General features: G+C 44.2%; 7 protein-coding genes and 1 non-coding gene across 14 annotated transcripts; 4 read left to right on the top strand and 4 right to left on the bottom strand.

The window, feature by feature from the left end:
- Positions 1-9383: 9383 nt before the first annotated feature.
- Positions 9384-17139, bottom strand: LOC136942438 (ubiquitin-conjugating enzyme E2 H-like). The gene is made up of 7 exons (XM_067235344.1): positions 16893-17139; positions 13846-13922; positions 13692-13766; positions 13515-13554; positions 13331-13383; positions 12280-12408; positions 9384-11954 (listed from the first exon to the last, which is right to left on the bottom strand). The coding sequence occupies exons 1-7, from the start codon at positions 16943-16945 to the stop codon at positions 11836-11838; spliced, it is 546 nt and encodes a 181-aa protein (XP_067091445.1). The 5' UTR covers positions 16946-17139; the 3' UTR covers positions 9384-11835.
- A 983-nt stretch (positions 17140-18122) lies between these two features.
- Positions 18123-24580, top strand: LOC136941812 (kelch domain-containing protein 10-like). Of its 2 annotated transcripts, XM_067234423.1 has the most exons (10): positions 18123-18272; positions 18867-18959; positions 20731-20952; positions 21039-21193; positions 21480-21628; positions 21803-21887; positions 22146-22212; positions 22299-22346; positions 22448-22587; positions 22726-24580. In XM_067234423.1, exons 1-10 carry the CDS (start codon positions 18179-18181, stop codon positions 22933-22935), a joined length of 1263 nt encoding a protein of 420 aa, XP_067090524.1. In that variant the 5' UTR covers positions 18123-18178; the 3' UTR covers positions 22936-24580. The 2 variants fall into 2 exon arrangements, with proteins under 2 accessions (XP_067090524.1, XP_067090525.1); XM_067234424.1 differs by lacking the exon at positions 18867-18959.
- LOC136941811 (uncharacterized) lies at positions 24578-32166 on the bottom strand. 6 transcript variants are annotated; one of them, XM_067234418.1, is made up of 20 exons: positions 31974-32166; positions 31131-31277; positions 30915-31021; positions 30692-30800; positions 30398-30514; positions 30160-30221; positions 29418-29567; positions 28720-28911; positions 28550-28649; positions 28331-28472; positions 28036-28219; positions 27729-27828; positions 27434-27552; positions 27202-27239; positions 27001-27113; positions 26717-26865; positions 26485-26579; positions 25601-25679; positions 25291-25399; positions 24578-25019 (listed from the first exon to the last, which is right to left on the bottom strand). In XM_067234418.1, the coding sequence occupies exons 1-20, from the start codon at positions 32050-32052 to the stop codon at positions 24946-24948; spliced, it is 2265 nt and encodes a 754-aa protein (XP_067090519.1). In that variant the 5' UTR covers positions 32053-32166; the 3' UTR covers positions 24578-24945. The 6 variants fall into 6 exon arrangements, with proteins under 6 accessions (XP_067090519.1, XP_067090517.1, XP_067090521.1 ...); XM_067234416.1 differs by having other exon boundaries at positions 26717-27113; XM_067234420.1 differs by lacking the exon at positions 25601-25679 and having other exon boundaries at positions 26717-27113.
- Positions 32167-34135: 1969 nt separating this feature from the next.
- tesmin (testis expressed metallothionein like protein) lies at positions 34136-39630 on the top strand. Its single transcript, XM_067234125.1, has 9 exons — positions 34136-34180; positions 34971-35136; positions 35469-35653; positions 35880-35959; positions 36109-36180; positions 36496-36598; positions 37971-38108; positions 38813-38946; positions 39156-39630. Exons 1-9 carry the CDS (start codon positions 34136-34138, stop codon positions 39337-39339), a joined length of 1107 nt encoding a protein of 368 aa, XP_067090226.1. The 3' UTR covers positions 39340-39630.
- A 2357-nt stretch (positions 39631-41987) lies between these two features.
- cox8b (cytochrome c oxidase subunit 8B) lies at positions 41988-43087 on the top strand. The gene is made up of 2 exons (XM_067234896.1): positions 41988-42233; positions 42853-43087. The coding sequence occupies exons 1-2, from the start codon at positions 42123-42125 to the stop codon at positions 42943-42945; spliced, it is 204 nt and encodes a 67-aa protein (XP_067090997.1). The 5' UTR covers positions 41988-42122; the 3' UTR covers positions 42946-43087.
- Positions 43088-45100: 2013 nt separating this feature from the next.
- Positions 45101-58281, bottom strand: ric8a (RIC8 guanine nucleotide exchange factor A). The gene is made up of 10 exons (XM_067233879.1): positions 58198-58281; positions 54525-54572; positions 50500-51144; positions 49994-50088; positions 47771-47921; positions 46964-47059; positions 46417-46561; positions 46059-46203; positions 45469-45588; positions 45101-45321 (listed from the first exon to the last, which is right to left on the bottom strand). The coding sequence occupies exons 1-10, from the start codon at positions 58279-58281 to the stop codon at positions 45183-45185; spliced, it is 1668 nt and encodes a 555-aa protein (XP_067089980.1). The 3' UTR covers positions 45101-45182.
- A 1327-nt stretch (positions 58282-59608) lies between these two features.
- On the top strand, positions 59609-73634 carry LOC136942395 (two pore channel protein 2-like). Its single transcript, XM_067235284.1, has 23 exons — positions 59609-59620; positions 59890-59966; positions 60213-60396; positions 60575-60691; positions 60783-60889; positions 61523-61595; positions 61796-61895; positions 62349-62414; positions 62601-62665; positions 62865-62974; positions 63907-63988; positions 65229-65315; positions 66935-66994; positions 67353-67481; positions 67750-67799; positions 68634-68733; positions 69056-69127; positions 70133-70206; positions 70295-70400; positions 70524-70606; positions 72051-72132; positions 72279-72370; positions 73556-73634. The coding sequence occupies exons 1-23, from the start codon at positions 59609-59611 to the stop codon at positions 73632-73634; spliced, it is 2007 nt and encodes a 668-aa protein (XP_067091385.1).
- trnap-agg (transfer RNA proline (anticodon AGG)) lies at positions 68035-68106 on the bottom strand. Its single transcript has one exon. It is a non-coding gene; the product is annotated as a tRNA-Pro (tRNA).
- Positions 73635-130712: the final 57078 nt, after the last annotated feature.

Raw genomic sequence — 130712 nt, 5'->3', positions numbered from 1 at the left:
TTGTGACCATCAGTCTACAATGGACCTGCAACATACTTTCTAATAAAACAGGAAGCAACCAAGAAGTAGCCTTTCAGTTCCAATCACTACTGCAGTCGGCAAGGCAATTTTCAAGGGAGAATATTCTGCTTTTATGTACAATGTATATATGTGTGGCGTGTGTGGATCAAGACATCTTCTAAACCATACCCCCTGAGGAGTGGTCAAATAGAGGCAGGTGACCTGATGAAGACTCTGGAATTATCCAGAAAATCTGTGTTTATTTATATTGTAAACATTTTTAATGCCATGTTTGGTATCTCATTTTATGTGGCACATTTAGGGAATGTATGATCTCTGTCTAACAGTTTTTACTGAGTTCTGCATGTAGCAGAGCAATGTTCCTTTGTCCTCCAAAGGCTTCACATTTGGTCTTCTTTCACCACTGAGACTTCCTCTTTATTGTGGATATTTCTCTCACAGTAGTGTCCCACAATTTGGTAAGATCTGTGGGTTGTATCAATATAAGACAGGGCCACAGTAACCTCTTGAGATTTTAATGTAGATTTAGGAGATTCTGCTTCCTTAAGACTCCCATGCACGTCACAGTAGATAAAGTTGTGTTTTATATCGATTTGTGTTTCATTATTGTTACAAATTGGTTATTATACTATTTAGATAATAAATTGATCTTCTTGCATTTAAAGTTACTGGTTCTCTTCATAGATAGCTTTCACACCCTAAGATAATAATACACTTGCAGTGTACCGGGTTAGGGTTACAGAGTTGGGTTAGGCTTGGTGAGATCAATATAAAGTGTTCATAAAGAATGAAATATGGAAAAAGTGACGCCACTAAGTAGTTATGGCTTTCACTTTTGGCATATCACATATGGTGGTCAGTTTTGTATATTTTCATAGTGCTTAAACTCCACTGTCTGCATATTGGTTGAACAGCTGATTAGTGAACACGTTTGCATTGAGATTGGAGTCCTGCTCAAGGATGGAAACAATTCTCACCTATGTCAGAGATACATCATTGACTCAAGGATAAAGGTAATGATCTGTGCACATTTGTAAGTTGGAGTCAGATTTATTTCAAGTTCATTCCCTGTTATCATATCAAACACCTCCGGTCAGGGAGGAGCAGATCCAAGTGTCCCAGCCATACAGGGCCAGCTGCCTGTCTGTCAGCATGCTGGGTGTGCTCAATGTGAGGGTGTGTGTGTGTACAAAAATGGTTGTGCTTGTCCTTGGGCCTATTCTAAAGCTGATTAAAAGGTATTAGCACAGTGTTGTAAAAAGTGGACAGGGCACCTCCTCTAACTGTCATCTACCTGGTCATACCACCCCTCCTCCCTCCCTCTAACCTGTTCCTATCCTGCATTGCAGTCCCTTCTTCAGCTTATCGGTAAATGTGTCTGGTGCTGATCTTTCCAACCCTTCCTCCCTCTATCTATCCTGTCGTGACAGAGAGAGATCTGGTTGCATTATAAGTTGTGCTGCTTGTTGATAAAACCAAGGGCCTTCTGCAGACACACACTACAGAATAGACATACTGGGACAGACATACAACTGCACACTCGATGGGATGGAGCAGAAGAGAGAGAAAAGAAAAAGGTAGAAGCAAAAGCCATGGGTTAGGGTTAGCCATGGGTGATCGCAAGTGTTCCAAGGAAGGTGGGCACCATCGTCACAGCTGTGCTTCCCTCAGGAGCCACCCTCCAGGCAGGGGTCCATCGTCACAGCTGTGCTGCCCTCAGGAGCCACCCTCCAGGCAGGGGTCCATCGTCACAGCTGTGCTGCCCTCAGGAGCCATCCTCCAGGCAGGGCAGAACTTGAGTTTTTGTGTCAAAAAGTGCCTTTTGTCAACAAAGGGTACTCAGTGCTAGCCTACGTCACAACGTCAGCACACGTTAGCAACGACGCATGGATACAACGTGCATAGATGTGCTGTTGCACAGCGAGTATCGTGCCGTGGTGTACTAGCAACATCATACATGTACATTTAAGCAAATCAAGACTTGCATGTACAGTAAATAATGTAACATTAAATAATGTATTTAAACTCAAGCTTGTGTGGTGCGTCGCTGGCTTCAGTGCCACAGCCTAAACTTTATGTCAAAAGAAATGTTCTCATTTCCGGCGCTTTCAGACAATCCCCTCACTCAGTGAAGTTTGGCTAGCCACCGCAACTAGCTTGCTCGTAGCGAACCTCTTTTGAATTAGCCAATTCTCCCTAAATAGATGTCAAACTTATTTACGTTTTTGGGGGCATATTTTCAGTTGGCAGATGGTACCGTTTGAATCGCGATTCCATCTGAAATACTGCCGGTGACAATGTTGTTACAGTAGATTGTTTCAAAGGGGATTCTTAATGAATTACGCAATATGAGTAGGCTAAATGGTTGAAAAATGTCACTATAAGAGAAAAACTTAAGGGGACGGACCCACCTGCATCCGACGCAAGCAAGCACACCCTACAATTTCCCCAGAAATTGTACCCTCTATAGTTTATTAAAGAATACTAATATTTAACATAACCAATGATGAAGTATGTAAGTCAGTAGGTCAGTGTTATACATGTGTGTGAGTGACTCATGATGGTGAGCAGTGTTGAAGGGTGTATTAACAGAAGTCAAAAGTTTTCCACAACTTAAAATAAAAGCGTGCTGCGGACAAGAGAAGAGTCCTCTCTCTCTCCCGACGTCCTCCCCAAGGAGCCACCCTCCAGGCAGGGCCCCATCGTCACAGCTGTGCTGCCCTCAGGAGCCACCCTCCAGGCAGGGCCCCATCGTCACAGCTGTGCTGCCCTCAGGAGCCACCCTCCAGGCAGTGTCACAGCTGTGCTGCCCTCAGGAGCCACCCTCCAGGCAGGGCCCCATCGTCACAGCTGTGCTGCCCTCAGGAGCCACCCTCCAGGCAGGGCCCCATCGTCACAGCTGTGCTGCCCTCAGGAGCCACCCTCCAGGCAGGGCCCCATTGTCACAGTTCCACAGTGTTCTGAGACTGCAGAAGTACAAGGGAGGAAATTTCACCCCCTCTCTGTTTCTCCTGTAGTCACTTACACAATTGCTACCCCCCCCTCCCATATTTCACAAATCCCTCAACCAACGCACCCTGTAGACACAATCACCCAAGCCTGCTCGCACAGTGATGTAGAAGTGCTCAGTCAGTTGTTGGCAAGTCTAGAACCACCGGATCCATGGAGCCCACCAGTGTGAGTTCTACCATTGCCAAATACTGTGAAGAGCCAGGATCCAAGAGGACAGGAGGCCAGCCATGGCCAAACCCCTGCTGGGCTTTATCTGTATCTATGTCTTTGGGTGAGGGTTATGTATGTGCAAGGGCCTTGTATGTATCTATGCCTTTCAGTGTCTGAATGTGTGTTGGTATCTATATCTGTGTCTGTCAGTCTCTCTCTATATCTATGTCTGTGTCTGTCAGCCTCTCTCTATATCTGTGTCTGTCAGTCTCTCTCTATATCTGTCTGTGTCTCCAAGTGTGTCTGTGTCTGTCTTTTCTGTGTCTGGTGCTTAGGTTACCAGTAACAGAGTGTCACAGCTAGAATATAGACCTCCATGGCAACCACTGATATCGGAGAACACCAGCATAATCAATCTGATCTATACATTCGTAAAACAGTCATGCTCCCTTTCTGCAACTTTCTTTGTTCTCTACTTTTCATTTGGACACACACAAGATACAGGCAGAGTAAGCAAGTTAAAAATATATAATTTTTCTTTATCATACCTAGAACACTTTCTATCAAACCTCCACTCACGTTAGGAAACCAAGCTGCGTAGGTTATCTGTCTTCGCCTATATTGGCACCACACATGATTGCTCAAACACACAAGGACAGAAGCAAAAATGTGCTAGTGCCAAAATGGGCAAAGAAGATAGGACCAGAAGGCTAAGTTAGTCCTGAGTAGTTTAACAATTGTAGTGGAGACAGCTTGCACTGGATTTTGTGGTTAATTCTCTACTCTGTTTATGGCCCTATGGTAATCCACTGATGTGAGCCGTGACAGTGAATTCTACCAGTGCCATACACAGAACATGAGGAGTAGTCCCGCTCAGTGTCGTCTTGAGAGTTAACCATCAATAAATACGCTTTATTCTTCCTGTCCTGAATATCCCTTTCCGACCCCCATGTCGTCCATAAAACAGGATTATCCTGCAATACCATCTGCTGCCTAGCAGTCCAACCTGACTAGCCTGCCGCTTTCGCCCCACCAGCCCGTCCCCGGGTGTAGGACATCCCGGGCCAGCATCCCGTCCCCGGGTGTAGGACATCCCGGGCCAGCAGCCAGTCCCCGGGTGTAGGACGTCCCAGGACAGCAGGAGAGGCTCAGAGAGCACGGATTGATTCCGGCAATGGAATGATGCGCTAAGTGATTTTTGAGACGCTCCAAATGGGTCCCAAAGCTAGGCTCGTCTTCCCGTTTCCGGGAAAGATCGATAACTCTAAAAAGCAAAGTTGATTCCGAGACGAGAGAAAGTAGGCTTTATGTTGAGTGCAGCCCAACTGACAAGCTGACAATGTTGATGACATCTTTATTTTATAGACTACCTACTACGCTACGATTTTTTGTTGTTGTTGTTTTTTGTTTTTAGAATTTAAACTCGGACGCACCTGTTGTAGAATAAATATTTGGTTAGACTGCGCAAGTTGCGTGTCATGATATGGTTGGAACTGTCACACCTGTTCTTACTCCAGATCCTGAATAGATAATCGCATTTGTCTGTGATGACAGACGTTTGAGGCCTACCCGCCTCAAACTTCAGATATTTAAGGAATGGGTTGGAAATACAAACATAAGAGGGAAGGACAGTCAATTAATTTACGCCTCCAATGTATTTAAATGTGCGCTGTTTAGCATATTGAAACCCTGCGTTTACCATAAGTGCATGTGCTCAATAATCATTTGCATCCAATTCATAATTGTGTTGAAACGAAAAAATATAGAACAAGGCCAAATGGATAAACCTCAAGCTTTTTAAACACACAATATGACTTCTCCAAATTTTCTAGAGCGAAAACAACAAGCTGGCCTACAATAAAATAATTACGCTATTCAAATTCAAAACTACCATAAAAAATTATAGTATGCTTACCTTAGCATCATTCGGCCAACATTCAAAGCAAAACAGGAAGAAAGTGTGTCAAAGGTAAACTTAAAGTCCGGAGTTAAATAAATAGGCTACTCTCAATGACATAGCAACAGAGACAACACCACTGCAGTGACCTAGCCCCTCTCCTTTGCATTATCTCCCTTTTCTTTCATTCTCTCTGTTTGTATCTTTCTGAAGTGTGGCTAGAGGACAAACGTAGCCAGATTCAACGTGACTCAGTTCTCTATTCCCGGCTTTAACAGCCCTCATCCTCCCCCTCCTTCTTCTCTTCCGTTTAGTCTGTGTGATAGGGGGATTTTCCGATGAAAAGGTAATTAGTTGGTAAGCATCTTAACCCACTGGCGCGAGTAATCCACGCACCCTCCTCCTCTTTCTCTGGAAGGCCGCGCTACTGAGTCCCGCGCAACGTGCAGTGTAAAACAGCGCTGGTGCCTTTTAACTTAATCATATTTTCCCATGTGAACAAGATGTGTTTAGAGTTTAATGCAACCCATAAAAGCTGTGCGTCTCCAAATAACGAAAAAACATTTCCCCATACTATCCATTTGTATGCCTTGACAGCATTGTCACTTTCAACACCACGCTTCTCCCAGAACGATGAAGATGACCACACAGTAACCCCCAAAACAACGTTACAGATCGGTAAATAGAACTTCTTTCGTCTCAAATCTCACCTCTGCATATCTCTAGTCTAAACTGCATGCAAAAGTTCCTACATCACCGCACGGCCTCACCTGTGTACACATCGAACGTGCAGCCACCTATACTCAGGGCCTGCAACAGTCCGCCCGCACTGATGACCAACCAGACCACCAAAATCGTGTTCTGCCTGCGCCTCAAACACATTTTCCATATATGTAGCATATGTATGCCCCCGCGCCACTCACGACGCCCCGGTTACCTGCTGCCTATGTGACAGATGCTGAGGCTCCAGTGGAAAACGGGCATATCCTTTCAGCTGATTTCAGGCTGAGGAGTTCGTTTCGGATTACATTTAATTCAGACGGAGGTTAAACCGTGCTGAAATCCATCCACATGCCTATTGTCCCGTCCATGCATTATGAAGGATGCACAGCCGGCGCGCTCATGTAGCCGCCCTCCCCGCTCGACACATGACAGCCAAATTAAAGTCAATGAAAAGTTGGAACTCGAAACGTAAATCCTCGGATGGACTTCGGATAGAATATACAGAATGCTTATTAATATTTCACACCTAATTGTGGGTCTTCATAACGGAGTTGTTCAGGTTCTATAGTTGTTCTGTAGGGCAAGAAAGCGAGCTGAAGAGCGGAATGGGATAAGGCACCTCCAGGGCCACACTGCACGCCTACACCTTACCTAATTGTTCTGTAAGGTGAGGGCATAAAATAAATCCAACCAAAAATAAATGACGTCGCGACTCTACAACGTTTGTAGGGCTGGAATGATCTCATCAGCTAATTTATCCATGAAAGATGCCTTCTTGACAATATGAATACATTTGAATTAAGACACACAGTTGGGTGTCCATGACAAACTAAACAGGGAGAGAAAAATATTTAAAAGCACGGCAGCAGTGTGATAGGCTGGCGGGGGAGGCCCGTCACTCTGCTGATAAAAGTGAGCGTCTAATCTAACACTGAAACTGTTATGTAGCCTATTGATGTTTGTCCCGTCTGGTTACATGTAACGCCCCTTACGAGCGGATGTGGAATCTGTTGCAGTTTGTTTAATAAAAAAGCAAGACACGTTGGTTTTAACTCCCATCTCCTGTTTAGTTTCCTTTTTGTTGTACAAGTTACACTACACAACAGAAACCTCGATGACAGCCCCGGTATTGAGGTAGAGGGAAATGAGAGATCGTTCATATAGCGGGGGGAGTGTGTTGCAGGGGCAATTCTAGTATCAGACCTTTAGGGGTGCTCAGCCCCCAATGAGAATGTGACAATGTCACAAAATGTATTACATTTTAGGGTTAAATGCATGAATCTGGTGCACTTTGAGAGCAAAATTAAGAGGCTAGATATATGTAGATCTAGGTAGATGTAGATTCTATGTAGAATCTACATCTACCAAGTTGAACAATGGATTTTGATGTTTCAAAACCCATTGACACTACCCTGCTGTATGACTATGTTAAGCCTGTGTTCTGCTCCTCTCTTTCACCAACCGTCTCTGGAGGGGATCCCTCACTGAATTGCTCCTCCCAAGGTTTCTTCAATTTTTTCTCCTGCAGTGAGTTTTTCGGGAGTTTTTCCTTGTCTTCCTTGAGGGTTTAGGTTGGTTGAGGGGCAGTTCTATGGGCGTATGTGAAGCCCTCTGTGACATGCTTGCGTGTAAAAAGGGCTATACAAATACATTTTGATTTGATTTGTAAAAAATGTCATGTTCTTTTAACCACAGACATTTTTTGTATAGCATACATCATAAAAAACAATTAAACAAACAGGATTACCTGTGTTGAACTACGTGCTTCCCAACTTTACAACTGGCTCTGGAACCAATCGTCACTCCTAATGCCTAAACCTCACAGCCAATCAGAGGCAGAGTGGGGAGAGGTTTGTTGACCCATCTTACATCATCTAGTAGAACAATTTGAATACATTATGAAAAATGGGGGTCAGATGGCAGAGCGGTTAAGGAAATCAGGCAACCAATCAGAAGATTGCTGGTTCAATTCCCAGCCGTGCCAACACGACGTTGTGTCCCTGGGCAAGGCACTTCACCCTACTTGCCTCGGGGGGAATGTCCCTATACTTACTGTAAGTCGCTCTGGATAAAAGCGTCTGCTAAATGACTAAATGTAAATGTGATGAACCTAAAACTCATTTTCAGTTCTGCTTTACAGCATCTTTAACCCTACACTCAGATTGTGCGGCTTCTCACTTTTTTCATCGACCAATAATAACAGCCCACACAGATAGATTTCTACAGTTTCCAGATTTTTGTTAGAGACTGACAAAGATGTCACATTACATTATCCATAGGCAACAAATATGACAGACAAATTATTTATCTGTTCACATTAACGACTAGCAAGCAAGTAGATAATCATCAAACATCATAATGCAAATACATTGTTAACTAGCTAGCCTAGCTAATGTTACTGCTCAAATCCGTTGATAGCTAGCTAGTGAAAGCTCACTAGCTACTTTTACTTTGAGAGTTAGATAAACCTTACCTTCGTAGTTGTCGATGTAGCTCTAAATGTAGGCTACAATTTGAACCCCTTTTCCCTCTTGCTTGAAGGGCAGCAACATAGAATACTATGTACATCTTTGATTGTCATTTTGGGAAAATCTCCTAAACTCCTCGTAAAAACAGCATTTTGTGTGAGAGAACTACCATAACCATACTTACCATGCTAGCTACCGGAAGTTGTTGCCCTGGCTTATGCAATATGCGGAAGTGATGCGTGGGGAGTGAGCGTCATCATGGCTCAAACCTAGCCACCTATGCAATTGTTAGCTAGCTAGCTCTGATTAAAGCACCAGCTACAGTTTACACTTACCTACAGTTAGACATTTAATGTTAACTATTATCATATATATATGAATAACCCTATCATAATATCATAATATATATATAACCCTACAGAACTATAACAGTCAACTTGTTTTATTCCCTATTATTCAATAAATGTAATCTTACTTCCTGCTACTGTACTCTAAATTCTGACTGTCTTTGGTGAACCGCTGATGAGTCACGTTAAAATAAGATGACAGAGGCGAGAGATTTTTTGCGATACTGGGAATTATAATACAAGAATTACAGTGACCGCGAGGGTGCGCTTGCAGAAAATGACAACCCAATTTTTGGGCTAGAAATGTTGCTCAATGCAATCTTCATAAATAATAAGGATGCATACCTATTTGAAATGTACAGAAATATCAGATGTAAAATTTCAAATGTAAAAGTTCACTCTTGAAAATTCTCTGAATGTTTGATAGTTTAAACAATAGGTTTGGAGGTGATATAGTAAAAAAAAAAAAAAAAAAATGGCCCATTGCAACCGACACAAGCACACCACACAAATTCCCTTTACCCTTTCTGGTGACGATTGTAATTTGAATCAGGTGGTGATCGAGAACCCAAATCAGTGAGTGATGCATCTCATAACTTCTGAACTATATTTTTTTCCACCTCTGACAATACTCCAGTTTGCTGCCACCTGCTGGAATTAAGGAAATAAGCAGCCTTGCACACTGGAAAAAAACCCAGACATAAACTGAGCAGGTCCAAACACAAGCGTTCTTCCTGTGAGCCGTAATACAAAATCTAGAATTAGTTTATTTTAAAATCGTGTTTATTTAAAGTTACATGGGAAGCACATTTAGTTATTCATTTATTTTTCCTTAAAATTTGTTGGGGCTTCTGGACATTTTACATAAAGATTAAAAATATGACAAATGGGGGGGATCATAAAGATATTGTCCAGATGCAGAAAACCCATATAGCTGCACACTATGCTCTTAGACATGGTAACAACCGGCCCAGTCTATCATGAGGGCAAAGCCTGCATGCTTACCCAGCCTGGTCACATTGCTAAAACTACATCCACTACACAGTACACTATATGGATGTTCATGATATATCCACCTTCCCCAATGACTCAAGTTCCTAATAATTAGTAGAGAGAGGGAGGAGAGGGTGAGAATATGGAGGATGAAAAGAGGGTAAGGGTGAGAGACAAGTCAAGGGGAGAGAGAGGTTTAAGTAAGAGTAAGTTAGAAGAGAGGGGTGAGGAACTGAGAAACAGAAGGCCTTTAGATTTAATCTCATCCCCTCTCCTATGTTAAACCAACAGGAGAAAGCGGCATCATCAACCACAGTCCCACTCTGACATCATCGCAGGCCAATATCATTGCATGTTAGTACTAAATATTCAACTAAAGGATAACAATGTCTCCTCATTAGAACTGTGGGGTGATGGATGTGGGAGAATAGTTGCAGGCATGTTTCTGGGGCAGCCGCGTTTCCATCTTCACACAACTGCCCAGCCCAGCCTTGTGTATCTCATTTTTTGATTGACCTTGATATTACATGTTGAAAATTAAAACAGTGGTTTTGTTGTCACAAAGCATTCAAATTAAATTTTACAAATGCAAAAAACCTGATGTAAGTGAACCTGGCTTGGAGACTGGCATTGTCACAACTCCTGATGGAGACATGCCCCTGACGGGACACTGTGCACACAGTCATTGGAGACTCAAATCTTAACTAGGCTTCCGGATCTCAGAGCAGGCATAGTCCACATACTTCCTTTTAATAAAAGATTCTGGGAGGCCGAGTCGTGCCAGGTAGACGGGCTAGCACCATCAGATGATCATGCTTGCTGTCTGTATTTGGTCTTCTTCCACAGAATAGACACCATGGAGACTCTACATCACACACTGGTAGTCTATTACAATGAAGAGTTACATTGCATACGAGTAAAGTAAGGGGAGGGCAGCATGTCTTGGAGGGGGGGCGGGTGGGTCTTCAATCAAGGTGTATTATAAAAATCCTCTTCAGCCTCACAGGCCAATAAGCCTCCTAACTGGCTGGTTCCAAGGGTAAGAACGATATATTATGACAACCTAGCTAGCCTCACGCAAGTCAAACACCTAGTAGAACACAAGCAATGGGCAAAGTTAATAAGTTCAACAATTCAACAAGGATCTTGTTAGCCACCCCTCCTGAGCCCTCGGTGAGTCAGAGGGCCCCCAGGAGCTCTGCATCTTCTTCGACAGCATAAGTAACCTGCATCATCATGCCACAATGTACAAAAGGATTCTCAGGTAATACCACTTTCCTAAAACGGAGAGGAAGAGGAGGAGGGGAGTGGAAGGTCAGAGGAGCGTCTGATACCATTCCATCTTGTCACAGGACCCTCCTTCTCTGATCCTGATTGTTTCTGTTCTTCTGGACATCAGCAGAAAGTGATGATTATGGTGTGTGTGTGAATGTGCGGGTGCACGCGTTGTGGCTGTATGTGGTGAGTACAAGGGTGTGCTGCTGTTCGTATCTAGGGGGTGTTTACAGGGCATGTTCAAACAAGGTTGGATATGGAAGGGGGAGGGGCCAGCTTTGCATACTGGGGGGCCTTGGGACCATGAGAGAAGGACAGTTAGTAGATCTGGTCCAGTGTCTTTCTTCTGTTGCCGTCCTGATCCTGTGATCATCATGGCAGCTTACCATGCTGTCACATGGGAAGGAGGAAGTAAGTGAAGATGTGACATGGCGTCATAGATCCTAGAAATGGGTCTAACCCTAACCCTAGAAATGGGTCTCCGCAGTGAAAGCGGTTTGTTTAGAGGGCTTAGGTTGGGGTTGAGCGAGAGTGGATTGTTTCTTTCTCTGTCTGGCGAGTTCCAATCCTGTCTACCCACAATGCACTTCTCTCACGAGGGACCCACAAAGTGTCTTCTGTGGTGTGTAGAGCATGGAGAGAGCACAAAGGGTCCTGGGGGCGAGGACATAAATAACATCCTAGAGGGGATGCTCTATAGATGGACACTTCTGTCAGGACCAGAGGGGTGCTGGTGGAGGAGGTTGGTGGTGGGGGATAACTAAACACTAACTCCCCCTAGCAGGGCGACATTGTCAGGCGTAACGCTTCTCACAGCGCTAAAAATCCTTGTCCCCCCCCCCCCCCCCCATCATAAAAAATCGGCTTGTTTAAATATGATTATAATAGTCTGCTTCTGCTTGTCAGGAAACAATAACAGTCTGTAACGGAAGGAGGAACTCCCCCTTCACTACAACTCCATATCCTGGGCCTCGTCCTCAGAGAAGTCCGACATAGAGCTCTCGGACGAGGAGTGCCCTTCCTCCTGCTCCTTTAGAGCCTCCTCTGTGGCGTACTTCTGGATGTACTCTGGAACCAAGGAGGATGAGAGAGGGAAGATTGATTGAGAGGGAGATAAAGAGGAAGAAAGATAAATTGAGAGACGGAGGACGATAAATAAATAAAGTGAGAAGACAGAGAGGAGAGAGAGACACATTGAATTTGCCCCTCAGACAACCTATCCACATAACATTCCACCATGCATATTACATTCCACCTTGCTATCCTATCTCAAGGGTTCATACATAGTATAACTCTGGAAGGTAGTGTTCCAAAATCTCTTCATTAGCCTCAGTTTGGAAATACAAACTTTTTCAAAAGGTGGAATTTATAGTTTTTTAGGTTAAAGGTCCACCTTTGATCTTGTGTTTGTAGTCCTCTGGCCGGTGCAAGTACATGGCAGCTGCATCTCCGTTGAGTGGGTCGATGGGGTTGGGGTACGCCAGGAGCTGGGGCAAGAACGACTCAAAGATGTTGGTGAGATCTGGGGGGTGGGTGGGAGAGAAGCGATGAGTGAATTAGCTATCCACACCTCAGAGCCCACCTAACAGGCAGGTGTAGTACCACCATCCGCCTCCAGAGGTGTCCAATCTACCACAATATCTGCTGGTTTAATTCAATACAATAAAACAAAACTGAAAAGCCATCTCTTCCATTTACAATCAACTATGAACCAGGGATTTCTGTGCCAAACAAGATGAGCTAGCCCCTGGAGCTAAGGTCAAGATGAGCTAGCCCCTGGAGCTAAGGTCAAGATGAGCTAGCCCCTGGAGCTAAGGTCAAGCCTTTTTTTCTGGTGAGGACAGCACAGGCACTGGGGATTTGTATTCATGGGATCTACCCGAGTGTGGCGGGTTAGGGTGTGTGCACTGCTTAGTGACCCGAGTGTGGCGGGTTAGGGTGTGTGCACTGCTTAGTGACCCGAGTGTGGCGGGTTAGGGTGTGTGCACTGCTTAGTGACCTGAGTGTGGCGGTGTGCACTGCTTAGTGACCCGAGTGTGGCGGGTTAGGGTGTGTGCACTGCTTAGTGACCTGAGTGTGGCGGTGTGCACTGCTTAGTGACCCGAGTGTGGCGGTGTGCACTGCTTAGTGACCTGAGTGTGGCGGTGTGCACTGCTTAGTGACCTGAGTGTGGCGGTGTGCACTGCTTAGTGACCCGAGTGTGGCGGTGTGCACTGCTTAGTGACCTTGTAGCCCAGGGTCATCAAGACTTTAAGTGTACAGTTGTCTCTGGAGTGTAAGAGGATTAGAGTGCTTTGCCTTCAGAGTCAAATATAGTTTAGTAGAGTACATGGGCAGTCTGCCTTAATACATATATATATATTTAACTATACAGGAGTACAGTAGAGTATCTTACAGCAAAATGACTAACCTTGCCTCGCTAACTCAGTACCTTTCACACTCACCGTAGAGGGCCGTCCATGTCTGGTTGATGACGTCTAGACACACTGTCCCAGACCTGGGAGACAGAGGAGGTCTAGTTACAATAGTTAGCATGGTTAGCATGGCCAGTACCCAGATAACGTAGATTAGGCTCTGACAAGTTCTGATGCAACTGAACTATAGGTGAAGTAATCTGGAAACACTTACGCTTCATCTATGTTGGGATGGAATATTTTATTCATGAATCCTGGGAAGAGAAACATCAGAAGATTAGAGCGAGACTGAGTGGGATAGACTGTAGACAATGAGACAGGAAACAACCACAGTGTTGTAACTTTGACTTCCTGTGTGTTCATGTACTGCGTGGTGTGGCTGTGGCCCTACCTATAGACGGTGATTTGAAGGGATATTTGTCTGGCAGGTCCACCCGCACCTTCCACACTCCGCCCTCGTACGCAGCTGAAAGATAAACTCAGGATTAGAAACACACACATCCAAGGCATGACACACACTAATGCAAAACACCAAAAATACTTACTCCCTTGGGGTCCATGGAACTTGACAACAAACTCATTGAGTCCACTAAGGATGGTGACCTCATGCTTGCTCTCAATGCTGGGAGAGAGGAGGGGGGTTAAGGAGCAGTGCGAGAAAAAATACTAACATACATACGTCCACTTTTTTTGGTTAGGGTTAAGGTTAGCTAACCCAGTTCCCAGCAGAATGACAGTGTGAGCAGGGGTCAGCACCAGTCTGGATTAATAATGCAGAGCAGGATCAGCCAGCGCAGCCCTGTTCACTTTACGATCTTCACAGGACACGTCAGGGAAGAGTGGGTTCTACAGAGAGGAGTGAGTTTTATAGAGAAGAGCAGGTTTTATAGAGTGTGTTCTACAGAGAGAAGCGGATTCCCTGCTGTGCCATCAAACACACAGTTGACACCAGGGTCGGACTGTCCGTCAGGAGATTTCCCGAACGGCCGGTCAAACGGCCGCGGCATAATGCAAAAAAATAAAATAATAATAATAATACACAGTCGTGGACCGGTCTGCGTTTCAAAGTCCTGGGCCGTTTTTAAGTCCCAGTCCAGACCTGCTTGTCACACTCTTCTCTGTTCCTCTACCAGGAATTAAGCTCACAGTTCAACTGTCCGTTTTGCACACACACAACCTTAACAAAAGCATTTGGCTTGGATGAAAGGGTTCTATGAAGCAAACCGATGAGCCACTCCCCCCACACACTAATTATGTTCAGATAACACACCCCTAACACCAACCAACCACTTTGGCCTGATGCTACCATGTTTTGGCAGAGAAACACACTGACAGTAACAAACATGACTTTTCTTGGTCTCCAAGTGTGTTCTGTGCAGTGCCTTACAAAGCTGCACTGTAACCACTGTAGAGCAAACCTTCGCTTGTTCAATTTACTAGGGTAAGATTCACATGCATCTTGCATACTCCCTCAACAAACTAAAATGGGGGTTCCCGGAGGTTGAAAAACGATTCTGGGTGAGGGGCAGTAGGGATGTACGGCAGTTATGTCTGTAGGCTCTCCGCCTGACACAAACACATGCTTTTCACCTTTTCAGAGGTGAACACCCACCATGAGTCCCTCATATACTTTCACTATGCACAGTTACAGTGCATTTCACTATGCACAGTTACAGTGCATTTCACTATGCACAGTTACAGTGCATTTCACTATGCACAGTTACAGTGCATTTCACTATGCACAGTTACAGTGCATTTCACTATGCACAGTTACAGTGCATTTCACTATGCACAGTTACAGTGCATTTCTAATAATATTGTATAATATTTACATTTACATTTAGCAGACGCTCTTATCCAGAGAGACTTACTGTAAGTACAGGGACATTCCCCCCGAGGCAAGTAGGGTGAAGTGCCTTGCCCAAGGACACAATGTCATTTGGCACGTTGGGGAATTGAACTGGCAACCTTCGGATTACTAGACCAATTCCCTAACCGCTCAGCCACCTGACTCCCTATAATATATATTCCCATAATATATAGTTGTAATATTGTAACCCTACTATAATATGTCAACGACAACATGTCATTTTAACATTTAGTATACATGTATTATTTACCATCATTTCTTAACCCTAACTCTTAATTTGTCTCTTTGACACAAATAAAAGAACATCAGAAAAAAAAAAAATGAAACTAAATAAGAAATAGTCGTTGTACGTAGACCGGAAAGAGAAAATAGTATAATTAAACAGGTCATATCTGTTATTTCGTTTCGTCTGACAGGTGGGTCCCAGTTTATGACTGGACGGGTCTGACTATCGCAAGTGATGGCCTATGTTCCCTGCCCCCCGCCCGCCTGTAATGCACGTTTTCTTGTTACCCGATCAGCTGTTTCTGAAGTCCCGCCCTCTACCAGTTTCCGGATGGTAACAGGCTAACCAATCAAAACACGAGCTGTGGCTGCAAAGAACAAAAACAAAACAACTCAGGGAGCTTCAGCCTTGCATGTAAACTTCAATAGAACGCTGACAAGTCATTCGATTGAATCATAGATGCTGGTAACTACCGCATTTGAGCATGTCTTTAAAGCTGGTAAAATGTAGAAACCCTTGGTTAATTATTCTGACGCGTAGTCAAATAAAACTATTTGTTCAGTGGCATAAATCGATTAAATCTGAGTAGAAAACACGTTATATATAAATTACAGGCTATTGCAGATTTTACAACAATGAGAAGCAGGGTGTCAGTTCTAGCAAGACATTGTTATCTAACATCATCGACATTAAGTCGACTCCACCAGACATGTTTCATAATAGAACGCTCTGTTCCTAATAAATCAGTGTTGGAAGGAAAGACGAGTCTAAAACCCAACATGTATAACTGGTTGAAAACAAACGGGAGTGGAACATTTTAATGACTAGTAAACAAAATGTTGCCACATCGATCTAACTCGCCAACTGTTAGGACATTGCCGTGATTGGCTAATTTAACTAGCAACATGTGAAGTACTGCGTTACGAACCGTTTGCCCAAATAAAGCGATAAGTGTGCCCAATAATGGAATTAGCGTTGTTTGAATACACTTTCACCTTGATATAAATATTCGCTAATCAACATGGTGATAGTCGACGTAGCCTACAATTCCTACTGCTGAGCAAGCTAGAACGAAGGCTTCTAGGCTACCCATCTTTTGGTAGCTTACAAGGCGCATCACTTACAATATTGATCTTGCACTATAACCAACTAAAACTAACATAAGATAGCCGCATTGTGCAATTGCCTTGTTATAGTCGTGCTACCTTGCTAGCATAATTTGTTGTTACACAAACATAGAGCTGGCGGAAACTGGTTTAGCCAGCACCAATCGACAACGAATAGAAATCGTGGTGTCCATCATCAAAACATTTCCCACTTTTGTTGTCAGAAAGGCCAACATACCATATGTGGGTGATTGCTTTTACAACGAAGTCGGTTAGTTAACTAGATAACCCCAACAAATAATACATTGAATTACAACAAATGCAATGAAGCTGTCAAGAGAAATATTGCCTTCTTTTCTCTGTTGTTTATAAATGTTCTGAAAAGGATACAGTTTCACCACGTCGGTATCCATTCGCCTCTTGCCCGGACTTGGAGACGACATTTTTGTATCCTTTTACGAAGTGACAATTTGAAAAATGTCTTCACTGTGACCCCGATACTTTACTTAAACGATACCAGCTACTAGCAATGTTTTACTCGCCTTTTTAGTTTGTCCATCGAACGAAATCTCGTAGCTAATTGTCTCCCACTTTCTCTCAACAAACGTCCGTCTCAGAACCCCTGTCCTGAAGCTATCCCTCCGCCAATGACATCAATCCCAAGCGACATCGAGTGGTGAGAAGAGGGGTTGGAACATAGATTGTAATGAACTAGAACATGTAGTAGATCTACTAAACGCAGTTTTTACATTCCTATTGGTTTCAGAAAATATTGGCCTATGGATTATTAAATTAAGTACATTCTAGCTGTCCTAGTTCTATTTTAGAAGCGCAAAAACAAGTACACGCCAAAGAGACTCCTGTAAATCCTCATGCGTTGTTGCTCTGATCTAAACCGATTCTAATTATATTTTATCTGGATACTAGAATACATTTTTTTAACTAGTGACATTAATCTCTCTCTCTCTCTCTCTCTTTCTCTCTCTGTCTCTCTCTCAAACACACACACATAAAATCACGAACTCATTTTTCACAGTCATACGTTGTTGATAGTTTTTTGTAATTTGGATTTCACTTCAGCCTGTCAAGACAACTCAGTCCAATTCAGACGATTGATCTGCTTGTTTTTCATCATGTGTCTATCCTGCCAACTTCACCCAAATTTCCAGATTAGTATATCAGCAGGTTTCACTGAGCAACAAAATGAATCTGGAGTAAAGGTTGACTATGATCATGCAGCGCCACGAGGGATTTTAAAACTACTTATTTCGTTTTAATGCTATATGGGGCATTGGTCTCGTTATTAGGAATGGCTTGAATCAAGTCATGTTATGCGATCTTTGGTGTTCTTTCAAGAATCACGAATGCACATAGCCTTCTTATAGCAATATGATTACATGTCTGTTCAAAATGAGCAGAGGAAAAGTTTAGTTTTAAAATAATTTGTTTGAACTATTGTCATGGTCAGCTATGCTCAACTCCATTTCTAAACCGTTTCAGATACACGTGACTCTTGAACGCACCCTCAAATCCTCTGATTGGTTTAGCAGCCCAGCTCAGCTGGTTTCCTCTTGCATGTGTGCTGGTGTTTTGTTATTTTGGTCCTTGCGGGCTTCGTTTACCAATACATTTCAAATACACTTTTAGTAGACTCCCCCTACCATTTCAATAACAAAATGTCCCCTGCGGAAGATGCAGAAAATAATTGCGGCTTGAATCAGCTCATTAAATTTGAGAAGCTTTCGGGGAGGCCTTGTATCAGAGATTCAGGTTTGTAGATAAAACGAGTCAACTGAATTTAACTGACCCACTTGGTTAGAAACAGGAGTGCTTAAAAAATGTAAAATAGGACGATTTTCAATTGTAGCTGATACATTTACGTTCTAAGTAGGATGATGGGTTTTAGGGAGGTATTCAAACTTAATAGGCCTGCTAGCGACTTGCTACGGAAGCCAGTTTATTTCGTCGCATTGCCTGTAGTATTGGGTTCTTATTGTATGCTATTAATTAAAGTTTGGGCAATCATGCCAAATTCAAATATGTTCACTTTTAAGTGACAGTTCGATAGCTTGTAACGTCTGAATTGAAATCTTAATTAAGTTTGTTTTGTTTGTCTGCACTCAGCTCGGTAGCTACGTAAGTGCACATTTTATATTTGAATCTTGAACGCTGCTCTTGTGGTGATGCTCATGGTCGTGTTGAAAGATATGGGTCTGACCTGTAGTGCATGTCAGGTCCATCAACACACAGATTAGTTTGCACGTTGGTTTTGAGGCAAGTACTACGTTTTATTGTAGACAAAATGGGTTATGTTTGGTGTGCCTGTGTTGGTGTCTGACTCGTCATGAATTGGCTGCCTGACAGGCACAAAGAAGAGAGTGCGATGGCTTCAGGCCCGGAGGATCTTCTCCCATTCCTGTCCCAACCTCCGCATCCCCAACAGGTTTCTGAGAGAAGGTGGGTATGGAGGAGCCCCCAGGCCGTTCCCCCACAGACCACTGCACTCTCCTCCACTCAACCCAGAGCCCTTCTCCCTCCTTCTCTCAACCTCATGGACTTCTCCAGCCATCCTTATCTCAAGTATTAGACGTCTCTCTTCTACTTTTTTCTGTTCATGACTTGAGGATGTCTCCTCCTCCTTCTCCTTCTTCCTACCTTTGCTCTCTGAGACTCTTTGGGTTTTTTTGCTCCCCTTTTCCTCTTCTCCACTACAGGATATCCACCACGTCTTTTTTCTCTCATCCTTTAAACTGGTTTCTACTCTTTCTTTTCTTCTGCCTCCTTTCAGGGTGTGTGATGTTCCCCCTTCCTGCATGTCTGTTTGGGGTTTCTATGGGTCTGTCTGTGATCTTTGCTGTTAACTGTAGGAGCCTGACCCTTGTTCTATTTGTGGTAACTATTCACTCATAAATTGTTCATATTGCTGTATATGTGAGGATTGTGTTTCATGTTCATTTGCCATATATCTTGGCTTGTGTTAATTTAACTGTTTCAAAGCTCCCTTGATGTTTTGTGTGCGAGGTCAGTGTATGTTATGACTATTTAGGAAAGATCCAATAGCCCCTTTTACACTGACTGTTAAAGCCGTGAATGCAGCGCTTTTATGCTGCCTCACAGTTCTGTGTTAAAGGTAGACACGGATTTGGGAGGGTCATTGTTCTGCCAGCAGCGGAGGTATTGGGAGGGTCATTGTTCTGCCAGCAGCGGAGGTATTGGGAGGGTCATTGTTCTGCCAGCAGCGGAGGTATTGGGAGGGTCATTGTTCTGCCAGCAGCGGAGGTCATAGAACCGAATCTCATCTGTGTAAAAGGGACATCCGGCATGGTGGGACTGCACATGCTAGCAACTACGCTGACGTCACATCTCCAATTCCTGAATGTCGGCATGCTATCGTAAAGCACGCATGGGGCGGCATTATGCTGGCATAAAGGTCTTCTTAACGGCGACATTGCAGGATCTCTGTGTAAAAAGACCCATGGTTCCTGACCTAGGGCAGTCATGGTTCCTAACTAGGATTAGGGGTAGGGCAGGAACCTGAACACGACCACAGAAAGAAGGTTCTGGGTCGCTGTTTGGTGCTCAGCTGTGAAAGTGTCTTTTCGTGTTCTATCTGTAAACTTCTCAAAAAGAAGCAACGTTTCCCAAGGGAAATAACCATGTTGGTTAGGGCACAGTCCTGGTCTCTTAACCCTCGTGCTGCCTTCGGGTCACATGACCCAAAGATTCATAACGAACCATCGTTGTGTTTACCCAATTTTACCCAATAAAAAAACAAATAAAAATAATTTTCTTTTAACCATTCCAATGTGGGGGGTCTGAGACAGCCCGACAGTTAAAAGAAAATGCTTCACTTTGTTTTTGTATGAGGTAAATTTGTCGCAATACGAAGGTGGGTCACAATGACTGATAGGTCAGAATGACCCGAAGATAACACAAGGGTTAATATGAAGAACAGATTAGGTTTTACATTGATGGATTGTCCATTTCAAGTACCTGCCTTATGACTTCAGTGCACTTGGTCATCCATCCTTCAGTTTGACAGTGATCAGGTTAGAAGAGCAGGAATATTCCAAAAGCAAGAAACGCCTTGATGTTTCTCTAGGCCTGAGCTAATACACAAACACACAGTCATTGATCAATACACTTGACAAATAACCTGCTGCTAGATATCTGATTTGTGATCTGCAACCCCTAAACCAGCTTGTTCCCCAACCACCCCTCCCCCCAGGTCATGCAGCCCCGCCAGCCCGTAGTGGACACCGCTGTGTAGCCGACAGCGCCAACCTCTATGTATTCGGTGGCTACAACCCAGACTTCGACGAGGCCGGGGGGTCGGAGAATGAAGACTACCCGCTGTTCAGGGAGCTGTGGCGCTTCCACTTTGCCACTGCGACCTGGCAGCAGGTCCGCACAGAAGGCTACACGCCCACAGAGCTGGCATCCATGTCAGGTGAGGTGTGCTAACCTGGAGAGGACTTGGTGTATCCAAAGGTCTCAGACTCTGACCAGAAGGCCATCGTGTGTCTTCACCTCTAGCTGTGCTGCATGGCAACAACCTGCTGGTGTTTGGCGGCACAGGTATCCCGTTTGGTGAGAACAATGGCAACGACGTCCATGTGTGCAACGTCCAGTACAAGCGCTGGAACCTGCTCAACTGCAGGGGCAAGAAGCCCAACAGAATCTATGGCCAGGTAAAGGACCACCCCCCAAACCAGATTCTATAGTGCTCACTTGGACTCTATAGACAGTGCCCTCTAATGTTTGGGACAAAGATGTAATTTCTCATGTTGAAATCAACATTTATGAAAATTCCCTTTACTAAAACCTGAGTGTGCTTTAACTACTTGTCAGTTGTATGATTACAAATGTAAAACTGAAGAGTAGAGATTTAAAAACATGTCTCCATTATTATGGAGAGCACTGTATGCACAGCAATGTAAACATTTTCCTATCCCTACCATCTTCCCCTGTTGACAGGCTATGGTCATCATCAACGGCTACCTGTATGTGTTCGGAGGTACCACAGGATACGTGTACAGCACTGACCTGCACAGGCTGGACCTCACCACCAGGGAATGGACCCACCTCCATCCCGACAACGCCCCCACAGACCTGCCTGAGGAGAGGTCAGCCCAGCCCCCACCACCCAGCTCCTCCTCCTGACCTCCCCAGCCCAGCGCCCACCACCCAGCACCTCCTCCTGCCCTCCCCAGCCCAGCCCCCACCACCCAGCTCCTTCTCCTGCCCTCCCCAGGGCGCGAGAGACCCAGATGCATGTAACCCTGTGTCTGCCTTTCCAGGTACCGACATGAGCTGGCTCATGACAGCCAGAGGATCTACATCCTGGGGGGAGGAACTTCCTGGACGTCCTATAGACTAGACAAGGTGGGGCCTTGGTCTTCCTGTTCATCCTTTTTGGTTTCACATTTTTTACAAGTACAGTTACATTGGAACTCTTGGTCCTGATTCTTCTGTTTCCTAGCGGTCTATAAGCCCTATATAACCCAAACCCTATATGGATCCTAATCTTAATTTTGACATAAAAGGGTGATATGTGATCTAATGTAGCTCTCTGAGCAGACTTCTCCTATGGTAGTCTGCTGAAACCCCTTACGCACCTGTGGCTCCACTATTCCTCTGTAGATTCATGCCTACAACCTGGAGACCAACTACTGGGAGGAGATTGTCACCAAGCCTCACAAAACAATAGGTGTGTCCTTATGTTTCAAAGTCTGAGCCATGGAGAGAGCGTTGGGTGTAGAGGCTGTGTTGACATGTGGTGGTTGTTGTTGCCAGGTTACCCTGCAGCCCGACGCTGTCACAGCTGTGTACAGGTGAAGGATGGTAAGATCTACACACACACACCTCACCTCCTGTAAACACCCCACCTCCTCTAAAACACCTTTCCTGCTGTACACACACCTCTCTCTCTCCCCTCCCCCCAGAGGTGTTTATATGTGGAGGTTACAATGGGGAGCTGATTCTGGCTGACCTGTGGAAGATCAGCCTGCTCACCTTCCAGTGGACTAGACTGCCTGCTGTGATGCCTGAACCAGCATACTTCCACTGCGCTGCTGTCACTCCGGTCAGTGCACACACACACACAAATATACCATAAAGTTAATGCGCACGCATGTATATACCTTGAATTGCCCATGTCATCTCAGACAAAAGAGAGCTGGTACAACTTCTCATACTCCAACTTGTCTTTCACCCCCACCAGGCGGGCTGCATGTATGTCCATGGAGGGGTGGTAAACAAGGTGGACAACCGAAGGACTGGCTCTCTGTATAAGGTGTGGCTGGTGGTGCCCAGTCTGCTGGAACTGACCTGGGAGAGGCTGCTGAAGACCTGGCCCCGCCTGGCCCACCTCTCCTCTCCGCAGCTGCTCAGCCTGGGCTTTACACACTCACTTATCCAGCGCCTCAAATAAAGCCCCCGCTTGGGGTCAGACAAGGACCAGAGGTCAGGGGTGGGACGGACCAGCGAACCCCATCAGTGGTTCACCAATAGATACACAGACCACGTTGCCAACAAACTAATAGAAGCCTGTGCTGTTGGGAGGTCCAAGAGTGGACTGAGGAAGTGGACATGGACTAATGGGCTGGTCTTCCTCCAAACTCTTTTAAAGCTTTTAGAAAATATTGTGTACTTTTTTATTCAATTTTTGAGTGTCTTTTGGCGGGTGCTGCCCCCTCCTTAATATTTGGAATAGTCACCCAATGCTGTCTATTTTGTGTATAGTTTTTAGTTTTTCTAAAGGCATTTCCTCTCCACACTTTACTCAGTGCTGTTTTAAATCCTGTTAGTGTACACACACACACACACACACGAAAACAGGCAAAAGTTTGATAACTGGGGTTCGATATTTATTTGATATCTTGGATGGTCTTTAAGGACTGGGGTTGCAGTCTCTCTGGACTAGGACATGTTATTATATTATTATAGTATATTATTGTTCTCCTCCTTGCATAACATTGGTCGAGCCTGTTAGAAACGGCTACAGGCAGTCCAGAAGGCTGCTGTGTCCACTGTGACAAACTCACAGGTGAAACGGATACCAAAAAAAATTCAGCTTCCAAGAGAAGATTGATTTAGCTGTCATTTTGGACTCATGTTGGTCATAGTTGTCAGGTAGGGCAGAGATGGGGCGGGGCTAGGGCTGAGCTGGGGTTAAGTAAGACCGTGGGAAATCCCTTGATTCTAACCAGAGCCTTTTGTGAATCACTGTGAATCCTGTAGTGCCTGTTGTGTCTCCAGTCTGTTAGTCACAATCTCAAAATAATGCCAATTCCTCCAGTGCCTTCAGAATTGAATATCATGTTTTTAAATCATGTACGTTTTCTTTCCTTAATTTGACTACCTTGTTTCAGTGAAAGATAATGACTGAGGCATGCAAACCATGATGGTGTACATGTGCATGTAACCTTTTGTATTTGCAAATATGAGCCATTAAGCCTTAATCTGTGTAATTTATTCTCCAATTCAGTTCACTGGTATTTGGTCCAAGCAGTCAGTACATCTTCTATGAAAAGGGGTATGGCTATCTGAACTTGTGAGTTGTTGCTGTTCACCCTTGCCATGAAATTGGACCCAGTGACAGAATGCTATTTATTTCAATGACATGTATTGACTTCTGTTGATTTGACCTTATTCTCTATAAAATGTCCCCATCCTACCATAACAACCATCAGGCTGTTCTCTGGTGCCGATAATGACCAGTGGCCTTCCAACTGTAGTTTGACGGCAACATTGCAGCTGGTCAAATTTGACTGGGGGCTGTTATGGGGGTTACCCACCTAGTGATGTCATAATGCTACTGGGGGGGTTACACTTCAAGGGGGTTAGTTGATCCCGGTTACACTGCTGGTGAAGTCAAAATGTGGCAGGTGATTTGTTGGAGCCTGACTCACTAACGCAGGCCTGTTAACTCTGCTGGGCTATGTATGGAAGCTCTGGATACCCCTGTTACTATATCTGCATGATGTCACTATTCAAATGACTCCCACTGTGGAACTTGAACATGTACTTTTTGTTGTTAATTTGCCATTTAATGTTCAATAAACAGTTTGAAGTTATTTAGTCAATTCTTTGTTTATTGTTTACGAGCTAAACCTCAAAGGTTCAGCTTAAACTCTTAAACTTATACAAAACATCTTCTAAAAGAAAAATATATAATTGTAGTTGGGCTTTTAAGAATCCTAATTTCTCAAGTGAAAAGGTCAGGAGCATGAGATTTGAGTTGACCTTTCACACCCTTATTAGATGCTAGTACATTACTGGGACATAAGGAGGACACAGGTTCTTAACACTAATCTGTAAAGGTAATCAATGCTATGATCAAGACAATTCCCTGTCAAAAATAAAATCAGGTCCTGTTTAGCTAAGGGTTAGCTAACCCTAATTACTAACTTTATCGTAAATTCCGCCTTTCTGATGGTCGTCAGCATCCGGCAGGGGATGGAGCAAAGAAGTAAAGAGCCAGCAGGATCAGGTAGACAACCACCAGAGCTGTGCCTGGAAGGAAACACCACCATTAACACACACAGACATTCACAAGCTTCACCCCATACATGAATAGATACACACATTCACACAACGTCTTGCCTTCTTTGCTGTATTTCAGAGGTGAGTACTGAGCAGCATGCTGACAGCTGGCTGCGCTCAGCTGTTCATTAGGACATTCAGAAGGCCAGCAGGCAGGGGGTTTCCCCTCCACCAGATGGCAGAGATCTAGGGTTAGGGTTTAGGTCTAGCTCTACTATATCAGGTCCTACTTGTTATTTACCCTGAAGGTAGTCAGACTTCCCGTCCATGAAGATGTAGTTGACCATGATCACAGCGAAGATGCTGGCCCCCAGGTGGAGGTCACTGAAGACGAGCACAAAGCCCACATCCTGTCACCATAGAGAGGAAATACTGTCCATTAATGTGCTGCTTTTATCTTGCTTTAAAATATTTAAATCCAGCAATTATCCAATGTTATTAAGATATCCATAATTGGCCCAGTTCTGACCCGGGGGGTAGGAGGGCTTGTATAACTGGTCCATTTTGAGTTGATGACAAAGATGTGGTAGGAGAAAGAGGAAGACCCTTACATAAAAGACGTTGAAGAGGACTAGCAAAGGGATCTGCAACATGCACACCTGGACAGCGATGCAGCTCCCCACTTCCACACTGGAAGAACACACAAGGACTCAGTTACTAACCCTAACCCTAAGAACACACAAGGACTCAGTTACTAACCCTAAGAACACACAAGGACTCAGTTACTAACCCTAACCCTGGAAGAACACACAAGGACTCAGTTACTAACCCTAACCCTAAGAACACACAAGGACTCAGTTACTAACCCTAACCCTAAGAACACACAAGGACTCAGTTACTAACCCTAACCCTAAGAACACACAAGGACTCAGTTACTAACCCTAACCCTAAGAACACACAAGGACTCAGTTACTAACCCTAAGAACACACAAGGACTCAGTTACTAACCCTAACCCTGGAAGAACACACAAGGACTCAGTTACTAACCCTAACCCTAACCCTAAGAACACACAAGGACTCAGTTACTAACCCTAACCCTAAGAACACACAAGGACTCAGTTACTAACCCTAACCCTAAGAACACACAAGGACTCAGTTACTAACCCTAACCCTGTTACTAGTTATTCTAACTATACCTGACACATACCTGGGTTACGGTTGAGACTATACATTATAGATTATGACTCTATATTTTATTCTTATAACTATATATAAAGCATAAGGAGGATATTCAAAATCATTAATGGTATCTACAGAAGGATATACGAGATAGTACAATATACAGGAGATATAGGGGGATTTCCAGGATCTACAAGAAGACCTCCAGGATCTCCAGGATCCACAGGAAGATCTGATATAGAATCTATGGGAGGATCTACAACAGGATCTACTGGGAAATCTAAAGTATGATCTACAGGGAACCTATGGAATTTACCTCAGACTGATGTTGTTTTGCAAGGAAAACTGTATTCCATTAACAATCTCTGGGATCTCAGGTACCATGGCCAGGATGGTCACACCTATGAAGTACTGGGCACATGGACATGACATTAGCACATGGATATGACATAAGCACATGGACATGACATAATAACAGCACTGCGATAGGCAGGTGTGTGTTGACGCATGGATATATGCTTAAAACTCATATTGGTGTGTGTGTGTACCTGGGAGATATTAGGTTGGCTCAGTATGGGCTGGATGTGCTCTGTTAGAAGGTCAGCACAGGCAGACATCAGGAGGGTGGCCACAATAAGGATGAAGAAGGACCGCCAGCGGGACCAGTGCACCACTGCCCCCTGGTGGCTGGACACAGCTAAAACAGACAACATGATGGAACAACTCAAGAAACACTCAAAACATACTTGATTTTTGTGGCAGATATATGGTTGCACATTAGTATTCATGATGAGGTTTGTCTTTGCGCATGTGGTGTGTGCCCCCCTCTTACACTGTCCCTCTTCAACATGAATATCATAAATGTAGGAATGTGTCTTCAGAGTGAAGATGAGGCCGATAATGTAGGCAGCAGGCAGAAGGACAGAGACTGAGTATACCAGCGGCCTGCAATGAGAACACAAAACACACACACAGATTGATCACACTATGGATTGACTGTGTACAAACCTCTGTTCTCAGCTGTCAGACTTACTCAATGTGGTTGTGGAACAGTGTGTCGTTGTTCTCACTCTGAATAAAAAAAAAAAAAAAATGGAAACATAAGAACGAAAGGCATGCAGTATATGTGTGTCGTACACTACTTTGCTGCTCTGTGATGTGTGTATGGTGAGGGCTGGTAGGGGTGTGTTGTGTGTGTGTGATGAGGTTGGGGTGGGGGTTTGGCGTGTGTGTGTTAGTGCTACAGGCACGTTAGCGTTGCCCACCAGGTCGTAGTGGCAGTTACGGCAGACAAAGGGTCCGCTGATGTTTCCCGTGGCTTTAGTGCAGCCCTCACACAGCAGGTGTCCATACGCCTTGGAGAACAATGTGGGGGCAAACACGCCTGGGGGGGGGCAGCAGGGAGGTCAGGAGGTCACAACAGGATAGAGAAGAGGCACAGGAAGGGTGAGCCAGTGTTTTGTGGTGGTTTTGCAGCAGTGTTGGTGTGGGGATGGGGTTGTGTTTATCTAGATTTGTGGTAGTGTCGGGCTAGTATTGGGGCCACTGGTCCATAGTCACCTCCCACAGAGATGAAGAGCAGGGCAGAGCTCACGCCAGCAGAGCGACTGTTGAACCTCTGCTCTGGGTGCTTCAGACCTCCTATGATCATGCAGATGCCCTGGGAGAGACAGCCACCACATTAGTCCTCTAACAGACAACCGTGAACAAATCAAACGCACCACAAACACAGATTCCTTGAGAGAGACTGAGCACTGCCACCCCAACGACCACGAGACACATAGATATAGTTTCACCAGGAACAACTGAGAACATTTCATCATTGATCTCTGTAATTGCCCCAGGCTTGTGTGTGCGTCCAACTCACAGGAAGGAAGAGGATGCAGCCCAGCAAGGTTCCAGTCAGGGCAGCCTTCACCATCTCCTGCAGGCAGGTGTTCCCCTCCCTGTGGCCACGGAGCAGGGCAGTGATATAGAAGGTCATCTCCGTGATGGACCCAAAGGTGGCGTTTACCAACGCGCCCACAGCAAAGTTACTCTGGGCTGAGATACTGCAAACACGGCATCACTGCACTATTTGAATGGCCAACGGGATTGTTGTGATTGGATGCTTTTTAAATGTTTTCACGCAATTAATACACAGTGTCTTTGAGTGAACTCACCTGGCAATGCCCATCCCAATGTAGTAAGACAGTGGGATGATGGAGCAGATGGTCGTAGCAAACTTGGCCTCGGAGCTGGCGAACTGGTTGTCCTTGTCAACATAGCCAATCACCAGGGCAACAATCACCAGAGGAAGGAGGTCTGGGTGGCAGTTTAAGGATTTGACTTCATCAAAATGGCCACGGTTACACACACACACTTTGGGGATTAAAGGATACTGGCAGCAAACACATTAATTCCATCCACGGTGTACTTGTAATAGTACCAGTTGACAGCATGGTAACAGCACAGGAGCGCCCGGCACTCACTGGTCGGATGCTGAACACAGAGGACTCGTTAGCATGCTTGCCTCACCTTCAGTGTTGACCTTTCACTTTAGTCTGCTCACCTTCCTCGGGGAGCAGCTGGAGACAGCGATGGCCTCCGGGGGCATGAGGAGGATGACACGCAGGGTGCGGGCATTCATCTTGGCCACAGGGATGGTGAAGACCAGGGCCCAGGCCAGGACGCAGGCCAGACTGTGGGCCAGGGCCAGAATAGGGTATGCCAGCAGCAGCCACGCATAGGTGCTTGCACGTAGCTACATGTTACACACATGACATGAATTTACAGGTGTGTCGTATAATTAACAAATATTTTGCCTTCATATAACAGTTCTACAAGCGCTATTAATTAGTTAACAAAGCAACTGTAATTTTTGGATTATTTAATCATTTATGTGGCTCAACACAAAATTGTTCTGCAACTCCACTGGACTGTTTCCAAGAAACACAAACTTTGTATTGATAGATAACGGTCATTAATGTAAGCGGAGTGACACACGTAAGTTAAAAGTCCCAGTGCTGCTTTTGTAAAATATCTTCTTGGCCTCTTGTCCAATCAAATTACTTGGTCAGACTGTTGTATAATGTACAGTACCTTATGTTCTATCAGTACTAGGTTTTCTCTATTTATATATTTTAACAGATATGTATAGGACAAGCATGATGCAAACTCATGTCAACAAGTAACTTTTCAACAAGTAACCCACGATGTGTTGCATCAGAATGACATACCCCTAGTATCCAACTGAGTGGCAGTTCTTACCCAATACGGCCTGGGCAGGTCTGTAGGGGTCAGGTCTGCGCAGGGCCCCTCTGTGGGTGAGGGCAGGAGAATGGGGGAGCTGTCCTTGTTTTCCTCCACCTCCACTGGGACATCCTCATAGTCTGGGAACCTCCCCACCCCACCTCCAACCTGGAGCAGGAGAGAGAGAGAGAGGTGGAGTTTGGCACCTACTTTAATCCCAACCCGGAACGGAACACAACCCAGTGCATATCAATACCGTATAACTGAAATGCCTTTTTCTTGATCTATATAACATAAAGACAAAATACTTGTTGGGGTGGGTATTAAGACATTCTTTGGCTGTTTGTTGAAAAGACTTGTTGCGATTAAAGGAAGTACAGACTTCTGCTTTCTGTCACAAAACTCTCAGTTCACGAGGAAATGAGAGTAGAGGCCTTGAACAAAGATCTAGCTATGTTTGACTTTGAAAAAAGATCAATGGTAATAGGAGACAGGAGAGGCCAGGGTCAGTATAGATGCCTTAACCCTAATTGTAACAATAGACAGGAGATTTGGAGGAAAAAAGGCAAAGAGAAAACAGAGAGAGAGAGACATATGAGAGAGAGACAGATAAAAGAAACAGACAGTGAGAGAGAGGAAGGACAGGTAGAAAGAAATAGACAGATGGTTGTGGTGGTGGGGGGTGGGGGGAGGAGATCTGAGACAGAAAATCGTAGTACCTCCTGAATGAAGGGTGGGGAGTGGGGGGGGGGTAAGGTACCTCTTGAATGAACTTCCCAAAAGGCCACAGGAAGTAGCATGACAAATTCCAGCAGAGCTGACCTGTAATGAGAAGAAGGTGTGCTGCTGAATCACTGGAATCATCTTCCATCCAACATGGCCGCTATGGCAACACATAGAGGTATGTACCAAACGTGAAAGTGTGTCTTCCCTAGTGTGACATCTTAGGTCCTCTAGGAAGTGAGTTTATCTAGTTCCACTGGGTTCCACAGTCATACCATAGGGCGCTCCGATGATGCTGATGAACATGAGGGTGCTGGCCACGAGGTAGGTCAGAGACAGCCACCAGCCAAACAGAAACACATACATCACATTTCCACAGGTAATCAATAACCCTTAATGGAGAAGGACAGAAAGAAGGAAAGAAAGACAGAAAGAGGGAAAGTACAGAGGGAGACAGAGAGGAGTTACATGATTACGACCAACTAAGCTACAAAGATGTACCATCTACTTTAAAGCATGATTCATCTCACGTTGTCTTGATTTGGACTGTACAACTCTGACATCCTCACCTGTGTGTGGTTTAATGACGGTGAGCTCGGAGTACAGTTCTTTTACGACATCAGACCTGACTTCAAATGGTCGTTCTGTCACATGACTCTTCCACTTTCTGAAGCCAAACTGAGAACAAAATTACATGCACACGCAAAGCATGGACTGTAAAAAAACGGGACGATTATATTTTGGGTTTGGAAGAATGCAAGTCTGTTTGCTGCTCAGGACAGTCTCTCCTACCCTGTAGTTGTTGGCTAACTTGTTAGCTTCCACTTCATTCTCTGCTCTGAGGGTGGTTCGGCTGCTGACCTCCTCACACAAGTCCTGAGAGGAGAGCTGGCCAGGTCCTGAGAGGCGACACACATCCACACACAGCAACGACATCAGGCGTTTAAAGGTGCACAGCTCAGGGAATGACCCAAGGAACTGCAGGTTAGAGGAGGCCTCTGTACTCACGTAGGTGTGTAGACCCCAGGCATTTGGAGGGGCAGAGTCCAGGGTGCACGGTGCAGGATGTCTCCACCAGGTCTGGGGTGTGGCTGGGCAGGCACTCACAGGGAGGCTCTTGTGGTGGGCCCTGGGGGTCACAGACCCAGAGGTGTGCTGAGAGATGTGAGAGACTGGTATGTAAAACATGTTTTAACTATTGTTACTATCTATGAGGGACTGTTACTATAGACCTGTTACTGTGGACATGTTATGTTATATTTAGGAAAGAGAAGTGTATGGCATGCCTGTGACACACAGAGACAGATGGCGGAGGGGGGGGGGGGGGCTGACCTACATGAACATAGAGACACATAATCATATTACGCTTCAGGATGCCGACCAGGATATATGGATGTGGGGTCTGGACTCCTGCAACACTGATAGTGATATACACTATATGTGTTTGAATCCTATTTCATGCATTAACTACTAAGTTGCTGCTGGTTGTGACATAAAAAATTAAGGCTCGACTGAGATCATGTCTGTACTCAGAAGTCTGAACTCAAAGATATAATGTCTGAACTCTAAACTGTCTCAACACCAGACATGTTTAATCGCATGACGGTGCGACTTCACCGCAGTCTCCAACTTAACGCCTCATCACAGAGTTAACGTCTTAGACAATAGGCTACATCAATTTATAGATGACAGCAGTTTGTAGAAGGTCGGGGCGCTGTTAAGAGGTTACGGTTACTGACATATACCAGTGATTCCCCTGAGGAGACACCAACACCGTGTTTCTGTTTACAAAGCAAGTAATTGTCTCAGTAGTGTTTTTATTTCGCCCATAGGCTACATCACGTGACTTACCCAGGCTGTCGGCTACTACTCTCCGTCTTCTACTTTCTGTGTCTGTCGAAAAACGTGTGTTGGAGGACGAGGTAGACATTTCTGTATCAGCGTATGTTATTTAGAGGGCACTATGCAAGTAAATCCCGTCGTCTACTGCCATCAGGTGCGTGTCCACTACAGCGACGCAAATCGCTTGCCATCGCTTGCCTTCCCACAGTGCACCACGCTCAGACAGATGAATGCAGTTGTAGTTCTCTAAAGTCACTGTTGTAGTTCGTATAACATCATGGCAAAAGTGTGCAGACTTGGATTTACGTAAGCTACTCGCAATATGGCTCTGAGCTACACAGCCGGCTGTTCTCAAATCGATCTCACGGTACTTTGATGGATAAGTCACAGTGACGTATTCATCAAAGTACCGTGAGAAGTCTAACCAGAATTCACTGCTTCAAGTCAACCGACTGCAGCCGGCTGCGGCGCTGCATGAAGTCGAACACACCTATTGATATCAAACACAACTTTTACACACATGATGCAATAAATCCCTTACGCTGGCTAGATGTAGCATGATCTTATCCAGTACTCACAATACTATTTTATTTTATTCAGGTTGAAAGATTATTACATGTTACAGTATCATGTCACCGGGAACTCGGGGTAACCAGTCTTAACAGTACCGCCGATGGGGCTACAGCATACTGTAGATATATATAAAGGGCTACAGTAGCTACAGTAGCAAAGTTAGGCCTACGTTTTGTTACGAGACTGAATTAAAAAATACATAAACCCCACCAGGAGCACCAACAACATCGGCGACCCTGCACCATGCCAATTTTTTTTGTTAGAGCTAACATCTCTGTACGAATACAGAGACGTATCAAACAGGGTTGGGTATATAGCCACACAGACGATCAGTTGTCGTTCATCTTGAAACTGAAAACTAGAAATGTTTACCATGATCAACGGTTGCTACGTTACAAGAAACACAAAAACAAGCCATCGCTCGCGAAAATCGCTCCTTGACTGGCTCCATTGAAAATGAATGGCAAGCGTCGCTCGCATCGCGTCGCTGTCATGGACACGCTCCGTCACACGTTAAGCGCGAATCAGTGTGGGCGTGCACTAATAGTTCACCTCAGTTCATCGTCAAATCCCCGTCAATCAGGTAGCCTAACGACCCCAACCTGTTAGCTAGCTAGCTCTATGTACTAGTACTAACCAGCTAGATATTATTATTTGAATGTAGCTAGGCTAGCTAACTAAAGTTTTGCTTAAGACATCACGTTAGACGAGTTAGACTAGATACAGTAGTGTAGCCACACAACATAGATCTACCGTATCTATGTTGATCTACTCAAATTCAAATAAAACCGAGATTGAGGATCATCGGATAACTCCAGTTAAATTGGCTGTAAAAAATAGTAATGTGACATGATAAATATGATTTAATTTAATATTTTTCAGTCGAGAGGATTATTGCTCCGAGAATGAGTTGCTTTAAAGAGCAAAACCACAGTACGAGTCGGTTGGAGAGCACAGGTGAATCTTCGGACTGCTACAGCCGCCATGCAGGCCGGGCCTATGAACCCAGCATCGATGGTCCGGGCGACCCCTCGGAATTAATCGATACCGTTGTGTTGCCTCATCTTGTCGGCGGAGGTGATGGAGGGTGGCCTGGCCAAAGCAGGGTGGGGGAACACCCGTGCACCAACTACATATTCTACTGCTCTCTACCACCCCAACATGACCCCGAGGGGTCTCTCCCACAGCGACTTTCCCACCCAGTGTATCATTCACTGGGAACCCAGTCTGGACCGTACCCCTTACTCAACCCCATGCCCAGTCTGGCTAGCATCGCTCACCCCAGCTGCTCCCGTTCGGGAACCTGGGAAACGGAAGGGGCAGTGCTTTGCGATATGACCTCAGTAAGTGCAGTTAGTTAATACAGTATATCAGCTGTGTTTTCGTTTAAACGAAAAACTATAAACGGTATCACATGTTACAGATGTTTAAGAAGTGGATCCCCTATGTGTTGTGTTCATGAGTCATTAGGCATTGCTCATTTTCAGTCATTTTTATTTATTACATTGGGCAAGGGCGAGTTATATGATGCCGTGGCCAGTATTTGTCCTGACAGTTTGGATGACCATGGCCGAGAGATCGTCCCCCAACCAGACAAGATGGCAGACGACATCTCTCACAACCACATGGACATCAGCCAGTCTGTAAGTGTCATACTGTAGAGGTGGTTTTCCAGATAGCATTCAGATAGATGATGACACATTCTCTTGGTATAATTGTAGATGCTTTGATTTGGGTAAATCGGAGGCTTTGTATAATTACACACATTATAATAATGTTTGTATGCTTTTAAAAATGTCTGCTCTTAATCTTTGTGTATGTAAGTAAACCTGATTCTAATTCAGAGTGCTAAACCTTCATGTGAAAATTAGTAAAACAGTTAGTGATGGCTGTACATTCAGTTTCATGGATTGGTTATTCACTGTAAAAAATAAAGTGAATACAAATATAAACATTGATAAAAGATCATCTTAAAATAAGATTAATAAAAAGTAATTGATGAAAACAGGTGTAACGACACAGTGTTGACTATGTGGAAACCAAAGTCAGTACAGATTATTCACCATACTGCCATTTTCTGGATTTGGAGTCTCATCCATTTAGATGCCTCAGCCATTGTATTTATTTACACTCAAGTCACTAATTACAAGACATACACTATGACTGTGGTGTAGTAGTTGCTTGGATACAACTCTCTACTAAGTTACTAAAATGTGTTAAAACACCTGGTCTCAACTCTGTGGTGTTTACAGCATGTCTACAATATAGTACTACTATACCACAGTCATGTCACAGTACAGTAGTCATGTCACAGTACAGTAGTCATGTCACAGTACAGTAGTCATGTCACAGTACAGTAGTCATGTCACAGTACAGTACTACTACACAACAGTGATTCGGATATTTGGAGATGGGTCCTACGTCTCTGTCTAGGTGGTGTGTAGTATGAATGGAGGAGGACAGGTGGTGCTGCTGAACAACTGTAGCCCAGGTCAGATGTTCCACTCCCTGGCACCAGCAGCAGGTCACCAGCCCAACCCTGAGCCCCTCTATGAAAGCCCCACCTCCAGGCGACCCCTAGATCACTGCCTCTCTCTGGGTGAGAACTGCTCTGGAGATGATGCCAACTGAATATCTGATGAGAATATAGTTAAGTTCTGCAGTCTATTGTTATGTCCATGTAGCAATATTTCTTTAAAGTACAATAATATCTGTTGTTATATAAGTATATAGACCTATATTGAGCTGTTTGAATCTACCAGGAATGAATATGGTTGGCATACAAATGCAGACATATGCACTTTTTCACTTTGGATAAGCGTCTGCTAAATAAAATGTCAAATGCAATGGTTTTAAGTGAAACACCTAGATCCCTTTGTGAGGCATGTAGTGAATCCTCCCCTCTGGCTTTCATTTCTGTGTGGTCCTCAGACATGGGGGTCCGAGTAAGCTCCGGCCAGCTGGGGGCTGCCGTGCTGGGGCAGCCCCCTGCCCCAGGGGTGCCTTCCTATCTGGGCCTCCAGCCCTCGCCTGTGGGCACACACACACTACTGCCCCACGGGCAGATCAGCCCGGCCTACGGCTATGGCCACATGCCTGGTCACAATTACTCACAGGTCAGCCAACATCCTCTCAGTCCAGTCAGAGTACGCCGTCACTGAGGATGTGTTAGTGGCCTGCTCTCAGCTGTCTACTGTACACACATAGTGGCCTGCTCTCAGCTGTCTACTGTACACACACAACCAAGCATGGTGCTTGAAACCTGGGTTATTTTTCTTTTCTAATCTAAGACTTCTCTTCTACTTTTTTCCATTTCTCCTGTCTTCTCTCTTCCTCCTGCAGTACCACCAGGCCCTGTGCCCTCTGTACTCTGATGTCCAGCCTCTGGCCCCTGACTCCCAGCGTGTGGTTCCAGACCCACCGTAGGCCACACACATCTGAAGCTCTTCTCACAATTACACACACACATTCCACAAGAAACATTTGATTCAATTAATGAAAAAACGTTTTATTTTGTAATGAAGATGTGTTGATAGTTATCTGCTAACTTATCTTTCTGATCCGTGTCTAGAAGTCTTGAATTAGCGTGGGATTCCAAATCAAAGAAGCCTTGTAACTGTACCAAGTCTCAGTGTCTGAAACTGTGAGTCCTGGAGAATACAGGACCTCTCTTTATCTGTCCTTTATATTCCGTATCGGTTATTTTGTTATTACAATAATATGTCCAGCAAGCCTTGCCATTCATCCTGTGTGGCCTGTGTACAGCATGGCTAAGCATCTGTCTTTGAAGGCAGGTCACACACTGTCAAGGGTCTTCATGTAGACACATCTCCACATATTAGTTCTTAACACTCCATATGAGCTGTGAATCTGTCTATTCCAGATACTGTGACTGCTGTCTATTCCAGATACTGTGACTGCTGTCTATTCCAGATACTGTGACTGCTGTTTATTCCAGATACTGTGACTGCTTTGCCAACGGTGATGTGTGCAGCAACTGTAACTGTGTCAACTGTTTCAACAATGAAGATCATGAGTCTGAGAGATACAAGGCCATCAAGGTAGGCACCTGCCCCCATGAAAGCCTGAATCTCAGTCATGTGACATACTGTACAAATAGTGCATTTGGCAAGTCTGAAATTAACGGTCTGTATTTAGCAGACACAGTGCAAACATAACAGGTTATCAGTGAATACCAAAATGCTGACTATCTCACCAGAAAATACGTAATTGTGAAGACCCACTTCAAATAAAAGGTTAGCAAAAGTTATTATGATTTATTTTTTATATACTATACATCAGTATGTGTACAAGTGTTCCATTGTTAAATATGAGCTATTTTAAAATTCAAATTATATTACAAATATTTGTCAAAATACAGACAGCTAATATAGTCTCATTAAGGTTAGTAAAAAAAAAAACTGTCAACTTAAAGACCAGGCAGGTTTTAGTTGTTTTCAGAATTGTGAAGGGACATAACACCTGTAGCTTGACGCAGATCGGGACATAACACCTGTAGCTTGATGCAGATCGGGACATAACACCTGTAGCTTGATGCAGATCGGGACATAACACCTGTAGCTTGACGCAGATCTGGACATAACACCTGTAGCTTGACGCAGATCGGGACATAACACCTGTAGCTTGACGCAGATCGGGACATAACACCTGTAGCTTGACGCAGATCTGGACATAACACCTGTAGCTTGACGCAGATCTGGACATAACACCTGTAGCTTGACGCAGATCGGGACATAACACCTGTAGCTTGACGCAGATCGGGACATAACACCTGTAGCTTGACGCAGATCGGGACATAACACCTGTAGCTTGACACAGATCGGGACATAACACCTGTAGCTTGACGCAGATCGGGACATAACACCTGTAGCTTGACGCAGATCGGGACATAACACCTGTAGCTTGACGCAGAGCAGGAAGCAGAAGTCCTGGGGATCCCTCTGTACGTCCCTGCTGTCCTGCCTGACTGACTCCCTGCTGTCCTGCCTGACTGACTCCCTGACACCTGAATTAACCAGGCAAACCTGTTATTGAGCTGATAGAGTGGTGTTCCATTGGTGAGCAGGTCACACAATTACTGAGTCTCCGTATCTCAGTGGACTGTCGACCAGCTTCATTCCTTGCTAGGGTATTTATTTAAGTGGAACTCTAAGAATAGTTTTGCTTTATTTGAAATCCTTGTTTTATTTGGATTTTTTTATTATTTATTAAAAGATGTATGAAGGGTGAAAGATGAAAGATTTTTTCATTTTTTCAAAGTGCTCCAAGTCAATCAAATGTATTTGGAGTTCAAATGCAATGAAGCAGGAGAGGTGAAAGCATGACCCTAACCCTAACAAGGCCTGAACTGTGTGTTTGTGATGCCACAAAGTGAGAGAGGTGTGACAGATGTTAAACTGTGTGTGTTTGAAGATCTGCCTGGACAGGAACCCAGAGGCGTTCAGGCCCAAGATTGGCCAGGGTAAATCAGGAGAGGTCAAAGGTCGTCACAACAAAGGCTGCAACTGTAAACGATCAGGCTGTTTGAAGAACTACTGCGAGTGCTATGAGGTACTGCAGCTCCTCATCATCAGGCCGTAGCCTGACCCTAACCTTTCCTGTAGACCTGACCATATGATGCCCTTCCTGTAGACCTGACCATATGATGCCCTTCCTGTAGACCTGACCATATGATGCCCTTCCTGTAGACCTGACCATATGATGCCCTTCCTGTAGACCTGACCATATGATGCCCTTCCTGTAGACCTGACCATATGATGCCCTTCCTGTAGACCTGACCATATGATACCCTTCCTGTAGACCTGACCATATGATGCCCTTCCTGTAGACCTGACCATATGATGCCCTTCCTGTAGACCTGACCATATGATGCCCTTCCTGTAGACCTGACCATATGATGCCCTTCCTGTAGACCTGACCATATGATGCCCTTCCTGTAGACCTGACCATATGATGCCCTTCCTGTAGACCTGACCATAGCATATGATGCCCTTCCTGTAGACGAAGAAGGATTACAAGTGTGGATTTCACAGGGAACTCTAAAACATCCACTACATGAGTGCAATATAGCTGGTTAACTATCAACTCAAAAGTGGATCAGAAAATACAAAACAGTCATTTGAAGGGTGAAGATATTACAAGCTAACATGTCTCTGATGGGCTGGTCTGTTCAACACTACGTTCACACTTATCTGACTACCAAGAGGTACCAGAATGTGTCCTGACCCCTTGGTGACCCTTGATCCTCCACACAGGCCAAGATCATGTGCTCTTCGACCTGTAAGTGTGTGGGCTGCAGGAACTACGAGGACAGCCCAGCGAGACGGACTGTCGTCTGGGATAGTCCTGACACCACTTTCTACAAGAAGGCCAACTGCCAGAAAAACAAGTGAGCTACTGTACTGTTAGTTAAACCCGGTTGGAAGCAGAGTAGGGAAGAGTATTGCATGAAATATAGTGTGCTTTTACTACTACAGACACAATCAAACTCCTGCAAAACAACAATTGCTAATAGATGCGTTTTCTTGGCTGTGTGTGTGCTTGTGTGTGTTTGTATGTGATGTGTGTCTTTATATGTGTTTGTGTGTGTGTTGATAGATGTCCTCTGTCGTGCATCACGCTCGATGTTGTGGAAGCCACATGCGGCTGTTTGCTGGCCCAGGCTGAGGAGGCAGAGAAGGAGTTGTACTCTCTGACTCAAGCTGAGAGAATCATCCTGGAAGAGTTTGGCCAGTGTTTGACACAAATAGTCCGCTCAATATTTAAATCCACCAGCTTGTAGGAGAAAACTGGATCAAAGACCACATGTGTGGCTGTCATAACTAATTCCTAAATGTTGCTTTTGCTTTAGATGTCCACTGTTTTGAATGCTTGTACTTTTTGATTTTTTTAAAGCATTTGTAGATGGCAAAAGGATTTCTCAGAGTTTGTTATTTTGATTTTACACTTTTGTAATTTATTTATAATTTATCTATTTATACATTTTAACGTATTCATTCACTCATTCATTGACCCAGAAAGAAGGGTGTACCGGGTCAATTTATGGCTATTTCAGATGTTCAGGTTAAGTCGTTCTTTGGTGTTGTCACTCCTGTTGCATCTGTATCAGCATGTGTTGATATGATGATATCATTAGTCGTTCTACCATTTACTTGTTCAAGTTCCTGTCCTGTTGTAAAAGGCTACAATAAAACACTTACAAATGTTTGACCTCTAACTGTTATCACTCTACTAAAGTCTTTAATTTCATGTTATGCAGTGTAAACCAACTTTCATATAATATGTATACTGTATCCTGTTATTTAAAATCCTTTAATTTGACCAAGTCACAATTTTCTCACAATTAAGACATTGGTATAAAATTATTGGTATAACCAATCTACTTCTAGATAGCTGGTTTATATTAGATAGCTGGTATTATATCTGGCTTATACGAACTGCTATTACATAGCTAACAAATATACAGACTGGTATTAGATAGCTGGTATAAACAAACTGGTATTAGATAGGTGGTTTAAACAAAATAGCACTAGATAGATGGTATAGTCCAAAGCACACCTGACTGCTTTTGAGGTATTGACTTTCATTAGGACTGTCCTGTTTGTGACGTAGGCCTGTATTTGCAGGCTCCGACGGTACATGTTGAGCTGGGAGAAAAAGCACCTGGGGAAGTGCTCAGGGGGCAGCAGGGGGCATATCGAACCCCAGCTCGGTTGTTGTCGTTACCGTCAGGGATAAAAGGAGACTTGGACATTCGTTTAATCACTGATGGTGTGGCTTGGCTGAAGACTACTAGCTCTTTCGATGGCTGCTATTGTAAGTAACTCATAAATATTTTTTAGTTTTTTATTTGTATTTATTCCTGTTAAAAAAATGTATCCCTGGCTTTACAGAGAGCGAGAGTGTCGGTTCAGTGGACGTGTACTTTACTAGTGATCTCTCTGATTGTGGAGTCACACCACACGCAACAGGTGAGGTGCTGCATTTTCTCATTCCTTCTCATTGTCATGATGGCTTTACCCAAAAAGTAAGGAAACAGGGAAATAAGTTTCACTGCAGTTATTTAAAATCCTTGTCTCCCAAAACAGGTTAAACTGAATCCACATCACTGGGGGCCCCAGTCTATGATGTACCTGAAGGGAAAATGTACGCCTTAGATCGATCCATCAATCGATCTGTCTGTCTGTCCATCTACATGACTGTAAATATAAAATTTTCATAGCTTCTCAATAACAATTCCATCAATAACCTAACAAGTATCCAATTTCATTTATTTCAGATGGCAGAAGATATTTACCTGATGCTCAAGGCACTGTCAAATTAGGTTTAAATGGCTGGTTTACAGCAATCAAAGGTGGGTCTTCATTCCATGACTTGTACAAATATAGACTGTGCCAAAAAATACCTTACAGTCATCAGTAAGCATAATTGACAGGTTTTACTGTTCAAATGTGAAATTGTATTGAGACTGAGTAAGACTGTTTTTGTTCATTGGTCATGTTGCATTTTGTTCCAGGTTTCCAGAGGTTGAGATCAGTAGAGTTCAGAAACCCCAGGATATTTCTGACAGGACCAGAAACTGCACCTCTTGGTTAATAGATGATTCATGTGGAGCTCATCTGAAACAGTTATTGTAAAGTAAGAGAGAGAGAGAAACCAAGAGTGTGTTTGTAGTTAATCCCTATTTTTCATTTGATCTAAATCTATCTTTTGTAAAGAACTGTAGTTCTTCCATCTCTCATCAGTTTTAGGTATTGTTATGCTTATATATATTTAATGCTATTTCTTGAAATGTTTCATCTTTGTTGTATAGACCGATCTTACAATGTGTTGCAGCCTACACCCAGTGCTGAACTGTGAATAAACTATTGGTTAAATAATTGTTACTGACTGCCTATAAGTGCGCGTCTACATTTTGTTGAAGGCAGATTCTCTATGCTCTCTGAAGAGATCAATAGGCAGGCTACACCTTATTTCAGGTGCATCGAACAAGTTTACGTGACACATATCACAATCTGCTGGAAATGGTGAGCCTGTCTTCAGTGTATACATCATGATTTTGCAATTGAAGATTATCGAACGCAACCCTGACAAATATGCGGTATCTGGTCATTGGTCAGGTTCGGTTCAGCACTAGCGATCATACCGTAGCCTATTTAGTTTCATTTACTATTAGGCTACAAACGATTTCGAGCGATGAGCTCAAATTTAGTGGCAGGTATCCTAAAATAACTACACTTTAAACTCGCTCGCTCTCACTCACACACACACACAACGTTTTCCAAAGCAGCTGACACATCCATCGAGAGAAGACAGGCGGGGTGAGCTGAGGACACTGCTGTGTCGTGGCGCAACGTTGACAAGCTGGCCAATTACATTCCGCGAGGCGGAGCGACACTCCACTATCCCAAGCCAGCTCACTTTTTATTTGCTTGACCTCATATTACACTTGGCAGGTAGACTGAAACCAACGGATACCCCTGAAGGACATACAACCAGTGCTCAACGGGACGGAACACAACTGATATATCATCTTGACCACTTTGGATTTAATTCTTAAGCATAATGTCTGCGCTTAACGGCTCAGTGAATTTGCTGCGTGGCGCAGTAAGGTGTCAGATCATCCCCAGAAGCAGTATTTCTACAAAGCCTGCCAAGAATCACATATCAGCGGGCGTAAGTAATGCGGCAGGTTGTGGCGCACTTTCCTAGAGTGCGGCGCGCGCGTAAAAGTTATTTTTTTTTACTAATAGTCTTTGCTTTAATTTTGCCAATGTGCATACGGATGATGATAATAATATTAATAAGGTAAAACTCATTGATAGTTTTTTTTTTTGTTGAGTGATGCCATTTAAGGCGCACGCTGGATCGCCATTGTTCCACCCAATTCCTTCACGTACCAAGATTCTTGCTTTTTTACGATTAGATTTTTCACTTCAACAATTAATCTTAAGAGGAATGGATTTCCAGTCACTGATAACTATTAGTTATGCTTTCTGTCTCGTGATTCTGCCCTTGTGACTTAGGGCTTGACAGTTTGCCAAATATTTGACCTTGTTATGGTGGTAGGCAACAACCAAATATAGTCAGGTTGTGCCCAATGCTCTTTTTTAACGAGCATTGGGCATTCTTTTAATTTGGAGAAGTTACTTGTTTATCAAGAGAGACAATTGAATGGCAACTCTTGACACAGTCTGAAATTGGAGAGATTTACAGTAGATATATTTAGAAATGCCTCAGTTTTGTTGTTGATGTTCAATATGCCATGTTATTTTGTTGTGTGTGGTTTCTACAGGAGCAATGCATTGCCTTGATATCCATGTTCGTAGCCATCCTGGGTCCATCCGGTTGGATTTTATCACACCTTGAAGACTACAAGAAGCACTAAAAGAGAGAGATGGAGGAAGAAAAATAGAGAGGAGACCGAGATTCGAGGCCATCTGTATCTCACTACTTCCTGCCTCCTCTACACCTACACTATTTGTATCAGTCTGCTGATTACTAAATAAATATACCAACCAAAAACTCCAGCACTTGGGATTGCAAATGTATCTGTTTCTGTGTCCATCATACCACAAGTCCCACATGTATTGTTTTGGGATCAAGAATAGTTAATGTAATAAATCTTTTAATTATATATATTTTTACACTGGAATCGAAGTCTGAATGAATGCTCCCATTCCTGTACAGAGAAAATATAATTCTTGAAGGGTAGAGGGTCTTGTTCAGATGACATCCAAATTATCCTCCTAAGTACAGTGAGCATCCCCTAATATCCCTGGTTCTCCCATCTATATTTGGACGTCAACAACGCTAGTGTTGTATCTGGGCTGACACCGGTCTCCGAAGTGGATTAGCAACAAATATAGAACGGCAGCCTAACAACCTGAAGGTGGGGAAGTACTTACCCAGGGGTGTGATCCGAGGTTTGTCTTCACTAGTGCCGACACAGTATCTCTAGATGAATCATTACATCTCTTAATCTCATTGTAGATTAACACAGATCTGAGAAACAGTCTCTGATTATATGAATTATGAGAATGGTGTGGCATGCTTTCGGCAATGTAAAGCCTCAGTTTTGTGAGAAAACGAATGTGGTTCTGATATACCTATGTAACCATAATGTTTGTTTCTTATGGTTAACTTCCCTTACAAAACTAGATACGAAATTGACTGTACCAGACCTGATGAGAAAGGAGTCTAGGGAGAGGACACATTGAAAGGTTGAGTGGGTAGGTAAAGAAATGTGCTCAGCATAAAAAACATGACTCATGAGTCATGGCACATTTTAATAGCAGGTCAGAATAATTTCCATAATAAGGTGAAGTAACTTTAATTGTATTTAAAATTTTAATGGCCCTTCTCATCTCTATGTAGCTGTGTATTTATCCAGAATCTCTGGAGTGTCAAAACAACAGTAAAGGAGAGAGCCCCAGTCCAAGCATTTCATCCCCTTTCTCTTTCCCCTACAATTCCTGTCTTCATACCGTCACACAAAATGCTAAAGGCAATAATGCGGAACAACTAGACACTGATCAATCTGAGATGTTGTTATAGTAACAGAGTTCTCATACGGTACTGGCCCCGGGATGCCATGAGAACAACTGTTTGTGACCAGCAAACTATAGTCTTGATAAGATCTGGCTGACTGCCAAATATTACTCACAACCACCCTCTCTTCTGACATGGAAATCCCCTTTTGATTCTCTATTGTGTGTATCTGTCGTTGAACAAGAAGTTGTATACTGTTACTACTGTAAGTTATGAAGAAGAATTTAGTCACATTTTCAGCTACACTTAATTATCTTGCTGTATAGTTAACAAAAACAACCCCAGAAAGAGAACATTATTTTTAAACATATTTACTGAACCTCACATTAGAGCAAATATATACACAATATAAATTAGGATACAGGAAATATATAATCTGAATCTTTGCATACCACATTACAATCATCATTCTTACCATCTAAAATATAGGATACTTTTAATGATCTTTTCATCCAGTAGGACATGTAGGGTTCATGTGGAAACAAGAATGTATTGTACCATCATTGCAACTTTGAAGAGATTGCACATCTTAATCACATTTGCAGTGAACTCATCAAGATAATAGACCACAGAGAATTTTTACAAATAGTAGTGAAACCTGTACCTGTATTTAGGATCACACTGAAATAATGTGACAAAATAGTATAGTTTGAGTGCCCTGATCTGATTTTTACCTTCAAGAAGCAGAAATAGTGTCGATCTGACATCTACTAAAGAAAAGAATAACATGGGAAATAGCTTCCCATGTTATAAAGAGGCTGGTCAGTTTCTCACATAGCTGGTCTCCTCCTGGTTGTTGAGTCAGGAATACACAAACTGTTAGAATAATGTATTTAAATGTGTTCCGAGAGGTGATACTAGGCAATGAACAAAGCAATAGTGCTCCTAGTGTTAGGTTAGGGTGAACAGACATTGTGAGCGTGTTCTTCTGTCATCACATTCTGATCAACCACTGTTAGACTGTTAGACTGAAAAACACACATTACCAGTTTAAATCTGTAAAACTGTGGAGCTGAGCTACATCCCCCCCCCCAACCTAGCCTTACTGAGCCACACGCACACCTCATTGGGGGCTTACTCCAGATCGTCCTCGCTGTCAGAGGCATGTGGCTGGTTGGGGGCAACCTGCTGGGTCAACCTCTTCAGGTCAGACACGTTCATCTCCCTCATCATCCCATCACTTCCCAACTGCATCGGCTGGATCACATGGTTCCTGGACAGACAGACGTCAGATGTCAGGATGACAAAAAGGAAAGACTGAACCCTAACCCATCTGGTGGACATTAACGGAAATACAGATGTGTCCAAGTAACACTCGGTTCAGCCTTCAGTGCTTAGTGTGAATACATTGCTGCTTTACCTGGAGAGCTTATCAAACATGTTGACCAGCTTCATGGCCTCCATCTCTTTCTGCTCCTCTGTCATCCCCTCCATGGGGTTTGGTTGCTCATCCTCAACGATACCTGTCACTGGGTTGATCCTGCACAGAACACATAGAACATTAGACACACACACACACAAATGTACACAGACAGAAACGCACTAACATGGCCAGACCCTCCAGCCACAACCGTGGCCAGTCTTTTCCAATTTACAGTACATCCTAGTTAGGTGGTTTTAGATGGAGGTAGGTGGTTTGAGGTGGTTAGTAGCAAAGGTTTGTGTGTCAGCACAATGTAATGTGAAGGGGTGTTAGATGGTGTTAAGTGGAGGTAGGTGGTGTTAGGTGCAGGTAGGGGGTGAGGGGGGTTGTTAGGTGGTGTTAGTTGGAGGTAAGAGTAAGGGGATGTTAGATGCAGATAAGGGTTAAGGGGGTGTGAGGGTATTTTATATGGAGGTAGGGGGTGTGAGGGGATGGTAGGTCCAGGTAGGGGGTAAGGGGTGTGGAGGTAGGGGGTGTTGTGTGGAGGTAGGGGGTGTTGCGTGGAGGTAGGCGGTGTGAGGACGCACTGGCTCTTGGCCTCCCTATACTCCTCCGTCTCACTGTCCTCGTCGTCTGAGTATGTGCCAGGGTCGCTCCCTCCACGCATCAGACCTCGGGCAGCAAGTAGCCCTGCCGCGTTCCCATAACCCGTGTATTTGATGAACCGGGAAACTGCAGTGAGGAAGAGGAGGATGAGGAGAACTTTTCAACAGGAATGGTGTTTTGAAAATCTGTTATAAACTAAGTAATAAAAACATACACGTAAAGGATCTTGCATGTCTACATAATTTCAATTAATAAATAAGAATACAATTAATGATTTATAAATGAAAACAATACAACTAAATTGACCCTAATTGCCATTAGCAGAGATGTCTGTCTCACCGCTTTCTTTACAAAGAACAAACAGGAACTCGGAGGAGCAGTTTTTGACATCCGTATCGATGTGAGTCATTAAGCGGACAAGCTTGTTACGAAGAGCGTTCCCCATCTCCGGCTTGTTCTTCACATCTCGCAGTGGTGGAAGCACCTACACACACACACACACACAAAATGCAGACCCACACACGCACATACACTTATTTAAATTATTTGCTTGGTCAATTTGAATCAGAATCACTATCAGGTTTATTCGCTATGTATGTTACACAAACACAGAATTTACTGTGGCAGGGAGGTGCAAAACACTAAACATATACGAATCTTAAATTAAGAGTTTAATTATTTCTAAGAACTAAACAATCTAAGAATACAACAATTTAAATATAAAATAAAATATATATAAAAATAAGAATAGAATGAGCAGCGTGAGTGGTCAACATAGTGCAATTGGATACTGAGATAAGGTGGCTTATGCATACTGAATTTCCATTAGATGGACTTATAATAGTTAAATAAGTGAATAAGGAAATGTCCCAAAGCAGACGCCGACCTTCATCCTGAGAAACTTGCGGGTCTCTCTGTGGACGCGGGAACTCTCCGTGAGCAGATTCAGGGAAGGAAGGAGTGTCTCCTTTAGCTTGTTTCCCTGGAAACGGACACACACACACCCAGTCCTACTCTTGAATGTTGTTTTTTTTATCTTCACAGACAATCCATAACAACCGTATATGTTCTGCACATGTGTTGTGGCCAGTATCAGCTGAACCCAGGTCATTGTTATGTCTGATTTTACGTACGTAAAGTAAAAAACTATTCAAACATCTAACGCAGAAGTGAAAGTGGGCTCCACAACTGTTCTCTTCCCTAAGTAAAGGGGTCTGGATAGATGTGTTCCAAATTATTCTGTGTCCAAGGTAGGATACATGAGTTTCATTAGTGTGCTGCAGGTCCCAGTTGTGGCCTGTTTCTCAGTGAGGCTCCCTGAGGCTCTATCCTAGCCTCCACAACAGGCTCATCCCTACCCAGTAATGACCTCAGGTTACGCTAGCACCCCTTGCTGGATAAACAAGCACACTACCAGTAACCTGCACTGGGCAGAGACAGCAGCCGTTGAGAGGGTGAAGGGCTTCGTCCCTCAGACACTACCATCTGGTCTGAAGGGGGGAAGCAGCTTCTGCACTTGGTGTAATGGTAGACTGGATATTGAGCTTGGTGAGAGAATGACGGGGACTGGTACACCTGTTTTTAACCACACTGGCCCACCCAACAGAGGGAGTATGAGAGAGCATGTAATGTGAATGTTTGGTATGTTAGGGTGTGCTCTCTATGCAGGAGGTTGGGCAGGCAGGAAGCTCACCCTGTCGAGCCTCTTCTCCATGAACTCCAGGAGCATGTTGACAGCATCCATGTTAAGTCCCATGTGCTCGATGGAGCCCTGCTGAACCTTGGGTGCCAGAAGGACGTCCAAACAGGTCAGAGGCAGGTTCCCCAGCAGGTTCACCGCATGGCTGGATAAAACACACGCACAAGCATGAGTACGCACACACACACAGAGACACACACAAAGAGACGAGTTAAGAGGCAAGTTAACATTATGGAACAGTGAAAATGACCTTTTCTGTGTGTTTGTTGTATGTGTTTTTAGGTGTGTGTGTGTGTCTATCTGTGACTATGTGTGTCTTTGTACAGTATGTGTCTATGGGCCCTTTTTTTTAACGATCTGAATCGCAAGTATCATGTATGTAGGGAGTCAGGTGGCTGAGCGGTTAGCGAATCGGGCTAGTAATCTGAAGGTTGCCAGTTTGATTCCCGGCTGTGCCAAATGACGTTGTGTCCTTGGGCAAGGCACTTCACCCTTCTTGCTTCGGGGGAATGTCCCTGTACATACTGTAAGTCGCTCTGGATAAGAGCGTCTGCTAAATGACTTAATGTAAATGTAAGTATGTAACTTTGTGGGCGGGACTCCTCCGCTGTTGCTATTATACCGGCGGGATAAAGAGAAAACTGCTATAAAATGGGTTGGTCTTAAGTAGCTACATTACTAATGGTGTGGTTTCGGTGTAACGTGCAATAAACCAATCAGAGCGTCATCTCACATTCCCTTTAATTAAGAGCAGGCGGGCTTGTTCCGTGGCGGATTGCTATTATAACGGCGGATCACAGCCGAGGAGACCAACGTTATCGTCAGGGCCGTAAAAGATAGAGAAGTGACATTGTATGGGAAAGGCAGAGCAGTTTTCTCATTGCACTAAGTTGCCCACTCATGCTGCTCATTAGTCTTTTTTTTATATATATTTTTTTTTAAATTGTTATATTTTTAAATTGTTTAGTTCTTAGAATTAGTTTAACCATTGTACTTTTTTTTACTTAATTTAAGACCCGTATATGTTTATTGCTTGCACCTTCCTGCCACAGTAAATTCCGTGTTTGTGTAACATATACATGGCGAATAAACCGAATTCTAATTCTGATTCTGATGGGCATGGGAGAAGAAACCCACCCAAATTAGCTTCGGTTAAACAGGCATGGGAGGAAATTGACACAATTGTTACAAATCAAGTTCACATACGTAGAGATTTCTTATGAAAATCTTTTTAATCATTGACATGAAAGAAATGTAACACTGCCATACAATAAATCAAAACAATAGCTTCGCAGGAAGAAGACTCTGGCCTCGCCAGCAGTGCGCACGGGCCAAGCATGCGCCCTTAAAATAGAATCTGAATAACGCGCCATTGACTTTAAAGTACGTTTTTCCTGGTCTGTGGTGGAATTGCTTTTATGAAACTGCAAAATAGCACCAGGGAACGTTTGCGCCGGAACACGCCTCCTTTTTTCGCTAAACCGCCCCCGGGAGCGCAAGGTCATTCCCTAATTTACCGACGTGCGACTGTGGAGGGAAAAGTCCGCTTTGCGTCGAGTGCAAACTAGGAATGATACTAGAGTCGTTGACAAAGTCAATTGCGCTGGGTGCCAGATAGGGCTCTATATGTGTCAATGTGTGTCGGTGTGTGTGTGTGTTGCAGTGGCGGCTGCTTGTCTTTCAAAGAGGGGAAGCTCATTTTCGGCCTACATAATAAAAATTGTCCATTTATTTTTCTAGTTCACTGGCTAGTTTACCCCTACAACACTAGCCTACCCTTCTGTATGAATGAATGAATGAACGATCTACAAAATGATATTAAACTTGAAGGAGGAAATGTGGGAATAAGGTTAAACTGAAACAATGAATGTGCTTTATAATTGTATAAAATGTATGATGAAAATTGGCAAGCAATTTTGCCATGCAAATACCAGGAAATCGGTTGCAGCAGTTTGTCTTTTGACCACCCTTGCAAAATCCGCGATGGGACTGAGCTAGAATAGTTTAGGCGACATTTTATAGTACAAAATCGCTGTCAATCAAAAGGAGGTGCAGGAGGTAACCCTAACCCTAACCCTAACGAACTCGTCTTTGAGATGAACGTGTTCTAACGCATTTAACATAATAGTAAATATTTGACCATACATTTTTTGACATTTTAAGGGAAGCCGAGCTTCCCTTGGAGTCTTAAATAAATTGCCACTGGTGTGTTGTCACCTATGGAACTCCTCTGTGCGCTCCTCTTCGTCTGCGGTGCTCAAGAGGCAGTGTCTGAGTATGGCTCCGAGGTGTCTGTAGGTGGCCGCTTCCTCCTGAGGATCACACACACACAGTCACACACATCCAGAGTTAAACAAACCTCACCACAGGTTCTTATCCAGAGTATTGTTCCTTTACACCGCTCCGAACAGCATAGAGAACAATCAAAAGAGATGTCTGTGTGTGTGTGTGTGCGCACATTTAAATATCAAATTATCCTTTGCTTGTAGCCAAGTTTTGTCTCTCCATTTAGACAGACCGAGCTGGCAGCTGGGAGACTGTTGATGCCCTTGAGCAAGGCACATCAGTAATGTGGCAGGACAGCTTATGCTGTGCTTTTTATGTCTTAACATAACCCATAACAAAACACAACATAAAGTTTGACAGTAGCAGTTACACAATATTAAACAAAATAATATCTTTAAAAATAACTGGTTCGATAAAAAAAAAAAACATGTCCTCACCTCATCCACTGTGCGGCGCGAGCAGTCGAAGGTGATGTTGAAGAGGATCTTAAGGATCTCCATGGCCCGCTCAATCTGCTCACGGCTTAGCTGAGGCAGCTCTTTGGCGTCCTCCACCACGCCCTCCCTCGCCACTTCGAGGGTGTCAGGCCAGCACAGACCCAGCGTGGCATCGAGCGCGTTTCCCAGGAGGCTGACCCCATGCAACTCGTGGGCCAGCTGGCTCCGAACATCAACACGCAGCGCGGTCAGGAGGAAGGTGAGGCGCAGGTCAAAGAAGCGCACCTTGTGGTTCCACTGATTGTCGTGGCACTGCTTAAGGCGCTCGGCGATGCCGGTCATCAAGTCCATTTCTTGGCCGAGCTCCTGGGCGGTGGGGCTGTGCAGTATGAGGTTGCAGATGCACTTCAGTGCCTCCACGATCACCTCCAAATCCAGGTTCTCGGGGGCGTCGCCTGAAACAGCCTCCCCAATGCCTGGGACGATTCCCGCATGGTGGCTGAGGACTGCGAGTGAACGGCGTGTGACAAAGGGCGCTAGGTTGTTCTTGTCGCGGGACAGGATGCGGATGGTCTCCAGGCAGGCCAGTTGGCAGGAAGGCTGGAGGCCTCGCTCCAGGAAACCCATCACCAGCTCTCCCAGACGCTAGGAGGTGCCAGAGACACAGTGCATGATTGCTTGGTCTAACACCTTGCCCTACATTGGGACTAATCCATTTGGGTCAATAAATAACTATCTTAAATCTCCCTCACAGACTGACCAACCACACTGAGTCTTAATGTCCCCAAACCCAACAGGACAACCCAGCACAGAGATGACTAAGACAGAGAGTTTGTTTTCATGAGGTCCAGATAAATACATACATATAAATACATAAGTTTTCAGGTTCTGACAAAACATACATTTGTTGTTCATCCATGTTTTTCTTCAGGAAGATCAGAATATGAAATAACTTAATGTGCTCCTTGATGAGCTATTTACATAATTAGGTGTATCTACATTATGACATTTAGACATTATGTACCTCAGACCTAAAGTGTGTGTATGTCTGTGTTCAGGATATTTTGAAGCTATAGTATATACATTCAGGTCCATAAATATTTGGACATTGACACAATTTTCATCATGAAACAATCAAGATGTGCTTTAAGTGCAGACTTTCAGCTTTAATTTCAGGGTATTTACATCCAAATCAGGTGAACGGTGTAGGAATTACAACACATTTGATATGTGGCCCCCCCCTTTTTAAGGGACCAAAAGTAATTGGACAATTGGCTGCTCAGCTGTTCCATGGCCAGGTGTATGTTATTCCCTCATAAAGGGAGTTCGTTATGTCATTGACAAAGAGCAGATAAAAGGTCTAGAGTTCATTTCAAGTATGGTATTTGTGTTTGGAATCTGTTGCTGTCAACTCTCAATATGAAGTCCAAAGAGCTGTCACCATCAGTGAAGCAAGCCATCATTAGGCTGAAAAATCAAAACAAACCAATCAGAGAGATGGCAAAAACATTAGGTGTGGCCAAATCAACTGTTTGGTACATTCTTAAAAAGAAAGAACGCACTGGTGAGCTCAGCAACACCAAAAGACCCGGAAGACCACGGAAAACAACTGTGGTGGATGACAGAAGAATTCTTTCCCTGGTGAAGAAAAACCCCTTCACAACAGTTGGCCAGATCAAGAACACTCTCCAGGAGGTAGGCGTATCTGTGTCAAAGTCAACAATTAAGAGAAGACTTCACCAGAGTAAATACAGAGGGTTCACCACAAGATGTAAACCATTGGTTAGTCTCAAAAACAGGAAGACCAGATTAGAGTTTGCCAAAAAACATCTAAAAGAGCCTGTACAGTTCTGGAACAACATCCTATGGACAGATGAGACCAAGATCAACTTGTACCAGAATGATGGGAAGAGTATGGAGAAGGGAAGGAACTGCTCATGATCCAAAGCATACCACCTCATCAGTGAAGCATGGTGGAGGTAGTGTTATGGCATGGGCATGTATGGCTGCCAATGGAACTGGTTCCCTTGTATTTATCGATGATGTGACTGCTGACAAAAGCAGTAGGATGAATTCTGAAGTGTTTCGGGCAATATTATCTGCTCAGATTCAGCCAAATGCTTCAGAACTCATAGGACGGCGCTTCACAGTGCAGATGGACAATGACCCGAAGCATACTGCGAAAGCAACCAAAGAGTTTTTTAAGGCAAAGAAGTGGAATGTTCTGCAATGGCCAAGTCAATCACCTGACCTAAATCCAATTGAGCATGCATTTCACTTGCTAAAGACAAAACTGAAGGGAAAATGCCCCAAGAACAAGCAGGAACTGAAGACAGTTGCATTAGAGGCCTGGCAGAGCATCACCAGGGACAAAACCCAGCGTCTGGTGATGTCTATGGGTTCCAGACTTCCGGCTGTCATTGACTGCAAAGGATTTGCAACCAAGTATTAAAAGTGACAATTAGATTTATGATTATGTTAGTTTGTCCAATTATTTTTGGTCCCTTAAGAAGGGGGGGGGCACATATAAAATGTGTTGTAATTCCTACACCGTTCACCTGATTTGGATGTAAATACCCTGAAATTAAAGCTGAAAGTCTGCACTTAAAGCACATCTTGATTGTTTAATTTCAAATCCATTGTGGTGGTATACAGAGCCAAAATGATGAAAATGGTGTCAATGTCCAAATATTTATGGACCTGACTGTAGTATACGCATCTAGACCAACAAGACCCAGCCAAGCCCTGTGCCAGATGAGAAGAGCACATGTGAGGATATATAGACAGAGTGTGTGTGCATGAGACAGAAACAGAAAGTGTGTGGGAGAGAGGGTGTGTGAGAGCTAGAGATATATAAAGAGCGAAAAAATTATAGTTACATGCTAGTGTCTCAGCAAAGCCATAAATAAGTAGCACTCAACATTACTTATAAAATGTTTACTTGCCAACCTCATTCCCAAAAACTATAAAACAGAAACAACTATCATACCATTTTATAGTATAATGGCAACTTTTTATTACCATAAATTAAATGTTTTCCCTTACTTGTAGTCACTGGGATAAAGGATTTCACAATATTGCTCTCCACCCTTTCTACTCATACAGCCAATGACTCCCAGTGCATCCTGGGTAACAACGGTACCCGAGTAGAGGTGCATCCTGGCAAACAATGGTGCATAGGTAAGCCATCTATATCTCTATGGCTCTGAGTAGGAGTAGTGCAGTCTGAGTGCAGAGGAGAAGCTACCGGAGCCAAGTGTACCACAGGTATGAGTTCCAGGCAGGGTCTGCTAAGTTGCCTGGCATAACTCTTAGGGTCAGCAGAGTCACACTACAGTCTACTGTGGCACAGAAAGAAGACTGACATTATGATTTTAGGACTGGATATAGATACTGGTGGCCAGACGGAAAGGATTACAGAGTAAACTAAGACACAAAATAGCTTCACTAACAAAACTAGGGTTAGGGCTAACCCACATTTTAATAACTAAATGTGTGAAGAAACATGGCAAATTTAACAAATGTTCTATGTTGGGTGTTGTCATTGCAATCCAAGGAATTGGGTGGCAGCTAGAAACACGGATGGTGCTTTTAATTGGTTAACACATCGGGAGCTAGCCCTCATGAAAACAACAAGTTCTCTCTAATCACATTAATCCAAAGTTAATTTCATGTCACAATAATTGGCTATAGAAATAAATTTTGGATTAAGTTTCTCTAAAATGCAACTGCCATCTTTAGAATGATACCTCTTGTAACTTCCCATCCTAACACCCAGGCATGCAGGAGACATAAGGAAGATTGGATGAGTTGATGTTTCAGCACTTAACTGTCTAAGTATACAAATGACAATCACTTCACAGTAATTTACATGTACAAATGAAATGCTAAATGACACTTCTGCATAACACTGTTCCTTTAGTAAAACTATTATGTCGATTTTATAAATATACATTATAGTATGCAGCAAAACAAAACTGTATATAAACAGTATATAGTCAAATTTAAGAAACAGAATAAAGTACCTCTCTTTCTGCCTCATCCTCTGTATTAAATTTGAAGCATTGACCCTTCTGCCAGCAGAAGAGATACAAAAGGAAGAATCAATAACATGTCACATCAGCTCATGTGATGTGGCATGAGAACATTGTGCTCTGTGCTGAGGTGCCTGGAGAGCAGGAGAAAGGCTAAACTCCTTGGCTGAAGGAAAGAAGTTGACAGAACATGATCGTTGTGTTTACCCAATTTTACCCAATACAAAAACAAATAAAAATCATTTTCTTTTAACCTTCGCAATGTGGGGGGTCTGCGAGAGCCCAACGTTTAAAAGAAAATGCTTCACTTTGTTTTTGATTCCCAAACCTTGGTTGAACTTGGTTGAAAATCTGAAGAGTAAGGGAGATTAACACTGTGTTGCTGTTAGGTCACAGAGAGGATTAAAGTAGAAACAGCAGGTTTCTCAGAGTAACATTCGAACCTTTGTCAACTAAATGTGAAAGAGAAGCCATCTATTTTTGTCCAAGGACAAGTCATCTTTCTGTCTTCATTTCTCTGGTCAATTTGGAACATTAGGTGAGCAATTGGTTTTCTGAGAGTAACATACACATCCAAAGTGTAGTAGTATTAAGCTCATGTAGCACAAGATCAGGTGGGAGCCGGTTTGATGGGCAGGATTTGACAGGCCTGCTATTTGTGTCTCGACAGCCTAACCCTACTGCTCTGAGTAATCCCAACCAGCTCTGAGCAGGGCTTCATGTTGGAGACCTGCACCTGTGAGATAAGGTGGAAAAAAATATATTCTGAATTTCTCACTAAGCTTTTAATTTAATTGATTAAGTCCTACTGGATAGTTCCAGGTGGCGCGTCACTACACTTGTGCAGATGAGACAGGAGAACATCAATTCAGATTATCAAAAAATATCTATTTTCCCCATCCAATATTCTGTTGGCAAAGGTTACTTTCCAGCTCCAGATCTCACTTGTTTTGTTACAAATTATGTAACTGCTGACTTATATTTGTATACAGGTAATACACACCTGTAGACAGGCAATGATACCAAATAAAAACAAACCACAACACCATGAATGTTACATTTGAAGGCAGAGAAGTGAAGATTGTTGACAGTAGATCACCTAAGATGTGTTACCTGGACAACTGACTTCAAGGCTGGTTCACTGTCAATAGGGAGGTGCGAGTGTTTGTGTGAGTAAAAAACAAAACACAGATGCTAACAGTTCCTCTTTGAGTCTAGGTTCTCAGCTGTGTACAAAACGTAAAGAATTAATTAAATGTTGATAATACACATAACACTCAGACATAGAGAGAGAGACACATAACACTCAGACATAGAGAGAGACAGATATGGAATAGATCAGGAGAATATGAGAACACAGTTAAAGCCCTAAACAGTTTAGACTACAACATTGAATCTTGATACCAACATGTGATGTAGCATGCACGTACTGAAGATGTGGTCCACGAAGGCAATTAAGACTCTTACACCAGGGGCGGAGCCAGACGTTATTCGGGGCTTTGCACCAACCTAGGAACTGTCAGATTTTTATTTTGAGTTTAGATAGGGTCTTCCACAGTTGATGGGAGTGCGCAAGGATATATATTTTTTTCATTAATTTGAGTGCAAAATACAGTTTTTGGAGCTTTATGTAATAAAAACATGACTTGGACTCATATTGTTATTCTGTGCAGTCAGACATCAATTTGTAAGTTTGTTACATGTCTGGTTTGTTTACTATGCAATTGGCTATATGCACATGACAATAATATAAACAGAATATTAATTTTTTGAATTTACAGTGTCAGTGTCACATAACCACTCATCTCACATTCCATTCGCTATTCACCTCTAGTCAGTCTACTTCTGCCAGGCAGCGGCCAATACGACAGTAGTAGGGGAGACTGGGGATGAAAGTAACACCTTTTGTTTGAGCGTCAGTAATTCAGTGGTTGTTTGTGCTAGGTCTCTCAAACTTTGATACATACTACGCATATCTGTCTTCTATAAATATAACTCACTTGGACATCTACTACACAGTCACAGATTATGTGAGTTAGTGCCAAATACAAAGAGTTCCACTGTTACAACCTACCCCCTAACCCTAACCCTATGGATCTAACAATGAGAGGTAATTTGTTCTTTTCTGATTGGTCAAACTGACAGTGTTACAACTTACCCCGTGTTAAATAACTCCCCGGTCTCCCCTAATTATTGCCGGATACACATGGACGATTATTTTGTTTGTAAAAATTTTGATATTGATTTGGGGACAATGACATGGCTGGATAGCTGGCTAGTTTAGTTTTTAAACATATTGTCAAGTTATATCTACCGTTTGGAGAATGTCAACTTTGATGCAATCATCTCACATCCATTCGCTCTTCAACTCGCAACAGCCTAGTAGGTATTACTAGTCTATGACATGGCCGATACTTTATTCGTGAAATTCTTGATATTAATTTGGGGACAGTGACATGGCTGGCCAGTTAGATAATCTTTCTGTCAAACATACTGTCAAATTATATTTACTGTTTCTTATATACTAGTGTAATAATTGGACCAATACGCTGTTCCTATTGGTCCAGAAGACGTTCTCAAAAGTTAATAAATCCGTTTATATACCTCCTGAAAGTTCGCATAAAAATAGGTGCGTTTGACTTCATGCAGCGCCGGCTGTTTGTCAACCGTACACAATGTTATTGCATTTGAATAAGTCACTGTCTCAGCTCACAGCAGGCATGTGTTAGGCTAATTAGCTAGCGTTTTGTAAATAAATTAAAATGTTGCACCATAACAATTATTTGCACTTGCACATATTCTCCCAAATATATTTTGCAGTTGCTCACTTTCGGGAATGTATGTGACCAAAATGGTCGCAATTAGCCACTTTTGCAATGGTAAGATAGCTAACTATAATTAATGCATCAATGCAAAGCATTAATGAATGTAATCTTACTTGCTGCTACTGTAGGCTAATCTAAACTCCGACTGTCCATGATGAACCGTTGATGAGTGAGTGACATAAAAATAAAGTGATGAGTGACGACAGAGGCAAGAGAGAGGACAGAGTTCAGGTTGTGGATTGGATATTGCGAATAGCTTGCTGATTTTGATGCAGATATCAACCAGACCTACTTTCGTAAATTGTGAATTATATTTCTAAAACAAAAATTGTGCAATGCTGGGAATTATAATAGCGTACTAACATTGCAGTGACCGAGGGTGCATATGAGCCTAAAATGACAACCCACATTTTTACTTAAAGGATTTGGAGCTTTTGAGAAAACATTCTGGGCTCAAGCCCCAGAAGCCATCCCCTCGCTCCGCCCATGTCTTACACTAATATCACACTTCTGCCCAGATGCACACGCATACGCTACAGGCTTAGACATCTGTTTTAACTAGGCTACTGTGTCATTTGATGAGCGTTATTGTTTTTGTGCAATTGCTAATCGCTGAAGCTAATAGCCACTTCTCAGATCACTATAATACATAGAATTTGTTGTTGTTTTCAGGAGGCATGATGGCTTGTTAGTGTTGCACTTCATAACAAAATGGCATGATTGATGACGGGAAAGAGATCATCTTAAAATCAATAGGCTATTCTTAACAAGTGAAATCATCAAAGAAGGGTAAAAAGTCGCAGGTTTTACACTTGATAATGGTGGTCAGATTTGTTTACCTCTTTATTATACGTCTGTAGTGCCATCAATGCGGCATTTTGATCCCCTGTTTCCATGTTTTCTATGATGGCATTTAAATCCATTTTCACTGCTGTATTCCAAGTGCACCCGAATGTTACCCGTCTCGCCTTGAATCATGTACGATCTCTTCCGAAGTCAATATTCATATGAGTCGGTCTTTAATCCGCAATCCTCGGGTCTGGTGCCTGGGATTCGAAAACCGGGGATGATAAGATTAGTGAAAGATTACGAGTTAACAGCATAGGATCATGGGATTTGTAGTTTCCAGCCTTACAAACTAGGCAACGTGCACAATCTTCTCAAACCGTTTTTATCCGTGTGAATTACAATGAGACAGATGCCGTCCATTTTACTTTAACTAACACTGTCAGCTATAACAACTCTGGCATTTGAGTCATTTTGACTTTTTAACAAATCATTCTATATTGTCTACATCACGGGTTGGCTATCTTTGCACACACTGGGCATGCATTCTCGTGACAATATCTAGAGTAGGCTACCTAAAACTGACTCGTTGCCTAATTACGGTAGAGGCTACCGTCGGTAGTGACAGGGTAAATTACAAGTTTCATGATTAGGCTACTTCAGAAGGCTTTCCAACTCCCTCACAAGCCACTTACCTTGCCTTGACTTTACAGCTTTCAAATTTAGCATTTTAATCCAGTCTACTAATTCTGCTTAAATTTTGCACTCATAGCTTTCGACCAACCACTGTGATGAAAGAGAGCTGATTTTATTTGTGCGGACAATTTACTGACTTGACTGAGTCATGGATTGTATGCAATAGCGAGGGCTAGCGTATAATTAATATGACCTGACAGAGAAAGCGTTTTTTTCACGACGTACGTGGGAAATACTTGACATAACTTTGTCACCTCATCCAGCGTGCAACGGCCAGTTGCCAATACTCTGTCTGACCGTTGAAGTGGAGACATTTTAACCCTGCTACACTAGCCTACATGGGATTTTCCTAAATTGGGAACGGCTTTTGAAGATAACATCACCTCGCGGTAGGCTATGAAATCGACGTCACTTGGTAGGTTATAGTAGAGTTCATTAAGAAATATGACACTGATTTTGTGTGCTTTGTTGGTCCGTTCTAGACATGTTTACACGTAAAATCCATCATAACTACACAGCTAATAAATAAGATTGTGACTGTCTCAGGCAGAGAAGTTGTGCATTGTGAATGAAACTGACTCATTCATTACGTCAAGTAAAATCTTTGTAACCAGTCACCAGTTAGGCCTACACACTGACCACGGCCAGTCCTAAACCAAGAGAAAGCTGAGATCCTGACTATGGAGACAATTCCTTTGCTACACAAAGACATCCATTACAGGTCAAGCTTTGACTGGAGACCGAAGCTAAAACTCACTACCTGGGGGAATGAGGGTCAAGGTACGAATTAATTAGAACATCTCTTTATTGATGTGACAGAGAATAGAGAGCTGGAGAGGCATGTGGTGGAATGGTGCTACTTTCTTCTGTTCACAGAAGAGGAGCTGTTTATCCAGCAAGCTGTTGTAATTGTTGAAGACGCCATACATGTAGTACTCGCTGACTTTTCCACGTTGTATTCAACAATGTTTTCAAGTTTTTAAAGTTTTTCAGAAAGGTGTTCAATTTGTACTAAAACTTGTTCCGCTATGTGTGTGTTTTTTCTGTAGTATCGATCCATAAACCATCGCATGGACTTCCGATCACTCATATTGTACAGTTGGTACTTCTCCAGACCCTGTCAATGGTACAGATACAGGCAAATAGTGTGTGTGTGTGTGTGTGTGTTGATAAACTGTTGTGAGTGGTGAAACTTGTTGTGCAGGACTTTTTTTGTGCCATTAATTCATCCATAAATATTTTATTACATCCATAATTTGATTGCAAATGTTTGCACAAGTTGAGCATTTTTCTCCACTGCGCAAACTGTAGCCCATCTTTTGCAGTACATCATTTTACAATCTTCAAGTTACTTTTATGTGTATCTTGTCAGGGGGCTGAACGTGGTCATCACAGTGCTTCTGGCCCTGGCCTTCATAGAAAAACCAACATCCCTTACTGTGACTTCAGACCTGCGCTACAAACAGCAGAAAGCTACATGGGAACCTCCCTGTGGCCTTACAGAGACCATTGAGATTGCCTGCCTCCTCACGTTGAGTCTTGATCTCCTTCTCAAGGTATAGACTTAGATTTATAGACTCAGATTTATAGACTCAGATTTATAGACTTAGATTTATAGACTTAGATTTATAGACTAAGATTTATAAACTCAGATTTATAACTCAGTTTAATCTGTTAGGGTGGGCTCTGTTTTGGTTCTAATACCATGCTACCTCAATGTTGTTTACTTTGTAGTTGTATCTCATCGGCCGAGAGGAATTCCTGAAGTGTAAATGGCTAATAGGCAACATGGTGGTCATCACAGTGTCTATTGCTGATTGGATGTTATCCCTGGGTCTGGCTTGTGATGGCGTAAGTCAACCCAGATACTTTATATATTGTGAATCTGTTTACTTGAAACATAGATTTATCCTGACATGTGTGATTACATTCTTGACTACAGACAATGAGAATTAGAAGAATTTTGCGTCCATTCTTCCTCCTTCAAAACTCATCTTTAATGAAGAAAACATTGAAATGCATCAAGAGGACAGTACCTGAGATTGCAAGGTAGCTAGTGTACCAGATTTTTTGGTGACATCTGTATTGATTTAACTGTTTTAGGCGTGTGGTGTTGGAATGCACTAGGCAGCTCGCCAATCAAAAAATCTGTAGGTTGTGAGATTAAGCCTCACATAGGGAAGTTTTTTTCTTCTAAACTTTAGATTGTAATATTGATACACATGCATTCATGTACACTATGTACACATTCATTCATGCATTTTAGCACACTAAGCAGCATCTCAGTATCATAATCTGCAGGGCATGAGTCTGGACCTCACAGATACCAGGTGGTTCTTTTTAAGCTTATACCACTGCATCTGTTGACCTGTGGGGGGAGGGCATCAGACATACTGCATATCTCGTGTGTCATCTGAAGGTCATGAGTTCGAGCCTCACACAAGGCAGGTTTTTAGAAAAAACATGACATTACAAAATTTTACAAAATGTAAAGAAGGGGCACATGAAAGGTACATTCCTGAAGGTATTCGAAATTTGAGATTTTCAGCCAGATTCCTTTTTTATTTATTTAAACCAGGCGATTAGCGACATTTGCACCACATCTGGGTGGGGGGAGGGGCACAGACATGTAGCATGCCATGCAGAATCTGATGGTGAAGTAAAATTCTTCTTTCTTGCCAGTGTGATGTTCCTTGTGGTTCTACATGTGTTCCTGTTCACCATGTTTGCTATGCTGTTGTTTGTCCGGGGCGAGGTAGGTTAAACTTGTTGACATTTTCTTAAATTCCTTTTAGTAGCAAGTGAGACAGCTTAGTATGGCCTTTCAGGAATATGTATGTTATTATATATCAGCACCAGCAACAACACAGAGAACTGATGATTATTAGAAAATAGTTCTGAGTTATTGAGTGAAAGCTGATGGTGAGTGTTTACGTGTGTGGATTTTTTCACCAGAACCCAGAAGAGAATAAGGAATGGGACTTCTATTTTAGAAACTTTCCTCAGTCACTCACATCACTGCTAGTCCTGCTGACCACTGCCAACAACCCAGACGGTAAAGTACTGGAACACACAGACACACACCTGCACGTATAGGCGCCCGAACATATGTGTGTAACAGCTGTAGCCACGCTCCGTCACGACAAGGCTCGTTCGCCACTCACTGGGCTCGAACACACAACCTCCGATTTGCCAAAGCGTGACCACTACCAGCTACGCAAAAGAAAAGCTAGCTATTCGTTAACGCGGGTGGCCTGTTACATGCCTGAGGATTGAGTTTCACAGGTTCACACCCGTTACATATGCTCTAAACTGTTACGTTTGTAAATATATATCTCATCCTCAAAACTGTTTATGGTTTGCCGTCTCCGACAAACATCCTACCTGCTACAAATTTGCCCTACCTCCTCTTTGCTATAATACCATGGGATTCCACCTGGTTAGAAAACCAAAACAGCAGCATCATGGCAGTTTAGATTATGACTCTTGTTTTTTCTCTGTTGTGTAGTGATGACACCGGCGTATTCCCTGAACAGAGCCTTCTCAGCTTTCTTCATGCTCTTCAGTGGCTTTGGTTTGTCTACAGAAATAGTTTCTCTGTTTTGTTCTTGATGATATCAATGATAGGAATGGATTGTTCATATGCTCATATAAGTGTTTGTATTAATGCAAATTATTTATAAAATATATTATTTTAGCCTGGTGTGTTTACTGTAATCCGTAATCTACAGTAATCTTCAATGTTTTTTATATACTTCAGGAACTTTTTTTCTGATGAATCTTGTGACGGCTATCATCTACAATCAATTCAGGGGATACCTAGTGGTAAGTCAGAGTAGATATTTTTGTTTTCACGAGCCATTCATTTTAATTGTCTGTTTGTACCATCTACCACAAAACAAAAGGTATGTTCTTGTACTGAATATAATATAATAAAATTGCATTATTTTGATGAACATTTATTCATACAAGTTGATAGAGCATATAGTTTGTGTTAGTGTTGTGTTCCTTCATGGTGCTGCAGATGTCAATCCAGACATCCATCTTGAGGAGGCGGCTGGCTATCAGGGCTGCGTTTGAGCTGCTCCATGGACAGGTCTTCCAGGAACGCAGCCACACCGAGGAAGACACGAGGTAAGGCTGCATGGGGGTACAAAGCTCTCTCTGCAAAGTGTTTGGACAGGAAAATATTGGTGTGTGTGTGTGGTAGTATGTTTGTTACTTTTGACCATAGACTGTAAAAAACTAAAAGATGGACGTAGTCATCGTGATGTCACCCATTGGTTTGTGAAAGCCAGTTTTGAAGCCTTGATTTTTACACGTCCTGGTTGCCATCTTGGGTTTTTGAAAGTGACCATATTTGGACGAGAGGGCGAAGGTTTGGAGGGGCGAAGGGCGGGTCCTTGGGCGGGTCTGACTGAGAAGACGCCTCGCTAACAGTCTTTATCCTCTACTTGCCTCTATGCATGCACCTGGCTAGTAAACCGTGCAAAGTCATCCTAACCCTTAAATGCTAAACATTTGATGATGTCTAGCAAAGCAATGAAAATCAAATACCTGCAGTATAGTGCTAAACTTTAGGCTACTAAAGAAACGGATGGAGCGTGTGTTGATTGTGTACCTCCCGCCTTATAATACTGTATAAGTGATTAGCAGAATTAAAAACTGATTAACAACAGGTTCAGGCGGTGTATTGGTGAAAAGGGGAATGCAGTTTTTGCATAAAGTGCCTGTGATGCAGCATATGTCACTGTTTAGGCTTATCCATTTTTCACAAACACAAGTAGCTCATCAAACAACAACACACCTGTGCAAAACTCCACCTCCTTGAGTCCTGAGCAAGATCGGACGATTATCAACTTCGTAAAGTGCCTGGTTTGAGAGATACTCAAGCCACAGACACAGAGAATCTTGGAACTATGGATGATACAATGACTGTGGGGTTGAAGAGTTTACATCCTTGATGTTGAGTACTGTAGGTTTAATTCATACCATTTGAATCCATATTTAATGAAAATGGAATGTGGTTTTATACAACTGTAACACAAAATGTTTGTCTCTTTTAGTGAGTGTGTTCTGGTCAAGACTGTTGTGAAGGTGATGAAGAGGGTGAAAATAAACGATTACTACAGAAAAGCCATCATCAGGGTGATTTGGCAGTGTTCTTTTTCTCTCTCTCAATTATCTTATGTATGAAAGAGTTTTAAAAGTGTTTTTACAAAGTATGTTTTATAAAGTTCGTTTTAAAGTGTGTATGTATCCACAAATTCTCATGAGACCACATTCTCTCTTACTTATTTACAGTTTTTTGTTTTACAATCGCAGGACCCATTTGTCAATACTTAGGTCACATTTTCAAAACTCTTCATACAGTGAACACAACAGCAGTCTATGTCAGCTAAACTGTGGATAATTTCTCATTGCTTTTGCACAAAATACATTCATTGACAACGTCTTTCAAATCACATGAAAACATCACTCAAGCCCATTTGCACGTTTATATACTCTTTTCAAAACAGTTGAACTTACGTTCTAAACATAACATAACACAAAATAGACTGCAATTTGCTACATTTCTACAGAAAATATAGAAACTTATTACACATTTTAAAAGTTATATACTATCATAACAATTAGACCAATTCGCTCGCTCCTGGAAGCAATGGAAGCAATGAAAGCTGGTTTCCTGCACATATCAGCAGAAGATAGTCAGGGATGGACCAGGCATGCCAAAAGTTTTTTTCCAAGGTGTATTACCCAAGATGACATAAGATATGATGTGGATGAGACCCTGTGGCCAAATGTAAATGACAGGGTTGCCTAGCATTGCTATTGTATCCGTAGATACAATGGGTACAACTTACTATATTGTATTTTGAATATTAAATAAATAAATAAATCAAATATTTGTCAGTGTATCTTCGGCAATTGATATGTCATATCGATGCATATTGCACCATGTCTGATTCATTCCTGTAAGACATGCTGCAGTGAAATCTAAACAGTAGAGAGGTGTCATTTTTGTTTTGTAAAGAGATTTTACAATAACATTGTGTAATGCTACCTGTTGCTGATGTTTTTTAGGTCAGTGATTCATGAGTAGTGTGCTTGTTGTGTGACAACCTTTGCAAGTGTAATGGAAGTAGAGTTGATAGGAGACATGTATAAAGTGTTTTGGTAGTTTAGTGAATTTTGGATTGGAAAATAATTGCTGTGCCAAGCTGAAAGTGGGTTTGGAGAACTGTGTATGAAGAGTTTAGAAAATGTGACCAAATTATTCAGAAACGGGTCCTAGCGATTGCAAAAAACTGTTGGAAAGAAAATGAAGGATGACCACACCTTTCCCATCCCAAGTGATAAGAATATCCTGTAACTGATGTCTCCTCAGAAAGCCCACCAGTCGTACTGTGGCTACCTTGGCCGGAAAGCTTTCCAGGAGCTGTTTGACGAGCTTGACAAGGACAGGATCAAAGAGGTAGCTATCACACAGTTTGGACAAGAGCACCTTGGAATACCACTCCTAAAGTGTCTGGCTGCTTGATTTTCTGCACCTCAAATAGAAGAAAAGTTATAGTATATGGTCCTACTGTATTCTGTTTGGTAGAGTTTAGTATTTTAGTAGTCAGATGGCTGAGCGGTTAGGGAATCAGGCTAGTAATCTGAAGGTTGCAAGTTCGATTCCTGGCTGTGCCAAATGATGCTGTGTCCTTGGGCAAGGCACTTCACCCTACTTGCCTCGGGGGAATGTCTCTGTACTTACTGTATTCGCTCTGAATAAGAGCGTCTGCTAAATGACTAAATGTAAATATAGGTAAGGTATTAAAGCCCCGTTAAACAGACCAGTACCGTAATCATATTTGCCTCTATTAGAGTCTAAGTTAAGCACAGGTGGTAAAAGTGAATGGTCCTTAAACCTGAGTCACCACAGTTTAGCTGCTAGCACTGCCTAGCAAATTTAGTTAGTACATGGTAGTACTATTTCCTGTTTCTGTAAGTAAGAATGTTTTAGAAGATAAACAGTGACAGACATTGGAAAGAATATCAAGAATATCAAGATCCATCTCTGTTGTTTAATTTTTTGCCTTCCATAACAGAATCCTGTCTTTATTCATTAATTCATCTTGACAAGCACTTATGGTCATACTGACAACATTCCTTACTTCCTTCCTTTATTACTGTAAGTCATTGATTCATTCATGAATCCCAGGGTTTCCCTTCAGCACTTTGCAGCTAAGACGGCCGCCTAAGCAACACACGCCTGCCCCCTTAACTATGTCAAAAAAATAAAATACATATTAATATATTTTATATTTTAATATATTTTAATTAATATATATGTTTCAAACCACACCCTACCACCTGAACTAACAAATGTCCTGCTGGAAACCCTGAATCCCTCATCTACTCCCATTACAGCATCCTGTGTTGCCCAAATACTCCAGCAGGAGCCTGCAGAGAGTCCAACGTGTCTTCAGCCAGCATTACATTACCGTGGTGGGGAACATGGTGGCTCTGTCTAATGTCATCTGCATTGGTGTGAGTTCATTACACCCTGGTGTAGATGCAGTACTACTGGTAGTGCTTACTACTGTGTTCTCTGTCTCTGTTCAATGCTCAGATGTCTACTTTTATTGTGAAACTCGTATCATTAGAAAGGGTTAAGGTCCACTGGAATCGTTAGAAACTAACTTCTCATGACTTGTCTGGGATATAACCCGTTTGTCACTTTTAAGAGTTCACATAGCTTTCTGCAAAACCCTGCCACTGCAATCTTGCGAGATGGAGATACTGCATCTAGATGTTAGCATGCTCATCATCATCAAGAGACATTAGCAACCTATATGAATAGTAGTTAGGTAGTTCAACACTGTAAATGGGATGAGGAGAATGTAAAGAACAATCGATCGTAAAGGAAACTGTACAGAGAATCCCATCATGTTTCATGTAGTTCTGGACTGTTTTTTAATGTATTGCTGTTTGAGGTACAGTCTGTCAACATAGCTACAATGCTGTGAGTGGTGTAATAGCTATTTACTGGATTAAACCTGGTTTGCCACTGCTGCATCCATAATGTGAGCAATTTCATGCTCTCAGATAATCCTGGTGAATGATTCAGAGAAGAAGCTGTCTGAAAGAGAGGACTACTATTTAGAGGTAAACACAAATGTAGTTTGTATACCTTCTTGGATTGATAATACCGTATTAAATTATGTTGTATCATGTAAACTTGTTTCATCCGTCTCAATGCTAGCAATGTACACCGCCCATATTTATTATCAGTCACTGTGTTATGTTTTTAACTCTTTCTGTTATTTGTTCATGTTTGGGTTTCTGTTCACTCACTGTTGAAATTATGAAACGTTATTCCGTTCAAAACATTACATTACCATTAACGATGCACTGTGTAAGTGTCTGTGTGTGTACATGTGTGTGTAAGTGTCTGTGTGTATCTCTCGGTCTGTGCCTCTTTGTGTATTAGTCTCTGTCTTTGTGTGCTCTGTGGCTTTTACAGACAATAAACAGTTTCTTCATTGCCTGCTACCTGCTTGAGATGGGGCTGAAGATGGTCGCTTTTGGCCCGAGGGGCTATGTGTCCTACAGCAGTAACATCTTTGATGGATCCATCACACTCCTTCTGCTGGTATGTGCTCTCCCCAGCCCTGACTTCATTATCTGGAACCCACCCTTTCATCTCTAAAACCCACCCTTTAATTCTGTAAAATGCACACTTTCATTCTCTAAAATACACCTTTTCTTTTTTTCAGATATCCATTCACACAAAAATTCATACTTCAGTTCATTCTAATGCCTCTTTTCATTCTCTTAAGTTGTATCTTTTTCTTCTGAAAAAACCTTGTCCTTAAACAAAACAGCTACTTAATTTTGTCTTATTTTTCTTATTACAACAGGGTCTCCAGATATCCATATTCGCCACCTATCGGCTTCCCTTCTCCCAGTGGTGAGAGCTAGTCTTTTTATAATTAATATTTTACGTGTAAGTCAAAGGCTTTTTATAAATCTTCAGGCTTTTGGTTACCGCAATCCTTAATGACCTAGTAATAGCTCAACAAGCCTCACATCAGTACACCCTTTATTCACACGAGTTAGCAAACATATACTATGTTTATTTTAATATCAGGCAGTTACATACACTGTTCACTGTTACCTCTGTGGAACATGTTTACAAAAGAACAGGGCTCGTCCGGGATTTGAACCCGGGACCTCTCGCACCCTAAGCGAGAATCATACCCCTAGACCAACGAGCCTGCCTGAGAAGTGGTCAAATCCTATTTAAACCCCCTCCTTCTTCGACTTTTGTTTTGGTGATGTGGCAGATTTCTGGCCCTCTACTGGTAACTTGATAGTTATACTTGATTCAAAACTACACCATAATGGTCAGTCAGGTCAGGGATTCTTGCACCCAAAGCAAGAATCATGCCCCTATACCAACGAGCCCAATGGTTCAATTCCAACGAGCCCAACTGAGCAATTCTTAGAAGTCTCTGACTTTCACTCTCCCTCCCACTGGCAACACTGGGTTTTCCAGCGGTGCTGTCAGGTTACATTAGTGAAACAGTGTCACTTTGACCTCTAGTGGTGGTTTGGGGGAAATGCACTCTAACTCCATCTTGTAACTGAAAATGCACTGCAATTTGTCAACGCATTAAAAGCTCATACAAAATGGCACATACACTGTATGTGAATGTTTGCTGTAGAGCAATATTATGTTAATTGTTTAACTAGTGTGTGTGTCTCTTTGTGAGTGTGTATGTGTGTGGCGTTTGTGTGACAGGAACCCGTCCCATGAAGGCCTGCTGCCTCTGTGGGAGATGAGCCGGCTGCTCAACATGCTGATCATATTTCGCTTCCTCAGGATCATCCCTAACATCAAGGTACATGCACTGAACCACAATCTAATACACCTTACCTGACTCCCTTAGCGGTTAGGGAAGCGGGCTAGTAATCTGAAGGTTGCCAGTTCAATTCCCCGCCGTGCCAAATGACGTTGTGTCCTTGGGCAAGGCATTTCACCCTACTTGCCTCGGGGAGAATGTCCCTGTACTTACTGTAAGTCGCTCTGGATAAGAGCGTCTGCTAAATGACTAAATGTAAAAATTTAAAATGTACATGTCTGTCTCGTTAGTCTAGGGGTATGATTAATCTAAAACCTAGAGTAATTTGCTAGGCCTCTTATTCTGCTGTCCCAACCACCAGCTGATGGCCCTGGTGGCCAGCACCCTAATGGACCTGGTGAAGAACCTCCGAGCCTTCGCTGGGATTCTGGTGGTTAGTGCTGGTGTACCGTCATGATGTCACAATCAGAAGGAGATGTGTGGTGGGGCGATGTCCCACTGACAGGGAAAGTGATCACTGGAGGAGTATGTGCAATCTAATAGTGAACTGGCTGAAATTTGGTTACCGTGACCAACAAGACGAACAGAATCCTTTGACCGACATTGCTCTAAGTTTTTACAATTCATATTTCAGCTAAACGGTACTTGTAAATCAGCATCTGAATTAAAATGTAACGAGAAGTGTGCAGTGTGGTTGCTGAAAATGTGCTTATTTTATTGATGAAACTGCTAATTTGTAAATTTGCTCCGACTTTTCGATAACCTAGCTTGCATCGCAGTGCAGTGCAGAAGCTAGTTTCTGCATTTGATCATAATCCTATCAAATTAGTTAAATGACAAACACAAATGTTATGAGCTATTGAGCCTATATTGACCACAAATGTAATACACAAGCACTATACAGCAAAAGTTTATAAAATGTTGCGCTGATAATGCCAGTGTTGTCATACTGAGATGCTGAGAGTCCAGGGTATTGCGCAATAGCCAAGAAAACAGCATCTCAACCTCGCGTTCTTTGGATTGATAAACAGCCTTTAGACGGGCTCTGCTTTGTGTTTGGCACTGCCGCGCTAGCGTTGCTGGAAAGATGAGACGTATACAGTGACGTAATGACGTGGCTCTGTGGTGGCTCTCGGGCCTGTGGAAAAGCAAAAAAAAGGGGGTATGTGTAGTGCTGACTCTCATACAGGTGCTGAGAACAGACTGATTTTCCCTGTGGGGTTTACCGTTAAACACGACAGGAACAAGGCTGAGTGGGATTTAAATCTTGTAAAAATACCTCCTACAAATACGATTACTTTTCTGGGGTGCACTTGATTGACCAAATTCACTTCTGTGAAATTAAATGGACCATACTTCTTTTTTAGGTGGTTAGGACTATTATTAGGTCATTTAAAGTTTCAAATAATCATTGTGTTGTGTTCACAATCTCTGCCAGGTGGTGTATTACATGTTTGCGGTGGTTGGAATATGGCTCTTCAGAGGGGTCATTACTGCACCTGCTACTGGGAGGTATAGGACATGCTAGACCAGATAAATGGTCTCTTATTCATTTAAAGGCACATGTTATTTTCTATGTATTCATTTTCCTGTCTTACAGTGTGACTAATGGCTCTGGAACAGGGAAGATGAGTTCCAACACAACTGTAGTATGTGGTTCATACGAGCAGCTGGGATACTGGTCAAACAACTTTGATGACTTTGCAGTGAGTTAACAGAAACCCTCAAGACAGAAGGTATATTGACTGTGGAATAAGCACCAATGTCGGGTGACATTGGTTTCACAGGTTCACCAAAGGTCTCAGCCTGGTTTTGTGCTTTGTTTCCAGTCTGCGCTGGTCCTGCTCTACAACATCATGGTGGTCAACAACTGGAACGTCTTTCTAGATGTCTACTCCCGATACACCACTGAGTAATATAACACAAATTCATTCATTCCTTCATTATTTTATTCACATTAATACACACCTAGGTAAGGTCACACCAACAACATTTCTTACTTCCCTCTAGATAAATTAATTTATTAATTCACTTGTAAACCAAAGTGTCCAGTCCCACCCCTTCTTGCCTGAAGCCGGGTGCACACTGTGTAATAGTCCTTTGCGACTGTTGCTTGTCAGACTGTACAAACATGATCCCCGCTGTAAGCCATGACACACTGTAGGATCTCATTTGTCATTCATGTCAGACTGTATGACAGTCAAGACGTGAAAAACGGATGCGCAGAAGAAGACTGGTATGAAGTTTTATGTCATCAATCCGTGATACGTTTGGTGACAGTGAGCCGCATTCACCTGCAAATTTACAATGGTAGTTAGCAGCAAACAAAACATCTAAATCTGAAAATCACAAAATCTGTAGTGTTAATTTGATCAATGTCTTGTTTTGATAATAAATACAGACACATCTTGTCAGAATCAGAATTGGTTTTATTGCCATGTAAGTTAACACAAACACAGAATTTAAAGTGGCAGGAAGGTGCATACATTAAACATATACGGATCTTATTTTTTTTTTAAGTAGAAAAAGCAGAATGTATAAATACAATTTTAAAAGTCTAATACTAAAGAGTTAAACATACCCTAAAGAGCTAAACAATGTAGATATAAAATATATATAACTATACAATATAAAATATGAAATGTTACAAAGTTACAAGATATGAAATAGGGCAGCATAGTGCAAAATGATTTGTGCAAATAGGTGGTGAATGAACTTATAAATATAGACAATGTGGTATATCAGTGTGAGGCCTTGGTCCTCGAGGGTAGTCAGATTGCAGCCAATCACCTTCTCAGCAGTGCGGATGATACACTGCAGTTTGCTCTTGTCCTTGACTGTGGCAGCAGCGTACCAGATGGTGATGGAGGAGGTGAGGATGGACTCAATGATGGCTGTGTAGAAGTGCACCATGAAGACGCACTATTTACGTCATCAGGTTCTGCATTCCTATTGGTTTATGATTTGAGAATTGTCGTAGGAGAAGAAAATCTTATGACACTGCCAAAATTTAATCTGAGGTTAAATTTGATTGCAACGTCCATTATTCGGAGGGCAGGGAACATGTCAAACTATTGATCAAAGACTCCCGATTTTAGCCTAGAATACTTTAAGATTATAGGAATCTTTCAGGATTCTCAATTTGTCTCAGACGACCAAATCGTGGCCAAAATCGTACAGTGTGCAGCCGGCTTAAATCATAAATTCATTCATTTTTTTATTCATTCATCCAAGCATTCCATTATCTATTCTACTAATCACACATATGCATCCACACATATTCAGCCATTTGTTAACCTACTTCATTTGTTCGAGTTAAAATGTTCTGATGTTAATGACGTCCACTTCATGTCTAGGTGGTCGAAGCTCTACTTCATAGCCTGGTGGCTCACATCCTCTGTCATGTGGGCTAACCTGTTCGTGGCATTTATTCTGGAGGTAGGGCTTAAACACTGTTCCTTCCTGGAGATAGGAATAACACTGTTCCATCTTGGAGATGGAGCTAAAACACTGTTCTATCTTAGAGGTGGGGCTAACACACTGTTCCTGGTGTGTGTGTGTGTGTCATGTCAATCTTTACCCAGAACTTCATCTATAAGTGGGATCGTAGCCAAACTCAATCCATGTCTGATGTAGTGAGGGCTGACGTGGAGAACACAGTCCAGCTGATGTTCAGGTACAACACAATTTTGTTCATTTATTTTTGGTGGCCAAGCCGCTAAGCGGCGAAGCCACTTAAGTGTTTCTACCTTTTCTTATTATTATTGGTGGCGAACCCTCTTCTGAGGATGTCTAACATGTTTTATGGGTCATTTGACTGCTTGGCCACCTCATTGCTGCTTGCAGCTATATTATTTAATTGTGTTTATTCAATTATGTTTGTTCTCTTGTGTGTGTAAAAGCGGAAATATCCTTCACAATAAGTATGTGTATGCAAACGCTGAATGATTCTGCACGTATCCGTTGTTTTGTTGGTGCGTACTTTTTGCACGTCTCCCTGGCACTATTTGTCCACATAAGTAAGGTGCAATACCAACAGGCATTGTGGGGCAGTATACCAAAGACCCTCTGATGTGCTGCGAGATAAAAACAAGAAGCAACACAAAAGTAGTAATACACAACGGCGGTACATTTTAAAGAGCATATCTGTGAGCTGGCTTGCAATTAAACATAAAGATACATACAGTACACATACAGTACATTAACAAAATACTGTACCTCTTCCTCTGTTGCCATAGTTACTGCTGTTGTACAAAATCTGAAGTAGTTGTCAACGTCTTGTCAACGTATTTAGACACAACATTTTTTGTTGCTGACCTGCCTCCAAGGACCATGTTTACAAAGAACGCAGTTGAGTATGTGAACAATGGCGCATGTGTAGCCGGTGTGAATCGGTGAAACTCACTTCTCAAGTATGTAGCAGGCCACCAGCGTCATAGAAAAGCTAGCTTTTCTTTGGCGTAGCTGGTAGTGGGCGCGCTTGGGATGGCGTGTTCGATTCCCGGTGAAGGATGAACACGGTCTGGAAAACTCTGACAGAGCTTGCAAGACCATGACTGTTGCATACACAGACACAATGCCCGAGGAGTACTAACAACCGCTACACATGCATATCTTTTGCATACGTACCATGTACGTACGTACATGTATGAAACTGGTGTATGTCGAGGCCTTTACCCATAATCCTGTAACTGTCCACAGGGAGCTTGGAACACTAGACATTCTTTTGTGATTATAGTATTAAAGTGAATTGAATACTATATTGTATGATCCACAGCAACTTCTGTTTCGAAGAACACGTGTAACCAGGACACAAACACGTGTTCACTGTGTTTATTTACTGTCTGATTTCTGTCTCCAGGGAGCGGATTCTCGAGCCAACAGAGGAAGAGATTGTCTCTCAGCTACTCCAGCATCCACACCTCCATCTCACCATGTGACCTTCTCAAGCTTCGTCACCTTCCTCAGACTCTGACATCATCACACCAAACCTCTCCTCCTCATTGTAACATTTAACTTAAATACCTTCTTACAGGCATGGGTATGTAATGTTGTGAAGAAGCATTTTGCCATATTTTCTGAAATAAACACATCCTGATTAGTAACCAATACATCTAAAGGTTTGACAGTAAAATGATACACGTTCAATATCTATTTCGTTTGGACCAAACAAAATGATTGGACAGCATTTGGACCAAATGCAATGATTGGATGGATTACTTGCCTGTCTACCGAGAAACGTCCCTGCAGTAGATAGGCAACGCATTGAAGAGGGCGGGATATTTTGGTTTGAATCCTTTCAAACTCAAGGCATAATTGCTAGGTTCGCAAAACAACATACCCTACCTGTAAATCCAATTGTGAATCAACCATCAAACCACAGCAGCCCCAACCCCAAGAATGCTGGAGGATCGGAGATTTAAATTGCCTTTTGTTTAAGCTTTGTATGCTTTTGAAATAACATGCTAAAAATGTTTGTGCTCCACCCCTGGTACAGGGTTTGCTTCATGATTTTACAAGTGAAACTGTTAAAAGTTAACTTGGCATATTACATGTTTCTTCTGTGCCTGTGTGAATGGGTGAGTGGGGTAAGTGATTATTTAATTAGTACTAAAGGTCATGTTTAAATGCTTACTAAATAACTTTGGATCCATCGATGCCCTTTTTTTGCTAAATAAATTATTGCTTTAAAACTTGTAATGGGCATACTGAATGTACATTCAGCACTCCTACACAAGAGACACACCGTAGGCTTTTACACAGTTCATTTTTAGGTGCAACACCAGCCTTGAGACAGGTTGTTGCTCCCACTTGCTTGACATCACAGGAAAAGACTTGAAACAAAGAAAGGAATTTGGAATCTGCTACTGTGGCAAATGTGGCCTCCCAGAGAGAGCTGGGGATGGCTGTAAATTGTGTACACTTCCCTCTTCTCCCTAGGAGTGGGATGTATGGCACTGATGCATCAATGCTTGTGTCGCACGTTCTTACTGCACGTTGAGGGGACTGGTATGAATAACCAGACCAAGTTTCGTTCATGTGGAACCTAATACCATGAAGATGTCTACTCTTCTCTAGCAAAAGTCACAGAGGGGATACAGATTATATCAGGCAGTTTTTTCACCTGATATAATGTTTACCCCCTCCCCTAACATGCAAAGGGTCTGTCCTGCCATCATGTGTGTTATTTTCTGTGTTCTTTTGGTCACAATGCACAACCTGAGATAATATGGAGATGTCTGCTCTTTTCTAGTAAAGGTTACAGAGGGGATACAGATTATATCAGGCCGTTTTTTGTGAACAAAGGTAGACAGACAAAAGAAATGGAAAGAAATGATCCCAGCATCAAATGATTCTTACTGCACGTTGAGAGGACTGGTATGAGTAACCAGACCAAGTTGTGTGCATGTGGGACCTTCCTAGTCAGAGTAAAAATATATATATATTTTCTTATTTGGAGTCCTCACAGAGCCAGTACCACAGAGGTCACCATATCTGAGAAGTAGAAGCTGTCAGAATATGTGACCCCACTGTAACTGCCTAATAAAGTAGTTAAACTTCAAAATATTGTTTGAGGTAGTTTTGTCATCCCTTCTCACTAATCTGGACTAGGGATGCACCGAATCCAGGATTCGGTTTCGGCCGTCCAGTGGCCGCTTGCACTACGCGCGCTACGCTGGTCAACATAACGACGCCACCATTGATTACGGGAAGGTGTTTATGCAAGTGGACCGTTCAATGCAGTAGGCTGAGAGAAAGTGAAAATGGAACTCGTGAGCAGAAAGTGTTGTTTGGCAATACTTTCAGTTGTTTGGCAATACTTTCAGTCAAAAGAACAACACAACATCTCCGCTGTTAAAACATTTGCGTATGAAACATCCGAAAGAAATTCAAGAAATCTAAATGGCTAATATTTTAGATATTGATTGGATCTTGAGATAGGGTAAACATAGGCATATGGTAATTGTCAAAATAGTTTTTCCCACTTTTAAATAAAAATAAATAAAAATACACTGCTGTGGACGTTGTTTACTTCATTAAGGTGTTTCACCATATTAGTCTTCCCTTTTGTCCATAACTCTGCCTAGGAAGGCCCCACATGCCCCAAACTTGGTCTGGTCTGCTCATCAGAGTCCCCTCTACGGGCATGTTTTGGATTGGATTTTAAGATTTTTGACCATATTTGTCTTCCCTTTTTGTCCGCCCATAACTCTGCCTAGGAAGGCCCTACATGCCCCAAAGTTGGTCTGGTCTGCTCATCAGAGTCCCCTCTATGGGCATGTTTTGGATTGGATTTTAAGATTTTTGACCATACTTGTCTTCCCTTTTTGTCCGCCCATAACTCTGCCTAGGAAGGCCCCACATGCCCCAAACTTGGTCTGGTTTGCTCATTAGAAGCCCCTCTATGTGCAGTTTTTCGATTGGATTTTAAGATTTTTGACCATATTTGTCTTCCCTATTTGTCCGGCCCAAACTCTGCCTAGAAAGGCCCTACATGCCCCAAAGTTGGTCTGGTCTGCTCATCAGAGTCCCCTCTATGGGCATGTTTTGGATTGGATTTTAAGATTTTTGACCATATTTGTCTTCCCTTTAGGTCCGGCCCATAACTCTGCCTAGGATGGCCCTACATGCTCCAAAGTTGGTCTGGTCTGCTCACCAGAGTCCCCTCTACGGGCATGTTTTGGATTGGATTAAATAAAAAATTGACCTTATTTGACTTCCCTTTTTGTCCGGCCCATAACTCTGCCTAGGAAGGCCCTACATGCCCCAAAGTTGGTCTGGTCTGCTCATCAGAGTCCCCTCTACGGGCGTGTTTTGGATTGGATTTTGAAATTTCTGACCATATTTGTCTTCCCTTTTTGTCCGGCCCATAACTCTGCCTAGGAAGTCCCTACATGCCCCAAAGTTGGTCTGGTCTGCTCATCAGAGTCCCCTCTACGGGCGTGTTTTGGATTGGATAAAAAAAAAAAAAGACCATATTTGACTTCCCTTTTTGTCCGGCCCATAACTCTGCCTAGAAAGGCCCTACATATCCCAAAGTTGGTCTGGTCTGCTCATCAGAGTCCCCTCTATGGGCGTGTTTTGGATTGGATTTAAAAATAAATTGACCATATTTGACTTCCCTTTTTGTCCGGCCCATAACTCTGCCTAGAAAGGCCCTACATGCCCCAAACTTGGTCTGGTCTGCTCATCAGAGTTCCCTCTACGGGCGTGTTTTGGATTGGATTTTGAAATTTCTGACCATATTTGTCTTCCCTTTTTGTCCGGCCCATAACTCTGCCTAGGAAGTCCCTACATGCCCCAAAGTTGGTCTGGTCTGCTCATCAGAGTCCCCTCTACGGGCATGTTTTGGATTGGATTTTAAGATTTTTGACCATATTTGTCTTCCCTTTTTGTCCGGCCCATAACTCTGCCTAGGAAGGCCTTACATGCCCCAAAGTTGGTCTGGTCTGCTCATCAGAGTCCCTTCTACGGGCATGTTTTGGATTGGATTTTAAGATTTTTTACCATATTTGTCTTCGCTTTTTGTCCGGCCCATAACTCTGCCTAGGAAGGCCTTACATGCCCCAAAGTTGGTCTGGTCTGTTCATCAGAGTCCCTTCTACGGGCATGTTTTGGATTGGATAAAAAAAAAAAAAGACCATATTTGACTTCCCTTTTTGTCCGGCCCATAACTCTGTCTAGAAAGGCCCTACATGCCCCAAACTTGGTCTGGTCTGCTCATCAGTCCCCTCTACGGGCATGTTTTAGATTGGATTAAATAAAAAATTGACCTTATTTGACTTCCCTTTTTGTCCGGCCCATAACTCTGCCTAGGAAGGCCCTACATGCCCCAAAGTTGGTCTGGTCTGCTCATCAGAGTTCCCTCTACGGGCGTGTTTTGGATTGGATTTTGAAATTTCTGACCATATTTGTCTTCCCTTTTTGTCCGGCCCATAACTCTGCCTAGGAAGTCCCTACATGCCCCAAAGTTGGTCTGGTCTGCTCATCAGAGTCCCCTCTACGGGCGTGTTTTGGATTGGATTATTTAAAAAATTTACCATATTTGTCTTCCATTTTTGTCCGGCCCTTAACTCTGCTTAGAAAGGCCCTACATGCCCCAAACTTGGTCTGGTCTGCTCATCAGAGTCCCTTCTACGGGCATGTTTTGGATTGGATAAAAAAAAAAAAAGACCATATTTGACTTCCCTTTTTGTCCGGCCCATAACTCTGCCTAGAAAGGCCCTACATATTCCAAAGTTGGTCTGGTCTGCTCATCAGAGTCCCCTCTATGGGCGTGTTTTGGATTGGATTTAAAAATAAATTGACCATATTTGACTTCCCTTTTTGTCCGGCCCATAACTCTGCCTAGGAAGGCCCTACATGCCCCAAAGTTGGTCTGGTCTGCTCATCAGAGTCCCCTCTACGGGCGTGTTTTGGATTGGATTTTGAAATTTCTGACCATATTTGTCTTCCCTTTTTGTCCGGCCCATAACTCTGCCTAGGAAGTCCCTACATGCCCCAAAGTTGGTCTGGTCTGCTCATCAGAGTCCCCTCTACGGGCGTGTTTTGGATTGGATAAAAAAAAAAAAAGACCATATTTGACTTCCCTTTTTGTCCGGCCCATAACTCTGCCTAGAAAGGCCCTACATATCCCAAAGTTGGTCTGGTCTGCTCATCAGAGTCCCCTCTATGGGCGTGTTTTGGATTGGATTTAAAAATAAATTGACCATATTTGACTTCCCTTTTTGTCCGGCCCATAACTCTGCCTAGAAAGGCCCTACATGCCCCAAACTTGGTCTGGTCTGCTCATCAGAGTCCCCTCTACGGGCATGTTTTGGATTGGATTTTAAGGTGTTTGACCATATTAGTCTTCCCTTTTGTCCATAACTCTGCCTAGAAAGGCCCTACATGCCCCAAAGTTGGTCTGGTCTGCTCATCAGTCCCTTCTACGGGCATGTTTTGGATTGGATTTTAAGGTGTTTGACCATATTAGTCTTCCCTTTTGTCCATAACTCTGCCTAGAAAGGCCCTACATGCCCCAAAGTTGGTCTGGTCTGCTCATCAGTCCCTTCTACGGGCATGTTTTGGATTGGATTTTAAGATTTTTGACCATATTTGTCTTCCCTTTTTGTCCGGCCCATAACTCTGCCTAGGAAGGCCTTACATGCCCCAAAGTTGGTCTGGTCTGCTCATCAGAGTCCCTTCTACGGGCATGTTTTGGATTGGATTTTAAGATTTTTTACCATATTTGTCTTCGCTTTTTGTCCGGCCCATAACTCTGCCTAGGAAGGCCTTACATGCCCCAAAGTTGGTCTGGTCTGTTCATCAGAGTCCCTTCTACGGGCATGTTTTGGATTGGATAAAAAAAAAAAAAGACCATATTTGACTTCCCTTTTTGTCCGGCCCATAACTCTGTCTAGAAAGGCCCTACATGCCCCAAACTTGGTCTGGTCTGCTCATCAGTCCCCTCTACGGGCATGTTTTAGATTGGATTAAATAAAAAATTGACCTTATTTGACTTCCCTTTTTGTCCGGCCCATAACTCTGCCTAGGAAGGCCCTACATGCCCCAAAGTTGGTCTGGTCTGCTCATCAGAGTTCCCTCTACGGGCGTGTTTTGGATTGGATTTTGAAATTTCTGACCATATTTGTCTTCCCTTTTTGTCCGGCCCATAACTCTGCCTAGGAAGTCCCTACATGCCCCAAAGTTGGTCTGGTCTGCTCATCAGAGTCCCCTCTACGGGCGTGTTTTGGATTGGATTATTTAAAAAATTTACCATATTTGTCTTCCATTTTTGTCCGGCCCTTAACTCTGCTTAGAAAGGCCCTACATGCCCCAAACTTGGTCTGGTCTGCTCATCAGAGTCCCTTCTACGGGCATGTTTTGGATTGGATAAAAAAAAAAAAAGACCATATTTGACTTCCCTTTTTGTCCGGCCCATAACTCTGCCTAGAAAGGCCCTACATATTCCAAAGTTGGTCTGGTCTGCTCATCAGAGTCCCCTCTATGGGCGTGTTTTGGATTGGATTTAAAAATAAATTGAACATATTTGACTTCCCTTTTTGTCCGGCCCATAACTCTGCCTAGAAAGGCCCTACATGCCCCAAACTTGGTCTGGTCTGCTCATCAGAGTCCCCTCTACGGGCATGTTTTGGATTGGATTTTAAGGTGTTTGACCATATTAGTCTTCCCTTTTGTCCATAACTCTGCCTAGAAAGGCCCTACATGCCCCAAAGTTGGTCTGGTCTGCTCATCAGTCCCTTCTACGGGCATGTTTTGGATTGGATTTTAAGATTTTTGACCATATTTGTCTTCCCTTTTTGTCCGGCCCATAACTCTGCCTAGGAAGGCCTTACATGCCCCAAAGTTGGTCTGGTCTGCTCATCAGAGTCCCTCCTATGGGCATGTTTTGGATTGGATTTTAAGATTTTTTACCATATTTGTCTTCCCTTTTTGTCCGGCCCATAACTCTGCCTAGGAAGGCCTTACATGCCCCAAAGTTGGTCTGGTCTGTTCATCAGAGTCCCTTCTACGGGCATGTTTTGGATTGGATTTTAAGGTGTTTGACCATATTAGTCTTCCCTTTTGTCCATAACTCTGCCTAGAAAGGCCCTACATGCCCCAAACTTGGTCTGGTCTGCTCATCAGAGCCCTCTACGGGCGTGTTTTTGATTGGATTTTAAGATTTTTAACCATATTTGACTTCCCTTTTTGTCCGGCCCATAACTCTGCCTAGAAAGGCCCTACATACCCCAAAGTTGGTCTGGTCTGCTCATCAGAGTCCCTTCTACGGGCATGTTTTGGATTGGATTTTAAGATTTTTGACCATATTTGTCTTCCCTTTTTGTCCGGCCCATAACTCTGCCTAGGAAGGCCTTACATGCCCCAGTTTGTCTGGTCTGCTCATCAGTGTCCCCTCTACAGGCATGTTTTGGATTGGATTTTAAGGTGTTTGACCATATTAGTCTTCCCTTTTGTCCATAACTCTGCCTAGGAAGGCCCAACATGCCCCAAACTTGGTCTGGTCTGCTCATCAGAGTCCCCTCTACGGGCATGTTTTGGATTGGATTTTAAGATTTTTGACCATATTTGTCTTCCCTTTTTGTCCGGCCCATAACTCTGCCTAGGAAGGCCTTACATGCCCCAAAGTTGGTCTGGTCTGCTCATCAGAGTCCCTTCTACGGGCATGTTTTGGATTGGATTTTAAGATTTTTTACCATATTTGTCTTCGCTTTTTGTCCGGCCCATAACTCTGCCTAGGAAGGCCTACATGCCCCAAACTTGGTCTGGTCTGCTCATCAGAGTCCCCTCTACGGGCATGTTTTGGATTGGATAAAAAAAAAAAAAGACCATATTTGACTTCCCTTTTTGTCCGGCCCATAACTCTGTCTAGAAAGGCCCTACATGCCCCAAACTTGGTCTGGTCTGCTCATCAGTCCCCTCTACGGGCATGTTTTAGATTGGATTAAATAAAAAATTGACCTTATTTGACTTCCCTTTTTGTCCGGCCCATAACTCTGCCTAGGAAGGCCCTACATGCCCCAAAGTTGGTCTGGTCTGCTCATCAGAGTTCCCTCTACGGGCGTGTTTTGGATTGGATTTTGAAATTTCTGACCATATTTGTCTTCCCTTTTTGTCCGGCCCATAACTCTGCCTAGGAAGTCCCTACATGCCCCAAAGTTGGTCTGGTCTGCTCATCAGAGTCCCCTCTACGGGCGTGTTTTGGATTGGATTATTTAAAAAATTTACCATATTTGTCTTCCATTTTTGTCCGGCCCTTAACTCTGCTTAGAAAGGCCCTACATGCCCCAAACTTGGTCTGGTCTGCTCATCAGAGTCCCTTCTACGGGCATGTTTTGGATTGGATAAAAAAAAAAAAAGACCATATTTGACTTCCCTTTTTGTCTGGCCCATAACTCTGCCTAGAAAGGCCCTACATATTCCAAAGTTGGTCTGGTCTGCTCATCAGAGTCCCCTCTATGGGCGTGTTTTGGATTGGATTTAAAAATAAATTGACCATATTTGACTTCCCTTTTTGTCCGGCCCATAACTCTGCCTAGGAAGGCCCTACATGCCCCAAAGTTGGTCTGGTCTGCTCATCAGAGTCCCCTCTACGGGCGTGTTTTGGATTGGATTTTGAAATTTCTGACCATATTTGTCTTCCCTTTTTGTCCGGCCCATAACTCTGCCTAGGAAGTCCCTACATGCCCCAAAGTTGGTCTGGTCTGCTCATCAGAGTCCCCTCTACGGGCGTGTTTTGGATTGGATTTAAAAATAAATTGACCATATTTGACTTCCCTTTTTGTCCGGCCCATAACTCTGCCTAGAAAGGCCCTACATGCCCCAAACTTGGTCTGGTCTGCTCATCAGAGTCCCCTCTACGGGCATGTTTTGGATTGGATTTTAAGGTGTTTGACCATATTAGTCTTCCCTTTTGTCCATAACTCTGCCTAGAAAGGCCCTACATGCCCCAAAGTTGGTCTGGTCTGCTCATCAGTCCCTTCTACGGGCATGTTTTGGATTGGATTTTAAGATTTTTGACCATATTTGTCTTCCCTTTTTGTCCGGCCCATAACTCTGCCTAGGAAGGCCTTACATGCCCCAAAGTTGGTCTGGTCTGCTCATCAGAGTCCCTTCTACGGGCATGTTTTGGATTGGATTTTAAGATTTTTTACCATATTTGTCTTCGCTTTTTGTCCGGCCCATAACTCTGCCTAGGAAGGCCTTACATGCCCCAAAGTTGGTCTGGTCTGTTCATCAGAGTCCCTTCTACGGGCATGTTTTGGATTGGATAAAAAAAAAAAAAGACCATATTTGACTTCCCTTTTTGTCCGGCCCATAACTCTGTCTAGAAAGGCCCTACATGCCCCAAACTTGGTCTGGTCTGCTCATCAGTCCCCTCTACGGGCATGTTTTAGATTGGATTAAATAAAAAATTGACCTTATTTGACTTCCCTTTTTGTCCGGCCCATAACTCTGCCTAGGAAGGCCCTACATGCCCCAAAGTTGGTCTGGTCTGCTCATCAGAGTTCCCTCTACGGGCGTGTTTTGGATTGGATTTTGAAATTTCTGACCATATTTGTCTTCCCTTTTTGTCCGGCCCATAACTCTGCCTAGGAAGTCCCTACATGCCCCAAAGTTGGTCTGGTCTGCTCATCAGAGTCCCCTCTACGGGCGTGTTTTGGATTGGATTATTTAAAAAATTTACCATATTTGTCTTCCATTTTTGTCCGGCCCTTAACTCTGCTTAGAAAGGCCCTACATGCCCCAAACTTGGTCTGGTCTGCTCATCAGAGTCCCTTCTACGGGCATGTTTTGGATTGGATAAAAAAAAAAAAAGACCATATTTGACTTCCCTTTTTGTCCAGCCCATAACTCTGCCTAGAAAGGCCCTACATATTCCAAAGTTGGTCTGGTCTGCTCATCAGAGTCCCCTCTATGGGCGTGTTTTGGATTGGATTTAAAAATAAATTGACCATATTTGACTTCCCTTTTTGTCCGGCCCATAACTCTGCCTAGGAAGGCCCTACATGCCCCAAAGTTGGTCTGGTCTGCTCATCAGAGTCCCCTCTACGGGCGTGTTTTGGATTGGATTTTGAAATTTCTGACCATATTTGTCTTCCCTTTTTGTCCGGCCCATAACTCTGCCTAGGAAGTCCCTACATGCCCCAAAGTTGGTCTGGTCTGCTCATCAGAGTCCCCTCTACGGGCGTGTTTTGGATTGGATTTAAAAATAAATTGACCATATTTGACTTCCCTTTTTGTCCGGCCCATAACTCTGCCTAGAAAGGCCCTACATGCCCCAAACTTGGTCTGGTCTGCTCATCAGAGTCCCCTCTACGGGCATGTTTTGGATTGGATTTTAAGGTGTTTGACCATATTAGTCTTCCCTTTTGTCCATAACTCTGCCTAGAAAGGCCCTACATGCCCCAAAGTTGGTCTGGTCTGCTCATCAGTCCCTTCTACGGGCATGTTTTGGATTGGATTTTAAGATTTTTGACCATATTTGTCTTCCCTTTTTGTCCGGCCCATAACTCTGCCTAGGAAGGCCTTACATGCCCCAAAGTTGGTCTGGTCTGCTCATCAGAGTCCCTTCTACGGGCATGTTTTGGATTGGATTTTAAGATTTTTTACCATATTTGTCTTCGCTTTTTGTCCGGCCCATAACTCTGCCTAGGAAGGCCTTACATGCCCCAAAGTTGGTCTGGTCTGTTCATCAGAGTCCCTTCTACGGGCATGTTTTGGATTGGATAAAAAAAAAAAAAGACCATATTTGACTTCCCTTTTTGTCCGGCCCATAACTCTGTCTAGAAAGGCCCTACATGCCCCAAACTTGGTCTGGTCTGCTCATCAGTCCCCTCTACGGGCATGTTTTAGATTGGATTAAATAAAAAATTGACCTTATTTGACTTCCCTTTTTGTCCGGCCCATAACTCTGCCTAGGAAGGCCCTACATGCCCCAAAGTTGGTCTGGTCTGCTCATCAGAGTTCCCTCTACGGGCGTGTTTTGGATTGGATTTTGAAATTTCTGACCATATTTGTCTTCCCTTTTTGTCCGGCCCATAACTCTGCCTAGGAAGTCCCTACATGCCCCAAAGTTGGTCTGGTCTGCTCATCAGAGTCCCCTCTACGGGCGTGTTTTGGATTGGATTATTTAAAAAATTTACCATATTTGTCTTCCATTTTTGTCCGGCCCTTAACTCTGCTTAGAAAGGCCCTACATGCCCCAAACTTGGTCTGGTCTGCTCATCAGAGTCCCTTCTACGGGCATGTTTTGGATTGGATAAAAAAAAAAAAAGACCATATTTGACTTCCCTTTTTGTCCAGCCCATAACTCTGCCTAGAAAGGCCCTACATATTCCAAAGTTGGTCTGGTCTGCTCATCAGAGTCCCCTCTATGGGCGTGTTTTGGATTGGATTTAAAAATAAATTGACCATATTTGACTTCCCTTTTTGTCCGGCCCATAACTCTGCCTAGAAAGGCCCTACATGCCCCAAACTTGGTCTGGTCTGCTCATCAGAGTCCCCTCTACGGGCATGTTTTGGATTGGATTTTAAGGTGTTTGACCATATTAGTCTTCCCTTTTGTCCATAACTCTGCCTAGAAAGGCCCTACATGCCCCAAAGTTGGTCTGGTCTGCTCATCAGTCCCTTCTACGGGCATGTTTTGGATTGGATTTTAAGATTTTTGACCATATTTGTCTTCCCTTTTTGTCCGGCCCATAACTCTGCCTAGGAAGGCCTTACATGCCCCAAAGTTGGTCTGGTCTGCTCATCAGAGTCCCTCCTATGGGCATGTTTTGGATTGGATTTTAAGATTTTTTACCATATTTGTCTTCCCTTTTTGTCCGGCCCATAACTCTGCCTAGGAAGGCCTTACATGCCCCAAAGTTGGTCTGGTCTGTTCATCAGAGTCCCTTCTACGGGCATGTTTTGGATTGGATTTTAAGGTGTTTGACCATATTAGTCTTCCCTTTTGTCCATAACTCTGCCTAGAAAGGCCCTACATGCCCCAAAGTTGGTCTGGTCTGCTCATCAGAGTCCCTTCTACGGGCATGTTTTGGATTGGATTTTAAGATTTTTGACCATATTTGACTTCCCTTTTTGTCCGGCCCATAACTCTGCCTAGAAAGGCCCTACATGCCCCAAACTTGGTCTGGTCTGCTCATCAGAGCCCTCTACGGGCGTGTTTTTGATTGGACTTTAAGATTTTTAACCATATTTGACTTCCCTTTTTGTCCGGCCCATAACTCTGCCTAGAAAGGCCCTACATACCCCAAAGTTGGTCTGGTCTGCTCATCAGAGTCCCTTCTACGGGCATGTTTTGGATTGGATTTTAAGATTTTTGACCATATTTGTCTTCCCTTTTTGTCCGTCCCATAACTCTGCCTAGGAAGGCCTTACATGCCCCAGTTTGTCTGGTCTGCTCATCAGTGTCCCCTCTACAGGCATGTTTTGGATTGGATTTTAAGGTGTTTGACCATATTAGTCTTCCCTTTTGTCCATAACTCTGCCTAGGAAGGCCCAACATGCCCCAAACTTGGTCTGGTCTGCTCATCAGAGTCCCTTCTACGGGCATGTTTTGGATTGGATTTTAAGATTTTTTACCATATTTGACTTCCCTTTTTGTCCGGCCCATAACTCTGCCTAGGAAGGCCCTACATGCCCCAAACTTGGTCTGGTCTGCTCATCAGAGTCCCTTCTACGGGCATCTTTTGGATTGGATTAAATAAAATTTTTACCATATTTGACTTCCCTTTTTGTCCGGCCCATAACTCTGCCTAGGAAGGCCCTACATGCCCCAAAGTTGGTCTGGTCTGCTCATCAGAGTCCCCTCTACGGGCGTGTTTTGGATTGGATTTTGAAATTTCTGACCATATTTGTCTTCCCTTTTTGTCCGGCCCATAACTCTGCCTAGGAAGTCCCTACATGCCCCAAAGTTGGTCTGGTCTGCTCATCAGAGTCCCCTCTACGGGCGTGTTTTGGATTGGATTATTTAAAAAATTGACAATATTTGTCTTCCATTTTTGTCCGGCCCATAACTCTGCCTAGAAAGGCCCTACATGCCCCAAACTTGGTCTGGTCTGCTCATCAGAGTCCCCTCTACGGGCGTGTTTTGGATTGGATTTTAAGGTGTTTGACCATATCAGTCTTACCTTTTGTCCATAACTCTGCCTAGAAAGGCCCTACATGCCCCAAACTTGGTCTGGTCTGCTCATCAGAGTCCCCTCTACGGGCATGTTTTGGATTGGATTTTAAGATTTTTGACCATATTTGTCTTCCCTTTTAGTCCGACCCATAACTCTGCCTAGGAAGGCCCTACATGCCCCAAAGTTGGTCTGGTCTGCTCATCAGAATCTTCAGATCTTCTTAATGATAAAGGAATAAAGGCAAATCTAAAGGTTGGAATGAGAAGGAGCTGTAGGGGTGAGTAGAGACCAAGGCCCAGGCAGGTTAGGTAGCATCAATGAGGGTTAGGTGTGGCAGTAATGATGAGGAAACACCCTGTGGGACCCCAACGGGACCACAGTACAGGTGAGACCCCATTTAGGCACGCGCACCTGAAACCCCACTAACTCCATCCCCTTATTTACATTTACATTTACATTTATTCATTTAGCAGACGCTTTTATCCAAAGCGACTTCCAAGAGAGAGCTTTACAAAGTGCATAGGTCACTGATCATAACAACAAGATAGCCAAAAAACATCGCGAGTAGCCAAAACATGAAGCACACATTGTGAACAACCAAAGTAAGTGCCAAAGGGAAGAACCATAAGAGCATGTAGTTAAACAAGTTACAATTAAACAACATGAACTGCTATAAGTGCAAGTGTACCTGTGGAAAAAAGCAAGCAACAGTAATAAAAACAATATATCACAGCGAGAACAAAAATTTAAAACAGTTACCATTAACCACAAGAGCAACAAGTCTCTAAGCAAGAGTCATTGTGATCCTTGAGGAAACTAACATCGAGTCAAGCGAACCATTCCTATGTACCGTTGTACTCCCGGAACAAGTGCGTCTTGAGCCTTTTCTTGAAGGTGGAGAGACAGTCAGTATCTCTGATGGAGGTGGGGAGTTGATTCCACCACTGGGGGGCCAGACAGGAGAAGAGCTTGTGTTGGGACCGGGCGGTCTTGAGCGGTGGGACCACCAGGCGGTTGTCTGAAGAAGACCGTAGGTGACGGGTGGGGGTGTAAGGCTGCAGGAGAGACTTGATGTAGACGAGTGCAGTCCCGTTCACTGCTCGGAAGGTCAATACCAGGGTCTTGAATCTGATACGGGCCATGATAGGTAGCCTTATGATAAATTAGGGTTAGTATAGAGTTTGTATAATGTCTAAAGTCCAGTAAAGATCCAAGAAGGGTATCAATCCCAACATTTGGTAATATAGGTCTAGCAATGACAAACTGGATATCCCAAGGTCTAGGATGAGATCTGTTGGAAACCGGTCTGGAGAATGGGAGTGAAAGTGATGACATACCGCTGTCCGAAGACTAACCCCATTCTTGTCCAAATCGGGCCAGTAGAACTAATTTGTGAAGGACACCTTTATTTTTTTTATTTTTTATTATTAATCAATGCTAATGCCAATAAGCAAAATGGTGCAAGTTTTAGGAGGAATTGGAGAGTAATTTTTTTGGTGAAATAAAATTTGAATTGTAAAGCTTGAATTTTTGGAAAAATAAATTCTTTGAAAATTAATTTAAAAAAAAATATTAGCAATCAATGCTAATAAGCAAAATGGTGCAAGTTTTAGGAGGAATTGGAGAGTAAGTTCAATGTGAAATAGAATTTGAATTGTAAAGCTTGAATTTTTGGAAAAATATATTCCATTGAAAATTAATTAAAAAAATATATATTAGCAATCAATGCTAATGCTAATAAGCAAAATGGTGCAAGTTTTAGGATGAATTGGAGAGTAAGTTCAATATGAAATAAAATTTGAATTGTAAAGCTTGAATTTTTGGAAAAATAAATTTCTTTGAAAATTAATTAAAAAAAATATATATTAGCAATCAATGCTAATGCTAATAAGCAAAAATGGTGCAATTCTTACCTTGGATCCTGCCCACTGCTCTCGCCACACGGAAAATTTTGGGGTAGAATGGATACCCAGTAAGAGGCACAATAAACTGTGCAAGAGAACATGTCCAAGAGAATACATTTCTCATGGGGAAGCCAACAAGCACCAGAAACCAGGGAGGCAAAAGCGTATCCTGGGGTATGGGTTTGATCACACCCCTTGGGCTAAAGGGTGATGATCAGAATCATTCAAGGTGTAGTGCATTGGTGCATGAGTGGGGCTACCCCCCGTAAAAGACTGGGCTACGATCAAGGTCCTGAGCCCTGGACCACCACATCCTGCGTGCTGTCCCGAGTGGGACGCAGGAGGGCCGCATACTTACCGCCCACCCAAACAGACTGCTTGTTAACACCGCAAGGTTACCACAGCCTGCCCGGAGAGGGCCTGAAGAACCACTTGCCCGGACAGACTGCTTGTGATCACAGCCTGCCCAGAGTGGATCAAAGTATCCCGCCCACCCAGACAAGCTGCCCCTGTCGCAGCTTACCCAGCAGGGGCTAAGGAGTGCTGGCGGAAGGAAGGTAAGGCTCCTATCGAGCCATGGAACTCCCTACAAGCTTCTACCAGTGGCTAGGGCCTAGGTTTGTCGGCGGGTGAGTCCTGGGAATATGTCCCATTGTGTTAAACCACTGGACCCACCAATCTTCTACCGACGCTAACTATACCACGGAAAATCATACTCACCAAAGCTGTGTAAAACCCGGTCTGGAACTCCTACGTCAGGAGTCTGCCAAGGGATCCGGATGAGGCCTTGAATCGTTTCAGGGAGACCCCATCAACTGAGGTAGCAAATCTTTCAACGGTGAGAGCGGCAAGCGGTGTCGGCAGCGGGTATCAAAAACCCCATTGAGCCTAATCAAACTGGAAAATGATTGAGAAACCAAAGGTAGGAATGGTAGCCCCGAAGAGGGGTATCGGCCTGAGTATTAGTGAAGATTAAATCGATCTGCTTGTCTGATAGACAGCGATTGGTTGACTGGCACCAAAGTGTCAGGGCTGCTCCCCAGAAATGGGGAGGGGCCCCTGTGAAATAAAATGGGTCCCCTCCCCCAACCTGTCAGTCCAGGGGACATGGCAGTGTAGGGCAGGACCAGGCACCTAAGGGTTAGTGTTAGAGACAGAGAGAAAGAGACTTTTACCATTTTGAAGAAAGGGAGGTTTGGACTCCCGCTTGATTGAGAGAAACCAAAGGTAGGAATGGTAGCCACGAAGAGGGGTACCGGCAGGATTTTAAGTGAAGATAAAGCCAATCTGTTTGTCTGATAGACACAGCAATTGGTTGACTGGCACCAAAGGTGTCAGAGCCACTCCCCAGAAATGAGGAGAGGTCCAGGGCCACCCCCCCAGAGAGATGGGGAGGGGCCCCTGTGAAACTAAATGGGTCCACCGACCTGTCAGTCCAGGGGACATGGCAGTGTAGGGCGGAACCAGGCACCTGAGGGTTAGGGTTAGAGAAAGAGACTTTAGGACTTTACCATGGAGAAGAAAGGGGGGTTTGGACTTTACCATGTAGGTTTTTTTTGGACTGTACCATTATGAAGAAAAGGGGGTTTTGGACTCCCGCTTGACCGCTTGACTCTGTCTACCTTTCCCCCCCCCATAACTCTGCCTAGGAGGCTCCCCCAGGCCCCAAAATTGGTCTGGTTTGCTCATTAGACGCCCCTCTATGTGCAGTTTTTGGATGGGATTTTTGGATTTGTATTTTTTGGAAACACCCCCTCTGAAGCCTTTTTTTCAGGTCTTTTTCAGGTTTTTTCTTTTTCAAGGACCGCAAAGAGAAAGTGCCACTCTACCCGGTCAAAGGCTTTCTCTGCGTCCAGTGATATCGCTATGACCGGGTTCGCCATGGATTTGGCACAGTATATTATATTAAGGAGTCTCCTAACATTATCTGATAATGAACGGTTCTGTATAAATCCAGTCTGGTCAACATTAACAAGAGAAGGAATTACTTTCTCAAGTCGAGTGGTAATTATTTTTGTTAGAATTTTATACTCTGATGAGCGAAATAGGTCTATATGATTCACACAACCTAGGATCCTTCCCTGGTTTAGGTAAAACTATAATAAGGGCCTGCTCCAGGGTTTCAGGCAACCTACCATCCTTGATGGACTAGTTTAACATATCTAAGAAATTATCTATAAGTTTAGCTGCAAATGTCTTAAAGAAGTCTATTGAGAAACCATCAGGCCCCGGAGCTCTCCCTGTAGGTAGTCGTGCCATGGCGTCCAGTACCTGGGATTTGGACCAAACCATTTTGAAGAAAGGGGGGGGGTGCACCGTACCATTTATAAGGGGGGGGGGATTGGACCGTACCCTTTTGAAGAAATTAGATGTCCGGATTAGGGATGCACCGAATCCAGATTTTTGGGTTAGGGTTATGGTTCGAATCCGAAATAGAATACCGAATCCTACTCCCATCCTCAGTCCATTAACACAGTAAACATATTAACCCGTTAAGGAGAAGCGTCGCACATATGTGATTGTTCAAAAGCGGGCCCCACAGCGTAGCGTCGCACATGTGTGATTTCAAATATTCCAACTATTTTCCAATAGACAAAAACTATATGACAAACTCTATAGTATGGCTTCAAAATGTACACTGAGGAAGCTAACAAGTAGCAGGTAGTAGCATTGCTACGAGTATTATGCTAGGTTACTAGGTAACGGAAGCTAACTAAAGCTGTCTAGCTTCCGTTTCGGTAAAATAACTCACTCTGGTGGGAGTGTCGGAAATATTTAGAACTCATGCATTTAAGGGTTAAAATCCAAAACATGCCCGTAGAGGGGACTCTGATGAGTAGACCAGACCAAGTTTGGGGCATGTGGGGCCTTCCTAGGCAGAGTTATGGACAAAAGGGAAGACTAATATGGTCAAACACCTTAAAATCCAATCCAAAACACGCCCGTAGAGGGGACTCTGATGAGCAGACCAGACCAAGTTTGGGGCATGTAGGGCCTTTCTAGGCAGAGTTATGGGCCGGACAAAAATGGAAGACAAATATGGTCAATTTTTTTAATAATCCAATCAAAAACACGCCCGTAGAGGGGACTCTGATGAGCAGACCAGACCAAATTTGGAGCATGTAGGGCCTTCCTAGGCAGAGTTATGGGCCGGACAAAAAGGGAAGACAAATATTGTCAGAAATCTCAAAATCCAATCCAAAACACGCCCGTAGAGGGGACTCTGATGAGTAGACCAGACCACGTTTGGGGCATGTAGGCCCTTTCTAGGCAGAGTTATGGGCCGGACAAAAAGGGAAGAGAAATATGGTCAAATTTTTTAAAATCCAATCCAAAACACGCCCGTAGAGGGGACTCTGATGAGTAGACCAGACCATGTTTGGGGCATGTAGGGGCTTTCTAGGCAGAGTTATGGGCCGGACAAAAAGGGAAGAAAAATATGGTAAATTAAAAAAAAAGTCCAACCCAAAACACGCCCGTAGAGGGGACTCTGACGAGCAGACCAGACCTAGTTTGGGGCATGTAGGTCCTTTCTAGGCAAAGTTATGGGCCGGACAAAAAGGGAAGTCAAATATGGTCAATTTTTTTAAAAATCCAATCCAAAACACGCCCGTAGAGGGGACTCTGATGAGCAGACCAGACCAAGTTTGGGGCATGTAGGCCCTTTCTAGGCAGAGTTATGAGCTGGACAAAAAGGGAAGACAAATATGGTCAATTAAAAAAAAAATCCAACCCAAAACACGCCCGTAGAGGGGACTCTGATGAGCAGACCAGACATAGTTTGGGGCATGTAGGGCCTTTCTAGGCAGAGTTATGGGCCGGACAAAAAGGGAAGAGAAATATGTTTTTTTTTTTTTTAATCCAATCCAAAACACGCCCGTAGAGGGGACTCTGATGAGTAGACCAGACCACGTTTGGGGCATGTAGGTCCTTTCTAGGCAGAGTTATGGGCCGGACAAAAAGGGAAGTCAAATATGGTCAATTTTTTTAAAAATCCAATCCAAAACACGCCCGTAGAGGGGACTCTGATGAGCAGACCAGACCAAGTTTGGGGCATGTAGGCCCTTTCTAGGCAGAGTTATGAGCTGGACAAAAAGGGAAGACAAATATGGTCAATTTTTTAAAAAATCCAACCCAAAACACGCCCGTAGAGGGGACTCTGATGAGCAGACCAGACCTAGTTTGGGGCATGTGGGGCCTTTCTAGGCAGAGTTATGGGCCGGACAAAAAGGGAAGAGAAATATGGTCAAATTTTAAAAAATACGCCCGTAGAGGGGACTCTGATGAGCAGACCAGACCAAGTTTGGGGCATGTAGGGCCTTTCTAGGCAGAGTTATGGGCCGGACAAAAAGGGAAGAGAAATATTTTTTTTTTTTTTTTATCCAATCCAAAACACGCCCGTAGAGGGGACTCTGATGAGTAGACCAGACCAAGTTTGGGGCATGTAGGCCCTTTCTAGGCAGAGTTATGGGCCGGACAAAAAGGGAAGAGAAATATGGTCCAATTTTTTAAAATCCAATCCAAAACACGCCCGTAGAGGGGACTCTGATGAGTAGACCAGACCATGTTTGGGGCATGTAGGGCCTTTCTAGGCAGAGTTATGAGCTGGACAAAAAGGGAAGACAAATATGGTCAATAAAAAAAAAATCCAACCCAAAACACGCCCGTAGAGGGGACTCTGATGAGCAGACCAGACCTAGTTTGGGGCATGTAGGTCCTTTCTAGGCAGAGTTATGGGCCGGACAAAAAGGGAAGTCAAATATGGTCAATTTAAAAAAAATCCAATCCAAAACATGCCCGTAGAGGGGACTCTGATGAGCAGACCAGACCAAGTTTGGGGCATGTAGGTCCTTTCTAGGCAAAGTTATGGGCCGGACAAAAAGGGAAGTCAAATATGGTCAATTTTTTTAAAAATCCAATCCAAAACACGCCCGTAGAGGGGACTCTGATGAGCAGACCAGACCAAGTTTGGGGCATGTAGGCCCTTTCTAGGCAGAGTTATGAGCTGGACAAAAAGGGAAGACAAATATGGTCAATTAAAAAAAAAATCCAACCCAAAACACGCCCGTAGAGGGGACTCTGATGAGCAGACCAGACATAGTTTGGGGCATGTAGGGCCTTTCTAGGCAGAGTTATGGGCCGGACAAAAAGGGAAGAGAAATATGTTTTTTTTTTTTTTTATCCAATCCAAAACACGCCCGTAGAGGGGACTCTGATGAGTAGACCAGACCACGTTTGGGGCATGTAGGTCCTTTCTAGGCAGAGTTATGGGCCGGACAAAAAGGGAAGTCAAATATGGTCAATTTTTTTAAAAATCCAATCCAAAACACGCCCGTAGAGGGGACTCTGATGAGCAGACCAGACCAAGTTTGGGGCATGTAGGCCCTTTCTAGGCAGAGTTATGAGCTGGACAAAAAGGGAAGACAAATATGGTCAATTTTTTAAAAAATCCAACCCAAAACACGCCCGTAGAGGGGACTCTGATGAGCAGACCAGACCTAGTTTGGGGCATGTGGGGCCTTTCTAGGCAGAGTTATGGGCCGGACAAAAAGGGAAGAGAAATATGGTCAAATTTTTAAAAATACGCCCGTAGAGGGGACTCTGATGAGCAGACCAGACCAAGTTTGGGGCATGTAGGGCCTTTCTAGGCAGAGTTATGGGCCGGACAAAAAGGGAAGAGAAATATGTTTTTTTTTTTTTTCATCCAATCCAAAACACGCCCGTAGAGGGGACTCTGATGAGTAGACCAGACCATGTTTGGGGCATGTAGGGCCTTTCTAGGCAGAGTTATGAGCTTGACAAAAAGGGAAGACAAATATGGTCAATTTTTTTAAAAATCCAACCCAAAACACGCCCGTAGAGGGGACTCTGATGAGCAGACCAGACCTAGTTTGGGGCATGTAGGGCCTTTCTAGGCAGAGTTATGGGCCGGACAAAAAGGGAAGAGAAATATGGTCAAATTTTAAAAAATACGCCCGTAGAGGGGACTCTGATGAGCAGACCAGACCAAGTTTGGGGCATGTAGGGCCTTTCTAGGCAGAGTTATGGGCCGGACAAAAAGGGAAGAGAAATATTTTTTTTTTTTTTTTATCCAATCCAAAACACGCCCGTAGAGGGGACTCTGATGAGTAGACCAGACCAAGTTTGGGGCATGTAGGCCCTTTCTAGGCAGAGTTATGGGCCGGACAAAAAGGGAAGAGAAATATGGTCCAATTTTTTAAAATCCAATCCAAAACACGCCCGTAGAGGGGACTCTGATGAGTAGACCAGACCATGTTTGGGGCATGTAGGGCCTTTCTAGGCAGAGTTATGAGCTGGACAAAAAGGGAAGACAAATATGGTCAATAAAAAAAAAATCCAACCCAAAACACGCCCGTAGAGGGGACTCTGATGAGCAGACCAGACCTAGTTTGGGGCATGTAGGTCCTTTCTAGGCAGAGTTATGGGCCGGACAAAAAGGGAAGTCAAATATGGTCAATTTAAAAAAAATCCAATCCAAAACATGCCCGTAGAGGGGACTCTGATGAGCAGACCAGACCAAGTTTGGGGCATGTAGGCCCTTTCTAGGCAGAGTTATGAGCTGGACAAAAAGGGAATAGAAATATGGTCACATTTTTTAAATACGCCCGTAGAGGGGACTCTGATGAGCAGACCAGACCAATTTTGGGGCATGTAGGCCCTTTCTAGGCAGAGTTATGAGCTGGACAAAAAGGGAAGACAAATATGGTCAGTTAAAAAAAAAATCCAACCCAAAACACGCCCGTAGAGGGGACTCTGATGAGCAGACCAGACCTAGTTTGGGGCATGTAGGGCCTTTCTAGGCAGAGTTATGGGCTGGACAAAAAGGGAAGAGAAATATGTTTTTTTTTTTTTTTTATCCAATCCAAAACACGCCCGTAGAGGGGACTCTGATGAGTAGACCAGACCTAGTTTGGAGCATGTAGGGCCTTTCTAGGCAGAGTTATGGGCCGGACAAAAAGGGAAGAGAAATATGGTCAAAAATCTTAAAGTCCAATCAAAAACACGCCCGTAGAGGGGACTCTGATGAGCAGACCAGACCTAGTTTAGGGCATGTAGGGCCTTTCTAGGCAGAGTTATGGGCCGGACAAAAAGGGAAGAAAAATATGGTCAATTAAAAAAAAAGTCCAACCCAAAACACGCCCGTAGAGGGGACTCTGACGAGCAGACCAGACCTAGTTTGGGGCATGTAGGTCCTTTCTAGGCAGGGTTATGGGCCGGACAAAAAGGGAAGTCAAATATGGTCAATTTTTTTTAAAATCCAATCCAAAACACGCCCGTAGAGGGGACTCTGATGAGCAGACCAGACCAAGTTTGGGGCATGTAGGCCCTTTCTAGGCAGAGTTATGAGCTGGACAAAAAGGGAAGACAAATATGGTCAATTTTTAAAAAAATCCAACCCAAAACACGCCCGTAGAGGGGACTCTGATGAGCAGACCAGACATAGTTTGTGGCATGTAGGCCCTTTCTAGGCAGAGTTATGAGCTGGACAAAAAGGGAAGAAAAATATGGTCAAATGTTTAAAAATCCAATCCAAAACATGCCCGTAGAGGGGACTCTGATGAGTAGACCAGACCAAGTTTGGGGCATGTAGGGCCTTTCTAGGCAGAGTTATGAGCTGGACAAAAAGGGAAGACAAATATGGTCAATAAAAAAAAAAATCCTACCCAAAACACGCCCGTAGAGGGGACTCTGATGAGCAGACCAGACCTAGTTTGGGGCATGTAGGTCCTTTCTAGGCAGAGTTATGGGCCGGACAAAAAGGGAAGTCAAATATGGTAAATTAAAAAAAAAATCCAATCCAAAACACGCCCGTAGAGGGGACTCTGATGAGCAGACCAGACCTAGTTTGGGGCATGTAGGTCCTTTCTAGGCAGAGTTATGGGCCAGACAAAAAGGGAAGTCAAATATGGTCAATTTAAAAAAAAATCCAATCCAAAACATGCCCGTAGAGGGGACTCTGATGAGCAGACCAGACCTAGTTTGGGGCATGTAGGTCCTTTCTAGGCAGAGTTATGGGCCGGACAAAAAGGGAAGAGAAATATGGTCAAATTTTTTAAAATCCAATCCAAAACACGCCCGTAGAGGGGACTCTGATGAGCAGACCAGACCTAGTTTGGGGCATGTAGGTCCTTTCTAGGCAGAGTTATGGGCCGGACAAAAAGGGAAGTCAAATATGGTCATTTAAAAAAAAAATCCATTTCAAAACACGCCCGTAGAGGGGACTCTGATGAGCAGACCAGACCAAGTTTGGGGCATGTAGGCCCTTTCTAGGCAGAGTTAAGAGCTTGACAAAAAGGGAAGACAAAAATGGGCAATTTGTTTTAAATCCCATCCAAAACACGCCCGTAGAGGGGACTCTGATGAGTAGACCAGACCTAGTTTGGGGCATGTAGGGCCTTTCTAGGCAGAGTTATGAGCTGGACAAAAAGGGAAGAGAAATATGGTCACATTTTTTAAAATACGCCCGTAGAGGGGACTCTGATGAGCAGACCAGACCAATTTTGGGGCATGTAGGCCCTTTCTAGGCAGAGTTATGAGCTGGACAAAAAGGGAAGACAAATATGGTCAGTTAAAAAAAAAATCCAACCCAAAACACGCCCGTAGAGGGGACTCTGATGAGCAGACCAGACCTAGTTTGGGGCATGTAGGGCCTTTCTAGGCAGAGTTATGGGCCGGACAAAAAGGGAAGAGAAATATGGTCACATTTTTTTAAATACGCCCGTAGAGGGGACTCTGATGAGCAGACCAGACCAAGTTTGGGGCATGTAGGGCCTTTCTAGGCAGAGTTATGGGCCGGACAAAAAGGGAAGAGAAATATGGTCAATTTGTTAAAAATCCAATCCAAAACACGCCCGTAGAGGGGACTCTGATGAGCAGACCAGACCTAGTTTGGGGCATGTAGGGCCTTTCTAGGCAGAGTTATGGGCCGGACAAAAAGGGAAGAAAAATATGGTCAAATTTTTACAAATCCAATCCAAAACACGCCCGTAGAGGGGACTCTGATGAGCAGACCAGACCTAGTTTGGGGCATGTAGGTCCTTTCTAGGCAGAGTTATGGGCCGGACAAAAAGGGAAGTCAAATATGGTCATTTTCTTTTAAAATCCAATCCAAAACACGCCCGTAGAGGGGACTCTGATGAGCAGACCAGACCAAGTTTGGGGCATGTAGGCCCTTTCTAGGCAGAGTTATGAGCTGGACAAAAAGGGAAGACAAATATGGTCAATTTTTTTAAAATCCAATCCAAAACACGCCCGTAGAGGGGACTCTGATGAGTAGACCAGACCTAGTTTGGGGCATGTAGGGCCTTTCTAGGCAGAGTTATGAGCTGGACAAAAAGGGAAGAAAAATATGGTCAAATTTTTACAAATCCAATCCAAAACACGCCCGTAGAGGGGACACTGATGGGCAGACCAGACCTAGTTTGGGGCATGTAGGTCCTTTCTAGGCAGAGTTATGGGCCGGACAATAAGGGAAGTCAAATATGGTCATTTTCTTTTAAAATCCAATCCAAAACACGCCCGTAGAGGGGACTCTGATGAGCAGACCAGACCAAGTTTGGGGCATGTAGGCCCTTTCTAGGCAGAGTTATGAGCTGGACAAAAAGGGAAGACAAATATGGTCAATAAAAAAAAAAATCCTACCCAAAACACGCCCGTAGAGGGGACTCTGATGAGCAGACCAGACCTAGTTTGGGGCATGTAGGGCCTTTCTAGGCAGAGTTATGGGCCGGACAAAAAGGGAAGACAAATATGGTCAATTTTTTTAAAATCCAATCCAAAACACGCCCGTAGAGGGGACTCTGATGAGTAGACCAGACCTAGTTTGGGGCATGTAGGGCCTTTCTAGGCAGAGTTATGAGCTGGACAAAAAGGGAAGAAAAATATGGTCAAATTTTTAAAAATCCAATCCAAAACACGCCCGTAGAGGGGACTCTGATGAGTAGACCAGACCAAGTTTGGGGCATGTAGGGCCTTTCTAGGCAGAGTTATGGGCCGGACAAAAAGGGAAGAAAAATATGGTCAAATTTTTACAAATCCAATCCAAAACACGCCCGTAGAGGGGACACTGATGGGCAGACCAGACCTAGTTTGGGGCATGTAGGTCCTTTCTAGGCAGAGTTATGGGCCGGACAATAAGGGAAGTCAAATATGGTCATTTTCTTTTAAAATCCAATCCAAAACACGCCCGTAGAGGGGACTCTGATGAGCAGACCAGACCAAGTTTGGGGCATGTAGGCCCTTTCTAGGCAGAGTTATGAGCTGGACAAAAAGGGAAGACAAATATGGTCAATAAAAAGAAAAATCCTACCCAAAACACGCCCGTAGAGGGGACTCTGATGAGCAGACCAGACCTAGTTTGGGGCATGTAGGGCCTTTCTAGGCAGAGTTATGGGCCGGACAAAAAGGGAAGAGAAATATGGTCAATTTGTTAAAAATCCAATCCAAAACACGCCCGTAGAGGGGACTCTGATGAGCAGACCAGACCTAGTTTGGGGCATGTAGGGCCTTTCTAGGCAGAGTTATGAGCTGGACAAAAAGGGAAGACAAATATGGGCAATTTGTTTTAAATCCAATCCAAAACACGCCCGTAGAGGGGACTCTGATGAGTAGACCAGACCTAGTTTGGGGCATGTAGGGCCTTTCTAGGCAGAGTTATGAGCTGGACAAAAAGGGAAGAGAAATATGGTCACATTTTTTAAAATACGCCCGTAGAGGGGACTCTGATGAGCAGACCAGACCAATTTTGGGGCATGTAGGCCCTTTCTAGGCAGAGTTATGAGCTGGACAAAAAGGGAAGACAAATATGGTCAGTTAAAAAAAAAATCCAACCCAAAACACGCCCGTAGAGGGGACTCTGATGAGCAGACCAGACCTAGTTTGGGGCATGTAGGGCCTTTCTAGGCAGAGTTATGGGCCGGACAAAAAGGGAAGAGAAATATGGTCACATTTTTTAAAATACGCCCGTAGAGGGGACTCTGATGAGCAGACCAGACCAAGTTTGGGGCATGTAGGGCCTTTCTAGGCAGAGTTATGGGCCGGACAAAAAGGGAAGTGAAATATGGTCAATTTGTTAAAAATCCAATCCAAAACACGCCCGTAGAGGGGACTCTGATGAGTAGACCACACCACGTTTGGGGCATGTAGGGCCTTTCTAGGCAGAGTTATGGGCCGGACAAAAAGGGAAGAAAAATATGGTCAAATTTTGACAAATCCAATCCAAAACACGCCCGTAGAGGGGACTCTGATGAGCAGACCAGACCTAGTTTGGGGCATGTAGGTCCTTTCTAGGCAGAGTTATGGGCCGGACAAAAAGGGAAGTCAAATATGGTCATTTTCTTTTAAAATCCAATCCAAAACACGCCCGTAGAGGGGACTCTGATGAGCAGACCAGACCAAGTTTGGGGCATGTAGGCCCTTTCTAGGCAGAGTTATGAGCTGGACAAAAAGGGAAGACAAATATGGTCAATTTTTTTAAAATCCAATCCAAAACACGCCCGTAGAGGGGACTCTGATGAGTAGACCAGACCTAGTTTGGGGCATGTAGGGCCTTTCTAGGCAGAGTTATGAGCTGGACAAAAAGAGAAGAAAAATATGGTCAAATTTTTAAAAATCCAAAACACGCCCGTAGAGGGGACTCTGATGAGTAGACCAGACCTAGTTTGGGGCATGTAGGGCCTTTCTAGGCAGAGTTATGAGCTGGACAAAAAGGGAAGAAAAATATGGTCAAATTTTTAAAAATCCAATCCAAAACACGCCCGTAGAGGGGACTCTGATGAGTAGACCAGACCAAGTTTGGGGCATGTAGGGCCTTTCTAGGCAGAGTTATGGGCCGGACAAAAAGGGAAGTCAAATATGGTCATTTTTTTTTTTAATCCAATCCAAAACACGCCCGTAGAGGGGACTCTGATGAGCAGACCAGACCAAGTTTGGGGCATGTAGGCCCTTTCTAGGCAGAGTTATGAGCTGGACAAAAAGGGAAGACAAATATGGTATTTTTTTTTAAAATCCAATCCAAAACACGCCCGTAGAGGGGACTCTGATGAGTAGACCAGACCTAGTTTGGGGCATGTAGGGCCTTTCTAGGCAGAGTTATGAGCTGGACAAAAAGGGAAGAGAAATATGGTCACATTTTTTAAAATACGCCCGTAGAGGGGACTCTGATGAGCAGACCAGACCAATTTTGGGGCATGTAGGCCCTTTCTAGGCAGAGTTATGAGCTGGACAAAAAGGGAAGACAAATATGGTCAGTTAAAAAAAAAATCCAACCCAAAACACGCCCGTAGAGGGGACTCTGATGAGCAGACCAGACCTAGTTTGGGGCATGTAGGGCCTTTCTAGGCAGAGTTATGGGCCGGACAAAAAGGGAAGAGAAATATGGTCACATTTTTTAAAATACGCCCGTAGAGGGGACTCTGATGAGCAGACCAGACCAAGTTTGGGGCATGTAGGGCCTTTCTAGGCAGAGTTATGGGCCGGACAAAAAGGGAAGTGAAATATGGTCAATTTGTTAAAAATCCAATCCAAAACACGCCCGTAGAGGGGACTCTGATGAGCAGACCAGACCAAGTTTGGGGCATGTAGGCCCTTTCTAGGCAGAGTTATGAGCTGGACAAAAAGGGAAGAAAAATATGGTCAAATTTTTAAAAATCCAATCCAAAACACGCCCGTAGAGGGGACTCTGATGAGTAGACCAGACCAAGTTTGGGGCATGTAGGGCCTTTCTAGGCAGAGTTATGGGCCGGACAAAAAGGGAAGTCAAATATGGTCATTTTTTTTTTTTATCCAATCCAAAACACGCCCGTAGAGGGGACTCTGATGAGCAGACCAGACCAAGTTTGGGGCATGTAGGCCCTTTCTAGGCAGAGTTATGAGCTGGACAAAAAGGGAAGACAAATATGGTAATTTTTTTTAAAATCCAATCCAAAACACGCCCGTAGAGGGGACTCTGATGAGTAGACCAGACCTAGTTTGGGGCATGTAGGGCCTTTCTAGGCAGAGTTATGAGCTGGACAAAAAGGGAAGAAAAATATGGTCAAATGTTTAAAAATCCAATCCAAAACACGCCCGTAGAGGGGACTCTGATGAGTAGACCAGACCAAGTTTGGGGCATGTAGGGGCTTTCTAGGCAGAGTTATGGGCCGGACAAAAAGGGGAGTAAAATATGGTCAAAAATCTTAAAATCCAATCCAAAACATGCCCGTAGAGGGGACTCTGATGAGCAGACCAGACCAAGTTTGGGGCATGTAGGGGCTTTTTAGGCAGAGTTATGGGCCGGACAAAAAGGGAAGACAAATATGGTCAAAAATCTTGAAATCCAATCCAAAGTACGCCCGTAGAGGGGACTCTGATGACCAGACCAGACCAAGTTTGGGGCATGTAGGGCCTTTCTAGGCAGAGTTATGGGCTGGACAAAAAGGGAAGACAAATATGGTCAGTAAAAAAAAAAATACAATCCGAAACTTACTGTGGTCACTCATACTAGTGCCCTCAGTGTACAGTAAGAATCATTTGATGCTGGGATATACAGAACAGACAATAAAGGGGGGTGCATTTAAAAAATATGGTAAAAAATATCAAAATCCTGTCCAAAACACTCCCATAGAGGGGACTCTGATGAGCAGACCAGACCAAGTTTGGGGCATGTAGGGCCTTTCTAGGCAGAGTTATGGGCCGGACAAAAAGGGAAGTCAAATATGGTCAAAAATCTTAAAATCCAATCCAAAACATGCCCGTAGAGGGGACTCTGATGAGCAGACCAGACCAAGTTTGGGGCATGTAGGGGCTTTCTAGGCAGAGTTATGGGCCGGACAAAAAGGGAAGTCAAATATGGTCAAAAATCTTAAAATCCAATCCAAAACATGCCTGTAGAGGGGACTCTGATGAGCAGACCAGACCAAGTTTGGGGCATGTAGGGGCTTTCTAGGCAGAGTTATGGGCCGGACAAAAAGGGAAGACAAATATGGTCAAAAATCTTGAAATCCAATCCAAAGTATGCCTGTAGAGGGGACTCTGATGAGCAGACCAGACCAAGTTTGGGGCATGTAGGGCCTTTCTAGGCAGAGTTATGGGCCAGACAAAAAGGGAAGTCAAATATGGTCAAAAATCTTAAAATCCAATCCAAAACATGCCTGTAGAGGGGACTCTGATGAGCAGACCAGACCAAGTTTGGGGCATGTAGGCCCTTTCTAGGCAGAGTTATGAGCTGGACAAAAAGGGAAGACAAATATGGTCAATTTTTTTAAAATCCAATCCAAAACACGCCCGTAGAGGGGACTCTGATGAGTAGACCAGACCTAGTTTGGGGCATGTAGGGCCTTTCTAGGCAGAGTTATGAGCTGGACAAAAAGGGAAGAAAAATATGGTCAAATTTTTAAAAATCCAATCCAAAACACGCCCGTAGAGGGGACTCTGATGAGTAGACCAGACCTAGTTTGGGGCATGTAGGGCCTTTCTAGGCAGAGTTATGAGCTGGACAAAAAGGGAAGAAAAATATGGTCAAATTTTTAAAAATCCAATCCAAAACACGCCCGTAGAGGGGACTCTGATGAGTAGACCAGACCAAGTTTGGGGCATGTAGGGCCTTTCTAGGCAGAGTTATGGGCCGGACAAAAAGGGAAGTCAAATATGGTCATTTTTTTTTTTTATCCAATCCAAAACACGCCCGTAGAGGGGACTCTGATGAGCAGACCAGACCAAGTTTGGGGCATGTAGGCCCTTTCTAGGCAGAGTTATGAGCTGGACAAAAAGGGAAGACAAATATGGTAATTTTTTTTAAAATCCAATCCGAAACACGCCCGTAGAGGGGACTCTGATGAGTAGACCAGACCTAGTTTGGGGCATGTAGGGCCTTTCTAGGCAGAGTTATGAGCTGGACAAAAAGGGAAGAAAAATATGGTCAAATGTTTAAAAATCCAATCCAAAACACGCCCGTAGAGGGGACTCTGATGAGTAGACCAGACCAAGTTTGGGGCATGTAGGGGCTTTCTAGGCAGAGTTATGGGCCGGACAAAAAGGGGAGTAAAATATGGTCAAAAATCTTAAAATCCAATCCAAAACATGCCCGTAGAGGGGACTCTGATGAGCAGACCAGACCAAGTTTGGGGCATGTAGGGGCTTTTTAGGCAGAGTTATGGGCCGGACAAAAAGGGAAGACAAATATGGTCAAAAATCTTGAAATCCAATCCAAAGTACGCCCGTAGAGGGGACTCTGATGACCAGACCAGACCAAGTTTGGGGCATGTAGGGCCTTTCTAGGCAGAGTTATGGGCCGGACAAAAAGGGAAGTCAAATATGGTCAAAAATCTTAAAATCCAATCCAAAACATGCCTGTAGAGGGGACTCTGATGAGCAGACCAGACCAAGTTTGGGGCATGTAGGGGCTTTCTAGGCAGAGTTATGGGCCGGACAAAAAGGGAAGACAAATATGGTCAAAAATCTTGAAATCCAATCCAAAGTATGCCTGTAGAGGGGACTCTGATGAGCAGACCAGACCAAGTTTGGGGCATGTAGGGCCTTTCTAGGCAGAGTTATGGGCCGGACAAAAAGGGAAGTCAAATATGGTCAAAAATCTTAAAATCCAATCCAAAACATGCCCGTAGAGGGGACTCTGATGAGCAGACCAGACCAAGTTTGGGGCATGTAGGGCCTTTCTAGGCAGAGATATGGGCCGGACAAAAAGGGAAGTCAAGTATGGTCAATAAAAAAAAAAAATACAATCCGAAACACGCCGGTAGAGGGGACTCTGATGAGCAGACCAGACCAAGTTTGGTGCATTTCACGACAGGCTTGTTGTATTCCTTCTTGCCATGAAATGCACCCCCTGCTAACTCTGACTAGGAAAGTGTCACATACCTGAAACTTACTGTGGTCACTCATACTAGTGCCCTCAGTGTACAGTAAGAATCATTTGATGCTGGGATATACAGAACAGACATAAAGTGGGGTGCATTAAAAAAATATGGTAAAAAATATCAAAATTCTGTCCAAAACACGCCCGTAGAGGGGACTCTGATGAGCAGACCAGACCAACTTTGGGGCATGTAGGGGATTTCTAGGCAGAGTTATGGGCCGGACAAAAAGGGAAGACAAATATGGTCAAAAATCTTGAAATCCAATCCAAAACACGCCCGTAGAGGGGACTCTGATGAGCAGACCAGACCAACTTTGGGGCATGTAGGGGATTTCTAGGCAGAGTTATGGGCCGGACAAAAAGGGAAGACAAATATGGTCAAAAATCTTAAAACATAATCCAAAACACGCCCGTAGAGAGGACTCTGATGAGCAGACAGACCAAGTTTGGGGCATGTAGGGCCTTTCTAGTCAGAGTTATGGGCCGGACAAAAAGGGAAGTCAAATATGGTCAAAAATCTTAAAATCCAATCCAAAACACGCCCGTAGAGAGGACTCTGATGAGCAGACCAGACCAAGTTTGGGGCATGTAGGGCCTTTCTAGGCAGAGTTATGGGCCGGACAAAAAGGGAAGACAAATATGGTCAAAAATCTTAAAACATAATCCAAAACACGCCCGTAGAGAGGACTCTGATGAGCAGACAGACCAAGTTTGGGGCATGTAGGGCCTTTCTAGTCAGAGTTATGGGCCGGACAAAAAGGGAAGTCAAATATGGTCAAAAATCTTAAAATCCAATCCAAAACACTCCCGTAGAGGGGACTCTGATGAGCAGACCAGACCAAGTTTGGGGCATGTAGGGCCTTTCTAGGCAGAGATATGGGCCGGACAAAAAGGGAAGTCAAGTATGGTCAATAAAAAAAAAAAATACAATCCGAAACACGCCGGTAGAGGGGACTCTGATGAGCAGACCAGACCAAGTTTGGTGCATTTCACGACAGGCTTGTTGTATTCCTTCTTGCCATGAAATGCACCCCCTGCTAACTCTGACTAGGAAAGTGTCACATACCTGAAACTTACTGTGGTCACTCATACTAGTGCCCTCATTGTACAGTAAGAATCATTTGATGCTGGGATACACAGAACAGACAATAAAGGGGGGTGCATTTAAAAAATATGGTAAAAAATATCAAAATCCTGTCCAAAACACGCCCGTAGAGGGGACTCTGATGAGCAGACCAGACCAACTTTGGGGCATGTAGGGGCTTTCTAGGCAGAGTTATGGGCCGGACAAAAAGGGAAGACAAATATGGTCAAAAATCTTGAAATCCAATCCAAAACACGCCCGTAGAGGGGACTCTGATGAGCAGACCAGACCAACTTTGGGGAATGTAGGGGATTTCTAGGCAGAGTTATGGGCCGGACAAAAAGGGAAGACAAATATGGTCAAAAATCTTGAAATCCAATCCAAAACACGCCCGTAGAGGGGACTCTGATGAGCAGACCAGACCAAGTTTGGGGCATGTAGGGGCTTTCTAGGCAGAGTTATGGGCCGGACAAAAAGGGAAGACAAATATGGTCAAAAATCTTAAAATATAATCCAAAACATGCCCGTAGAGAGGACTCTGATGAGCAGACCAGACCAAGTTTGGGGCATGTAGGGCCTTTCTAGGCAGAGTTATGGGCCGGAAAAAAAGGGAAGTCAAATATGGTCAAAAATCTTAAAATCCAATCCAAAACACTCCCGTAGAGGGGACTCTGATGAGCAGACCAGACCAAGTTTGGGGCATGTATGGCCTTTCTAGGCAGATATATGGGCCGGACAAAAAGGGAAGTCAAGTATGGTCAATTTAAAAAAGAATACAATCCGAAACACGCCGGTAGAGGGGACTCTGATGAGCAGACCAGACCAAGTTTGGTGCATTTCACGACAGGCTTGTTGTATTCCTTCTTGCCATGAAATGCACCCCCTGCTAACTCTGACTAGGAAAGTGTCACATACCTGAAACTTACTGTGGTCACTCATACTAGTGCCCTCAGTGTACAGTAAGAATCATTTGATGCTGGGATATACAGAACAGACATAAAGTGGGGTGCATTAAAAAAATATGGTAAAAAATATCAAAATTCTGTCCAAAACACGCCCGTAGAGGGGACTCTGATGAGCAGACCAGACCAACTTTGGGGCATGTAGGGGATTTCTAGGCAGAGTTATGGGCCGGACAAAAAGGGAAGACAAATATGGTCAAAAATCTTGAAATCCAATCCAAAACACGCCCGTAGAGGGGACTCTGATGAGCAGACCAGACCAACTTTGGGGCATGTAGGGGATTTCTAGGCAGAGTTATGGGCCGGACAAAAAGGGAAGACAAATATGGTCAAAAATCTTAAAACATAATCCAAAACACGCCCGTAGAGAGGACTCTGATGAGCAGACAGACCAAGTTTGGGGCATGTAGGGCCTTTCTAGTCAGAGTTATGGGCCGGACAAAAAGGGAAGTCAAATATGGTCAAAAATCTTAAAATCCAATCCAAAACACGCCCGTAGAGAGGACTCTGATGAGCAGACCAGACCAAGTTTGGGGCATGTAGGGCCTTTCTAGGCAGAGTTATGGGCCGGACAAAAAGGGAAGACAAATATGGTCAAAAATCTTAAAACATAATCCAAAACACGCCCGTAGAGAGGACTCTGATGAGCAGACAGACCAAGTTTGGGGCATGTAGGGCCTTTCTAGTCAGAGTTATGGGCCGGACAAAAAGGGAAGTCAAATATGGTCAAAAATCTTAAAATCCAATCCAAAACACTCCCGTAGAGGGGACTCTGATGAGCAGACCAGACCAAGTTTGGGGCATGTAGGGCCTTTCTAGGCAGAGATATGGGCCGGACAAAAAGGGAAGTCAAGTATGGTCAATAAAAAAAAAAAATACAATCCGAAACACGCCGGTAGAGGGGACTCTGATGAGCAGACCAGACCAAGTTTGGTGCATTTCACGACAGGCTTGTTGTATTCCTTCTTGCCATGAAATGCACCCCCTGCTAACTCTGACTAGGAAAGTGTCACATACCTGAAACTTACTGTGGTCACTCATACTAGTGCCCTCATTGTACAGTAAGAATCATTTGATGCTGGGATACACAGAACAGACAATAAAGGGGGGTGCATTTAAAAAATATGGTAAAAAATATCAAAATCCTGTCCAAAACACGCCCGTAGAGGGGACTCTGATGAGCAGACCAGACCAACTTTGGGGCATGTAGGGGCTTTCTAGGCAGAGTTATGGGCCGGACAAAAAGGGAAGACAAATATGGTCAAAAATCTTGAAATCCAATCCAAAACACGCCCGTAGAGGGGACTCTGATGAGCAGACCAGACCAACTTTGGGGAATGTAGGGGATTTCTAGGCAGAGTTATGGGCCGGACAAAAAGGGAAGACAAATATGGTCAAAAATCTTGAAATCCAATCCAAAACACGCCCGTAGAGGGGACTCTGATGAGCAGACCAGACCAAGTTTGGGGCATGTAGGGGCTTTCTAGGCAGAGTTATGGGCCGGACAAAAAGGGAAGACAAATATGGTCAAAAATCTTAAAATATAATCCAAAACATGCCCGTAGAGAGGACTCTGATGAGCAGACCAGACCAAGTTTGGGGCATGTAGGGCCTTTCTAGGCAGAGATATGGGCCGGACAAAAAGGGAAGTCAAGTATGGTCAATAAAAAAAAAAAAAACAATCCGAAACACGCCGGTAGAGGGGACTCTGATGAGCAGACCAGACCAAGTTTGGGGCATATAGGGCCTTTCTAGGCAGAGTTATGGGCCGGACAAAAAGGGAAGAGAAATATGGTCGAAAATCTTAAAATCCAATCCAAAACACGCCCGTAGAGGGGACTCTGATGAGCAGACCAGACCAAGTTTGGGGCATGTAGGCCCTTTCTAGGCAGAGTTATGGGCCGGACAAAAAGGGAAGTCAAATATGGTCAATTTAAAACAAAATCCAATCCAAAACACGCCCGTAGAGGGGACTCTGATGAGCAGACCAGACCAAGTTTGGGGCATGTAGGGCCTTTCTAGGCAGAGTTATGGGCCGGACAAAAAGGGAAGAGAAATATGGTCGGAAATCTTAAAATCCAATCCAAAACACGCCCATAGAGGGGACTCAGATGAGCAGACCAGACCAAGTTTGGGGCATGTAGGGCCTTTCTAGGCAGAGTTATGGGCCGGACAAAAAGGGAAGTCAAATATGGTCAATTTAAAACAAAATCCAATCCAAAACACGCCCGTAGAGGGGACTCTGATGAGCAGACCAGACCAAGTTTGGGGCATGTAGGGCCTTTCTAGGCAGAGTTATGGGCCGGACAAAAAGGGAAGAGAAATATGGTCGAAAATCTTAAAATCCAATCCAAAACACGCCCGTAGAGGGGACTCTGATGAGCAGACCAGACCAAGTTTGGGGCATGTAGGGCCTTTCTAGGCAGAGTTATGGGCCGGACAAAAAGGGAAGTCAAATATGGTCGAAAATCTTAAAATCCAATCCAAAACACGCCCGTAGAGGGGACTCTGATGAGCAGACCAGACCAAGTTTGGGGCATGTAGGGCCTTTCTAGGCAGAGTTATGGGCCGGACAAAAAGGGAAGTCAAATATGGTCAATTTAAAACAAAATCCAATCCAAAACACGCCCGTAGAGGGGACTCTGATGAGCAGACCAGACCAAGTTTGGGGCATGTAGGGCCTTTCTAGGCAGAGTTATGGGCCGGACAAAAAGGGAAGTCAAATATGGTCAATTTAAAACAAAATCCAATCCAAAACACGCCCGTAGAGGGGACTCTGATGAGCAGACCAGACCAAGTTTGGGGCATGTAGGCCCTTTCTAGGCAGAGTTATGGGCCGGACAAAAAGGGAAGTCAAATATGATCAATTTAAAACAAAATCCAATCCAAAACACGCCCGTAGAGGGGACTCAGATGAGCAGACCAGACCAAGTTTGGGGCATGTAGGGCCTTTCTAGGCAGAGTTATGGGCCGGACAAAAAGGGAAGTCAAATATGGTCAATTTAAAACAAAATCCAATCCAAAACACGCCCGTAGAGGGGACTCTGATGAGCAGACCAGACCTACTTTGGGGCATGTAGGGCCTTTCTAGGCAGAGTTATGGGCCGGACAAAAAGGGAAGAGAAATATGGTCGAAAATCTTAAAATCCAATCCAAAACACGCCCGTAGAGGGGACTCTGATGAGCAGACCAGACCTAGTTTGGGGCATGTAGGCCCTTTCTAGGCAGAGTTATGGGCCGGACAAAAAGGGAAGTCAAATATGGACAATTTAAAACAAAATCCAATGCAAAACACGCCCGTAGAAGGGACTCTGATGAGCAGACCAGACCAAGTTTGGGGCATGTAGGCCCTTTCTAGGCAGAGTTATGGGCCGGACAAAAAGGGAAGAGAAATATGGTCGAAAATCTTAAAATCCAATCCAAAACACGCCCGTAGAGGGGACTCTGATGAGCAGACCAGACCAAGTTTGGGGCATGTAGGCCCTTTCTAGGCAGAGTTATGGGCCGGACAAAAAGGGAAGAGAAATATGGTCGAAAATCTTAAAATCCAATCCAAAACACGCCCGTAGAGGGGACTCTGATGAGCAGACCAGACCAAGTTTGGGGCATGTAGGGCCTTTCTAGGCAGAGTTATGGGCCGGACAAAAAGGGAAGTCAAATATGGTCAATTTAAAACAAAATCCAATCCAAAACACGCCCGTAGAGGGGACTCTGATGAGCAGACCAGACCAAGTTTGGGGCATGTAGGGCCTTTCTAGGCAGAGTTATGGGCCGGACAAAAAGGGAAGAGAAATATGGTCGGAAATCTTAAAATCCAATCCAAAACACGCCCGTAGAGGGGACTCTGATGAGCAGACCAGACCAAGTTTGGGGCATGTAGGGCCTTTCTAGGCAGAGTTATGGGCCGGACAAAAAGGGAAGTCAAATATGGTCAATTTAAAACAAAATCCAATCCAAAACACGCCCGTAGAGGGGACTCTGATGAGCAGACCAGACCTAGTTTGGGGCATGTAGGGCCTTTCTAGGCAGAGTTATGGGCCGGACAAAAAGGGAAGAGAAATATGGTCGAAAATCTTAAAATCCAATCCAAAACACGCCCGTAGAGGGGACTCTGATGAGCAGACCAGACCAAGTTTGGGGCATGTAGGGCCTTTCTAGGCAGAGTTATGGGACGGACAAAAAGGGAAGAGAAATATGGTAGAAAATCTTACAATCCAATCTAAAACACGCCCGTAGAGGGGACTCTGATGAGCAGACCAGACCAAGTTTGGGGCATGTAGGGCCTTTCTAGGCAGAGTTATGGGCCGGACAAAAAGGGAAGTCAAATATGGTCAATTTAAAACAAAATCCAATCCAAAACACGCCCGTAGAGGGGACTCTGATGAGCAGACCAGACCAAGTTTGGGGCATGTAGGGCCTTTCTAGGCAGAGTTATGGGCCGGACAAAAAGGGAAGAGAAATATGGTCGAAAATCTTAAAATCCAATCCAAAACACGCCCATAGAGGGGACTCAGATGAGCAGACCAGACCAAGTTTGGGGCATGTAGGCCCTTTCTTGGCAGAGTAATGGGCCGGACAAAAGGGAAGTCAAATATGGTCAATTTAAAACAAAATCCAATCCAAAACACGCCCGTAGAAGGGTATCTGATGAGCAGACCAGACCAAGTTTGGGGCATGTAGGGCCTTTCTAGGCAGAGTTATGGGCCGGACACAAAGGGAAGTCAAATATGGTCAATTTAAAACAAAATCCAATCCAAAACACGCCCGTAGAAGGGACTCTGATGAGCAGACCAGACCAAGTTTGGGGCATGTAGGCCCTTTCTAGGCAGAGTTATGGGCCGGACAAAAAGGGAAGTCAAATATGGTCAATTTAAAACAAAATCCAATCCAAAACACGCCCGTAGAGGGGACTCTGATGAGCAGACCAGACCAAGTTTGGGGCATGTAGGGCCTTTCTAGGCAGAGTTATGGGCCGGACAAAAAGGGAAGTCAAATATGGTCAATTTAAAACAAAATCCAATCCAAAACACGCCCGTAGAGGGGACTCTGATGAGCAGACCAGACCTAGTTTGGGGCATGTAGGGCCTTTCTAGGCAGAGTTATGGGCCGGACAAAAAGGGAAGAGAAATATGGTCGAAAATCTTAAAATCCAATCCAAAACACGCCCGTAGAGGGGACTCTGATGAGCAGACCAGACCTAGTTTGGGGCATGTAGGCCCTTTCTAGGCAGAGTTATGGGCCGGACAAAAAGGGAAGTCAAATATGGACAATTTAAAACAAAATCCAATGCAAAACACGCCCGTAGAAGGGACTCTGATGAGCAGACCAGACCAAGTTTGGGGCATGTAGGGGCTTTCTAGGCAGAGTTATGGGCCGGACAAAAAGGGAAGACAAATATGGTCAAAAATCTTGAAATCCAATCCAAAACACGCCCGTAGAGGGGACTCTGATGAGCAGACCAGACCAACTTTGGGGAATGTAGGGGATTTCTAGGCAGAGTTATGGGCCGGACAAAAAGGGAAGACAAATATGGTCAAAAATCTTGAAATCCAATCCAAAACACGCCCGTAGAGGGGACTCTGATGAGCAGACCAGACCAAGTTTGGGGCATGTAGGGGCTTTCTAGGCAGAGTTATGGGCCGGACAAAAAGGGAAGACAAATATGGTCAAAAATCTTAAAATATAATCCAAAACATGCCCGTAGAGAGGACTCTGATGAGCAGACCAGACCAAGTTTGGGGCATGTAGGGCCTTTCTAGGCAGAGATATGGGCCGGACAAAAAGGGAAGTCAAGTATGGTCAATAAAAAAAAAAAAAACAATCCGAAACACGCCGGTAGAGGGGACTCTGATGAGCAGACCAGACCAAGTTTGGGGCATATAGGGCCTTTCTAGGCAGAGTTATGGGCCGGACAAAAAGGGAAGAGAAATATGGTCGAAAATCTTAAAATCCAATCCAAAACACGCCCGTAGAGGGGACTCAGATGAGCAGACCAAGTTTGGGGCATGTAGGCCCTTTCTTGGCAGAGTAATGGGCCGGACAAAAGGGAAGTCAAATATGGTCAATTTAAAACAAAATCCAATCCAAAACACGCCCGTAGAAGGGTATCTGATGAGCAGACCAGACCAAGTTTGGGGCATGTAGGGCCTTTCTAGGCAGAGTTATGGGCCGGACACAAAGGGAAGTCAAATATGGTCAATTTAAAACAAAATCCAATCCAAAACACGCCCGTAGAAGGGACTCTGATGAGCAGACCAGACCAAGTTTGGGGCATGTAGGCCCTTTCTAGGCAGAGTTATGGGCCGGACAAAAAGGGAAGTCAAATATGGTCAATTTAAAACAAAATCCAATCCAAAACACGCCCGTAGAGGGGACTCTGATGAGCAGACCAGACCAAGTTTGGGGCATGTAGGGCCTTTCTAGGCAGAGTTATGGGCCGGACAAAAAGGGAAGAGAAATATGGTCGGAAATCTTAAAATCCAATCCAAAACACGCCCATAGAGGGGACTCAGATGAGCAGACCAGACCAAGTTTGGGGCATGTAGGCCCTTTCTAGGCAGAGTTATGGGCCAGACAAAAAGGGAAGTCAAATATGGTCAATTTAAAACAAAATCCAATCCAAAACACGCCCGTAGAGGGGACTCTGATGAGCAGACCAGACCAAGTTTGGGGCATGTAGGGCCTTTCTAGGCAGAGTTATGGGCCGGACAAAAAGGGAAGTCAAATATGGTCGAAAATCTTAAAATCCAATCCAAAACACGCCCGTAGAGGGGACTCTGATGAGCAGACCAGACCAAGTTTGGGGCATGTAGGCCCTTTCTAGGCAGAGTTATGGGCCAGACAAAAAGGGAAGTCAAATATGGTCAATTTAAAACAAAATCCAATCCAAAACACGCCCGTAGAGGGGACTCTGATGAGCAGACCAGACCAAGTTTGGGGCATGTAGGGCCTTTCTATGCAGAGTTATGGGCCGGACAAAAAGGGAAGAGAAATATGGTCGAAAATCTTAAAATCCAATCCAAAACACGCCCGTAGAGGGGACTCTGATGAGCAGACCAGACCAAGTTTGGGGCATGTAGGCCCTTTCTAGGCAGAGTTATGGGCCGGACAAAAAGGGAAGTCAAATATGGTCAATTTAAAACAAAATCCAATCCAAAACACGCCCGTAGAAGGGACTCTGATGAGCAGACCAGACCAAGTTTGGGGCATGTAGGCCCTTTCTAGGCAGAGTTATGGGCCGGACAAAAAGGGAAGTCAAATATGGTCAATTTAAAACAAAATCCAATCCAAAACACGCCCGTAGAAGGGACTCTGATGAGCAGACCAGACCAAGTTTGGGGCATGTAGGCCCTTTCTAGGCAGAGTTATGGGCCAGACAAAAAGGGAAGTCAAATATGGTCAATTTAAAACAAAATCCAATCCAAAACACGCCCGTAGAAGGGACTCTGATGAGCAGACCAGACCAAGTTTGGGGCATGTAGGCCCTTTCTAGGCAGAGTTATGGGCCGGACAAAAAGGGAAGTCAAATATGGTCAATTTAAAACAAAATCCAATCCAAAACACGCCCGTAGAGGGGACTCTGATGAGCAGACCAGACCAAGTTTGGGGCATGTAGGGCCTTTCTAGGCAGAGTTATGGGCCGGACAAAAAGGGAAGAGAAATATGGTCGGAAATCTTAAAATCCAATCCAAAACACGCCCATAGAGGGGACTCAGATGAGCAGACCAGACCAAGTTTGGGGCATGTAGGGCCTTTCTAGGCAGAGTTATGGGCCGGACAAAAAGGGAAGTCAAATATGGTCAATTTAAAACAAAATCCAATCCAAAACACGCCCGTAGAGGGGACTCTGATGAGCAGACCAGACCTAGTTTGGGGCATGTAGGCCCTTTCTAGGCAGAGTTATGGGCCGGACAAAAAGGGAAGTCAAATATGGACAATTTAAAACAAAATCCAATCCAAAACACGCCCGTAGAAGGGACTCTGATGAGCAGACCAGACCAAGTTTGGGGCATGTAGGCCCTTTCTAGGCAGAGTTATGGGCCAGACAAAAAGGGAAGTCAAATATGGTCAATTTAAAACAAAATCCAATCCAAAACACGCCCGTAGAGGGGACTCTGATGAGCAGACCAGACCAAGTTTGGGGCATGTAGGGCCTTTCTAGGCAGAGTTATGGGCCGGACAAAAAGGGAAGAGAAATATGGTCGAAAATCTTAAAATCCAATCCAAAACACGCCCGTAGAGGGGACTCTGATGAGCAGACCAGACCAAGTTTGGGGCATGTAGGCCCTTTCTAGGCAGAGTTATGGGCCGGACAAAAAGGGAAGTCAAATATGGTCAATTTAAAACAAAATCCAATCCAAAACACGCCCGTAGAAGGGACTCTGATGAGCAGACCAGACCAAGTTTGGGGCATGTAGGGCCTTTCTAGGCAGAGTTATGGGCCGGACAAAAAGGGAAGTCAAATATGGTCAATTTAAAACAAAATCCAATCCAAAACACGCCCGTAGAGGGGACTCTGATGAGCAGACCAGACCAAGTTTGGGGCATGTAGGGCCTTTCTATGCAGAGTTATGGGCCGGACAAAAAGGGAAGAGAAATATGGTCGAAAATCTTAAAATCCAATCCAAAACACGCCCGTAGAGGGGACTCTGATGAGCAGACCAGACCAAGTTTGGGGCATGTAGGCCCTTTCTAGGCAGAGTTATGGGCCGGACAAAAAGGGAAGTCAAATATGGTCAATTTAAAACAAAATCCAATCCAAAACACGCCCGTAGAAGGGACTCTGATGAGCAGACCAGACCAAGTTTGGGGCATGTAGGCCCTTTCTAGGCAGAGTTATGGGCCGGACAAAAAGGGAAGTCAAATATGGTCAATTTAAAACAAAATCCAATCCAAAACACGCCCGTAGAAGGGACTCTGATGAGCAGACCAGACCAAGTTTGGGGCATGTAGGCCCTTTCTAGGCAGAGTTATGGGCCGGACAAAAAGGGAAGAGAAATATGGTCGGAAATCTTAAAATCCAATCCAAAACACGCCCATAGAGGGGACTCAGATGAGCAGACCAGACCAAGTTTGGGGCATGTAGGGCCTTTCTAGGCAGAGTTATGGGCCGGACAAAAAGGGAAGTCAAATATGGTCAATTTAAAACAAAATCCAATCCAAAACACGCCCGTAGAGGGGACTCTGATGAGCAGACCAGACCAAGTTTGGGGCATGTAGGGCCTTTCTAGGCAGAGTTATGGGCCGGACAAAAAGGGAAGAGAAATATGGTCGAAAATCTTAAAATCCAATCCAAAACACGCCCGTAGAGGGGACTCTGATGAGCAGACCAGACCAAGTTTGGGGCATGTAGGCCCTTTCTAGGCAGAGTTATGGGCCGGACAAAAAGGGAAGTCAAATATGGTCAATTTAAAACAAAATCCAATCCAAAACACGCCCGTAGAGGGGACTCTGATGAGCAGACCAGACCAAGTTTGGGGCATGTAGGGCCTTTCTAGGCAGAGTTATGGGCCGGACAAAAAGGGAAGAGAAATATGGTCGGAAATCTTAAAATCCAATCCAAAACACGCCCGTAGAGGGGACTCTGATGAGCAGACCAGACCAAGTTTGGGGCATGTAGGGCCTTTCTAGGCAGAGTTATGGGCCGGACAAAAAGGGAAGTCAAATATGGTCAATTTAAAACAAAATCCAATCCAAAACACGCCCGTAGAGGGGACTCTGATGAGCAGACCAGACCAAGTTTGGGGCATGTAGGGCCTTTCTAGGCAGAGTTATGGGCCGGACAAAAAGGGAAGTCAAATATGGTCGAAAATCTTAAAATCCAATCCAAAACACGCCCGTAGAGGGGACTCTGATGAGCAGACCAGACCAAGTTTGGGGCATGTAGGCCCTTTCTAGGCAGAGTTATGGGCCGGACAAAAAGGGAAGTCAAATATGGTCAATTTAAAACAAAATCCAATCCAAAACACGCCCGTAGAGGGGACTCTGATGAGCAGACCAGACCAAGTTTGGGGCATGTAGGGCCTTTCTAGGCAGAGTTATGGGCCGGACAAAAAGGGAAGAGAAATATGGTCGAAAATCTTAAAATCCAATCCAAAACACGCCCGTAGAGGGGACTCTGATGAGCAGACCAGACCAAGTTTGGGGCATGTAGGCCCTTTCTAGGCAGAGTTATGGGCCGGACAAAAAGGGAAGTCAAATATGGTCAATTTAAAACAAAATCCAATCCAAAACACGCCCGTAGAGGGGACTCTGATGAGCAGACCAGACCAAGTTTGGGGCATGTAGGGCCTTTCTAGGCAGAGTTATGGGCCGGACAAAAAGGGAAGAGAAATATGGTCGGAAATCTTAAAATCCAATCCAAAACACGCCCATAGAGGGGACTCAGATGAGCAGACCAGACCAAGTTTGGGGCATGTAGGGCCTTTCTAGGCAGAGTTATGGGCCGGACAAAAAGGGAAGTCAAATATGGTCAATTTAAAACAAAATCCAATCCAAAACACGCCCGTAGAGGGGACTCTGATGAGCAGACCAGACCAAGTTTGGGGCATGTAGGGCCTTTCTAGGCAGAGTTATGGGCCGGACAAAAAGGGAAGTCAAATATGGTCGAAAATCTTAAAATCCAATCCAAAACACGCCCGTAGAGGGGACTCTGATGAGCAGACCAGACCAAGTTTGGGGCATGTAGGCCCTTTCTAGGCAGAGTTATGGGCCAGACAAAAAGGGAAGTCAAATATGGTCAATTTAAAACAAAATCCAATCCAAAACACGCCCGTAGAGGGGACTCTGATGAGCAGACCAGACCAAGTTTGGGGCATGTAGGGCCTTTCTATGCAGAGTTATGGGCCGGACAAAAAGGGAAGTCAAATATGGTCAATTTAAAACAAAATCCAATCCAAAACACGCCCGTAGAGGGGACTCTGATGAGCAGACCAGACCTAGTTTGGGGCATGTAGGGCCTTTCTAGGCAGAGTTATGGGCCGGACAAAAAGGGAAGAGAAATATGGTCGAAAATCTTAAAATCCAATCCAAAACACGCCCGTAGAGGGGACTCTGATGAGCAGACCAGACCAAGTTTGGGGCATGTAGGGCCTTTCTAGGCAGAGTTATGGGACGGACAAAAAGGGAAGAGAAATATGGTAGAAAATCTTACAATCCAATCTAAAACACGCCCGTAGAGGGGACTCTGATGAGCAGACCAGACCAAGTTTGGGGCATGTAGGGCCTTTCTAGGCAGAGTTATGGGCCGGACAAAAAGGGAAGTCAAATATGGTCAATTTAAAACAAAATCCAATCCAAAACACGCCCGTAGAGGGGACTCTGATGAGCAGACCAGACCAAGTTTGGGGCATGTAGGGCCTTTCTAGGCAGAGTTATGGGCCGGACAAAAAGGGAAGTCAAATATGGTCAATTTAAAACAAAATCCAATCCAAAACACGCCCGTAGAGGGGACTCTGATGAGCAGACCAGACCAAGTTTGGGGCATGTAGGCCCTTTCTAGGCAGAGTTATGGGCCGGACAAAAAGGGAAGTCAAATATGATCAATTTAAAACAAAATCCAATCCAAAACACGCCCGTAGAGGGGACTCAGATGAGCAGACCAGACCAAGTTTGGGGCATGTAGGGCCTTTCTAGGCAGAGTTATGGGCCGGACAAAAAGGGAAGTCAAATATGGTCAATTTAAAACAAAATCCAATCCAAAACACGCCCGTAGAGGGGACTCTGATGAGCAGACCAGACCTACTTTGGGGCATGTAGGGCCTTTCTAGGCAGAGTTATGGGCCGGACAAAAAGGGAAGAGAAATATGGTCGAAAATCTTAAAATCCAATCCAAAACACGCCCGTAGAGGGGACTCTGATGAGCAGACCAGACCTAGTTTGGGGCATGTAGGCCCTTTCTAGGCAGAGTTATGGGCCGGACAAAAAGGGAAGTCAAATATGGACAATTTAAAACAAAATCCAATGCAAAACACGCCCGTAGAAGGGACTCTGATGAGCAGACCAGACCAAGTTTGGGGCATGTAGGCCCTTTCTAGGCAGAGTTATGGGCCGGACAAAAAGGGAAGAGAAATATGGTCGAAAATCTTAAAATCCAATCCAAAACACGCCCGTAGAGGGGACTCTGATGAGCAGACCAGACCAAGTTTGGGGCATGTAGGCCCTTTCTAGGCAGAGTTATGGGCCGGACAAAAAGGGAAGTCAAATATGGTCAATTTAAAACAAAATCCAATCCAAAACATGCCCGTAGAGGGGACTCTGATGAGCAGACCAGACCAAGTTTGGGGCATGTAGGGCCTTTCTAGGCAGAGTTATGGGCCGGACAAAAAGGGAAGAGAAATATGGTCGAAAATCTTAAAATCCAATCCAAAACACGCCCGTAGAGGGGACTCTGATGAGCAGACCAGACCAAGTTTGGGGCATGTAGGCCCTTTCTAGGCAGAGTTATGGGCCGGACAAAAAGGGAAGTCAAATATGGTCAATTTAAAACAAAATCCAATCCAAAACACGCCCGTAGAGGGGACTCTGATGAGCAGACCAGACCAAGTTTGGGGCATGTAGGGCCTTTCTAGGCAGAGTTATGGGCCGGACAAAAAGGGAAGAGAAATATGGTCGGAAATCTTAAAATCCAATCCAAAACACGCCCATAGAGGGGACTCAGATGAGCAGACCAGACCAAGTTTGGGGCATGTAGGGCCTTTCTAGGCAGAGTTATGGGCCGGACAAAAAGGGAAGTCAAATATGGTCAATTTAAAACAAAATCCAATCCAAAACACGCCCGTAGAGGGGACTCTGATGAGCAGACCAGACCAAGTTTGGGGCATGTAGGGCCTTTCTAGGCAGAGTTATGGGCCGGACAAAAAGGGAAGTCAAATATGGTCGAAAATCTTAAAATCCAATCCAAAACACGCCCGTAGAGGGGACTCTGATGAGCAGACCAGACCAAGTTTGGGGCATGTAGGCCCTTTCTAGGCAGAGTTATGGGCCAGACAAAAAGGGAAGTCAAATATGGTCAATTTAAAACAAAATCCAATCCAAAACACGCCCGTAGAGGGGACTCTGATGAGCAGACCAGACCAAGTTTGGGGCATGTAGGGCCTTTCTATGCAGAGTTATGGGCCGGACAAAAAGGGAAGTCAAATATGGTCAATTTAAAACAAAATCCAATCCAAAACACGCCCGTAGAGGGGACTCTGATGAGCAGACCAGACCAAGTTTGGGGCATGTAGGGCCTTTCTATGCAGAGTTATGGGCCGGACAAAAAGGGAAGTCAAATATGGTCAATTTAAAACAAAATCCAATCCAAAACACGCCCGTAGAGGGGACTCTGATGAGCAGACCAGACCTAGTTTGGGGCATGTAGGGCCTTTCTAGGCAGAGTTATGGGCCGGACAAAAAGGGAAGAGAAATATGGTCGAAAATCTTAAAATCCAATCCAAAACACGCCCGTAGAGGGGACTCTGATGAGCAGACCAGACCAAGTTTGGGGCATGTAGGGCCTTTCTAGGCAGAGTTATGGGACGGACAAAAAGGGAAGAGAAATATGGTAGAAAATCTTACAATCCAATCTAAAACACGCCCGTAGAGGGGACTCTGATGAGCAGACCAGACCAAGTTTGGGGCATGTAGGGCCTTTCTAGGCAGAGTTATGGGCCGGACAAAAAGGGAAGTCAAATATGGTCAATTTAAAACAAAATCCAATCCAAAACACGCCCGTAGAGGGGACTCTGATGAGCAGACCAGACCAAGTTTGGGGCATGTAGGGCCTTTCTAGGCAGAGTTATGGGCCGGACAAAAAGGGAAGTCAAATATGGTCAATTTAAAACAAAATCCAATCCAAAACACGCCCGTAGAGGGGACTCTGATGAGCAGACCAGACCAAGTTTGGGGCATGTAGGCCCTTTCTAGGCAGAGTTATGGGCCGGACAAAAAGGGAAGTCAAATATGATCAATTTAAAACAAAATCCAATCCAAAACACGCCCGTAGAGGGGACTCAGATGAGCAGACCAGACCAAGTTTGGGGCATGTAGGGCCTTTCTAGGCAGAGTTATGGGCCGGACAAAAAGGGAAGTCAAATATGGTCAATTTAAAACAAAATCCAATCCAAAACACGCCCGTAGAGGGGACTCTGATGAGCAGACCAGACCTACTTTGGGGCATGTAGGGCCTTTCTAGGCAGAGTTATGGGCCGGACAAAAAGGGAAGAGAAATATGGTCGAAAATCTTAAAATCCAATCCAAAACACGCCCGTAGAGGGGACTCTGATGAGCAGACCAGACCTAGTTTGGGGCATGTAGGCCCTTTCTAGGCAGAGTTATGGGCCGGACAAAAAGGGAAGTCAAATATGGACAATTTAAAACAAAATCCAATGCAAAACACGCCCGTAGAAGGGACTCTGATGAGCAGACCAGACCAAGTTTGGGGCATGTAGGCCCTTTCTAGGCAGAGTTATGGGCCGGACAAAAAGGGAAGAGAAATATGGTCGAAAATCTTAAAATCCAATCCAAAACACGCCCGTAGAGGGGACTCTGATGAGCAGACCAGACCAAGTTTGGGGCATGTAGGCCCTTTCTAGGCAGAGTTATGGGCCGGACAAAAAGGGAAGTCAAATATGGTCAATTTAAAACAAAATCCAATCCAAAACATGCCCGTAGAGGGGACTCTGATGAGCAGACCAGACCAAGTTTGGGGCATGTAGGGCCTTTCTAGGCAGAGTTATGGGCCGGACAAAAAGGGAAGAGAAATATGGTCGAAAATCTTAAAATCCAATCCAAAACACGCCCGTAGAGGGGACTCTGATGAGCAGACCAGACCAAGTTTGGGGCATGTAGGCCCTTTCTAGGCAGAGTTATGGGCCGGACAAAAAGGGAAGTCAAATATGGTCAATTTAAAACAAAATCCAATCCAAAACACGCCCGTAGAGGGGACTCTGATGAGCAGACCAGACCAAGTTTGGGGCATGTAGGGCCTTTCTAGGCAGAGTTATGGGCCGGACAAAAAGGGAAGAGAAATATGGTCGGAAATCTTAAAATCCAATCCAAAACACGCCCATAGAGGGGACTCAGATGAGCAGACCAGACCAAGTTTGGGGCATGTAGGGCCTTTCTAGGCAGAGTTATGGGCCGGACAAAAAGGGAAGTCAAATATGGTCAATTTAAAACAAAATCCAATCCAAAACACGCCCGTAGAGGGGACTCTGATGAGCAGACCAGACCAAGTTTGGGGCATGTAGGGCCTTTCTAGGCAGAGTTATGGGCCGGACAAAAAGGGAAGTCAAATATGGTCGAAAATCTTAAAATCCAATCCAAAACACGCCCGTAGAGGGGACTCTGATGAGCAGACCAGACCAAGTTTGGGGCATGTAGGCCCTTTCTAGGCAGAGTTATGGGCCAGACAAAAAGGGAAGTCAAATATGGTCAATTTAAAACAAAATCCAATCCAAAACACGCCCGTAGAGGGGACTCTGATGAGCAGACCAGACCAAGTTTGGGGCATGTAGGGCCTTTCTATGCAGAGTTATGGGCCGGACAAAAAGGGAAGTCAAATATGGTCAATTTAAAACAAAATCCAATCCAAAACACGCCCGTAGAGGGGACTCTGATGAGCAGACCAGACCTAGTTTGGGGCATGTAGGGCCTTTCTAGGCAGAGTTATGGGCCGGACAAAAAGGGAAGAGAAATATGGTCGAAAATCTTAAAATCCAATCCAAAACACGCCCGTAGAGGGGACTCTGATGAGCAGACCAGACCAAGTTTGGGGCATGTAGGGCCTTTCTAGGCAGAGTTATGGGACGGACAAAAAGGGAAGAGAAATATGGTAGAAAATCTTACAATCCAATCTAAAACACGCCCGTAGAGGGGACTCTGATGAGCAGACCAGACCAAGTTTGGGGCATGTAGGGCCTTTCTAGGCAGAGTTATGGGCCGGACAAAAAGGGAAGTCAAATATGGTCAATTTAAAACAAAATCCAATCCAAAACACGCCCGTAGAGGGGACTCTGATGAGCAGACCAGACCAAGTTTGGGGCATGTAGGGCCTTTCTAGGCAGAGTTATGGGCCGGACAAAAAGGGAAGTCAAATATGGTCAATTTAAAACAAAATCCAATCCAAAACACGCCCGTAGAGGGGACTCTGATGAGCAGACCAGACCAAGTTTGGGGCATGTAGGCCCTTTCTAGGCAGAGTTATGGGCCGGACAAAAAGGGAAGTCAAATATGATCAATTTAAAACAAAATCCAATCCAAAACACGCCCGTAGAGGGGACTCAGATGAGCAGACCAGACCAAGTTTGGGGCATGTAGGGCCTTTCTAGGCAGAGTTATGGGCCGGACAAAAAGGGAAGTCAAATATGGTCAATTTAAAACAAAATCCAATCCAAAACACGCCCGTAGAGGGGACTCTGATGAGCAGACCAGACCTACTTTGGGGCATGTAGGGCCTTTCTAGGCAGAGTTATGGGCCGGACAAAAAGGGAAGAGAAATATGGTCGAAAATCTTAAAATCCAATCCAAAACACGCCCGTAGAGGGGACTCTGATGAGCAGACCAGACCTAGTTTGGGGCATGTAGGCCCTTTCTAGGCAGAGTTATGGGCCGGACAAAAAGGGAAGTCAAATATGGACAATTTAAAACAAAATCCAATGCAAAACACGCCCGTAGAAGGGACTCTGATGAGCAGACCAGACCAAGTTTGGGGCATGTAGGCCCTTTCTAGGCAGAGTTATGGGCCGGACAAAAAGGGAAGAGAAATATGGTCGAAAATCTTAAAATCCAATCCAAAACACGCCCGTAGAGGGGACTCTGATGAGCAGACCAGACCAAGTTTGGGGCATGTAGGCCCTTTCTAGGCAGAGTTATGGGCCGGACAAAAAGGGAAGAGAAATATGGTCGAAAATCTTAAAATCCAATCCAAAACACGCCCGTAGAGGGGACTCTGATGAGCAGACCAGACCAAGTTTGGGGCATGTAGGCCCTTTCTAGGCAGAGTTATGGGCCGGACAAAAAGGGAAGAGAAATATGGTCGAAAATCTTAAAATCCAATCCAAAACACGCCCGTAGAGGGGACTCTGATGAGCAGACCAGACCAAGTTTGGGGCATGTAGGGCCTTTCTAGGCAGAGTTATGGGCCGGACAAAAAGGGAAGTCAAATATGGTCAATTTAAAACAAAATCCAATCCAAAACACGCCCGTAGAGGGGACTCTGATGAGCAGACCAGACCAAGTTTGGGGCATGTAGGGCCTTTCTAGGCAGAGTTATGGGCCGGACAAAAAGGGAAGAGAAATATGGTCGGAAATCTTAAAATCCAATCCAAAACACGCCCGTAGAGGGGACTCTGATGAGCAGACCAGACCAAGTTTGGGGCATGTAGGGCCTTTCTAGGCAGAGTTATGGGCCGGACAAAAAGGGAAGAGAAATATGGTCGGAAATCTTAAAATCCAATCCAAAACACGCCCGTAGAGGGGACTCTGATGAGCAGACCAGACCAAGTTTGGGGCATGTAGGCCCTTTCTAGGCAGAGTTATGGGCCGGACAAAAAGGGAAGTCAAATATGGTCAATTTAAAACAAAATCCAATCCAAAACACGCCCGTAGAGGGGACTCTGATGAGCAGACCAGACCAAGTTTGGGGCATGTAGGGCCTTTCTAGGCAGAGTTATGGGCCGGACAAAAAGGGAAGAGAAATATGGTCGGAAATCTTAAAATCCAATCCAAAACACGCCCATAGAGGGGACTCAGATGAGCAGACCAGACCAAGTTTGGGGCATGTAGGGCCTTTCTAGGCAGAGTTATGGGCCGGACAAAAAGGGAAGTCAAATATGGTCAATTTAAAACAAAATCCAATCCAAAACACGCCCGTAGAGGGGACTCTGATGAGCAGACCAGACCAAGTTTGGGGCATGTAGGGCCTTTCTAGGCAGAGTTATGGGCCGGACAAAAAGGGAAGAGAAATATGGTCGAAAATCTTAAAATCCAATCCAAAACACGCCCGTAGAGGGGACTCTGATGAGCAGACCAGACCAAGTTTGGGGCATGTAGGCCCTTTCTAGGCAGAGTTATGGGCCGGACAAAAAGGGAAGTCAAATATGGTCAATTTAAAACAAAATCCAATCCAAAACACGCCCGTAGAGGGGACTCTGATGAGCAGACCAGACCAAGTTTGGGGCATGTAGGGCCTTTCTAGGCAGAGTTATGGGCCGGACAAAAAGGGAAGAGAAATATGGTCGGAAATCTTAAAATCCAATCCAAAACACGCCCATAGAGGGGACTCAGATGAGCAGACCAGACCAAGTTTGGGGCATGTAGGGCCTTTCTAGGCAGAGTTATGGGCCGGACAAAAAGGGAAGTCAAATATGGTCAATTTAAAACAAAATCCAATCCAAAACACGCCCGTAGAGGGGACTCTGATGAGCAGACCAGACCAAGTTTGGGGCATGTAGGGCCTTTCTATGCAGAGTTATGGGCCGGACAAAAAGGGAAGAGAAATATGGTCGAAAATCTTAAAATCCAATCCAAAACACGCCCGTAGAGGGGACTCTGATGAGCAGACCAGACCAAGTTTGGGGCATGTAGGCCCTTTCTAGGCAGAGTTATGGGCCGGACAAAAAGGGAAGTCAAATATGGTCAATTTAAAACAAAATCCAATCCACAACACGCCCGTAGAAGGGACTCTGATGAGCAGACCAGACCAAGTTTGGGGCATGTAGGCCCTTTCTAGGCAGAGTTATGGGCCGGACAAAAAGGGAAGTCAAATATGGTCAATTTAAAACAAAATCCAATCCAAAACACGCCCGTAGAGGGGACTCTGATGAGCAGACCAGACCAAGTTTGGGGCATGTAGGGCCTTTCTAGGCAGAGTTATGGGCCGGACAAAAAGGGAAGTCAAATATGGTCGAAAATCTTAAAATCCAATCCAAAACACGCCCGTAGAGGGGACTCTGATGAGCAGACCAGACCAAGTTTGGGGCATGTAGGCCCTTTCTAGGCAGAGTTATGGGCCGGACAAAAAGGGAAGTCAAATATGGTCAATTTAAAACAAAATCCAATCCACAACACGCCCGTAGAAGGGACTCTGATGAGCAGACCAGACCAAGTTTGGGGCATGTAGGCCCTTTCTAGGCAGAGTTATGGGCCGGACAAAAAGGGAAGTCAAATATGGTCAATTTAAAACAAAATCCAATCCAAAACACGCCCGTAGAGGGGACTCTGATGAGCAGACCAGACCAAGTTTGGGGCATGTAGGGCCTTTCTAGGCAGAGTTATGGGCCGGACAAAAAGGGAAGTCAAATATGGTCGAAAATCTTAAAATCCAATCCAAAACACGCCCGTAGAGGGGACTCTGATGAGCAGACCAGACCAAGTTTGGGGCATGTAGGCCCTTTCTAGGCAGAGTTATGGGCCAGACAAAAAGGGAAGTCAAATATGGTCAATTTAAAACAAAATCCAATCCAAAACACGCCCGTAGAGGGGACTCTGATGAGCAGACCAGACCAAGTTTGGGGCATGTAGGGCCTTTCTAGGCAGAGTTATGGGCCGGACAAAAAGGGAAGTCAAATATGGTCAATTTAAAACAAAATCCAATCCAAAACACGCCCGTAGAGGGGACTCTGATGAGCAGACCAGACCTAGTTTGGGGCATGTAGGGCCTTTCTAGGCAGAGTTATGGGCCGGACAAAAAGGGAAGAGAAATATGGTCGAAAATCTTAAAATCCAATCCAAAACACGCCCGTAGAGGGGACTCTGATGAGCAGACCAGACCAAGTTTGGGGCATGTAGGGCCTTTCTAGGCAGAGTTATGGGACGGACAAAAAGGGAAGAGAAATATGGTAGAAAATCTTACAATCCAATCTAAAACACGCCCGTAGAGGGGACTCTGATGAGCAGACCAGACCAAGTTTGGGGCATGTAGGGCCTTTCTAGGCAGAGTTATGGGCCGGACAAAAAGGGAAGTCAAATATGGTCAATTTAAAACAAAATCCAATCCAAAACACGCCCGTAGAGGGGACTCTGATGAGCAGACCAGACCAAGTTTGGGGCATGTAGGGCCTTTCTAGGCAGAGTTATGGGCCGGACAAAAAGGGAAGTCAAATATGGTCAATTTAAAACAAAATCCAATCCAAAACACGCCCGTAGAGGGGACTCTGATGAGCAGACCAGACCAAGTTTGGGGCATGTAGGCCCTTTCTAGGCAGAGTTATGGGCCGGACAAAAAGGGAAGTCAAATATGATCAATTTAAAACAAAATCCAATTCAAAACACGCCCGTAGAGGGGACTCAGATGAGCAGACCAGACCAAGTTTGGGGCATGTAGGGCCTTTCTAGGCAGAGTTATGGGCCGGACAAAAAGGGAAGTCAAATATGGTCAATTTAAAACAAAATCCAATCCAAAACACGCCCGTAGAGGGGACTCTGATGAGCAGACCAGACCTACTTTGGGGCATGTAGGGCCTTTCTAGGCAGAGTTATGGGCCGGACAAAAAGGGAAGAGAAATATGGTCGAAAATCTTAAAATCCAATCCAAAACACGCCCGTAGAGGGGACTCTGATGAGCAGACCAGACCTAGTTTGGGGCATGTAGGCCCTTTCTAGGCAGAGTTATGGGCCGGACAAAAAGGGAAGTCAAATATGGTCAATTTAAAACAAAATCCAATCCAAAACACGCCCGTAGAGGGGACTCTGATGAGCAGACCAGACCAAGTTTGGGGCATGTAGGGCCTTTCTAGGCAGAGTTATGGGCCGGACAAAAAGGGAAGAGAAATATGGTCGGAAATCTTAAAATCCAATCCAAAACACGCCCATAGAGGGGACTCAGATGAGCAGACCAGACCAAGTTTGGGGCATGTAGGGCCTTTCTAGGCAGAGTTATGGGCCGGACAAAAAGGGAAGTCAAATATGGTCAATTTAAAACAAAATCCAATCCAAAACACGCCCGTAGAGGGGACTCTGATGAGCAGACCAGACCAAGTTTGGGGCATGTAGGGCCTTTCTAGGCAGAGTTATGGGCCGGACAAAAAGGGAAGTCAAATATGGTCGAAAATCTTAAAATCCAATCCAAAACACGCCCGTAGAGGGGACTCTGATGAGCAGACCAGACCAAGTTTGGGGCATGTAGGCCCTTTCTAGGCAGAGTTATGGGCCAGACAAAAAGGGAAGTCAAATATGGTCAATTTAAAACAAAATCCAATCCAAAACACGCCCGTAGAGGGGACTCTGATGAGCAGACCAGACCAAGTTTGGGGCATGTAGGGCCTTTCTATGCAGAGTTATGGGCCGGACAAAAAGGGAAGAGAAATATGGTCGAAAATCTTAAAATCCAATCCAAAACACGCCCGTAGAGGGGACTCTGATGAGCAGACCAGACCAAGTTTGGGGCATGTAGGCCCTTTCTAGGCAGAGTTATGGGCCGGACAAAAAGGGAAGTCAAATATGGTCAATTTAAAACAAAATCCAATCCACAACACGCCCGTAGAAGGGACTCTGATGAGCAGACCAGACCAAGTTTGGGGCATGTAGGCCCTTTCTAGGCAGAGTTATGGGCCGGACAAAAAGGGAAGTCAAATATGGTCAATTTAAAACAAAATCCAATCCAAAACACGCCCGTAGAGGGGACTCTGATGAGCAGACCAGACCAAGTTTGGGGCATGTAGGGCCTTTCTAGGCAGAGTTATGGGCCGGACAAAAAGGGAAGTCAAATATGGTCGAAAATCTTAAAATCCAATCCAAAACACGCCCGTAGAGGGGACTCTGATGAGCAGACCAGACCAAGTTTGGGGCATGTAGGCCCTTTCTAGGCAGAGTTATGGGCCAGACAAAAAGGGAAGTCAAATATGGTCAATTTAAAACAAAATCCAATCCAAAACACGCCCGTAGAGGGGACTCTGATGAGCAGACCAGACCAAGTTTGGGGCATGTAGGGCCTTTCTAGGCAGAGTTATGGGCCGGACAAAAAGGGAAGTCAAATATGGTCAATTTAAAACAAAATCCAATCCAAAACACGCCCGTAGAGGGGACTCTGATGAGCAGACCAGACCTAGTTTGGGGCATGTAGGGCCTTTCTAGGCAGAGTTATGGGCCGGACAAAAAGGGAAGAGAAATATGGTCGAAAATCTTAAAATCCAATCCAAAACACGCCCGTAGAGGGGACTCTGATGAGCAGACCAGACCAAGTTTGGGGCATGTAGGGCCTTTCTAGGCAGAGTTATGGGACGGACAAAAAGGGAAGAGAAATATGGTAGAAAATCTTACAATCCAATCTAAAACACGCCCGTAGAGGGGACTCTGATGAGCAGACCAGACCAAGTTTGGGGCATGTAGGGCCTTTCTAGGCAGAGTTATGGGCCGGACAAAAAGGGAAGTCAAATATGATCAATTTAAAACAAAATCCAATCCAAAACACGCCCGTAGAGGGGACTCAGATGAGCAGACCAGACCAAGTTTGGGGCATGTAGGGCCTTTCTAGGCAGAGTTATGGGCCGGACAAAAAGGGAAGTCAAATATGGTCAATTTAAAACAAAATCCAATCCAAAACACGCCCGTAGAGGGGACTCTGATGAGCAGACCAGACCTACTTTGGGGCATGTAGGGCCTTTCTAGGCAGAGTTATGGGCCGGACAAAAAGGGAAGAGAAATATGGTCGAAAATCTTAAAATCCAATCCAAAACACGCCCGTAGAGGGGACTCTGATGAGCAGACCAGACCGAGTTTGGGGCATGTAGGCCCTTTCTAGGCAGAGTTATGGGCCGGACAAAAAGGGAAGTCAAATATGGACAATTTAAAACAAAATCCAATGCAAAACACGCCCGTAGAAGGGACTCTGATGAGCAGACCAGACCAAGTTTGGGGCATGTAGGCCCTTTCTAGGCAGAGTTATGGGCCGGACAAAAAGGGAAGAGAAATATAGTCGAAAATCTTAAAATCCAATCCAAAACACGCCCGTAGAGGGGACTCTGATGAGCAGACCAGACCAAGTTTGGGGCATGTAGGCCCTTTCTAGGCAGAGTTATGGGCCGGACAAAAAGGGAAGAGAAATATGGTCGAAAATCTTAAAATCCAATCCAAAACACGCCCGTAGAGGGGACTCTGATGAGCAGACCAGACCAAGTTTGGGGCATGTAGGGCCTTTCTAGGCAGAGTTATGGGCCGGACAAAAAGGGAAGTCAAATATGGTCAATTTAAAACAAAATCCAATCCAAAACACGCCCGTAGAGGGGACTCTGATGAGCAGACCAGACCAAGTTTGGGGCATGTAGGGCCTTTCTAGGCAGAGTTATGGGCCGGACAAAAAGGGAAGAGAAATATGGTCGGAAATCTTAAAATCCAATCCAAAACACGCCCGTAGAGGGGACTCTGATGAGCAGACCAGACCAAGTTTGGGGCATGTAGGGCCTTTCTAGGCAGAGTTATGGGCCGGACAAAAAGGGAAGTCAAATATGGTCAATTTAAAACAAAATCCAATCCAAAACACGCCCGTAGAGGGGACTCTGATGAGCAGACCAGACCTAGTTTGGGGCATGTAGGGCCTTTCTAGGCAGAGTTATGGGCCGGACAAAAAGGGAAGAGAAATATGGTCGAAAATCTTAAAATCCAATCCAAAACACGCCCGTAGAGGGGACTCTGATGAGCAGACCAGACCAAGTTTGGGGCATGTAGGGCCTTTCTAGGCAGAGTTATGGGACGGACAAAAAGGGAAGAGAAATATGGTAGAAAATCTTACAATCCAATCTAAAACACGCCCGTAGAGGGGACTCTGATGAGCAGACCAGACCAAGTTTGGGGCATGTAGGGCCTTTCTAGGCAGAGTTATGGGCCGGACAAAAAGGGAAGTCAAATATGGTCAATTTAAAACAAAATCCAATCCAAAACACGCCCGTAGAGGGGACTCTGATGAGCAGACCAGACCAAGTTTGGGGCATGTAGGGCCTTTCTAGGCAGAGTTATGGGCCGGACAAAAAGGGAAGAGAAATATGGTCGAAAATCTTAAAATCCAATCCAAAACACGCCCATAGAGGGGACTCAGATGAGCAGACCAGACCAAGTTTGGGGCATGTAGGCCCTTTCTTGGCAGAGTAATGGGCCGGACAAAAGGGAAGTCAAATATGGTCAATTTAAAACAAAATCCAATCCAAAACACGCCCGTAGAAGGGTATCTGATGAGCAGACCAGACCAAGTTTGGGGCATGTAGGGCCTTTCTAGGCAGAGTTATGGGCCGGACACAAAGGGAAGTCAAATATGGTCAATTTAAAACAAAATCCAATCCAAAACACGCCCGTAGAAGGGACTCTGATGAGCAGACCAGACCAAGTTTGGGGCATGTAGGCCCTTTCTAGGCAGAGTTATGGGCCGGACAAAAAGGGAAGTCAAATATGGTCAATTTAAAACAAAATCCAATCCAAAACACGCCCGTAGAGGGGACTCTGATGAGCAGACCAGACCAAGTTTGGGGCATGTAGGGCCTTTCTAGGCAGAGTTATGGGCCGGACAAAAAGGGAAGAGAAATATGGTCGAAAATCTTAAAATCCAATCCAAAACACGCCCGTAGAGGGGACTCTGATGAGCAGACCAGACCAAGT

The sequence above is a fragment of the Osmerus mordax genome, chromosome 4 (assembly GCF_038355195.1).
Source record: "Osmerus mordax isolate fOsmMor3 chromosome 4, fOsmMor3.pri, whole genome shotgun sequence".
Classification (NCBI taxonomy): domain Eukaryota; kingdom Metazoa; phylum Chordata; class Actinopteri; order Osmeriformes; family Osmeridae; genus Osmerus; species Osmerus mordax.
This window is presented reverse-complemented; position numbering and strand designations above follow the sequence as displayed.

What these genes read in the sequence shown, in the direction of transcription:
- ric8a (XM_067233879.1), bottom strand. Translation starts at nt 58,281, where the DNA reads ATGGATTTAAATGCCATCATAGAAAACATGGAAACAGGGGATCAAAAT. An exon ending in CGCGCCGCACAGTGGATGAG is followed by an intron (nt 50,089 to 50,499) that starts GTGAGGACATGT and finishes TGTGATCCTCAG; the next exon opens with GAGGAAGCGGCCACCTACAG. An exon ending in GCAAGTTTCTCAGGATGAAG is followed by an intron (nt 46,562 to 46,963) that starts GTCGGCGTCTGC and finishes GTGTGTGTGTAG; the next exon opens with GTGCTTCCACCACTGCGAGA.
- LOC136941812 (XM_067234423.1), top strand. Translation starts at nt 18,179, where the DNA reads ATGTCCCCTGCGGAAGATGCAGAAAATAATTGCGGCTTGAATCAGCTC. An exon ending in ACAGACCTGCCTGAGGAGAG is followed by an intron (nt 21,629 to 21,802) that starts GTCAGCCCAGCC and finishes CTGCCTTTCCAG; the next exon opens with GTACCGACATGAGCTGGCTC. An exon ending in ACTGCGCTGCTGTCACTCCG is followed by an intron (nt 22,588 to 22,725) that starts GTCAGTGCACAC and finishes CACCCCCACCAG; the next exon opens with GCGGGCTGCATGTATGTCCA.
- tesmin (XM_067234125.1), top strand. Translation starts at nt 34,136, where the DNA reads ATGGCAGACGACATCTCTCACAACCACATGGACATCAGCCAGTCT. An exon ending in AGATCACTGCCTCTCTCTGG is followed by an intron (nt 35,137 to 35,468) that starts GTGAGAACTGCT and finishes TGTGGTCCTCAG; the next exon opens with ACATGGGGGTCCGAGTAAGC. An exon ending in CGTGTGGTTCCAGACCCACC is followed by an intron (nt 35,960 to 36,108) that starts GTAGGCCACACA and finishes ATCCGTGTCTAG; the next exon opens with AAGTCTTGAATTAGCGTGGG.
- LOC136942395 (XM_067235284.1), top strand. An exon ending in GAGAGGACTACTATTTAGAG is followed by an intron (nt 66,995 to 67,352) that starts GTAAACACAAAT and finishes TGGCTTTTACAG; the next exon opens with ACAATAAACAGTTTCTTCAT. An exon ending in CCATCACACTCCTTCTGCTG is followed by an intron (nt 67,482 to 67,749) that starts GTATGTGCTCTC and finishes TTATTACAACAG; the next exon opens with GGTCTCCAGATATCCATATT.
- cox8b (XM_067234896.1), top strand. Translation starts at nt 42,123, where the DNA reads ATGTCTGCGCTTAACGGCTCAGTGAATTTGCTGCGTGGCGCAGTAAGG. An exon ending in AGAATCACATATCAGCGGGC is followed by an intron (nt 42,234 to 42,852) that starts GTAAGTAATGCG and finishes TGGTTTCTACAG; the next exon opens with GAGCAATGCATTGCCTTGAT.
- LOC136942438 (XM_067235344.1), bottom strand. Translation starts at nt 16,945, where the DNA reads ATGTCGTCTCCAAGTCCGGGCAAGAGGCGAATGGATACCGACGTGGTG. An exon ending in CTTCAAATCACCGTCTATAG is followed by an intron (nt 13,555 to 13,691) that starts GTAGGGCCACAG and finishes TTCTCTTCCCAG; the next exon opens with GATTCATGAATAAAATATTC. An exon ending in CTACAAACACAAGATCAAAG is followed by an intron (nt 11,955 to 12,279) that starts GTGGACCTTTAA and finishes CCTTGGTTCCAG; the next exon opens with AGTACATCCAGAAGTACGCC.
- LOC136941811 (XM_067234416.1), bottom strand. Translation starts at nt 32,052, where the DNA reads ATGTCTACCTCGTCCTCCAACACACGTTTTTCGACAGACACAGAAAGT. An exon ending in AGTTAGCCAACAACTACAGG is followed by an intron (nt 30,801 to 30,914) that starts GTAGGAGAGACT and finishes TTTTGTTCTCAG; the next exon opens with TTTGGCTTCAGAAAGTGGAA. An exon ending in ATTGGGATGGGCATTGCCAG is followed by an intron (nt 28,220 to 28,330) that starts GTGAGTTCACTC and finishes CCGTGTTTGCAG; the next exon opens with TATCTCAGCCCAGAGTAACT.